At 47.3% G+C, this 144,179-nt stretch overlaps 2 protein-coding genes across 10 annotated transcripts in view; one reads left to right on the top strand and one right to left on the bottom strand.

The window, feature by feature from the left end:
- Positions 1-37,915: 37,915 nt before the first annotated feature.
- Positions 37,916-83,511, top strand: mocs1 (molybdenum cofactor synthesis 1). 4 transcript variants are annotated; one of them, XM_059645177.1, is made up of 11 exons: positions 37,916-38,142; positions 51,021-51,156; positions 53,003-53,170; positions 59,008-59,172; positions 64,728-64,789; positions 68,592-68,703; positions 71,779-71,891; positions 74,913-75,023; positions 76,144-76,264; positions 77,486-77,533; positions 81,155-83,511. In XM_059645177.1, exons 1-11 carry the CDS (start codon positions 37,978-37,980, stop codon positions 81,895-81,897), a joined length of 1,944 nt encoding a protein of 647 aa, XP_059501160.1. In that variant the 5' UTR covers positions 37,916-37,977; the 3' UTR covers positions 81,898-83,511. The 4 variants fall into 4 exon arrangements, with proteins under 4 accessions (XP_059501160.1, XP_059501162.1, XP_059501161.1 ...); XM_059645180.1 differs by having other exon boundaries at positions 37,918-38,142; positions 77,486-77,548; positions 81,155-81,270; XM_059645179.1 differs by lacking the exon at positions 53,003-53,170.
- Positions 83,512-141,783: 58,272 nt separating this feature from the next.
- Positions 141,784-144,179, bottom strand: part of daam2 (dishevelled associated activator of morphogenesis 2) — a 323,197-nt gene continuing 320,801 nt past the window's right edge. For all 6 annotated transcript variants that reach the window (XM_059645172.1, XM_059645173.1, XM_059645171.1 and 3 more), the window contains one exon: positions 141,784-143,608. In XM_059645172.1, coding sequence (XP_059501155.1) covers positions 143,393-143,608 — 216 coding nt within the window. In that variant the 3' untranslated portion in view covers positions 141,784-143,392. The remainder of the gene's footprint in view (positions 143,609-144,179) is intronic.

Here is a 144,179-nt window from a genome sequence, read left to right as displayed (position 1 = left end):
TCATTAAAAATGGCAAGTGCTGCAGTACGAGTGGTTAGCTGCATGGAGTCAATGAGAGCCATCATTCCAAATAATAGTAGGCCTTTGATTCAACTACTTGATTGGGAATGTGCAGGGGAGAACTTTGGGAGTTTTCTTCTTGAAGGTTGTCATTCTTAACCCATAAATTGTCTGAAACATAAAGGAAATTAACTGGTAAAACACATTGTTTAATTCTGCATTGATTGCAAGGCAGGCATTGTAACAATATTATTAAAGAGTTATGAATGGAATCAGATTATGTGATGAGTTTAAGAACTTTTGTCATCTTTAGCTTCTGTTCCTCTGTGAAATAAAAAGATTGATAAACCATGGTACATGCTGTCGGGGGAGAAGTGATGGCCTAGTTGTGTTATTGCTGGACCTGTTAATCCAGACACCCTGATAATGTTCTGGGGACCATGGTTCAAATCCCACCATGGCAGATGGTGGAATTTGAATTCAATAAATATCTGGAATTAAGAGCCCAATGATGACCATGATTCAATTGTTGGTGACAAAAAAAATCTGGTTCACTATCTTTGCCTGGTCTGACCTACATGTGACTCCAGACCCATAGCAATGTGGTTGACTCTTAGCTGCCCTCTGGGCATTTAGGGATGGGCAATAAATGCTGCCCTAGGCAGTGTTGCCCTCATCCTGTGAATGAATAAAATTTAAAAACTCACAATTGAGCACAGAACCATTGACCACAAATCTTAGCTTCACTTTGGAGGAGCAACCAACATTTCATTTTTAAAAAGGCTCAGGAAAAATAAGTCAAAGCATAAAAATTAAAGACCACTAGGAAAGCAAGGGGAGCTCTTGCATTGAGGAACAGTGTCTTTAACATAACACCCTGAGATATACGTCTGATCTAAGGCAGAAATGGGAGAGATTAAACAAGGATTTCAAAGAAGAAACAATGAAAAGAGAGAGTTAGTAATTGACGGGGGTGGTGGGGTGGGAGTTGGAATCTGGAAAGTTGCAGTGAGCCAGCTCCATCTAGTGGCATTTCAAAAGGAGGGGTGAGACATACACTAAAAACAAACTCAAGGGTGGCATGCAGAGGGGACCGCAGGCCTAGAGATGGCTGACACAAGATGGGAGGTGCAATGGAGTATTCGGACGACCTGAATGCAACACTTTGTAGGACTGGAGTTAATTAGTAAGGACAGGGCGATGAGCTAACAGGACTTAGCATGGAAGAAGAAATGCCACTAGATGGATAATAAAATGTGAGGCTGGATGAGCACAGCAGGCCAAGCAGCATCTCAGGAGCACAAAAGCTGACGTTTCGGGCCTAGACCCTTCATCAGATGAAGGGTCTAGGCCCGAAACGTCAGCTTTTGTGCTCCTGAGATGCTGCTTAGCCTGCTGTGTTCATCCAGCCTCACATTTTATTATCTTGGAATTCTCCAGCATCTGCAGTTCCCATTATCTCTGCCGTTAGATGGAGCTGGCTCACTGCAACTTTCCGTTTGAGAGGGAGGATGGAAAGTTGAATATACAGTCACTATAGACCCCCCTCACTCATTAGCGAGAGGCAGCCAGTGGTGATTTTAAGCTGAGGGTCACTAGGCCTCAGGTGAGATGAAGAAAGTGTGACCTTTGTGCTGACCCCAGCCAGTGCTGCTACTTAACCCAGAATCTTGTCAGCATCCGACATCACCAACCAGCCATCCAGACAACCCAGCTCACTGATCCCGAGAATAAAGTGCAGAAGGATAGAATCATTGGTTTCTAATTGCTCTCATTTCACCCTTAGAGCTCTTCCAGGCCCCCTGAACTGTCTAAGCTGTCCCCCCTTTTCAAATTCTGGCTTCTTGGTGCACTTTCAGTATCCTTTGTTCCATGCCAGCACACATTGGGGCACTGACACAGTGGCTCAGCAGTTAGCACTGCTGCCTCACAGCATCAGGGACCTGGGTTCAGTTCCACCCTCAGGTGGCTGTCTGTGTGGAGTTTGCATGTTCTCCCTGCGTCTGTGTGGGTTTCCTCCCGCGGTCCAAAAATGTATAGGCTGGGTGGATTAGCCTTGCTAAATTGCCTGTAGTATTCAGGAATGTGTAGATGAGGTGGGTTATAGGAGGATGGGTCTGTGTGGGATGCTCTGAGGGTCAGTGTGGACTTGTTGGGCTGAAGAGCTTGTTTCCACACAGTTGGGGATTCTATCATCTAACTTTAGAATTCCTGGTTGAAACTTATCTGTCCCTCCATGTTAGTCTCATCCTGTAAATTACTTTTTCAAACCTTATGCAGCTTTGTGTCAACTTTTACCTGCTGCAAAGTATGCTGGGATAGTTTTTATCCCATTGTAGGAATATAAATACGCCAATTGCTCTTGTAGTACTGCAGCCTTTCAGTTGCAGGCTGGAATATTTAGCTCTGAAGACATATTGTTTTTGGCAACCAGACGCATATAGAATTTAAGGTATCTGTCACATTCATTGACAGATCAAAGATTTCCATTGTTCACTGCATGAGACAATCCAAGTGGAATGATCGATTTCCATCAGCATCTGTCAGATTCAGCTTCTAATAAGTAATGTCACATTGTGCATCCGTTACTAACCATCAATCATTCTGACAGCATAGGGCAATCATTGCAGTTTTACTGTTCTGGGTGCTTCTGTAATTACCCTTTTAATTTCTCATTATTGTTTGTTATAGTTGTATTCTTGCCACAGAGCCACACAACTGTGTTTCATTTCATTCAATCATTCACTGGTTGCGCCATCATTTATTGCCCATCACTAGTTCCCATGAGAAGGCGCTGTTGAGCTGCCTCCTTGAATGGCTGCAGTCCATTTGGTGTAGCTGGACCCACACTGCAGTTAAGGAGGGACACCCACATTATTGGTAAAGAGGGAATTCCAGGCTTTTCATCCAGGAACAGTGAAGGAATAGTGATATGTTTGCTAGTCAGGATGATGAATGCCTTGGAGAGAACTTGTAGGTCATGACTTTTTTTTCCTTTATTCATTCACGGGATGAGGGCGTCACTGGCCGGGCAGCATTCACTGCCCATCCCTAATTGCCCAGAGGGCAGTTAAGAGTCAACCACATTGCTGTGGGTCTGGAGTCACATGTCGGCCAGACCAGGTAAGGATGGCAGTTTCCTTCCCTAAAGGGCATTATTGAGCCAGATGGGTTTTTCCAACAATCAATAATGAATTCACAGTCGTCATTAGATTCTTAACTCCAGACATTTATTGAATTCAAATTCCACCATCTGCCATGGCAGGATTCGAACCTCGGACCCCAGATCATTATCTGGTTCTCTGGATGAACAGTCCAGCGAGGTCATCGCCACCCCTTCAGGGCTGCAGACCATTTGGTGCAGGTGGACCAACACTGCAGCTCAGGGGGGAGATCCACACTACTATTCAATAGAGAGTTGAAGAGGTTCCCTGCATCTGTCCTTTAGGATGGTTGTGAGTGCCGAAGGTGATGTTTAAGAAGCCTGTGCGAATTTCTGCCACACATCTTGTAGATGGTGTACTCTGCTGCAGCAGTGTTGCTGGTGGAGCAATAGAATGATGATGGATGTAATTCCTATCAAGAACGCTGTTCATTGAATGTCAAGGGGCAATGGTTATAATCTCTGGAGATGGTCAGTACCTGGCACAAATGTTACTTGCCACCTGTCAGCCTAGAGCTGGAATTTATCTATGGCTTGCTTCATTGAACATGGACTGCTTCTGCGTTTGAGGATCTGCAAATGGTGCTAAACATCAAGCAATCATCAGTAAACTTCCCCGTTTCTGACCTTACGATGAAGCAAAGGCCATTGATGGAGCAGCTGAAGATTGTTGGGCAATAATACTACCCCAGCGACATCCTGCAGAGATGCCCTGGAGCCAGGATGACTGACCTCCATCAGCCACAGCCATTTTCCCATGTGACGAGTATGACTCTAACCAGCAGAGAGTTTGCCCTCATTACCATTGATTCCAGGTTTTCTCGGGCTATTTGATGCCACATTTGATCAAATGCAGCCTCGACATCATGGGCAGTCATTCCTGGAATTGGGCTGTTTTATCCATGTTTGAGCCGAGGCTGTAATGAGGTCAGGAGCTGAGTGGCCCTGGCAGAACCCAAACTGAGCAGGTTATTGCAGAGTAGGTGCTGCTTGATAATGCAGTTGGAGAACACCTTCCATCACTTTACTGATGATCGAAAGTAGACTGATGGGGTGGCAATTGACCAGTTTGGATTTGTCTTTCTTTTATGAGTAGGACATACCTGGGCAATTTTCTACATTGCTAGGGAGATTCTAGTCTCTTAGTTATGCTGGAAACCTGGCTAGGGGAAGAGCAAGTCCTGGAGCACAAGCCTTTGGTACCATTGCTGGAATTTTGTCAGAGCCCATAGCCTTCTGCACTATCCAGTGCCTCCATCCATTTCTTGATATCAAATTGGCTAAAAGCTGCCATGTGTGTTGCTGGTGACCCCTGGAGAAGGCTGAGATGGATCACCCACTCACCTGAAAATTGTTGCATATGCTTCATCTTTATCTTTTGTACTGATGTGTTGGGTTCCTTCGTTGCGGATGAAGATATTTGTGGAACCTGTGAGCTATTTAATCGTCCATCACCATTCATGACTAGATGTCGCAGGACTGCAGAGCTTAGATACTAACTGCACATTATTTAAGTTCTTGGGTCAGTCTGTCACTTGCTGCTTATGTGATTTTGCGTAAGGTAGTCTGTAGCTTCATCAGGTTGGCACTTCATTTTTGGGCAAGACTGGTACTGCTCCTGGCACAGCCTTCTGCACTTTTCATTGAGCCAGGGTAGATCGCCTGGATGGACGATAATGGTAGACTGGAGGATATGTCGGACCATGAGGTTGCAAATTGCATTGGAGTGTAAATCTGCCACTGATGGCCCATTAGCACCTCATTGATGCCCAGTCATGAGTTGCTAAATCATTTCAAAACCTATTCAGTTTCGCACAGTGTAGTGTCTCACCGTGTAATGTAGCATGTCGTCACTGTGATGAAAAGATTCATCTCCACAAGGTCGTTCCCTCCGACACATGCATGGCCTGGCACATCTGTGACAGAAGGATTGGTAAGGATCAGAGCAAGTATTCAAGGGTGGCACAGTGGCTCAGTGGTTAGCACTGCTGCCTCACAACACCAAGGGCCCGGGTTCAATTCCACCATCTGTGCACATTCTCCCTGTGGATGCCAGGTTGATTAGCCGTGGGGAATGCAGGAATAGGGTAGGGTAGTGGAGGGTGGGATCCTCTTTGGAGGGAGCGCACGGACTCTGGACTGAATGATCTGCTTCCACACTGTAGGGATTCTGTGGTTCTCTTCCATCTCATTGGTTCCCTCACCACCTACCAAAGACCCAGTCGTGTAGCTTTATCCTTCAAGGCTCAACCAGTAAGTACTGGTAACTTGTCTCAAATTCTGATTCCTTGCCACCCTCTTCCTCCAAGTGGTGTATAACATGAGCGAGGGGTTTCCTAGCCATTCATAGCATCCGCTGCCAATGTCGAGTTTGCAGCTCCCTCCTGACTGAACGAACACATACCCCATTCCACTGAGATTGTGACTGCACCAGTTCACGATGGCATCTTTGCAATTGGCAGCAGTTGCTGGGTCTTGTCAGCACAACTCATCCATCGAATGGATAATAAGAGAAACTACTGTACAATATCCTGAGGCCAATTTAAATTTTTCTCCATCAAGTCTCAGTGTTTGATAATGATGAAAGTGGAGCCCTGCTGATGATGTATGGAGTTAATAATGAACAGAATAACACGGACATAAACTGTGTGATCATTGCTAGCACCTTAAAACACCAATTAAAAACAATTTTAAAGGTGCCCTGACTGTATATTCTTCAAACATGTCATTGGGATGAACTTCAAAGACAACATTGGGCGCAGTTTCAAAGAAGACAGTGAGTGAGGGGAATAGCAGGAGACCTGAGGAAGACATAAATAAACTAGTGAAATACACAGACACAAAGCAGATAGCATTTAAAGCAGAGTGAATTGATGCATTTTGGAAAATGGAATGAGGAGGGATAATCCAAATTAAACGATACAATTTTAAAGAAGCTGGCCGATCAGAAAGACCCAGGAGTAAAGTAAAGAAATCGATGATGATGGTGGGACAAGTCGATAAGGCTGTTTTAAAGCATAGAAAATCCTGCATTTATATCGTGAAACAGAATACAGAATCAGGAAGGTTATGGCGAACACTTAAAAATTCATGGGTAATCTCAACTGGAGTTCAGTGCCTAAATCTGCCTTAGGTAGGCATTGGAGAACATATAAAAGAGATTTACCTGTGTGAGGGATTTCTGTGGAGAAGCTGAGATCTTTCTCCTTTGAAAAGGAGGTTAGGGGATTACTTACCTGGGGTTATTGGCCTGAACAATCGTGAATCAATGGGGAAAATGTATCACACACGGGAGGGTCAGTAGCTTGAAGATATTGCCTTGATCTAATCTGCAAAACAGCGTAAAGGAAGATAAGGAGAATCTAACGTGTAGCGATTTATGATCTGAAATGTGTAAGGTGAACTACAAAGCCTGAAAAAGGAGCTGGATACTGAAGTTCTCCACCCAGAGTATATTCTAAGATCTCCACCCTCAGTGCTTCCTTCCAGTGGTGTTCAACATGGGTGGGCACTGGTTCATCAGCAGTGGGGTGGAGGTGGGGGTTTCATCAGCAGGAGATTTTCTTGTTTTTCCTTTTAATTGCAGCTACTGAGGAGGTAGTAAATGTAGTTGGCCGTGGATAGACTGCCAATCAGGCAAGCTGCTTTGTCCTGCATGATGTCAAACTGAACTGAACTAGCAATATAATTACAAAAGCAGGTCAGAGGTGAGCAATTCAACACGGATAACTCACCTCCTGATTTCCCTAAAGCTTGGCCACCATCTGCAAGGCTCAAGTCAGGAGGGTGATGGAATACTCCCGACTTGCCTGGATGAGCTCCAACAACATTCAAGAAGCTCAAAACCACCCAAGACAAAGCAGCCCACTTGATTGGCACTGCATCCACTCCCTCCATCACCGACATTAAGGAGCAGCAAGATGCAGAGCAGAAATTCACCAGAGATCCTTGGACAGCATCCTCAAGAACCTAAGACCACTTCCACCCAGAAGGACAATGGCAGCAGATGCAAAGGAACACTAGAACCTGCATGGTCCCCTTGAAGGTACTCGCCGCCCTAGATTGGAAATATATTACCGTTCCTTCTGTGTCGCTGGGTCATAAATCCTGGAAGGTCCTTCCTACTCAGCGACTGGTATCTGCTTCAAGATGGCAGCTCACCCTCACATTCTCTGGGACATTTAGACATTGGTTATAAATGCCCACTCTCACCCTTGGAATGAATGAGAAGCATTCCCTGTCTTCCCACACTGTAATGCCCTGGATGTCTCCCTGAGGTGGTTATGTGTCCCTCTGACTCATGGAGTAGCCTGGCTCATGACCGTACGAAATGGTGGAGACTGATTTGGAAAATTAGCAAACACAACGGACCGATATTGTCGGGATCATGGGTGAGGTAGAGTTGAGGCATTAAGGAGAACGCAAGGTCCTCCTATTAACTCTGTTCTTCAAGCACCAGCAGCCCCGTGCCCAACATAAACCACAGATTGCCGTATTGACCACATGCATGCCCATCGATCTGGAGTGGAACCAGGTCGTTCTTGATCTTCAGGGAGTGCCTAAGATATTTCACATCCAGGTCTGAACACAGGGTCAACCAACAAGGCTGTAACAAATGTGACGATAAACTAAGGTAGACACTGACATTTACACAGCCAGGCCTTGCCAAAGCCTATCATGGCTTTGATTGAGTCTGCTATCCATCGCAATGTCAGGGAACTTGTAAATACTTTTTGTTCCTAAGACAGTGACCTCCTTGTCTAATTCAGACACGATTGTCAGCAGCGGTACAAAATACATTTCGCAATGTGAGACATTTCAACTTCCTGGTGTAGAGGCTCAATAGACAACAAAATGACAATCACCTCAGTGCCTGTACACTTTTCTCATTGTCTAACCGGGATAGAACGGACTAGAACATAGAACATAGAACATAGAACAGTACAGCACAGAACAGGCCCTTCAGCCCACAATGTTGTGCCGACCATTGATCCTCATGTATGCACCCTCAAATTTCTGTGACCATATGCATGTCCAGCAGTCTCTTAAATGACCCCAATGACCTTGCTTCCACAACTGCTGCTGGCAACGCATTCCATGCTCTCACAACTCTCTGCGTAAAGAACCTGCCTCTGACATCCCCTCTATACTTTCCACCAACCAGCTTAAAACTATGACCCCTCGTGCTAGCCATTTCTGCCCTGGGAAATAGTCTCTGGCTATCAACTCTATCTATGCCTCTCATTATCTTGTATACCTCAATTAAGTCACCTCTCCTCCTCCTTTTCTCCAATGAAAAGAGACCGAGCTCAGTCAACCTCTCTTCATAAGATAAGCCCTCCAGTCCAGGCAGCATCCTGGTAAACCTCCTCTGAACCCTCTCCAAAGCATCCACATCTTTCCCATAATAGGGCGCCCAGAACTGGACGCAGTATTCCAAGTGCGGTCTAACCAAAGTTTTATAGAGCTGCAACAAGATCTCACGACTCTTAAACTCAATCCCCCTGTTAATGAAAGCCAAAACACCATATGCTTTCTTAACAACCCTGTCCACTTGGGTGGCCATTTTAAGGGATCTATGTATCTGCACACCAAGATCCCTCTGTTCCTCCACGCTGCCAAGAATCCTATCCTTAATCCTGTACTCAGCTTTCAAATTCGACCTTCCAAAATGCATCACCTCGCATTTATCCAGGTTGAACTCCATCTGCCACCTCTCAGCCCATTTCTGCATCCTGTCAATGTCCCGCTGCAGCCTACAACAGCCCTCTACACTGTCAACAACACCTCCGACCTTTGTGTCGTCTGCAAACTTGCTGACCCATCCTTCAATTCCCTCGTCCAAGTCATTAATAAAAATTACAAACAGTAGAGGCCCAAGGACAGAGCCCTGTGGAACCCCACTCACCACTGACTTCCAGGCAGAATATTTTCCTTCTACTACCACTCGCTGTCTTCTGTTGGCCAGCCAATTCTGTATCCAAGCAGCTAAGTTCCCCTGTATCCCATTCCTCCTGACCTTCTGAATGAGCCTTCCATGGGGAACCTTATCAAATGCCTTACTGAAGTCCATATACACCACATCCACAGCTCGACCCTCATCAACCTTTCTAGTCACATCCTCAAAAAACTCGATAAGGTTTGTAAGGCATGACCTACCCCTCACAAAGGACTAACCCACAAAGGGCTCAGCAATGTGGGCAGGGATGCAACCTTTGCGAGCTCAGTGTGTGACTGGGGATCCCTGAACGAGGTCACTTTCACGGTACTGCCCTCCACTGTGACACTCTCAGTTGCTAGGTGGTGAGTGAGTATGTCGGAGGGGCCTGGGAGACAATATAGGCCCAACAACGGGGCTGGGGAGGGAGCTTGGGTCAAGTAGTTGGGGATGGAGTGCATGGGTATGATTCCTGGGGAAGAGAGTGAGTCTGAGGCCAACAGAATGACCTCGCTCCTGATCGCTTTTGGGCACATTTCTGCGCAGAATGGTGACGTAGAGTCATAGAAATCTACAGCAGAGGAAATGGGCTTTCAGGCCAATTGGCCTGAGCCAGGCACAAACAACCACCCAACGATTTGAATCCCATTTTCCAGCCCATAGCCTTGCATGCTTTGGCATCTCAAGTGCACATCTAAAAAATACTTAAATAATATGAGGGTTTCTGCCCCTGCTTCCCTTGAAGGCAGTGAGTTCCAGATTGCTACTTTCATGGGTGGAAAATACTTTCCACCACCTGCCCTCTAAACCTCCTGCCCTTTAGCTTAAATCAATGAACCCCTGACCAATGATCCGTCCAGCAAGGTGGAAGCTCCTTTCTCTCTACTCTGACTATGCCCCTTGTAAATGGATACATGTCAACCACACCCCCCAGGCCCCCCACCCCCTCAGCTTCCTCAACTCCAAGGGGAGCAATCCCAATCTGCCCAATCTCTCCATAACTAAAGTGTCCCGAAGAAGGATCACTGGACCCAAAGCAATAACCATTTTTCCCTCCACAGATATTACCAGACCTGCTGAATTTCTCCGGGCAATTTCTGTTCTTAGTTCTGTTTGTGTTCCCACCCCTAGAACCAACGTGACTTCCACAGTCACTCACTGGCTACTGTTGCCTACACTAATTCACACTTCTGCATGTCTTCAGAAGGGCCATCAATCTAGAGGCGCCACCTCTCCCTCTCGCTCCCCCTAAACCCCCGAATGTACGGCCTGGCAGCACTTACCATCAGCAGCCCACAGCTCTGAATGCTGGAGGCTCCAACCTGGGAGTGCCATGAAACTGCCCCCTGGAGCTCAGCCCAATTAGCATTAGGACCACACTCACCATCCTTACTGGGCAGTGAGCATACTGTCAGAGAGATATACAGCATGGAAACAGACCCTTTGGTCCAACTCGTCCATGCCGACCAGATATCCTAAATTAACCTTGTCCCATTTGCCAGCATTTGGCCCATATCCCTCTAAACTCATCCTATTCATGTTTAATTTAAATGTTGTAATTGTACCGGCCTCCACCACATCCTCTGGCAGCTCATTCCATAAACTGCCCCTCAGGCCCCTTTTAAATCTTTCCCCTCTCACCTTAAACCTATTCCTTCTGGTTTTGGACACCCCTACCCTGGGTAAAAGACCTTGACTACTCACCCTATCCATGCGCCTCATAATTATATAAACTTCTATAAGGTCACCCCTCAGGCTCTGATGCTCCAGGGAAAATAGCCCCGGCCTATGCCTATAGCTCAAACCCTGCAAAACCTGCAACATTCTTGTAAATCTCTTCTGCACCCTTTCAAGTTTAAAACATCCTTCCTATCGCAGGGTGAACAGAATTGAAGGCAGTATTCCAAAGTGCCCAGCCAATGTCTTGTATGGCTTCCCAACCCCTATACTCAATGCACCGAGCAATAAAGGCAAGTTTACCATATCTTCTTATGTTTCACCAGCCTGCTGAGCTGAGGGGGCAGGTATTGATGCAGCCTCATTGACACAGAAATGCGTCCAACCTCAGGATGCCAACGTCAGATTAAAAATTCAGGCCTTCATTACAACTCTCACTGTATTCTGCACCAACAGCTAGGCACTTAGTTGTGGTTGGTTGGCTCGCAGAGCTGTCTGGCTGTTTTTCCACAGACGTTTCATTGCCCTGCCGGGTAACGTCATCAGTGCAGCCTCTGATGAAGCGCCGTTATGTTTTCCCACCTGGTTTTTAAACTCTGGCGTCCGTTGAGCTGGATTACCTCATTTCCGGTTTTCCTTCGCTGTGGAGTGTATGTGGGGTCTCGCTCTATGTGTTTGTTAATGGCAGGAGTACCAGGCTTCCAGGGCTTCCCGTGCTTGTCTCTGCTTTTCTTGTCCCAGGATCTCAGTGTTGTCCCAGTCGAATTGGAGGTTCTTCTTATCCAGGTGGATAGAGGTGGATGAGTATTGGCCTTGTCTTTTGTAGCCAATTGCTGTTTGTGTACTCTTGTTGTTACTTTCCTTCCAGTTTGTCCGATTGTAGTGTTTGTCATAGTCTCGGCAGCAAATCGTGTTTACGACATTGGTCCTGTCCATGGTGTGTAAGGGTCTTTGCTTTGGGTGATTAGTTGGCATAGGTTGATGATCGGTGGCCACAGGAGTCTTGTGGCCCGTCCAGTTGTGTTCCTGGTGTAAGGTAGCGTGGTGAGTGTGTTGGGACATGTAGTATCTTCCTGGATAGGTATCTTCTGATCCAGTTTGTCAGATGTCGATTGTCCTTGGACACCTGGAAGAGGTGCTCATCTTCTAGGAGTAGCTCCATGTTGTTTGTGTTGGGGTGGTTGCTGTTGAAATTCAGTACTTGGTCAGTGTGTGTGTGTGTGTGTGTGTGTGTGTGTGTGTGTGTGTGTGTGTGTGTGGCTTTCCTGTGTGCCTTTGTTAGGAATTCCCTGCTGGTCCTGCATTAGGCCTGGTTCTCCACTAATAAAGCCATCAACAAACATAAAGCTCAACCCCACCCACACTCCACTGCGAAGGAAGACCGGAAGTGAGGTAATCCAGCTCAACGGACTCCAGAGTTTAAATAACAGGCAGGAAAACACACCGGCGCTTCATTGGAGGCTGCAAACATCTACAGAGCAATGAACCAGCACAGCGAGGCAACTAATCACAACATCCACAACCCGAGCTACAAAACTGCTCTAAAATCTTCGAGACACTTAGTTTCTGCTATTTCCAGCGGCCACTCTGCACAACTGGTTCAAAGGTCTTTTTGCTGCTGAGGCGTGGAAATTTATCCACTCACTTGACACGAGCCAAGTGACTAGCTGCAAAGCCAATGGCCCAAAAAAGTGGACTTTTCAAGTGATTTGAATAATAAAAAGAATAGCTGATTCAGATGGTAATGTCACTGGGCCAGTAATCCAAAGTCCCTGACAGTGTTTCTGGGGACGTGGGCTTGAGTCCCGGCGGATAGTAAAATTTAAACTCCCTTGAAGTAAGGTCTCTCACCATCCATCAGATGGGGACATTGCACTGTGTATATTCATGGGCTGTGCTCTCTTGTGGTACAACAGTGCCCTCTGTTGTTCCCAGCCAACATATCCCTGCACATTGGTATGGGCTGTGTGCTCAAAACCAAGAAAGCCTGAACCAACTCAATGAGCAATAGGGAGAACAAGGTGTAGAGCTGGATGATCACAGCAGGCCAAGCAGCGTCAAAGGAGCAGGAAAGCTGATGTTTTGGGCCTAGACCCTTCTTCAGAAATGAGCCTGTTGGGTGCCTAACTAAAAAGTTGTCACTTGTGAGTTACCTGATGTGCTTGAATTTGTTTCATTGCTGATGCAGTGCACATTCTGTAAGCCCATTTCTGCATTGATACCGCCCCTGGTTGGTTTCCTTGGGCTGTTAGAGCCAATCATATCATGGGGGGTGTGGGCAGGGGGTAGGTATTTGGGCTTTTCTGTGCCCAGTCATCAAATCCCCAAGCTGTCTCAATCATCGCATCTTCCCGTTCCCACTGTCTCTGCCTACTTTCACCGAATTTCCATCCTGAATGTGAGTCGATGGCTCACCCTTTGCCAACCGTTGCACCAACTGGGCATTTAATGGCTGTGAAGCAGCTAGGTGGAAACATCAGGGGGACGCATTCTTCATCAAGCCTCCGGGAGGTGAAGCAGGAAGCCCAGCTCTCAGAAAAATCCTACCCCACAGTCTGTGCGCAGCTTTGCTGTGAGAGTTTGCTCCTCCACAATTTTGTAGTCCCAAGTGGTCCTGACTCTAAAATGTTCATCCTCCTTTTCAGATCCCTCAGTGGCACTCTCCCTCCCTTGCTTTGTCACCCCCTCCATGCCTACAGCTCTCTGAGATATCTGTTCTCCTCTTACTCAGTCTCTCGCGCACAATGAAGGAGTGGTAATTGGCCAGGTTGGATTTGTCCTGCTTTTTGTGTACAGGAAAGGGAACCAGGTAGAGAGTAGGGAGCAATCTGCACATGGAGACAGAGCACATTTTAAGGGAGTTAGAAACGTCAGCTTTTGTGCTCCTAAGATGCTGCTTGGCCTGCTGTGTTCATCCAGCTCCACACTTTGTCATCTACAACACATCTGTCTCCACTTTGGAGTAGAGAGGCGTGGGAATGAGGGACCGTGAGATTTTTCAGCAGTTTGACAAAGGAGGTGAGAAAGTATTGGAGGCTTTTTCCAGGCTAAACAGTGGACAAATTCCCAAGGTCTGGATGAGTTGTATCCCAGGCTGCTGTGAGGTACAAGGAAATTATCGGTGCTCTGACTCAAAACTTATTTTAATTACTCTCTGGCTACTAGGGGAGAGGTCAGAGAACTGAAGGACAGCTAATGTGGTTCCATTTTTCCAGAAGGGAGATAGAGATAAATTAGGGAACTACAGAGCAGCGAGTCTCACATCAGTGTTTGGAAAGCCATTGGGGAAAACTCTAAAGGAAAGAACTGATCTTCGCCTGGGGAGGTAAAGTGTGACCAAGAATAGCCAGCATGACTTTGTCAGACAGAGGTCATGGCTAACACATTTGATTGTATTTTTTGAGGAGGTGACCATGGGCGTAGATGAAGGCCTTTCAGCAAGGCCTTTGACAAGCTCTCACGTGGGAATCTGATAGAGAAGGTAAAAGTTGGAGTTTAAAACAAGGACAAAAACAAAGCTGCTGTAAAAGCTCGGCAGGTCTGGCAGCTTCTGTGAGGGACAAGACAGAGTTAATGCTTTGGGTCTGGTTACCCTTTCTCAACTGTTTCCTCCTTCACAGATGCTGCCAGGCCTGCTGAGCTTTTCCAGCAACTTTGTTTTTGTTCCTGATTTACGGCATCTGCAGCTCTTTTGGTTTTTAAAAGTTGGAGTTGTTGGTTCGCTGAGCTGATTGATTTCCACGCAAACATTTCAACTCCCTTCTATGTGATATCGTCAGTGCTGTGTACCCTCTGTTGAAGTGCTATTGTCCTTCCACATCACAATGCATTGAAAGTTTCAATTAAGTTTCGATACACTCTGACAAGGAAGGTCTCAGCTTGACTGAGGCAATGTAACAGTACTAGGATAAATGAGACAAAGACAGCACAAGAATTCCTGAAGGCCTGGTTTTCAACCACCGATGCAATGAACAAACATGTTGAAATAGAACTCCACCTACATACCACTGTGATATAAAACCGGAATCAAGACAGCCCACCATGACAGACTGGACCATATAAATTCAGAGCGGGACAGAACATCAGCACTTCAGCAGAGGCTCCACAGCACTGACAATGTCACCTAGAGAGGAGACGACATGTTTGCAGGAAAACCAGTCGGCTCGCCGAACCAACCAGAAGTCTGAAGAAGAGTCCCGACACAAAACATGATGATGAGAGGCATAGATAGAGTGGACAGTAAGAGACTTTTTCCCAGGGTGTAAATGACTATTACAAGGGAGCGTAATTTTAAGGTGATTGGAAGAAGGTCTAGGGGAGATGTTCAAGGTAGGTTCTTCACACAGTGAGTGGTGGGCATGTGGAATGCGCTGCCAGCTGTGGTAATGGAGTCAGATACATTAGAGGCTTTTAAGCGACTCTTAAATAGGCACATGGAGGGTAGTGAAATGTAGGGTATGCAGGGCAGATTGATCTTAGTAGGGTAATAGGTCGGCACAACATCGTGGGCCGAAGGGCCTGTATTGTGCTGTACTGTTCTATGTTCTATATTCTATGTGTAGAATATGGAATTTGCTATCAGAGGGTGTAGTTGTGATAAGCTCTATGTTCCATGAAACGCCAACTTTCATGTTCCTCTGATGCTGCCTGGCCTGCTGTATTCCTCCAGCTCCACCCTGTGTTATCTCTGACTCCAGCATCGGCAGTTCTTGCTATCTCATGGTAGAAGGCTGTTGTGTGACTGGAGACCACTGTCCAGTGGTGTACCACAGGGGTTGTTGCTGGGTCAGCCTTCATTTCAAGTAATTGCTCTCTCTAGGATGCATTCTTCAGCCTACAGGGCACTGAGCTCAACAGTTCCAATACAGCTACAACACTGACATCTACCCAGCCTCATGGAAAACAGAGATAATAGGAACTGCAGATGCTGGAGAATCCGAGATAACAAGGTGTGGAGCGTCATGGAAAACAGCCCAGTTTGCCACAGAACCACAGATTCCTTTCAGAAGAGTCTCTTTGGTTCATCAAGCCTGCACCAACAAAACAAAACTACTTTAAATCTACACTCATCCAACTATCCTGCACTTGGTTCTTAGCCTTGAATATTATGGCATTTCAAGTGTTTATTTGAATGCTCTTTAAAAGCCGTGAGGCTTTCTGTCTCAACTATACTCCCAGGCAGTGCCTTCCAGATCCAACACCCTCTTGGTAAAAATGTTTCCCTTCAAATCCCTTCTCAGCCTTCTGCCTTTCATCTTAAAATGATGCTCCTTGTTATTGACACCCACCCCCAATTAAGGGGAACAGCTGCTCTCTAACCACCCTGTCCATGCCCCTCATAATCTTACACATCTCAATCAAGTTACCCCTTAACCCTCTTTGCCCCCCAATGAAGATTATCCAGCCTCTCTTCATTGCTGAAATGCTCTATCCCAGGCAACATCCTGGTGAATCTCCTCTGTACACTCTCCAATGTACTCACATCCTTCCTATAGTGCAATGGCCGTAACTGCACATTGTACTGCATGTGTGAGCTGACCAAAGTTCTGTACAGCTCCAACATCACCTCCCTGCTCTCATTATCTATTCCTTGACTGAGAAAGACAAATTTCCCCTGTACCTTCTAAACCGCCCTATTTACCTTTCCTGCCACCTTCAGGGATCTGTGGACAAGCTCTCCCCCTCCTCCTTCCCCAAGACCCTTCAGTTAGTCTAGACTTCCTAGTGCCCTGCCCTCCATTAAGTACTCCCTTGCTTTGTTACTTCTTCCAACGTTTATCACCGTACACTTTCCAAGGTTAAATCCTATCTGTCACTGATCTGCCCATCTGAGCAACCATTCTATAGCTTCCTGTAACCTAAGATGTTCTTCCTCACTATTAACCACTTGGCCAATCTTTGAGTCGCCTGCAAACTTCTTTGTCATTCCTGCCACACTTTCATCTGCATATATCACAAATAATAGTAGCACCTGACATTTTTTTTTTCTGATGAAGGGTCTAGGCCTGAAACACCAGCGTTTGTGCTCCTGAGATGCTGCTTGGTCTGCTGTGTTCATCCAGACCCACACTTTGTTGTCATAGCGCCAGACATTTGTTTTTACATTTAGAATTTATCACAAATTCGAATAGCAGTGTTCTTGGGCTTACAGACTTCATTAGTCTTCAATTTAGCTCTTTCCAAAGCCAACATTTTTATTTTGCAACACAACAACTGCCAAGATTGTTTCTCCTTAACATTTTCAATAACATTAGCATGTCCTTAATTCCTAGGTCAATATACCTTTCAGTGCTTGAAATAGCAACTCATGTCAAGTTATTCTGTCAAGTTCCATCAAGTCCAATTTCAAAAACAATTACACTCTGGTTTTGTGGTATTAAATGGGGAGCTTACATCAGAAATAGAACTATTTGCAGTCAATCGTTATATTATCATTAACTGTAAACTGATTGCGAGCACTTTATTTTGACACATTACCAATGACCCGATTGACTAAGAGCAGCTTTTTGAAAGGCAAAATCTTTCATCCAAATTTGTCAACATGCTTTGCTTTAATTCTCAAAACTGCTGGATTCACATGAAGCTGAAGTCTACTGGAATCTGTTTGAGAAAGCAAAGGATCGATCGTGGATCCACCCAAAATCCTGACGGATCTGAATTTCCAAATATACCTGCAAATTTGAAACATTTAGCTTAATTTGATTTAATTTGATTTATTATTGTCACCCGTATCTAGAGATAGTGAAAAGTTTTGTTTTGCATGCAGTACAGGCAGATCATAAATTACAAAATGCATAGGGATAATAGAACAGAGCGAGGAAGACAAAGTTATAGCTGCAAAGCAGGCTCACAAAAACAAGTTCAACACTCGGTTTGAAATTTGAGAGGTGTATTCAGAAGTCTAATAACAGCAAGGAAGAAGCTGTTCTTGAACCTGTTAATATGTGTGTTTAAGTTTTTATATCTTCTGCCAGGCGGAAGAGATTATAACTGGGGTGGGTGAGGTCTTTGATGTTGTTGGCTGCCTTTTCAAGGCAGTGAAAAGTGTAAATGAAGTCAACTGATGGAAATAACAAAGTGTGAAGCTGGATGAACACAGCAGGCCAAGCAGCATCTCAGGAGCACAAAAGCTGACGTTTTGGGCCTAGACCCTTCATCAGAAAAATTGATGGAAAGTTGGCTTGCCTAATGGACTGCATTGAATTCACAACTTTCTGTAGTTTCTTACTGTCCTGGCCAAAGCAGCTGCCATGCTGCCATTTCGATGCCCAATGTAAATTCAGCAAACATTCTGTGTTTTTTTTAAATAAATCACTGTTATCAGAAAGAGTTAACTCTGTTGGTTGTTTTCAAGGGGCCTGGGAAACTTTGCATACAATCCCAAAATACTTTTCATCTATCTCTTCCTTCCATCATTCTTTGCTCTAAAACCAATGTTTAAATTCTGATGTTAACTATTTGACCAGATTATAGAGAAACAGTCAGTAAGCATGTGTGTTTGATTTGGCTTTCTTTTTTAAACTCTGAAACAAAGCACTTTGAAACATTCAAGCTGGAGTTCTGTCAAACATTTTCAGAATTTCAAACTTATCTTTAAGTCTTGAGAAACAGGTCTTTTCACAGCTGTACAACTACATATTAATTCATACTTAAGAAATGTCTCACCCAATAACTTCAATTTTTTTTCCATGCATAGAAATTCACAATATTTTTGAACAATTCCCTAATTTTTCGGAATTTGTTTTACTTTCTTCATCAAACGGATTTTATTTGAATGTCTGTTGGCTATAAATGACACCTTGTATTAACAATGTCTCGTCAGTGTTCCGAATGTGTGTTCTTCCCACTCGTCTGGGTACAGCTTCAGGACTTATATAAGTATCATGAGTGTTGGAGTTAAACTTGACTAATGTTAATTTCTGACTGCCTTTAGTTATCAATGGTGCAGTCTACTTGTCAAGCACTACATTTTAAAAAAACCCCACCAGCCTCTTCAAAACAGCTGGAGGATCAAACCAAAGTATTGTGCCAGTTCAGTAGTCATAATTGCACACTTTAATTATTCTAACATAGACTTCAATAGTAACACTATAAAGGACAGAGAGGGAAGGATGGGATTAAATAGTTGATTGATTGAGATTGTTAGAAGTAAAAATGGAAATCGTCGAGTTCCTGACCACATTCTTCCAAACCTCCTTCAGTACAAAGATGTTACCAGACAAATAGAGAACTGCAAATATTGCACTATTGTTCAAGGGTCTAAGGATAATCTAACAACTGCGGGCTAGTCAATCTAACCTTCAGAAATTAAAATTGTTAGTCACACAAAGGAATGTGGATTTGTAAGGAAAACCAACATACACTTGTGTAGTGGAGAGAGATAGTAGGACTGCAGATGCTGGAGAATCTGAGATAACAGAGTTAGATGAACGCAGCAGGCCAAGCAACATCAGAGGAGTAGGAAAGCAGATGTTTCGGTTGAAGACGAGGTGGATCTCATTGGCTATGATATCCATGATTGTTAATCTGGGCTAATCAGGGAGCCCTGGCTAGCAGATATAAACAGGAGATTCAGAGACCCTCCACATTCTAGGGACTTACTCTGAGCAAAGTGTTCAAACTCTATATACTGGGCATGTGCAAATAAGGGGAAACTCAGTGACCAGCCTGGGATACCAGCCTCTGTGGAGTTATTTCAACTTGTTAAAGGCAGTGTATGTTTAACAAAATTGATTGTGAGCTTTTGATGAGGGAGTAGAGAGTCGGGTGGGGGGGGGGTGGTGTGGCGGAGCAGGATGCGATCAGGATAATACAGTTTCTGTATAAAAGTTCCAAAAGGAGTTTATCAGAAGTTCCACATCACAGGCTTGTGAGCAAATTTGTGGAATGGTACCAGGGGGTAAGAAGTTAGCTGAGAGACAAGAAACAGGCATTGGTTGACAATTTATAAATTGGAAGAAGTTACACAGTCAGGTCCCTCAAAGGCCACAGCCAGGACCACTACATTTCTTGAGATACATTAACGCTCTAAATTTGGACCCACGAGGCGCAACTTAGAAGGTGAGCAGATGGCACAAAACCTGGGGGTGATTTGAATTGTGAAGTAGGCTGTGCGGATTTCGCCTGGATGCGAACAGGTCTGCAAAATGAGCAAGCATTTTTCAGATGAAATTTAATGCAGAGAAGTATGAAACAATCTGTTTGGCAGGGTGATGGCCCAGTCGTATTACCACTGAATTGTTAATCTAAAGACCCAGACAATGTTCTGCGGACCTGGGTTCGAATCCCACCACGGCTGATGGTGGAATTTGAATTCAATAATTAGAATTAAGAGCCTAATGATGACCGTGAATCCATTGTCAATTGTTGGGAAAAACCCATCTAGTTCACTAATGTGCTTTAGGGAAGGAAACTGCCATCCTTACTTGGTCTGGCCTGCATGTGACTCCAGACCCACAGCAATGTGGTTGACTCTTAACTGCCCTCAGGGCAACTAAGGATGGGCAATAAATGCTGCCGAGCCAGTGAGCCCCTCACCCCATGAATGAAAAATAAGAATTGGGGTTGGAAGGAGATGCAATCAAACTTAAAGTGCACCATTCTTAAGTGTGGGCAGGAATGGAGGTATTTGTGCACAAATCAGTGAAGATAGCAGGGTGTGAAAAGATTTTGAAAGGATTTTAGGTATCACAATTGGAGTCAGGGAGCACAAAATTGGGGAGTGATGACATACCTTTTAAAACCTCAGCTGGAGGACAGTGTCCATTTCTGGCACCACATGTTTAAGCATGTGACATTTCCAGGAATCTGTGGATAGGCTGGAGGTTGAATTTCTGTCTTTGAATTCACGGGAAATTTGATACAGGTATTCAACGTCATGAAGAGTCTGACAGAGCTACGCGGTGAGAAAATGTTTCAGCTGGGGAAGGCGTCAGAAAAGAAGGAAATCAATTTGAGGCAAAATAAAGCGAGGACAGGCCATTTTATCAGGCACTAAAACAAAAGTTGCTGGAAAAGTTCAGCAGGTCTGGTAGCATCTGTGAAGTAAAAAAAAAATCAGGGTTAATGTTTCGGGTCCGGTGATCTTTCCTCAGAGCTCTGACTGTTTTCTTCACAGATACTGCCAGACCTGCCGAGCAAATGTTGCTTTTGTTCCTGATTTACAGCCTTCGCAGTTCTTTCGGTTTCCATGTCAACAGTCATATGGTTACAAATCCCGAGACAGACAAAGCAGCATCTACACGGGGGCACCAGTAACCAGCAGGTTCTTTTCGAAGCTATAAACCACTCTGAATTGGAATTATATCACTGTTCCTTCATTGTCACTGGGTCAAAATCCTGGAACTTGCTTTTTACCAGCATTCCGGGTGCATTTATACCACAAGGACTCCGAAAGTTCAAGATAGCAGCTCCATCCCTCTTTGACCTGTCTGTCTCCTCTCCACCTATCTTCTCCTCTATCCATCTTCTATCTGCCTCCCCCTCTCTCCTTATTTATTTCAGAACCCCCTTCCTCTCCCCCTTTCCTGAAAAAGGGTCTAGACCTGAAACGTCAGCCTTCCTGCTCCTCTGATGCTGCTTGGCCTGCTGTGTTCATCCAGCTCTACACCTTGTTATCTCGGATTCTCCAGCATCGGCCGTTCCTACTATCTACTGCTTCATTTGCAGTTCTTCGAAGACCTTAGGATGAAGTCCAGTTGGACCCAGAATATTGTCAGATCACGTTACCACCAGTTTGCCAAGCATCATTTCCACAAGCTCATAAGGTGAGAGGAAAGAGGCTTAAAAAAGAAATGAGGCAAATTTTTCACACAGAGGGTGGTTCGTGTGCGAAATGAACTTCCTGAGGAAGTGGTGGATGTTGGCAAAATTACAACGTTTGAAAGGCATTTGGATAAATACATGAACAGGAAAGATTTGGAGGCATAAGGGCCAGGAGCAGGCAGTGGGACTAGTTTAGCTTGGAACTATGTTCGAAGGGTCTGTTTCCCTGCTGTATGACACTAAATCGGAGCAGAATTAGGCCATTTCGCCCATTGAGTCTGCTCCACCATTTCTTCTCATTCTCACCACATACGTTTCTCATTCCCATTCTCCTGTCTTTCCCCGTGACCCTCGATCCCACTACCAATCAAGAAACCTATCTATCTCTATCTGAAAGATGCTCAATGTTTTAGTCTCCACTGCCTTCCATGGCAATGGGTTCCAGAGATTCACGACCCTCATGCTGAAGAAACTCCGCCTCATCTCAGTTCGAAAGGGTCGTCCCTTCACTCTGGTCTGTTCTCTCAGATCCCAGTCTCTCCTACTAGTGGAAACATCTTCTCCACATCCACTCTATCCAGGCCGTTCAATAGTCTGTAAGTTTCAATGAGATTTCCTCACATCCTTCTAAGCCTCATTGAGTATAGACCCAGAGTCCTCAACTGTTCCTCGTATGACAAATCCTTCAGCAGTGGGATCTTTCTTGTAAACTTCCTGTAGACCCCTTCCAATGCCATCACAAGCTTTCACTGCCTGTCCCTTCACCTATCTTTGCGCCATTTGTGATTTTAGCAACAATGCCTCAGTTCCTTCATCCAGATCGTAGGTGTATAACATGAACCAAACTCCACTAGTAATTGCCGAATGGAAAAGACCCCTTTATCCCCACTCTGCCTTCTGCCTGTTAGCCAATCATCAATCCATACCAGTATCTTGCCCCTAACATCATGGACTATCATCTTATTTCTCAGTCTCCTGTTCTGTGCCTTGTCAATGGCTTTTTAAGAATTCAAGTACTTCAAGCTCACTGGCTCTCCTTTGGCTAACTTGCTTGTTAGCTCCTCAAGAAATTCAACAGATTTGTCAGGTATGATCTCCCCTTGATGAAGCCATGCCAACTCAGCCATATTTTGCTATGCACTTCCAAGTACTCCACAACGTCATCCATGGTACTGCTAATAATAATTGACTCATAATTTCACTAATCTCCCTTTCATCGTTCGATTTACGGCTATTGCTGCAAAGTCACTTTGTAGCCTTGAAGACAGCAGCAAAACATTTGCTCACTTTTAGAATACTGCATGCAATTCTGGTCTGTCTGCTATAGGAAGGATGTTGTGAAACTTGAAAGGGTTCAGAAAAGATTCACAAGGATGTTGTCAGGGTCAGAGGGTTCGAGCTTTAGGGAAAGGCTGAGTACACTGGGGCTATTTTCCCTGCAGTTTCAGAGGTTGAGGGGCGACCTTATAGGCATTTATAAAATCATGAGGAGCTTGGACAGGGTGAATAGCCAAAGCCATTTCCCGGGGGTTAGGGGAGTCCAAAACTAGAGGGCATAAGTTTAAAGTCAGAGGGGAAAGATTTAAAAGGGACCTAAGGGATAACTTTATCACCCAGAAAGTGGTGCTTGTGTGGAATGAGGTGCCAGAGGAAGCGGTGGAGTCTGGTACAATTACAACATTTAAAAGGCATTTGAATGGGTACATGAATAGGAAGGGCTTAGAGGGATATGGGCCAAATGTTGGCAAATGGGACAAGATCTGGTTGGCATGCACGAGCTGGGCCGAAGGGTCTCTTTCCATTCTGTACAACTCTATGGCTCTGTGAGTCGAATGGAATTTTCTTGCAAGCAATGTCAGGGAGTGGGGCCTGTTGGTCGGTGGTCGGGGGGGAGCGGTGGGTGGGTGCAGTGGAATTGTCGGGTGGTGATCAGGGCTTTTCATTTGGAAACACAGTAATAACCAGCTGCCTCCATTACAATGAGAACTTTTGGAGATGTGTTGAGCTGGATTAGAAAATATAACGATTGCAACCTGCACCCATATTTGGATTTTTAAGCATTAGTTTATGAGATGTGGGCATTGCTGGCTAACCTGATTGACCAACTCTAATTGCCCAGAGGACACTTTCGAGTCTACTATAATTTGCTGCGGGTCTGAAGTCACACATAGGGCAGACTAGGTGAGGACAGTAGATAACCTTCCTTAAGCGATGTTGATGATCAAGCAGCTTTCTCCCCTCCCCCAGTCTCTTTTTAGTTGAATTCAAACTTTAACAATTGCCAGAATGGCACTCAAACGCATGCACCCAGTGTATGTACCTGGGGATTAGGACTATCAATCCAGTGATATGGTCAGTTTGCCATCACTTCTACTATTACCAACCAGCTCTAAGGGTGCTAAGTAACATAAAGCAGTTTTCATTGGCTGAGGGACTAGTTAGTGAACTTGCAGATGGCGGTGTCGTTGATAGCAAGGGGAAAGCTCTGGGATGGAAAATTTAAGTTGTGAGGAAAGGTTCAATAGGCTTGTTTGTCTTCATTGGAGCTGAGAAGACTGGTGGGCAATCTGAATGAGGTGTACAAGGTTGTGAGGGGCATGGGTGGAGTGGATATAGAACAGCTGCTCCCTATCGTTGAAAGGTCAGTCACAAGGGGCCATGAGGATCAAAGTGAGGAGCAGGAGATTTAGAAGGGGATGTGTGGAAAAACATTTTTAGCTCGAAGGTTTGGTGTTCCTCACGTTTTGGTACAGGCTGAAGGGCCTCTTCGGCACCGTTGATTCTACAATTTGATGGTCACAGGCTACACTCTGATATTGATCAGCTGGTAAACTGGGCAGAGCAGTGGTCGACAGGATGTAATCCTGACAGCGCAAGGAGTCGCATTTAGGGAAGTCGAACACGGGAAAAATTTACACCATGGATGGTAGGTCTCAGGGGAGTACTGGTGAATAAAAGAATCTTGGTGTACAGGTCTGCAGATTGCTGAAGGTGTCAGCACAGGTAGGCAGGGTGGTGAAGATGGCATACAGGATGTTTGCCTTTCATTAGCCAGGGCATAGAACATAGGTGCGAGGAAGTCTCATTTCAACTTAGACAACATTGTTTAGGCCACAGGTGGAATGATGTGCATAGTTCGCGTAACCACACAAGTGGAAGGTTGAGATTGCACTGGAGTGGGTGCACAGGGATGAAAAGTCACAGTCATGAGGAGATAGGATAGGCTGGGTTTGTTTTTCCTGGAGCGGACGAGGCTGAGGACGGGTCTAACTGAGGTATACAAAATTATGAGGTGAATAGTTAGGGTAGATTGTGAGAAATGTTTCCAAGACCAGAGGACATAAGTTTAAGGTGAAGAGTAAGTGGATTAGAAGAGACCTTATAAACAAAACACCCAGAGCGGGGAAGAAGCATAGAACAACCTGTCTGAGAGGGTGATGGAAGCAGGTATTCTTGCAGGTAGCAACACCTGGATGAGTACTTAAAATGCAGGACATAGTAGCCTATGGACCAAGTGCAGGAAAATGGGATTAGTGTAGTTTTGTTGGTTAGCATAGACAGAAGAGATCTGTTTCTGTACTGTAACACTCGATGACTCTACAAATCAAGGATTCTATGTTTCTACAGACAAACATTTCTCCACACATTCACACGTTTACCATAATTCTGCTACACAGCTGGTTCTGGGATCTTGGATATATTGTCTGAAAGAGCGGTCTTCGCAAACATAATAAGGATTTCTAGAAGGGACTTGGGGGTCAGGCACTTGAGAAGGTACAAATTGTTGAGCGATAGTAAAAGAGCAGCCAGGTGGCATTACTGGGCAGCTGTTTCTGTGATGTAAGGGATTCAGGACCCTGGAGCAACCTTGTGGTGAGGTCACAGACTTGCACATCATTGGCGTAAACGTGTGTGTGGAGTAGGAAAGCACTAGAAGGCACATTCGGAAGGAACACAGATGGCGAATGAACTTTTTCTTTATGCTTTCACAGGATGAGGGTATCGCTGGCTGGGCCAACATTTAATGCCCATCCCTAATTGCCCAGGGGGCAGTTAAGAGGCAATGGCATTGCTGTAGGCCTGGAGTCACAAGTAGGCCAAACTAGTGAGGATGGCAGTTTCCTTCCTTAAAGGAAATGAGTGAACCAGGTGGGACTTCCCCCAACAATCAGCAATGATTCAGACACTAATTCCAGACATTTATTGAATTCAAATTCCACCATCTGCCTGGTCAGATTCAAACCCAGGTTCCCAGAACATTATCTGGACTAAACATCCAGGAATAATACAAACAGACTTTCATCTCCCCTGGATATAAACACACAAAGAAGATAAAATTACTCCTAACTTAAAGTAACTACGAGATCAGAGTTGGCAGATCAATGATGATCTTGTTTGGTAGTATTTAGTATTCATGTAAAACAAATAGTTTACTTTGAAGAATAAGCCGAGAGACTTTGAGAAGGAAGTTCTATAAAGAACCCAAACTAATCATGCGATATCCAACCACACACCAGAAGAGGCTAATACGAAAAGCCAAATTATCTCTGTTTAATTCTCACTCCAAATGATGAGTCTCCAGGCAGCGAACTGCCTGAAGTGAGCCAGAAAAGCAGAATAAATTTTCCTTTCATTTGTAATTCCCTCAGCCTGTGCTAGTAATGCTGAAGAATCAATTACAAACTCTTCCAGACCACTGAATCTAATCAATTAGTGCCAAATGTTATGCTCCACCCAAGCCTCTTGCTCAGTTCTCCACCAGGTTCTTATCTAAAGTTCCCGTAATTACAGCAGTACTGCTTATCACACCCACACCCTCTGATAGCAAATTCCATATTCTATACATAGAATATAGAACAGAGAACAGTACGCACAGTACAGGTCCTTCGGCCCATGATGTTGTGCTGAACTTTTACCCTAATCCTAAGGTCCATCTAACCTCCACCCTACTTTATACTATCATCCATATGCCTATCTAATAGCCGCTTAAATGCCTCTAATGAGGCCGACTCCACTACCCTCTCCGGCAATGCATTCCACGCCGCGACCACTCTCTGCCGTTTCCCCTATATCTACCTCCACTCACTTTAAAACTATGCCCCCTCATAATAGTTACCTCCACCCGAGGAAAAAAATCTCTGGCTGTCCACTCTATCTATACCTCTGATCATTTTGTACGCCTCTATCAAGTCACCTTTCATCTTTTGTCACTCTAACAAGAAAAGCCCTAGCTCTCTCAACCTTTCCTCATAAGACCTTACCTCCATTCCAGGCAACATCCTGGTAAATCTCCTCTGGATCTTTTCCAACACTTCCACATCTTTCCTGTAACGAGGTGACGAGAACTGGGTGCAATACTCCAGATGTAGCCGAACCAGGCTTTTATATAGCTGGAGCATAACTTCATGGCTCTTGAACCCAATCCCTCTATTAGTGAAAGCTAACACACCATATGCCTTCTTAACAACTCTATCCACCTGGGTGGCAGCTCTCAGGGAACTGTGGACATGAACCCCAAGATCCCTCTGCTCCTCTACACTGCCATGAATCATTCCGTTAACCCTGTATTCTGCTTTCAAGTTTGTCCTTCCAAAATGAATCACCTCACACTTTTCAGAGTTAAACTCCATCTGCCACTTCTCTGCCCAGCTCTGCATCCTATCAATGTCCCTTTGTAACCTAGTACAGCCCTCCACACTATCCACAACTCAAACCACCTTCGCATCATCCACAAACTTATTAATTCACCCTTCCACTCCTACATCCAAAGCGCTTACAAAAATCACAAATAGAAGACGACCCAGAACAGATCCTTGTGGTACACCACTCGTAACTGAGCACCATATTGAATATTTTCCATCCACTACCACTCTTTATCTTCCAAGTGTCAGCCAATTCTGAATCCAATCTGCCACACTTCCCCCTATCCCATGCCTCCTTACCTTCTGCATGAGCCTACCATGGGGAACCTTATCAAACGCCTTACTTAAATCCATGTATATCACATCCACTGTTCTACCTTCATCCACGTGTTTGGTCACCTCTCCAAAGAATTCAGTAGGATTTGTGAGGCATGATCTACCCCTCACAAATCCATGCTGACTATCACAAATCAAACTGTGCCAATCAAGTGACCAGGACCCTTTCCAATAATTTGCACACCACTGACATAAGACTAACTGTCCTGTAATTCCCGGGGTTATCCACATTCCCTTTTTTGAACAAGGGAATGACGTTTGCCTCTCTCCAATGTTCCGGCACTATACCCATGGACATTGAGGATGAAAAGATCATCGCCAAAGGCCCTGTGATCTCTTCCTTCCCTTTCTATAGAATCCTTGGATAAATCCCATCAGGCCCCAGGGACTTATCTATCTTCATGTTCCTCAAAATTCCTAATACATCTTCCTTACTAACATCCAGCTCCTCTAGCCTATCAGCTGTTTCACACTGTCCTTCCCTACAACTAGGTCCCTCTCAGTTGTGAATACCAAAGAAAAATATTCATTCAGGACCTCTCCTGTCTCTTTAGGCTCCATGCGCAAATTCCCTTTATAATCCTTGATTGGCCCTACCCTTACAACTGGTAAACACATAGAATCCATACAGTGTGGAAACAGGCCATTCAGCCCATTACATGCACACCGCCCTCCAAAAAGCATCCCACCCAGACCCATTCCCTTCCCTATAACCCTGCATTTCCAGTGGCTAACTCACCTAGCCTGTGCATCCCTGGGCACTATAGCATGGCCAATCCACCTAAACTGCACATCTATGGGCTGTGGGAGTAAACTGGAGCACCCAGAGGAAACCCACACAGACACGGGGAGAATGTGCAAACTCCACACAGTCACCTAAAGGTGGAATCAATTCCAGGGCTCTAGTACTGTGAAGCAGCTATGCTAACCACTGAGCTACTTTGCCACCTATACCTCCTGAATTCTTTACTAATCTGTTTCGTGACTGTCTTATACTTAAATAACCATAGATTCTTGGAATGGTTACATCACAAAAGGAGGCTTCATCAACCCTCTCTGATACCTCACCAAAAATACTGAAACAACGCAGTTCATTGTGCTAGCAAGCTGTAGAGGTGGGTGACCACAGCAGGCCAAGCAACATCAGAGGAGCAGGAAAGCTGACGTTTCGAGTCTAGACCCTTCTTCAGAAGAAGCGTATACACCCGAAACATCAGCCTTCCTGCTCCTCTGATGCTGCTTGCCCTGCTGTGTTCATCCTGCTCTACAGCTTGCTATCTCAGATTCTCCAGCATTGTCAGTTTCTACTATCTCTTCGTTCATTGTGATTTGCCTTTAAGAATTTAATGCTGCCTTCCCTTAATTAATCGGCACTGGTCCAAATAACTGCTAATTTTGTCCTAGACCTTCATTCCTAGCCATTTCCATATCATTTAAGTTACAGAGATGAATTTTCATCCATCACTGGGTGGGAAAGTGGGAGTGGCTCAAGTTAGAAAATAAATGCCCCAAATGGTACTGATTCTGCTCCAAGCAAGATGTCTGGCTGACCCCAGATCAGAGGTGGTCATAGAGGCTGCCCGGTGCAAAGAGAGGGTATGTAACATTTCTGCTCTTAATAGAAATTCTAACCAATTGACACCTATTTATCTAGTGTTATAAATATTGAGCCGGAGACAAAATAGATCACAAGAGGTAATGAAACTAATAGCTTTCCTTCCTGTGCGCTGGTCTCAATGAAGTAATAAAAATCTTAGCTCTCAAGTAAAACACACAAAGATGTGACCTTTCCACATTATCTACAGACTATAGTTTATGACTTCTCGGAGAGGCTGTGAGCCATGAATGCTTGGGATCCCTCATTCAACTCCACAAATGTTGTAGCGAGTTCGGAGACTTGCACCCATGGCAATGGGGAAGACCATGTCAGAAATGGGAGTGGCACAAGGTCACAGACCACCCCATTCTCCCCAGCCAGCAAAAATATACCAAACAGACTGACTTTTAGAGAGATAGTAGGAACTGCAGATGCTGGAGAATCTGAGATAACACGGTGTAGAGCTGGATGAACGCAGCAGGCCAAGCGGCATCAAAGGAGCAGGAAAGCTGATGTTTTGGGTCGAGACCCTTCTTCAGAAAAGGGGGAGGGGAAGGGGATTCTGAAATAAATAGGAAAAGAGGGGGAGGCAGATAGAAGATGGATAAAAGAGAAGGTAGGTGGAGAGGAGATAGACAGGTCAAAGAGGCGGGGTTGGAGCCAATGAAGGTGAAGAGTTAGGGAGAGGATAGATCGGTCCGGGGAGGGCGGACAGGTCAAGGAGGTGGGATGACGTTGGTGGGTAGGAGATGGGGGTGGGAGGAATGGTTAGAGGCGGGGTATAGCTGGGCTGGTTTTGGGGTGCAGGAGGGGGAGGGGAGATTTTGAAGCTTGTGAAGACCACATTGATACCCATGGGCTGCAGGGTTCCCAAGCAAAATATGAGATGCTATTCCTGCAGTTTCGGGTGGCGTCACTGTGGCGATGCAGGAGGCCCATGATGGACATGTCGTCCAAGGAGTGGGAGGGGGAGTTGAAATGGTTCGCGACTGGGAGGTGCAGTTGTTTGTTGCAAACTGAGCGAGGGTGTTCCGCAAAGCGGTCCCCAAGTCTCCGCTTGGTTTCCCCAATGTAGAAGGAGCCACGATGGGTACAGCGGACACAGTATACCACATTAGCAGATGTGCAGGTGAACATCTGTTTGATGTGGAAGGTCTTCTTAGGGTCTGGGATGGGGGGAGGGGGAAGTTGTTTTTGCAGGTATAGCACTTGCTTCGGTTGCAGTGAAACGTGCTGGGGATGGTAGGGCTGCAGAGGGGATTGTGGAGCGGACAAGGGAGTCACGGAGACAGTGGTCCATCCGGAAAGCAGATAAGGGTGGGGAAGGGAAAAACATCTTTGGTGGTGGGTTCGGATTGCAGATGGTGGAAATGTTGGAGGATGATGCATTAGATCCAGAGGTCAGTAGGGTGGTGCGTGAGGACAAGGGGGATTCTGTTTTGGTTATTATTGCGCGGAGGGGGTGTGAGGGATGAGTTGTGGGAAATGTGGGACACACAGTTGAGAGCATTTTCGACCACTGTGGAGGGGAAGTTGCGGTTCTTGAAAAAAGAGGACATCTGGGAAGTCCGGGAGTGGAATGCCTCATCTCAGAAGCAGATACGGCGGAGGCGAAGGAATTGAAAATAGGGGTGGCCTTTTTGCAGGTTGTTAGGTGAAAGGAAGTAGTTGTGGGAGTCGGTAGGTTTGAAATGGATATCAGTTTCCAGGTGGATGCCAGAGATGGACACAGAGAAGTCCAGGAAGGAGAGAGAGGTAAATTTTATTTTGTTTTGGGCAGTTCTATAAAGTCCTTGCATGAAATATTCATCACTGGAAGATGCCCGAAAGGACAAATGTGTCTTATGCCCAGACTGCTGTCTCTTCTCCTGTCATGTTCAGAATCTAGCATGATCACAGGAGACATAGTTCTATTGGAATGTGTTTCTCCATCAAAAGCTTCCTTAAGTGTGACATTCTAAGTTTCCTCCCCTGACAGCCACTAAATTCACGACCAGCATCATCTTTTGGCTGCATCTCCTCTTCTGTTAAAAAAAATGTATTTTACAATTAAAGTACAATCATGTCCAGAGATAAACAATGGTTATAGCCATTGCAGCTCCTAGTAAGCTGATTGTTTTGCAATGTAGTCTATTCTGTCAGCCATTGGGATGATGTGTAAATTACCACGGAATACACCTGCTCCACACATGGACTGTAAACCAGTGAATCATGACCAATATTTTCAACCAATCCTCCTCCTTTGTTTCGCCTATTTTTTTCCTGAGCCACGCATCCAGGAGTATTCAATATCTAATAAAAGCAAGATACTGCAGATGTTGCAGTTCTGAAACTTTAAGAAAAGGGATGCTCTGGAGAAACTCAGTAGGGATCTGGTGGCATCTGTGAAGAGATGCAACAGTTAACATTGAAGAGTCAGTGGGCTCAAAGCGTTAATTCTGTTTCTGTTCGCACAGATTCTGCCAGACCTGCTGACTTTCTCCAGCACTTCCTGCTTTAATTTATATCCAATCCTGTCCCCGATGGAGCCAAAACACAGTTGTCATCGCAATTCCAAAGTGGTATACTACACCTGCTGCTCACCAACATTATTTGTGCAGAATCACAAATTGCTGGAAAAACTCAGTGGCTCTGGCAGGATCTTTGGAGAGAAAGTAATATTAATGCTTCAGGTCCAGTGACTCCAGAGACCCAAAATTTATTTGATACAGTTGAGCACATGCAGCATAAACTTACGTGACATGTTTTTGAATTTGCTCTTGGTCTGCTCCTATCTAATTACACCAGGGTTAAAACTGTCTCTCCCAATCTTCTGTCCACCTTATTTCTTCATGTTCATTCTTCATGCCAATTTAGTTTAAAGCTCTCTCCACTGCACATGTGAACTTCCTACAAAACATTGACTATGATTCTGTTGAAACCCAACCCAACTGGAATTTAAATGTCCTACCTCCTACAAAACTGAACACCACCCTCCCCCAACAAAGAATCTAAAGCCCTCCTTCCTGCATACCCTAGAGCTATGTGTCCTTGTGCTGTAACTGGATTGAGGAACATTCCTCATATTTCAGTAATTCCAATCATTGCTAGATTTGATCCCACATCCTTCGGACAATCTTGTCATACGTAAATGCCTGTGCTTACCCTGTCAGCCTCACATAATTTCAAAAAGTACAACTCAGCTTTCTCTTTTCTGGAGCAAAGGGCCTGAACTTATTTCAATCTTTCCCAAGGTTAAGAACTAGCCAATTCTGGTACTCTAGAGAATGGTCATATCAACCTCGTAACTTTAAAATCAGTTTCTGTCTTTTTAATTCTGGTATTCTGCAAATACATTTTTGCTGTGTTTGAGAGGATTAATACATAGAACATAAAACATAGAACATTACAGCACAGTACAGGCCCTTCGGCCATCGATGTTGTGCCAACCTGTCATACCGATCTGAAGCCTATCTAACCTATGCTATTCCATGTACGTCCATATGCTTGTCCAATGATGACTTAAATGTACCTAAAGTTGGCGAATCTACTACCGTTGCAGGCAAAGCGTTCCATTCCCTTACTACTCTCTTAGTAAAGAAACTACCTCTGACATCTGTCCTATATCTTTCACCCCTCAATTTAAAGCTATGCACCCTTGTGCTCGCCGTCACCATCCTAGGAAAAAGGCTCTCCCTATCCACCCTATCTAACACTCTGATTATTTTATATGTTTCAATTAAATCACCTCTCAACCTTCTTCTCTCTAATGAAAACAGCCTCGAGTCCCTCAGCCTTTCCTTGTAAGACCTTCCCTCCATACCAGGCAACATCCAAGTAAATCTCATCTGCACCCTTTCCAAAGCTTCCACATCCTTCTTATAATGCGGTGACCAGAACTGTACACAATACTCCAAGTGCGGCCGCACCAGAGTTTTGTACAGCTTCACCATAACCTCTTGGTTCCGGAACTCGATCCCTCTATTAATAAAAGCTAAAACACTGTATGCCTTCTCAACAGCCCTGTCAACCTGGGTGGCAACTTTCAAGGATCTGTGTACACGGACATCGAGATCTCTCTGCTCATCTACACTACTAAGAATCTTACCATTAGCCCTGTACTTTGCCTTCTGGTTACTCCTACCAAAGTGCATCACCTCACACTTGTCTGCATTAAACTCCATTTGCCACCTCTCAGCCCAGCTCTGCAGCTTATCTATGTCTCTCTGCAACCTACAGCATCCTTCGTCACTATCCACAACTCCACCGACCTTAGTGTCGTCTCCAAATTTACTAACCCATCCTTCCACGCCCTCATCCAGGTCATTTATAAAAATGACAAACAGCAGTGGACCCAACACCGACCCCTGTGGTACACCACTAGTAACTGGTCTCCAGGATGAACATTTCCCATCAACTACCACCCTCTGTCTTCTTTCAGCAAGCCAATTTCCGATCCAAACTGCTATATCTCCCACAATTCCATTCCTCCACATTTTGTACAATAGCCTACAGTGGGGAACCTTATCAAACGCCTTGCTGAAATCCATATACACCACATCAACCAGTTTTCTCTCATCTACCTGTTTGGTCACCTTCTCAAAGAACTCAATAACGTTTGTGAGGCACGTCCTTCCCTTCACAAAACCGTGCTGACTATCCCTAATCAATTTATTCTTTTCTAGATGATTATAAATCCTATCCCTTATAACCTTTTCCAACACTTCACCAACAACTGAGGTAAGGCTCACTGGTCCATAATTACCAGGGTTGTCTCTACTCCCCTTCTTGAACAGGGGAACCACATTTGCTATCCTCCAGTCATCCGGCACTATTCTTGTAGACAATGACGAGTTAAAGATCAATGCCAAAGGCTCGGCAATCTCCTCCCTGGCTTCCCAGAGGATCCGAGGATAAATCCCATCCGGCCCAGGGAACTTATCTATCTTCACCCTCTGAAGGATTTCTAATACCTCTTCCTTGTGAACCTCAATCCCACCTAGTCTAGTAGCCTGTATCTCAGTATTCTCCTCGACAACATTGTCGTTTTCTAGAGTGAATACTGTTGAAAAATATTCACTTAGCGCTTCCCCTATCTCATCTGACTCCACACACATCTTACCACTACTATCCTTGATTGGACCTAATCTTACTTTTGTCATTCTTTTATTCCTTAAATACCTATAGAAAGCCTTAGACTTTACCCTGATCCTATCCACCAACGACTTCTCATGTCTCCTCCTGGCTCTTCTGAGCTCTCTCTTTAGGTCTTTCCTGGCTACCTCGTAGCCCTCAAGTGCCCTAACTGAGCCTTCACATCTCATCCAAACATAAGCCTTCTTCTTCCTCTTGACCAGAGATTCCACCTCCTTCGTAAACCACGGCTCCCGCACTCTACAGATTCCTCCCTGGCTGACAGGTACATACTTATCTAGGACACACAGAAGCTTTTCCTTGAATAAGCTCCACATTTCTAATGTGCCCATCCCCTGCAGTTTCCTTCCCCATCCTACACTCCCTAAATCTTGCCTAATCTCATCATCATCATTGCCTTTCCCCCAGGTGTAATGCTTGCCCAGTGGTATACACCTATCCCTTTCCATCACTTAAGTAAATATAACAGAATTGTGATCGCTATCACCAAAGTGCTCACCTACTTCCAAATCTAACACCTGGCCATGCTCATTACCCAGTAGCAAATCTAATGTGGCTTCGCCCCTTGTTGGCCTATCTACATACTGTGTCAGGAAGCCCTCCTGCACACTCTGGACAAAAACTGACCCATCTATAGTACTCGAACTACAGTGTTCCCAGTCAATATTTGGAAAGTTGAAGTCCCCCATGACAACTACCCTGTCTCTCTCACTCCTATCGAGAATCATCTTTGCTATCCTTTCCTCTACATCTCTGGAACTATTCGGAGGCCTATAGAAAACTCCCAACAGGGTGACCTCTCCTTTCCTGTTTCTAACCTCAGCACCTACTACCTCAGTTGATGAGTCCCCAAACATCCTTTGGGGCAGCATTTATTGCCCATCGCTATTACCCAGAGGGCAGTTAAGCATCAACGATATTGCTGTGGGTCTGGAGTCACATGGAGGCCAGACCAGGTAAGGATGGCAGTTTCCTTCCCTGAAGGGACATTGATGAAGCAGGTGGGTTTTCTGACAATCGACAATGGGCTCATGGTCATCATTAGATTCTTAACTCCAGGTTTTTTTTATTTGCCATGTCAGGATTTGAACCCAGATTCCCAGAACATTATTTACATATTCAATTGTAAAACCAGAAGAACAAAACAGTGAAAATGAAAGAAACAAAGCCAAAAGGAATGGAAAATGTCGAGACATTAGCAACTTATTTAAGTCTCATCTCCACGTTTGCACCACATATGTAGCTTGTTGACTTTCAGTTTAACTTACTCAGGGACTGAAGACTAACAATTTCCTGATAGTTGTTTCCTCCAATTGTCACTGTTCACTTGGCATCACTTAGGAGGAAAGTAAGATTTTCTCCGCACCCTGTGCTGTGACACATTTCATTTGGCAGCTCAGAGTGCTGGACAAAAAAGTACTATATGAGCAATCCTCACCATTCACCATTTTAATGCATGTTTCCTTCTGCATTATTATCTCTCACCATGGGTTTGATTTTCTACCATCATCCTCTTTTTGAGACAAAGATAGACAGGTAGAGAAAAAAATTGCTAAACTAATTAGAAGAGGCTTTTAAACAAGATGTAGTTTACGGAGTGTCAGCAATGAGATACAAGTGACCCACTATGATACACATTATTATAGAGTCCATGATGTAGGCATGGATCATACAGATCCTTCGCTGTTCTCCCACACAATTTCTATGACATAAATTCCAACAGTGGAGAGGAGACCATTTGGCCAATTGAGTTCACACTGACCCTCTGCAGAGCATCCCACCCTATCACTCTACATTTCTGTCTAGATCACACACCACTGGACGATTTAGCATGCCAAATCCAACTAAACTGCACATCTTTGCACTGTGGGAGGAAACCTATGCAGACACGGGGCGAACATGCAAACCCCACACAGACAGTCACCTGAGGCTGGAATCGAACCCAGGTTCCTGGTGCTGTGAGGCAGCACTGTTAACCACTGAGCCACCAGGTCACCCCTTTCCTTTATAGAGGTTGCCGTCTAAGCCATTATATTGTTGAAAGTAGGGTGGTCCGAAATAAAGTTTCAGGGAAGCAAGATGGCACCGGCAAGCAAGAAGTTGGTTTGAAGTGTGTCTACTGCAATGCCAGGAGCGTCCGGAATAAGGTGGGTGAACTTGCAGCATGGGTTAGTACCTGGGACTTCGATGTTGTGGCCATTTCGGAGACATGGATAGAGCAGGGACAGGAATGGTTGTTGCAGGTTCCGGGATTTAGATGTTTCAGTAAGAACAGAGAAGAGAGTAAAAGGGGCGGAGGTGTGGCATTGTTGGTCAAGGACAGTATTACAGTTGCAGAAAGGGTGTTTGGGGTGGAAGGTGTTGGTGAAATGGATGAACTGTTCGAGCTCCTCTTGGGAGCAAGAGGCGGTGCCAATACAGTCATCAATGTAACGGAGGAAGAGGTGGGGTTTGGGGCCAGTGTAGGTGCGAAAGAGGGACTGTTCCACATAACCTACAAAGAGGCAGACATAGCTTGGGCCCATGCGGGTACCGATGGCCACCCCCTTAGTCTCCAGGAAGTGGGAAGGAAGGGTCTAGACCCGAAACATCAGCTTTTGTGCTCCTAAGATGCTGTTTGCCCGCTGTGTTCATCCAGCCCCACACTTTGTTATCAATGCACTGGAGAATAGCAACTTGTGCACATTTCACTGTACTCCGGTATTCCTATCATTTTGAGTACACATGGCAACATAATCTAATTCTAATCCTATTGCTCCCTTATCAGTGCAAGCGATGTCCAAGCAGGGACTCGGATTAGATTTACCAGTCGTCTAAGACTGCCCTTGTTTGGCATTGTCAGGATGAAAAATCTAATCTTCGCCATGAAACTGTTCTGAACACTTCAATAGAAAATAAAGGTGCAATGAACAAAACTGAGAAATTAAACCAAAAAAATCTTTCAGCCCTTCTATTAGTCATAAATGTATTGGAGAAGGTGGAGAGAGGGAATGCTGTTTGACTAAAAGCTAAAAAAAAATTTGCCTCATGATAACCGTTTAGTTCCAGTTGGCATGAGAAACTGGAGCAGAGATGTTTATCAACACTTGCAGGAGATTGGACCGCAGCAAGGAAGACTTGCAAATGTGACAGTTCCAGGATACATGCTCCACTGAAGTTGGGGGCAATAACCCGGGATGAGTCCTTTGACATACGAGGGACGCATTCTGCACAGATCGCTACCTACTCACACCTCGTGAGAATGCGCCCCTTAAAGTTGAAGAGAAACTTTACTAAGGATGAAAGTCAGACCTCTCTCAGTGTCTTTGCTTGCTTCGTCACTACGAGGGCAAAAGGCTAATACAGCTTTTGTACAGTATTTCAATTACAAACACCGCACACTGAAAGGGGTGGGGCACCATCTCTCCGCCCTCTATCATATATGGAAATTAAGTTTTGGGGGGGAAGGGTGGGTGGAATTTCCTTCCAAATAAGGCCGTACGCGTGAGCAACGCCCGTACATTGCGAGGGGGGTCGCAAGAGGGCGCTTGTAGTTCCCAGCCTCCGCGCGACCGCTGGCTTTCAATGGGCACTGTGCACTGGCGAGACTACAAGTCCCGGCATGCTGGATGGTGTCGAGCATGCGTACTGCTGCCGCAGCCCCTTGATAATTGACAGGCGATTCCCGGGCCGGGGTTGTATTCCGCTGCATTGCTGGAGAGAAGCCTGTTCCCACAGGCAGTAAACAATGGCTGGACGCTGCTCCTTGTCCTCGGCTCTCCTCCTGCACCGAGCAGCCAAGCAGTGCTGGAGACAGCGTTTTCATTGCGGGGGTTTCTCCTCTTCCCTCCTGGAAAAATGCGTGGCCAGCAACCTGCTGTCAGAGCCGGTACCGAACGGCGAGGCTTCAGAAGTGAGTTTGCAAAGTTTTTTTTTTGCTTCTTTATTGTGTTGTTAACCCTTCCCTCGTGTGCATCATTTGTGGATTTCCCCCACCCACCCTCGGGTCTTGAACCTGACTGACATTGCTCAGCTCCCCAGACTCTGCGGCTCCAAAAGCCGTTGGCATAATTGCAGGTCTCAGTTTAAACAAAACAGAAACAGGAAACACAACGCATAGAAGATAGGAACTGGAGTTAATATTTCAGGTTGCTGATGTTCCAGAACAGCTGGAACAGATCAAGTTGTGACAGATATGAAGCTAGTACAAAGGTGGGAGGCTGCAGAGCAAAAAGTGAAAGGTATGTGATATGTCAGGGAGAATTAAATGATTAAAGGGTCAAAGTACAGCTAACAGATAGTAACGAGACGTGAAAGTAAATGAGCCCAGAAGAGCAATAGAGTCACAAAGGTGTACAGGGCGGAAACAGACCCTTCGGTTCAGTTTGTCCGTGCCGACCAGACAGCCCAATCTGATCTCTAGTCCCACTTTCCAGCATTCGGCCCAAACAGCCCCCACCGTGTCCTCTGGCAGCTCATTCCATAACACGCACCACCCTGAGGCTGAGCAAGTTACCTCCTAGGTTTCTTCTAAATCTCTTCCCCCTCACCCTAAACCTATGGCCTCTAGTTTTGGACTCCCCCAACCTAAGAGGAATAGCTTGCCTGTCATGATTTTGGAAACTTTTTGAACGCCACCGCTCAATCTCTGCTGCAAGGAAAATAGCCCTAGCCAATACAGCCTCTCCCTATAGCTTAAACCGTACAACCCCAAAACATCCTTGTAAATCTTTTCTAAACTCTCTTAAGTTTAACAAGTCAACTGTGCCAAATGCCCTCTGTCTGCTTACAACTCTGCAGGTCTCCTGCATTTACCATACAAGTCCTGCCCTGATTTGCCATTTCAAAATGCAGCACCTCACATTTAACTAAATTAAACTCTCTCTGCCACTTCTCAGCCCATTGGCCCATCTGATCAAGATCCCGTTGTACTCTGAGGTAACCTTCTTCACTGTCCACTATGCCACTTATTTTGGTGTCATCTGCAAACTTACTAACCATAGCTCCTATGTTCTCAGACAAAACATTCATATAAATGACAAAAATCTGTGGACCCATCACTGATCCTTGTGGCACACCACTGGTCACAGGCCTCCAGTCTGAAAAGCAACCCTCTACCACCATCCTCTGTCTTCCGTCTTCGAGCAAATTTTGTCTCCAGTTGACACACTCACCTTGTCTTCCCTGTAATCTAACCTTGCTAACCAGTCTAACATGTGGGCTCTTGTCAAAAATCTTGACCCTTATGAACAATGTCCACCTCTCTGCTTTCATCAATCTTCTTTGTCACTTCCTTCAAAAAAAACTCTCAAGTTAGTGGGACACAGTTTCCCACACGCACAGCCATCCTGACTGTCCCTAATCAGTCCCTGTCTTTCCAAATACATGCAAGTCCTAGCCCTCAGAATCCCTTCCAAAAACCTACCCACCATTGATCGATCCAGTGTGGAACTGGACGAACACACTGTGACAGGCAGCACTAGAGGCGTGGGAAAAGCGACATTTCGGGTCGGAACCCTTCTTCAGAAACATCAACTTTCTGCTGCCTGACCTGTTTGTGTTCCTCCAGCTCCACACTGTATCAACTCGGACTCCAGCATCTGCAGATCTCCTGTCTCCTACTCCCCAATAACGTAGGGCTCACCTGTCAATAGCTCCCTGGCTTTTCTTTACAGTCTTCCTTAAATAATGGCACCACATTAGCCAACCTCCAGTCTTCAGACACCTCACCCACAATGATCAGTGATACAGGTATCTCAGCAAGGGGTCCAGCAATTTCTTCCCTAGCTTCCCACCAAGTTTTGGGATACACCTGGTCAGGTCCTGGGGCTTTATCTACCTTTTGTGCATTTTAAAACCTCCAGCACCACCTCTTCTGTAATAGGAACATTTTTCAAGACATCAGTATTTAGTTCCCCAGGTTCTCTAGTTTCCATGTCTTTCTCCACACTAATACTGATGCAAAATACTGGTTTAGTATCTCCCCCATCTCCCATTGTTCCACACATAGCCAGCCTCCTTGATTTTTTTTTTAAGGGGCTCTATTTTCTAGTTACTCTTTGTCCTTAATGTATTTATGGAACCTCTTTGAGTTCTCCTTGACTCCTTTTGCCAAAGTTAATCATGTCCCTGTATTGCTCTCTTGATTTCCCCCTTGGACATACTCTTACTGCTGTTTATACTCTTCGAGGGATTCGCCCAGCTGTAAGCACCTGATAAATATCTCCCTTTTCAGAGCCTCCATTTGTCTAGACATCCGGAATTCCCTGTACCTGCATACTGACAGGAACATACTGTCTCTGAACTCCTGATCTCATTTTTAAAGGCTTCCTACTGTCTAACCATTCCTTTACCTGCGAGCAATATTTGAAACCAATATTTGAAAGTTCCTGTCTAAACTTGTCAAATTTGGCCGTACTCCAATTTAAAACTTTAACTACAGTTGTGTTTGTAATCCCAAGGCTCCCTCCTCAAAAGCAGTGTGGTTGAAACTGCATTCCAAGGACTGCAGAAATTCCCACTTCCTGGCTTAGTGGGACTGACATATGGAGAAAGGTCTGGATCAGTTAGGAGTTGAGGAGTTGTGGGGGTGATGGGGTGGGGGGTGGGGGTGGTGGGGGGGGGTGTGGGGGGAGAGAAATTTTCCAGAAACCTACAAAGTTCTGACAGGACTAGACATAGTAAACGCAAAAGGGATATTTGTGATGACTGGGGAGTCCAGAACCAAAGCGTCAGGGCCTAATCATACCAGGGAGGACTTTAGGGCCGGGATGAGCTGAAATTTCTTCACCCAGAGAGTGGGGACCCTGTGGAATTGTCTGCCACAGGAAGTGGCTGAGGCCAAAATATTGAATGTTGTCAGGAAGGAGTTAGATATCGTTCTGGGGGTGATGGGGATCAAAGGATATGGGGGGGATAAAGGTGGGAACAGGGGATAGAATTGGATGCTGAAATGAAACAAAGAACTACAGATGATGGAGATCCGAAACAAGGAGAGAAATAGAGATTTTTGACTGTTACTGAGTTGGATGGTCATGTTGCATGACAGAGAGCAGGCTTGACATGCTGAATGGTTTATCCATCCTACTTGCTGTTTCTCAAGGGGCACTCGCGCATGGGCAATAACGGCTGGATTAGCCAGCGATGCCTGCATTCCTGAGATTTAATAAGGAACTGGTTTACTGTAACCATCTGGAAGCCCTCAGCAGCCAAACGAAGTGCTTTTAAAGTGTTGTCACCGCGTTGAGATGGGTGTCAACGTGACAAGGAGCAGTGTCTCCAGCCGGAGAAACAAAACAGGGGTGGGTGTTAGGGGCAGCGTTACAGAGCCCGAACTCAACCAGGAGGGTGTGATGTACCCAATCTAAGGTTCCTCAAGATTGCATCGTGCTCCGCTGAAGTCAGAGTGGGAACTATGGTTTGAATTTTCCACCACTTTCTGCACTGGAAGCCTTTATTACAGACTGAACACCTCCGTTCCACAAAGCTGTCCCCCACGCTGTGAAATCCCCACAAAGGCATCCTGCTCAGTGCAACGTTATGGGCCAAAGGGCCTGTGCTGAACTGTTGCCTCCTCTGTGTGGAGGAGGCTGCGCTGTGAACAGCGAATGTAGAGTGCTAAATTGAAAGAAGTACAAATAAACTGTTGGGAGGAGTTTATGGGGGTTTTCAGTGAGGAGAGAAAGACAGAAAGTAAAAAGACAGGTGCTGCACATCCTGTGCTTGCATGGAAACTGCTGGGGCCAAAGGGACTGATCAAGGGTCTGTAAGGAACAGGACAGCTGAAAGGGGAAGGGTTGAGACATTTCCACCAGAAGTGCTCATGTTATAGTACAGAGTAGCTGGGAGAATAAAAATACGCCTTTCAATTTCACATCAGTAAGGGAATCGAGGGTTGTGAGGAAAAAGCAGGAAAGTGGAGTTGAGAATGACGGGGTCATCCATGAACTCATTTCCTGGCAGAGCGGACTCGATGAGCTGAATCGCCTAGCACTTCGTCATTTTGTGGAATCCTCAGCCATCATGACCCACTAAGAATTGGCTGCAACCACAGAGCAGTCAGGAAACTGTTAGCAGTGAGCTCTGGGAACAGAGAATACTTTGGGAACTCCTATGTACTTGGAAGTTGTCATAATAACATTTTTCAATTCCCTCTGTAAGATAATAAGAAACTTGTGTCAGGATACCTCCAAAGCTATTGAAGTGCATTTTTGCTTTGTCTGTTTGGGCATGCAGAAGTCAGTCCTTGTGGGACAGGCAGCAACATGAACACTGACGGGATAATCCGATGGAATGTTGTTAATGGCAGTAAATCTCTCACCCCTTAAGGTACACATCTGTAATGTCATAACATTTGAGACATATAAAATAATCAGAGGGTTGGATAGGGAGAGCCTTTTTCCTAGGGTGGTGACGGCGAGCACGAGGGGGCATAGCTTTAAATTGAGGCGTGAAAGATATAGGACAGATGTCAGAGGTAGTTTCTTTACTCAGAGAGTAGTAAGGGAATGGAACGCTTTGCCTGCAACGGTAGTAGGTTCGCCAACTTTAGGTACATTTAAGTCATCATTGGATAAGCATATGGACGTACATGGAATGGTGTAGGTTAGATGGGCTTGAGATCAGTATGACAGGTCGGCACAACATCGATGGCCGAAAGGCCTGTACTGTGCTGAAATGTTCTATGTTCTATTTGAACCTAAGGGCCAAGTGCTGGAAAATGGGATTAGTGCAGATAGGTCAGCACAGCTTAGCTGGGCTGAAGGGCCTCATCTATGTTATATATGATGCTGAGCTGCAGTGCTGTGTGATCCTTTATGACCTGAGGGTTACATGCTTTGTTTAGAAGGAGTGGATAATTTTAATAGAGAGTGCCTACGGGGATTCCTTGTACATGAATGACAAAAGGGTGGTCTTTCTGGGCAGTTCAGTGGTTAGCACGCCTGCCTCACAGCGACAGGGACCCAGGTTCGATTCCACCCTGTTTCCACATCTTAGGGATTCTATGATCTTATTGCAAGCAGTATAGGGTATTGAAGCAGGGAACGCTTGCAACAACAGTATAGGACTTTGAGAACCGACCTGGAGTACTGTATACAATTTGTAACATTAAACAGCACACTGTTACATTCAAATCATCTGACCCGACCAAAATACTGAGCTTGCGTTCTTGTTTGCTGAAGATGGACGGATGCCAGTCATATTGGCATTGGAAACAGTTCAGAAAGGGTTCACGTAGCTGATCCCTCCTGGGATATCGAGGGCAGCACCGTGGCTCACTGGTTAGCACTGCTGACTCACAGCGCCAGGGACCCGGGTTCAATCCCAGCCTCGGGCCGCTGTCTGTGTGGAGTTAGCACATTCTCCCCGTGTCTGCGTGGGTTTCCTCTGGGTGGGTGGATTAGTCATAGGGTAGGGAGGGGTGAGTCTGTGTGGGATACATTGCATAGAGTCAGTGTGGACCCCATGGGCCGAACAGCCTGCTTCCAGCACACTTTCTATCTCTCAGAATCCTTACAATGTGGAAACAGGCCCTTCGGCCCAACAAGTCCACACTGCTCCTTGGAGCATTCCACCCAGACCCATCTCGCTATAACCCACCTAATCTACACACCCCTGAACACTAGGGACAATTTAGCACAGCCAACCCACCTAACCTGCACATCTTTGGACTTTGGGAGGAAACCGGAGTACCCGGAGAAAACCCGCACAGACACGGGGAGAATGTGCAAACTCCACAGAGACAGTCGCCCGAGGGTGGGATTTAACACGGGTCCCTGGCCCTGTGAGGCAGCAGTGCTAACCACTGAGCCACCGTGCCGCCCGCTAAGTGAAGAAGTAACATAGTAGGTGTTCCCGCACACTGTAGGGGTTCTACAGTTCTGAGGAAAGTTGATCCATTTGGGCCAACACCCATTAGAGTTTAGAAGAATGCGTGGCAATCTTCTGAGCAATGTATTCTGAGCCAGCATGTGCACTGAGAGAGTGTTTTCCCCCTCCCGGGGGCAATCTGCAGCCAGGAGTAAAGTTTCAGGATGAGGAGTGCTCCCAGTTTAAGACAGAAATGGCTAGGCATTCAATTTGTCCCAGTCATGCTGGAGCCTTTGCCAAGTTGGATAGGCCACCACCAGTCCGGGGTTGTTGGTGTTGGGGGGGTGCGGTGGTGTGGTCATATCACTAAGTGGAACAGGCTCGATGGGCTGAATGGGTCTCCGGCTTCCCCGTTGTCTTGCGTTCCTCTAATGCAGGGAAAACGGTGCCTCTGTCTAACGGACTTGTCTGGAAGCTCGCCCCAGCAGAAATGGGCAGACACCAGTGGCTGGGATTATGTGTGTAAATCTCTGGGAGGGAGTGGAGCTATCAAACATCACTTCTTGACTCTGAGGGGTTGGGGGGGGAAGCATGACCCCCCCCAGCTCCTTACAAAATTCTCTCGCCTGAGGCTTGGGTTTTGACTCTGTTGTTCCAAGCTTGAATACGATGCTCCCGTGGCATTGCATGAAAGGAATTCCAATGATTATCTTGTTCTGTCTCCATGAAAGTAAAACGATGGAGTGGTAAACAAGAGCTGGAGCAGGATTCTGTACTGGCAGGGTGACTTTGTACCCGGGCCAACTTTGGGTTGGCTGTTAATGGGCAGTGTGGGGTCACCCAGCATGTTTGGTTTTATTTTGTTGCTTTGTGTTTGGAGGTGACTGCCAGGAATTTGTCAAGAGCTTGGTGAGTAAGTGTTTCCCAGCAGGGTATTGCCTGTTCTTGCTCAGAGTTTGAAGAATTGTCAATATTGGCTTGGGAGGTTGAGTGTTTTTGGCATATGTGCGATACTTTCAGAAGTACCCGACTGTTTTTAATAAGAGAGCATCTCTGATGTTGGGCCGAAATCAATTAGGCCCCTCGGCGTGGGAGCGGCTTCTCTTGGTTCCCACTTCGAGGCAAACTGATATATTTCATTTCATGGCAGCAGTTTAATAATTTCCGTTTGGTTTGGTAGGGTGAAGAGGTCCGCACGGTTGAACTGTTCCCTCATTTGCAGAAAAAAGTTTAGAAACATGTTCTTCCATGATCCAGCCAAGTATGTTAAAGCAGTGGGAAAAGCTCCAAGAGACAGGGAGAGCGTTTGCAGTCTCGAGCATTCAGTGAGACACCGAGCTGAGCTTCTGGCCATATCTGTTACAAACAGCATCTACGTCCATCTCACGGCTGGACTGTTGAAGGGCTCCTCCATGTCTCTGTGTTTACCCCCACGCTCCCAACACAGCTATTCTCAGATAATAAAATGTGAGGCTGGATGAACACAGCAGGCCAAGCAGCATCTCAGGAGCACAAAAGCAGACGTTTCTGGCCTAGGCCCTTCATCAGAGAGGGGGATGGGGAGAGAGGGGGAGGCGGACTGAAGATGGAGAGAAAGTAAGATAGGTAGGGAGGGGATAGGTCCGTCCAGGGAAGACGGACAGGTCAAGGAGGTGGGATGAGGTTAGTAGGTAGGAGATGGAGGTGCGACTTGGGGTGGGAGAAAAGGATGGGTGAGAGGAAGAACAGTTTAGGGAGGCAGAGACAGGTTGGACTGGTTTTGGGATGCAGTGGGGGGAGGGGACGAACTGTGCTGGTTTTGGGATGCGGTGGGGGAAGGGGGATCCTATTTGGGCAGTTGGGGTGGGGTGTGAGGGATGTGTTGCGGGAGATGTGGTCAAGGGCGTTCTCGACCACTTGTCGGGGGGGAAGGTGCAGTCATTGAAGAACTTGGACATCTGGGATGTGCGGGAGTGGAATGCCTCATCCTGGGAGCAGATGCGGCAGAGGCAGAGGAATTGGGAATAGGGGATGGAATTTTTGCAGGAGGGTGGGTGGGAGGAGATCTATTCTAGGTAGATGTGGGAGTTGGTGGGCTTGAAATGGACATCAGTTACAAGCTGGTAGCCTGAGATGGAGACTGAGAGGTCCAGGAAGGTGAGGGATGTGCTGGAGATGGCCCAGGTGAACTTGAGGTTGGGATGGAAGGTGTTGGTGAAGTGGATGAACTGTTCGAGCTCATCTGCGGAGCTAGAGGCAGCGCCGATACAGTCATCAATGTACCGGAGGAAGAGGTGGGGTTTGGGGCCTGTGTAGGTGCGGAATAGGGACTGTTCCACGTAACCTACAAAGAGGCAGGCATAGCTGGGGCCCATGCGGGTGCCCATGGCCACCCCCTTAGTCTGTAGGAAGTGGGAGGAGTCAAAAGAGAAGTTGTTGAGGGTGAGGACGAGTTCAGCTAGGCGGATGAGAGTATCGGTGGAGGGGGACTGGTCGGGCCTGCGGGACAGGAAGAAGCGGAGGGCCTTGAGGCCATCTGCATGCGGAATACCAGTGTATAGGGACTGGACGTCTGTGGTGAAAATGAGGTGTTGGGGGCCAGGGAATTGGAAGTTCTGGAGGAGGTGGAGGGAGTGGGTGGTGTCACAGACGTAGGTAGGGAGCTCCTGGACCAAAAGGGAGAAAATGGAGTCCAGATAGGTGGAGATGAGTTCGGTGGGGCAGGAACAGGCTGAGACGATGGGTCGACCAGGGCAGGCAGGTTTGTGGATTTTGGGAAGGAGATAGAAACGAGCCGTGCAGGGTTCGGGAATAATGAGGTTGGAGGCTGTGGGTGGGAGGTCCCCTGAGTGATGAGATCATGAATGGTGTTGGAGATGATGGTTTGGTGCTCGGGGGTGGGGTCATGATCAAGGGGGCAGTAGGAGGAGGTGTCGGAGAGTTGGCGTTTGGCCTCGGCGATGTAGAGGTCAGTGCGCCATACTACCACTGTGCGACCCTTGTCTGCAGGTTTGAGGTTGGGGAGGGAGCGGAGGGCTGCCTGTTCTGCAGGGGAGAGGTTGGAGTGGGTGAGACGGGTGGAGAGGTTGAGGAGGTTAATGTCTCGACGGCAGTTGGAGATGAAGAGGTCGAGGGAGGGTAGGTGGCCTGGAGGTGGTGTCCAGGAGGAGGACTTGTGTTGGAAGCGGGTGAAGGGGTCACTGGAGGGAGGGTTAGGTTCCCAATTGAAGAAGTAAGCGTGGAGGCGAAGGCGGCAGAAAAACTGCTCTGTGTCCACATGTGACTGGTATTCGTTGATATGTGGTTTAGGGGGACAAAGGTAAGCCCCTTACTTAGGACTGACCGTTCATCCTCAGTCAGTGGGAGGTCTGGGGGGATGGTGAAGATTCGGCAGGGCTCAGTGTGGCTGTCTTCTCTGGGGTTGCTGGCTGCGGAGGTTGTTGGCTGTGGGACAGAACCCCGCCCACAGCTGACAACCTCATCGCTCCACCCACCCTCCTGCAAAAATTCCATCCCCTATTCCCAATTCCTCCGCCTCCGCTGCATCTGCTCCCAGGATGAGGCATTCCACTCCCGCACATCCCACATCCCTCACACCCCGCCCCCGCCACAACCGCCCAAAGAGGATCCCATGTCATGGGCCTCCTGCAGTGCCACAATGATGCCACCCGAAGGTTGCAGGAACAGCAACTCATATTCCGCCTGGGAACCCTGCAGCCCAATGGTATCAATGTGGACTTCACCAGTTTCAAAATCTCCCCTTCCCCTACTGCATCCCTAAACCAGCCCAGTTCGTCCCCTCCCACCACTGCACCACACAACCAGCCCAGCTCTTCCTCTTCCCCCCCCCCCCCGCATCCCAAAACCAGTCCAACCTGTCTGTGCCTCCCTAACCGGTTCTTCCTCTCACCCATCCCTTCCTCCCACCCCAAGCCGCACCCCCATCTACCTACTAGCCTCATCCCACCTCCTTGACCTGTCCGTCTTCCCTGGACTGACCTATCCCCTCCCTACCTCCCCACCTACACTCTCTCCACCTATCTTCTTTACTCTCCATCTTCGGTCCGCCTCCCCCTCTCTCCCTATTTATTCCAGTTCCCTCTCCCCATCCCCCTCTCTGATGAAGGGTCTAGGCCCGAAACGTCAGCTTTTGTGCTCCTGAGATGCTGCTTGGCCTGCTGTGTTCATCCAGCCTCACATTTTATTATCAAAGAGGATCCCCCTCATTCTCACACACCACCCCACCAACCTCCAGATACAATGCATCATCCTCTGACACTTCTGCCATCTACAATCTGACTGCACCATCCAAGACATTTTTCCGTCCCCGCCCTTGTCTGCTTTCCGGAGAGACCACTCTCTCCGTGACTCCCTTGCTCGCTCCACACTGCCCTCCAACCCCACCACACCTGACACCTTCCCCTGCAACCGCAGGAAGTGCTGCACTTGCCCCCACACCTCCTCCCTCACCCCTATCCCAGGCCCCAAGATGATTTTCCATATTAAGCAGATGTTCACCTGCACATCTGCCAGTCCGGTGTGGCTTCCTCTACATTGGGGAAACCAAGCGGATACTTGGGGACCGCTTTGCAGAACACCTCTGCTTGGTTTGCAACAAACAACTGCACCTCCCAGTCGTGAACCATTTCCACTCCCCCTCCCATTCTTTAGATGACATGTCCATCATGGGCCTCCTGCAGTGCCACAATGATGCCACCCGAAGGTTGCAGGAACAGCAACTCATATTCCGCTTGGGAACCCTGCAGCCCAATGGTATCAATGTGGACTTCAGCTTCAAAAATCTCCCCTCCCCTCCCCCCCCCGACCTTTCTTCCTCTTTCTTTCCCCCCCCCCCCCCCAACCCATCCCCACCTTCTTCCTCCATCCCACCCCACCCCACCCCCACTGTCCCATCCCCACCTTCTCCTCTCCCCACCTTCTTCGTCCTCCTCCCTCTGTCCCCACCTCCTCTTTCCTCCTGCACCTTCCCCTTCTTCCTTTCCTCGAAAGTGCAGCTTATGACCCACCACTTTGTCCAAACTTCGTTCGTGTGACGTAATGTCTGCCTCAGTGTCAGTTTTTTTTGGCATCGCCTCAAAGGTGGGCTTTGATGTTTGGAAATATTGAAAGCATCACATCGATGCGCACATCTGAGCGCTGAGCAGACCCTGGCTACTGCATAGTCGGCGGGGGGGGGTGCGTTGGGGGTGGTGCAGTGTCACGTTGGGTTGTCCTGAGGTGAAGGTACAGACTGTAGAGTTTGAGGAGCGGGGAAGTGTTAATACTGGGATAGATACAGCCTCTAGCAGAAGCACAGGGCATGGATGGCGACCTCTGAGAGGGAAGAGTTGTGTTCACAGTGGGATTGGGATTGGAATTGGCCCTTTGTCAATGTGTTGTATGTTTCCATGCAACATGTTGATCAGACAGTTTGTGGTGGAATTAAACCTGTTGAGTTTCTTTTTTGGTTGGAGTGAGATTAGTCAAGTTGACGTATTCTAACATCACACCACTGACTATTTTGAAGAAGGTTCTTTGGGAGCAAAGAACAAAGAAAATAATGGTGTTTGAAAAGTAGTGGTCAGTGGACGCTGGTCTCTTGTGTGCAGGAATCACAATTTGTTTGTAAATAGTCATTGTCCACCTTTGCCTCTAATCGGGGCACTGTGTAGAAATCCGCCCTTCCCAATCTCTGCCCTTCTCTATTTCAGTACTTGTTTGCATAACTTTAATCACTTGGCCTACAGATGCCTCAGTCGTAAACTCTTCGAAGTTCCTTCTGAAGCCCCTCTCTGCTTTTTCCACCTCCTGTCCCTCGAGCATGCTCAACATAGCAGCTTGGCCTTTGGATCGCGGTCGCACGACATAACCTTTGGGCATCACTAAACCAGCCCAGCTCGTCCCTGCCTCCCTAACCTGTTCTTCCTCTCCCCTCAAGCCGCACCTTCATTCCCCACCTACCGACCTCATCCTGCCTCCTTGACCTGTCCGTCCTCCCCGGACTGACCTATCCCCTCCCCACCTCCCCACCCATACTCTCCTCTCCACCTATCTCTTCCTCTATCCATCTTCGGTCTGCCTCTCCCTCTCTCCCTATTTATTTCAGAACCCTCTCCCCACCCCCCTCTCTAATGAATGGTCTAGGCCCGAAACATCAGCTTTTGTGCTCCTGAGATGCTGCTCGGCCTGCTGTGTTCATCCAGCTTCATGCTTTGTTATCTTGGATTCTCCAGCATCTGCAGTTCCCATTATCTATAACCTTTGGGCAGTCATGTTTGAGTGTGGAGAGTGCTGGCTGCTCTGAAGGGGCCATGCAAATATATGTTGTTGGCAGGGCCGTTCGGGGATACGGGCGACTATTACTGTTTCTGGGAAACAGGTCTCTAAGGACTGTTCCAGGGTTGGCTGTGGTTAACACTGCTTGTAAAACGTGTTCCTGGCAATGTTTGTGAACCTGACGTAGCATGGCTCAAGGTCCCTGTGTACACTAGGTCACGGTAATCCCATAGGACACAGTGTTTCTGTCTGCCACTTCCTCCCCTTTTTCGTCTGGGATGGGTCCAAAGGCTGACACACACTGGCAAGCACAATTGGTCACCACGGCGACCAGTCCTAACCCAGAAGGTTATTGGGTTAAAACCTTTCGTGTAGTATTACTACTGCAGGGAAATATACGTCAACCTACTCTCTCTGAAAGCACACAAGCGTGTTCCTTTCGCAGTCGCGGTCTCTGGGTCGTCTTCTCTGAGCACACGTCTCTCACTCCTGAACCCACTTTCCCACAATTCTCTTTGCTGACCCCCCACAAGCAGCCCTCCAAACTCATTCTGTGCCCTGCGTGCCCCCCCCCCCCCCTCGTGCCCTTGCCCTGTCACGTTTATTTTGCCCTGACCAGCTTTAATCAGACCAGAGCTGAGTCCTGCTACACAGGACAGTGTGAAAGCTGGTATGCTCCTGACTCCTCATCCTTCTTTTTGTTTTATTTTGTTACCCCAACTTCAGGATGGGCTGGGATTTCGGAAAAGCCGTCGTTTTGCCCGTGAGCCCTCGCTGCCATTCTCTGCGTTTCTAACAGACCGCTTTGAGAGACGACACAGCTACCTACGCATCTCCCTGACAGAAAAGTGTAACCTACGCTGTAAGTCTGAAAGTCGAGAGAGACTTCGTACAATGACGCGAGGCACGGGGAGGCACTGTGTTTTCAATTGTGAATTTTTCTTTTTGTTTTATTTACTGAATCGACTGATGTTGGTGGGTCATTTTGTTTGTTTCCTGAAGTAACCATTTTTTTAGCCCAGCTGTAGCATCATTCCGTGCATGACAACACTTAGCCCATAAGGGGCCAGCATTCCCAAACTGGGCTGACACACCAGGATTTTACGGCAACAGGTTTGGAGCCAACCACCATTGGCGTGGAACTTGGGATGTATTTGTGCAGTTCTGAGGCCTTTAAAATATTCCCATCCTTGTATTTTATTTTAAACCCCCTTCACGGGATATAGCCATTGTGGGCTGGACCAGCATTTATTGCCCATCCCTAATTGCCCAGAGGGCAGTTCGGAGTCACATGTGTTGCTGTGGGTCTGGAGCCGCTTGTAGGGTAAGGATGGCAGTTACCTTCCCGAATGGACATTAGTGAACCAGGTGGGTTTTTACAGCAGTTCACAATGGGTTAATTCATGGCCAATGTCAGACTGTTTTGTTGAAATCAAATTTTATCCGTCAGCCATGGCGGGATTTGAACCCGGGTCCCCAGAACGTTCCTGGGCTTCACCCCCAGATTGACAGCCCAGCGACAATAACTCTGGCCTCCTGATCCCCCGTTGGTGGGCGTAGCCTGGCAGACAGATGTTTGAGGCATGACTGGCTCACGTATCTGGGACACCCCTGCACTTGAAATGGACTCCCTGCCTCGCGTTCTCCCCTGCTCTCCCACTCCAGTTATCAAGCCAGGAGATGCTCCCTTGGGCGTGGAAGTGTTGGCCAATCTGGGGGATGTTGGGGCAGCGTTCCAAACACGTAGTGTCCAGACCTTGGGGTGGCAGGATCGATTTTATGCCGGAAGGAAGGGGGCTGCCTGAGTCCTGCTGGACCAGGAGTGACCCAGAGAGTCTGAAGCCCGAAACAACGTCACTGACTGTACACGTGACGCGCAGAAGAATGCAGAACCTTCTGGAAATCTGAACCTAACGTAGAGAATGCTGGAGACCCTCCAGCAGGTCTGGCGGGGAGACCGACAAACACAGTTAACATCTCGAACGCGGCTCCAAGCCAGGGTTAACCGAATTCCGAGTCAGCGTCACGCTAGACTTGGTAGTTTTACAGAATCCCTCCTGCGTGGGAGCGGGCCGTTCGCTTCCCCCCCGAGTCCACACCAACTCCCTGAACGGCATCCCACCCAGGCTTTGAAAGCCTACACTTCCCACGTTGCCTGGACATTATGGGCAATTTAGCATGGCCGACCGACCTATCCTGCACATCTTTGGACTGTGGGAGGAAACCGGAGCATCCGGAGGAAACCCACGCAGACACGGGAAGAATGTGCCAGGTCTGCACAGATAGTTGCCCTGAGGCTGGAATCAAACCCGGGTCCCTGGTACTGTGAGGCTGCAGTGCTAACCATTGAGCCACCATGAAATTTTAAACTCACTCGCACCCTCTGTTTGCACAGATGCTGCTGAGTCTCTCCAGGCTTCTGCAGCAGGATTGTGGAATTTCTTCGTTCGAGTGCAGGAAAACGTTAAAATCCCCTTCCGATCGTGCTCACGACACGACAGCCCAGAAACAGGCAGTGTTTCACCCTTGCAGTGAGGGTGGAAGCAAATTGCCATCCCCCTGCCCCCACCCCCAGAGGCATCTCGCCACCCATGCCCCTGGTGCACCGGGCACTGTATCTGACCATGCTACACGATTGGGAGAGCGCGTAAGCAGGGCGCCTCTGACTGACCATTTCTGCGTTGCTCTCTTTCCGCCCCCAACCCCAGGTCAGTACTGCATGCCCGAGGAAGGGGTCAAGCTCACCCCGAAACCGCAGCTGCTGACCACTGAGGAGTTGATGGCGCTGGCCCGGCTGTTCGTCCAGGAGGGCGTCGACAAGATCCGGCTGACGGGTGGGGAGCCCCTCATCAGGTCAGACGTGGTGTCCATTGTCGGTGAGTCAGACAGCGCCGTCTGCGTGGCCAACTCAAATCGCAGCCTCTGCTGAAATACTGCCACCCAGGGCCTCGGCCGTAGAGTGCCCATGGTGCGTGGAAATGCCTTTCAGCCCGTCGAGTCTGTGCTGGGCAACCGGAAAACACAACCTCGCTATTCCAATCCCGTTTTCCAGCCCTGGTATCACGAGTGATCGCATAAACATTTCTCAAATAAAGGTTTCTGTCTCTTAACCCCCCAAATCTTGCTGCGTGTTCCAGATTTCACCCCCCAAGGGTGAAAACATTTTTCCTCCCGTCTGCTGTAAGCCTCCTGCTCCCTGTCTTAAATCTAATACTGCCTGGTCGTTGACCACCCTCCTCCTCCGCCACCACCACCTTCGCCTTCGCCACCTCCGCCGCCTCCTCCGCCATTATGGTGCCATCTGTGACCGCACCGGTCAATGCTCCGGCTCCCGAGTCTCAATTGTAGACACAAACCACACACGGCACCAACTGATGTGGAGGGATTGTGGGACGGCCAACTCCATAGCAACAGAATCTCTTCCAGCCGCCCTCCACCCCCCCAAAAAAACAACCACGGCTGTGCTGAATGGCAGGGTAGACCCGATGGGCCGAATGGCCTACTCCCTGCTGATATCCCGTCTGCCCACATGTAGCGGTGACCAAGTTGCCCAGAGGTCTGCATACCAGTCACTGCGCCCTTTCCCTACCCCCCCCCCCATTCACTGCCGCCCTTCCTTGAAATAGCGCCAGGCACACTACATTCAACATCGAGCCAACTGTGCGTCCAAATGCCCTGTGGCATAATTGTTGTCACTCATTAACCCAAACATGGAGGCGTAGAGGCATACAGCGCAGAAACAGACCCCTCAGATCCGTTGTCCATGCTGACTGCCTGTCCTAAAATAATCTAGTTCTATTTGCCAGCATTTCGCCCTTGTCCCTCTAAACCCTTCCTATTCATACACCCATCCTGATACCTTTTAAATGTTATTATACCAGCCACCGCCACTTCCTCTGGCAGCTCAGTCCATACATGCACTGCCCGCTGTGTGAAAAAGGTGACCTGTAATCCCCTTTTAAATCTTTCCCCTGTCACCTATGCCCTGTCGTTTTGGACTCCCTTGCCTCAGGAAATGATCTTGGCTGTTCACCCTATCCATGCCCCTTCACTTTATAAAACTTTACCCAGTCACCCCTCCACCTCCGACGTTCCAGGGAAAACAGCTTCAGCCTATTTAGCTGTTTACAAGACAATGTATGGCTTAGAAAGGATGGATGCTGGGAAGTTGTTTCCATTAGGCGGGGAGACTAGGACCCGTGGGCACAGCCTTAGAATTAGAGGGGGTCAATTTAAAACGGAAATGAGGAGACATTTCTTCAGCCGGAGAGTGGTGGGCCTGTGGAATTCATTGCCACAGAGTGTAGTGGAGGCCGGCACGTTAAATGCCTTCAAGGCAGAGTTTGATAAATTCTTGATCTCTCAAGGAATCAAGGGCTACGGGGAGAGTGCAGGGAAGTGGAGTTGAAATGCCCATCAGCCATGAATGAAATGGCGGACTGGACTCGATGGGCCAAATGGCTTTCCTTCTACTCCTATGTCTTATGGTCTAATCTTTTCTGAACCCGTTCAAGTTTCACAACATTCTTCCTGTAGCAGGGAGACCAGAATTGAATGCAGTGTTTCAAAAGTGGCCTAGCCAATATCCTGTACAGCTGCAGTATAACCTCCCAGCTCCTATACTCAATGCACTGACTAATAACAGCAAACGTACCAGACACTGGTTTCGTTGTCCCGTCTACCTGCGATTCTACTTTCAAGGAACAATGAACCTGCACTCCTAGATCTCATACTCCAAGACTTTACCATTAAGTGTATAAATCCTGCCCTGATCCACCTTTCCAAAATGCAGCACCTCGCATTTGTCTAAATTAAACTCTATCTGCCACTCCTTGGCCCACTGGTCCAGCTGATCACGTTCCTGTGGTGTGCTCTGAGGTAACCTCCTTCGCTGCCCACTACACCTCCAATGTTGGGGCTATCTGCAGACTTACTGACCGTTCCTGCTGCTGCTCACATCCAGTTCTGTCAACAAGTTACGAAATCACGTGCCACTTGAGAGGTCCGAGTGCAGAATCAGGGCAGACCTGCTGCCCCCGGGAGTGTCTGGGGACAGTGCCGGGGGACCTTTGCCTCCAGTTTAAGAGGACTTGAGAGACTTTGCTGTGTGCCTATCCTTGGGCTGTTCCTGTCCTGGGTGTGTTTGATGGGTATGATGCTCACGGACCTTTATTTCCTGTTTCTTTTGAGTTTTAAAAGAGTAGAGTGAGCTTTGTGTTCAGTTTAGAAGTGTAGAGGGAATCAATTTGAGTCAGTGCAGACCCGGTGGATTAGATTCTGACCTCTTTCCCCTTATCTGAGCGATATTGTGTATTTAAAATATAGGGGCCGAAGGCAAGTATATGGAGCCCGGCTACAAATCAGACCTATTGTCAGTGAATGGCGGAACAGGAAGAGGCCAATGTTCCTGGAAGGGCCTGTTCCTGTGCTGTACAACTCTGATTAGCGTGAACAACGGAGAGTCAATCTTAGATAATAAAATGTGGGGCTGGATGAACACAGCAGGCCCAGCAGCATCTCAGGAGCACAAAAGCTGACATTTCGGGCCTAGACCCTGCATCAGAGAGGGGGATGGGGTGAGAATTCTGGAATAAATAGGGAGAGAGGGGGAGGCGGACTGAAGATGGAGAGAAAAGAAGATAGGTGGAGAGAAATCTCCCCTTCCCCCAGCCCAGCTCTTCCCCTCCACCCACTGCATCCCAAAACCAGTCCAACCTGTCTCTGCCTCCCTAACCTGTTCTTCCTCTCACCCATCCCTTCCTCCCACCCCAAGCCGCACCCCCATCTCCTACCTACTAACCTCATCCCACCTCCTTGACTTGTCAGTCTTCCCTGGACTGACCTATCCCCTCCCTACCTCCCCACCTATACTCTCCTCTCTACCTATCTTCTTTTCTCTCCATCTTCGGTCCGCCTCCCCCTCTCTCCCTATTTATTCCAGAACCCTCACCCCATCCCCCTCTCTGATGAAGGGTCTAGGCCCGAAACATCAGCTTTTGTGCTCCTGAGATGCTGCTTGGCCTGCTGTGTTCAAACAGCCTCACATTTTATTATCTTGGATTCTCCAGCATCTGCAGTTCCCATTATCAGTGAGTAAATCTTGCTGGAAGTTTCTGTTTGCAGCTCTTCCACCAGAGGGCACCAACGAGCAGGTCACCGATCCTCGCACCTTGTCTGAAAGGACCAGGCTGTTTATCTTGAGCGATGGCAGGAACTGCAGATGCTGGAGTCCGAGATAACACCGTGTGTGGAGGAATGCAGCAGGCCGGGCAGCGTCAGAGAAGCAGGAGATTCACCTTCAGAGGGTTCTGATAAAGGGCCCCGATCCGCAACGTCAACTTTCCTGCTTCTCTGATGCTGTGCCCCTCAAGTTCTGCGCTTATCTTCATGTATCACTGCATGTTTATCAGCAGACAGCTTTCCTCGGGGCTCTTCTGAACCTCAAATCGTGAAGGGCCATCGGGCTGTAAGAACCTCCTCCCTAACTCTATAGTAACAGGCTGCATAACACACTGGGCTGCATCGTAACCCTGACACCCTCTCACATTGAAGAATCTATGTAATCCTCCTCGTTTAACACCTAGACTGATCCTTACTGTTGGTCTGCTTCCTTGAGAAAGGATGTACTGGCGCTGGAGGGGGTGCAGAGGAGGTTCACTAGGTTGATTCCAGAGTTGAGATGGTTGGCTTATGAGGAGAGATTGCGTAGACAGGGACTATACTCACTGGAATTTAGAAGAATGAGGGGGGAGTCTTATAGAAACATATAAAATTATAAAGGGAACAGTTAAGGTAGAAGCAGGTAAGTTGTTTCCACTGGTGGGTGAAACTAGAATGAGGGGCAAAGCTTCAGAATAAGGGGGGAGCAGAGTTAGGACTGAGTTGAGGAGGAACCTCTTCACCCAGAGGGTTGTGAATCTGTGGAATTCCCTGCCCAGTGAAGCAGTTGAGGCTTCCCTGTTGAATGTTTTTAAGACAAAGGTATGTTTTTGAACATTTAAAAGTTATGGTGAGTGGGCAGGTAAGAATCATAGAATCCCTGCAGCGTGGAAACAGGCCATTTGACCCAATGTGTCCACACTGACCCTCAAGAGTATCCCACCCAGACCCATTCCCCGACCCTGTATTTCCCATGTCTCACCCATCTAACCTTATCCACACATCCCCAAGCACTGCGGGCAACTTAGCACGGCCAGTCCACCCAGCCTGCACGTCTTTGGACTGTGGGAGGAAACCGGAGCACCCACGCAGACGCGGGGAGATTGCAAACTCCACACAGACAGTCGGCCGACACCGGAATCGAACCTGGGTCCCCCGCGCTGTGAGGCTGCAGTCCTAACCACTGAGCCACCCAAAGAGGAGCTGATTCCATGAAAACATCAGCCATGATCTAATTGAATGGTGGAACAGGCTGCATGGGCCAGATGGCCGCCTCCTGCTTGTGTTCCTCATGTTCTCTTACGTCATTTCCGTCACTTCGCCATTGGCAGCTTAGGGCTGCATGGGCCCTAAGTTCTGGAAAACCCTCGCCAAATACCTCTGGCTCCTCAGAACAGTGAGAGCACAGAAGGCCACAGAGACGTGAGATGATTAAAACAATAGGAGCAGGAGTAAGCCATTCAGCCCCTCAGACTGATACTCCATTCAGTCAGATCAAACCGATTGTGTTTGTGTTCCCAATTCCACATTCCCATTCTCCTCCACCTCCCAGTCCCCAAGAGCCTTTGATTCCCCTGCGTCCTCTGTATTCAGTGCTTCCTTCAATTTCCCAGGCATAGAGCTCAAACGTGATCCACCCTGCCCATCATATTTATGATCTGTCTCTCTGAATGAGCAGTTCACCTCATGCCACTGCACACCTGTAAACCTGCCGTTGCTTCCTTTTTAAGGTTATCATCCAAACCCCTCTCTCGAGTCTCAATAGACTTTCTCCCCACTGCTCGACAATACTTTCCAGATCCTCTCTACTCGCTGCTTCTGCTCGTGTCACCATTGCTGCTTCTCTGAATTCCCTTAACACAGTGCCCTTGGTGCTCAATCCTTCTTGGCACAGATGCAGTTTTTGCTGCCCCCTCTACCCAAACTGCTGCATCAAATCTAACACCAGCCCTACCCAAACTAAACTCTTGCTCAAAGCCTGCACCGTGGGCAGGTTGTGGTTTTGATGCCCCTGAGGCTTGCTTTTTGGTTTCGTCGCTGTGGCGGGGAGGTGATGGCCTCGTGGTATTATTGCTGAACTGTTCATCCAGAAACCCGGAAAATATTCTGGGGACCCAGGTTCGAATACCTGCCATGGCAGATGGTGGAGCTCGAAGTCAGTAAAAACATCTGGAATTAAGAATCTAATGATGACCATGAATCCGTTGTCGATTGTTGGGGGGGGAAAAACCCATCTGGTTCACTAGTGTCCTTGAGGAAAGGAAACCGCCATCCTTACCTGGTCTGGCCTACATGTGACTCCAGACCCTCTGCAATGTGGTTGACTCTGAACTGCCCTCTGGGTAATTAGGGAAGGGCAATAAATGCTGCCCGGCCAGCAACTCATCCCATTAATGAATAAAGAGAAAAATAAGTTGATGTGTGGCAGGCGTTAGATAAATGCAGTTGGTTAATTTTGCAGAGGAATGGTTTAAACTTGAGCGTTTTGCCATTTGTTCTGACCTCCCCCATACATTTTACTACCTCCTTTATTTCTCTGTCGGTTGCAAAACAGCCCAACTGCGGGAGCTGGACAATCTGAAGACCATCGCGGTCACAACCAACGGAATTAGCCTGGCACGACAGCTGCCGAGCCTGAAGGAAGCTGGTCTCGATCTGATCAACGTCAGCCTCGACACGCTGGTTCCCGCCAAGTTTGAGTTCATCGCCCGAAGGAGAGGTAGGGCTCGGGTCCGTGGTGTGGCTCTGTCTTCCCCATCGGTCCCTCTGTTCCGCCCTCCCCACCCCCAAGCTCGCCTAGAGATGGTTCACTGGGCTAACCCCAGGTACGGAGGGACTGCCTTAAGAGGAGAGAGCAAAGCATTAAAGTAAACGGGAGGCTTACAGGACTTAGAGCAGTTGTGGGAAGGTTTTCTCCCTGTGCGAGATTATAGGGCCGGACGATATAGTCTCGGAATTAGCTGGGGTGGGGGGGGGTCGCACGTTTAAAACAAAGACGAGGAGAAATTTCTTTGAGGGTGTGTGAATCAGTAGAATTCTTCGCAGAGGGCCGTTGAGGCTGGGTCAAGTGTATTCCAAGAAGGATTAAAAACGCAAAGGACTGCGGACGCTGTAAATCAGAAGCAAAACTGGAAAAACTCAGCAGGTCTGACAGCATCTGTGAAGATATTTGATTGGTAAGGGAGTGGAGGGTTATGCGGGGGGGGGGGGGGGGATAAAAAGGCAGGAAAGTGGAGTTGAGGATTTGATCAGTCACCGTCTATTGAGGTGTGTCAAACTTCCCTCTGGGAAGGAGGGGAAATGGGAAGAGGGGGTGGGAGAGGTGGAGGTGAGATCGTAGAATGTTGAGCTGGAAGTGTGGCAGGTTAGTGCTTGGACTGAGTAGGAAACACGCTTTCAAATTAGATGGTCGCAGAGCACAGGCCCTTCGGCCCACGATGTTGTGCCAAGCTTCTACCCTAAACCTAAGGTCTGTCTAACCTCCAACACTACCTTAGGGTTGTGGGCTCTAATCCTCGCCCAGTCCTTGAGCACAGCGACCAGGCTGACCCTCCAGTGCAGGGGGGTCTGCGCTGTTGGAGTTTGTCTTTTACAGTGCGCCCCTTAACCCCTCTTCGCCCCTCGCTGGGACGAGGGAAAGATCTCGCAGAACAGCGTTTTGCTCTGGTCAATGATTTGTCTCTCCAATTTGGAAGCAAATAATCTGGCCTGAGCCCTGTTGCTGTGGATGGGAATTAAACAAGTGTGGCCCCACGCGTTATAAGCCCCTGTGCCTCACCTCATGTTCATCAATGCTTGGCAATGAGTCAGACATGTGGTGATGCCACATTCTCATTCTCTCAGTCCATCACTTTACAAGTGATTGTGCTGCAGTTACAAGCCATTGCCACACTGTGGCGCTGCAAGCCCAGCAATGACAGCCTGGTTGTGTTTATAAGATCTGTGTGCCTCTACTCCACACCTCTTCAGTAACTAAAGTGCCTTTTTTGCCTTTTGGGGAAAGCACATTGAATCATGAACATGAGATTGATGTGTTCACAACGGCTTTCAGCCAGAACGGAGAATGGGTTTCCTCAGGTGTTAATGCAGTTTGTTTCATAACACGTCACGATATAGTGAAGTTTGGATGTTTGAAGACAAATGAGGAAGCTGCTGTTGGATTGTCAATTCAGTGATGAGCACTTAAGAAAGATGAGAAATGGGTAATGTGTAGTTTTCTATATTTTGCAAAATATCAACAGCAACCTCTAATACCTGAGGCTACTTGAGCCTTACTTTTGTGATTTTTGATATCTGAAACCTTAAATTAGATTTCAGCTTTTTACTATTCCCAGCTATTCATTATCCTGTTTACAGAGATCACACAAGACCCTAAATTTTCATTGCAGCCGTGTAATCATTACCAGTTATGTTGTTCTACAATCCACTATTTCTCGATTTTAGATTCCAACCTTTTAACAACTTCCAAAAACCCATTCCCCTACAGATAAACTGCCTGATGCAATTGATTAGATTATGTTCTATACCTCATTGCAGAGAATCCATTATTCCATATAAAACACCCTTCCATATCTAATCTTGTCTCAGTCACTCCTGGAGCTCCATTATTGACCATGTTTATGGGAGATGGAGTGATGAGTGTAAGCTTCCAATCCAGAGGAATGACTCTCGGGTAGTTTTGAAAGGTTATAGACAGACAGGATGCCTACAATCTGCTCCCCACTTGCTTTGACACCCTCGGATGGAAATCTCCGATCCCAGTGATTTGTCACTCTTTAATTCTGCTAAATGTCTCATTATATGGGGACTATGGATTAAACCTCGGTTCACAGCGCAGCACTGGGAAGGCAAGTGGTTTTTCAAATGCCGGAGCAACAATGAGACAAACAAGAAAGAACCAGAATGAGGAGGATATATTGTCCTTGACTGTGCCAGAGGTTGCAGAAGGAGAAAGAGGAAGGATAGTGCACCACCCTCGCTGTTAGAAAAGGAAGAAACTTCCTCCCCCCCCCCCCCCCCCCCGCCGCATTGTGGGTATCCCCACAGCATATGGACTGCCGTGGTTCAAGAAGGCAGTTCGCCACTGCCTTCTCAAGGGCAGCAACGCCCACATCCCAGAAGTCAGCAGAAACAAAGTGAGAAAGGGACATCGGGTTTATGTAGCGAGTTTCACAGTCTCCGAGCACTCAAAGTAGGGCTTCAGGGAGTGTTGGCACACAAACAGACCTCCGGGGTGCAACTGCACCGTTCCCTGAAAATGGAGCTGCAGGTAGACAGGATAGTGAAGAAGGCGTTTGGTATGCTGGCCTTCATTGGTCAGTGCATTGACTGTAGGAGTTGAGACATTATTCTGTAGCAATACAGGACATTCATGAATCTACTTTTAGCACACTGTGTCCAATTCAGTCTCCCTGCTATAGGAAAGATGCTGTTAAACTTGAAAGGGTGCAGAGAAAGGCTTACAAGGATGTTGCCGGGGTTGGAGGGTTTGAGCTAGAGGGAGAGGCTGAGTAGGCTAGGGGTATTTTCCCTGGTGTGTCAGAGGCTAAGGGGTGACCTTAGAGGGGATAGTACAATCATAAGGGGCGTGGATAGGGTGAATAACCAAAATTTTTTCCCAGCGTTGGAGTCCAAAACTAGAGGGCGTAGGTTTAAGGTGAGAGGGGAAAGATTAAAAAGGAGCATGGGGGGACAACTTTTTCATGCAGAGGGTGGTGTCTGGTGCAGAATGAGCTGCCAGAGGAAGTGGTGGAGGCTGGTACAATTACATCATTTAAAAGGCATCTGGAGGGGTACATGAATAGGAAGGGTTTAGACGGATATGGGCCAAATGCTGGCAAACGGGACTCTATCAGTTTAGGATGTCTGGTCGGCGTGGATGAGTTGGACCAAAGTGTCTGTCTGTTTCCATGCTGTACATCTGTGCCTCTAAATGCCGAGTGAATGATCCATCTCGGCCTCCTCCGGTGGCCCCCAGCATTACAGATATCAGTCTTCAGCCAATTTGATTCACTCTGCATGACAGTAAGAAACGCTTGGAGACACCGGATAGTGCAAAGGCTACGGGCCCTGACAACATTCCAGCAATAGAATTGAAGACTTGTGCTCCAGAACATGCTGCTCCCCTCGCCAAGCTGCTCCAGTACAGTCCCAACAATGGTATCTACCTGACAATGTGGAAAATTGCCCAGGTATGTCCTGTACACAAAAAGCAGGACAAATCCAACCCGGCCAATTACTGTCCCATCAGTCTATTTGCAATCATCAGTAAAGTAATGGAAGGTGTAATTGACAGTGTTATCACACAGCACATGCTCAGCAATAACCTGCTCAGTGACGCCCAGTTTGGGTTCCACCAGGGCCACTCAGCTCCTGACCTCATTACAGCCTTGGTTCAAACATGGACAAAACAGCTGAATTCATGAGATGAGGTGAGAGTGACCAACTATGCTAAATTAATCTAGTTCTGTTTGCCAGTTGATTTTACTCTGCATTCAGTTGGTTCCTGAGGGCATAACCCAGGCTGATGTTGCAAGTGCAGTTTATTTTTGAGGTGCTGTGCTGTTGGGCAGGAGTATGCGGTCCTATGGCTGTACTTCAGAGATGGAACAAGGGAGTTCCCATCAACCTCCTCCTTCCAAAAAGTGGCTCTCAGGGTTGCCTGCCCCCTCCCACCTCACCTACAGGGCAGTGCCCTGTGTCTCTCCAGCAGTTCCTTCCAACAACCCCACCCCCTGCACCTGCTACCAGACTGATCACCCAAGCCCTCAACCCAGTCACAAACCAAATTCCTTCACCCACAGGCTGAGACAGCTCTCTGAGATGGGTTGAGGCCAAAACGCTGCATGTTTTCCAGAAGGAGCCCCGGGTACAGTGCAACAGGCTAAAGGGGCGCCCTTGGGGTGAAAGCAGTAACAGAGTCAGGCAATCGGCTGTAATTGTAAGGAAAGGCAGAGCAGGCTGGAAGGGCTGTACGGCCTGCATTTTTGGTGTGACTCTGGTGTCCCAACGTCAGGGAGGGGTAAGGAAGCCCCCTCCTTGCAGCCCTTGCTGTTGAGGGGCTCAGCCGGTCACTGAGTGTCCTGTCAGACAAAGCTCCATCAGCCTCTGGCCTGATTGTGGCTCCTCTGTCACCGAAACCAGATCATCCCACGCCCCACTGCCCCTCTGTCCCCCACCAACCCCAGCCCCGCAAGAGCACATAGTCACAGCTTTCGGTCTCCCTGCTTCACCTCCGAGTTTCAACTCTAGCCCCTCAGCAAGCCCACACGCCCTTGTTTCCTTGTATTTATGAACTGAGAAATTTTTCATTCTGTTTATGGTGATAGCAGAGTTGTTAGAGTACAGGAGCAAGTGGTATTTAAGTTATTGTTCCCGCATAAATGTTCCCGTCGCTGAGGCAAAAGCCCCAGCACGTGATCGCCCCCAAGTGGCCTTAGCCAAAAGGCCAAGTGCGACACCAAGGCCAAAGGCATGGTGCCTGCACCATCTCTGTGACCTGGTGCATGTCTCCTGCCTTTTCCCCATATCCCAGCATACCCCATTCCTGTCCAAATGATCTCCCGGTGCCCTTCGCAATACCTTAATCGAACCTGCCCCCAGCACATTTCCAGACAGCATACTCCTCCAGGCCTTAAACCATTTGCTGTGTGAGAGTTTATTGCATACTTCTTTAAACCCACGCCCTCTCGTTTCTGATCTTTGCATGGGCTTACGGCCAATTGCCCCTTGATGGGAGCTGAAATCGGGAGTCTGCACCATCGTGGGTCTGGAGTCACGTGTGAGGACGGCACTTTTCACAGTGAGGTTCCTAATCGTGGTCACCCATCACGGCCACTGATTTCCATCCCCGATTTATTTAATTGCCTGAGTTTAAACTCCCCTGTTACCTTTTGGATTTGACCTGTTGTCTCAGAATCGTTGTCGGAGCCCCACGTGCAGTGCCACCAGACTCCACATCTCAAGGAAACCAGTTTGTGGATCAAGCTTCTGTTGATCGCTCGTGGCCTGGTAGCTGTGACCTCACGGTTCAGGCCACAGTACCCTGCAAATGCCTCATCCTGTTTAATGTGCCGTAAAGCTGCAGCATTTATGACATCGAGAGAGAGAGAGAGTAGGAACTGCCGATGCTGGAGAAGCTGAGATAACAAGGTGTGAAGCTGGATGGACACAGGAGGCCAAGCAGCATCAGAGGAGCAGGAAAGCTGGGGTTTCGGGTCTGGACCCTCCTTCAGAAAGTGACATCTCTTTTTATTTTTCTTTCTCTCGACCCAGGTTTTCACAAAGTGATGGAGGGTATAAACAAAGCCCTCGATGCAGGCTATAATCCTGTTAAGGCAAGTCATTTCTACTGTTCTCCGATCCACCATCATCCTCTCATTGGCTTTTTAGGCATCGTGCACTGGGATTTTCAGTGTTTTGCCCCTTCGGTCAGTAGGATGTATATCGTCAGTGAGCCAGCACTCATCTAGGTGCATGGATTTTTGAGCAGGTTGTTCCCATGTTTACCTTCCTGGAGTGAGGCCGAATTGGACACCACCAACTCCCTTGTATCCTTTATTTTTAAGTTTATTGATGTGGTTTGTACATATCTTCAGCGTGCTCCTATGCTTTCCTTAACAGAACGCATGGATCTTTGTTGAGGTAACTGATCACGTATTGTTAGCAGTGTTAGTGGCATCAACATGGTCACATTTCTGCCTGTTAGTATGCGGCTTCATGGATGATTGGCATCCTCTTTTGACCTTTCACCTTTGACATTTGAGTCGTAATGAATTGCGCGCTCCAGCTTAACCAAGCCCCAAATTGTACCTCCAGCAAACTCATTTCCCCGGTGCTGAGTGATCAGGACATTAGCGTGAATGGTTCACGTAACCACGTCAGGCCTGGTTAGATTTTTTGTTCTGCCGAACAGATTTGGCCCAGACCCTCAGGCACCAGTTTGGTGGATGTTTGAGCTGCCAGTACAAAACGGCTTGACTGGGATCCAGCTTGGAAAACCTGCTTGGTTTTAGCTCTCCTGATTGACTTGGTTATTTCTAGAGCCCTTTTGACCTAGTGCTGGGTTCAGTTGGGGCTAGGGGTTATGTTAGGGGACCATCTGGTTTCCCTTCAGCTTGTCGCATTTTGTGAAATTGGGGACCCTATCTATTGAATGTTGATGATAGGATGAAACTTCAAGCAAAAAAAAATTGTGTAAAGATAGGTCGTAGTCGGAAGGTTGGACAGATCATTAAAATAAATTGAAAGATTACCGAAAAATGTAATAAAGCAGGACAAATCAGAACATTAGAGAAAGCGAGCCAGAAAATAAAAGTAAAAGTTTTTCAATAAATATTTAGGGGACCAGTATTAACAAAATGAAAAAGAGAGTCAGGAGAATTAATCGTTGAACAGTGGGAATAGTAGATGAATGGGACAGATAGTTTGCATTAGTTTATACTACCCAGCCTAAGGTAACATTCCAGGGGCAGTGAGAAATCGGGAAATGGAAGGGAAGGTAGAAGTGGAGAGCTTTACACCAGAGAATTTATACTGAGTGACTTGTTAGAGCTGTGGGCTGCCAAGTTCCCCTCGTTCTGATGGGTGTCATCTGAAAGGTCTTCAGAGAAGTGGCGAGTGAGATAGTGAATGCGTCGGTTTTAATTTTTCCAAAACTGCTTTGTTTCTGGGACAGCCCCATTTAGATCGGAAAGTGGAGAATGCAAGACCCTTGCTAGCTATGGAGGGAGGTGGAACACAGGAAACTAAGAGGCCAGTTAGTTTAAAATGTTAGACGTTGTTTTTAAAGAGGCTGTGACGGGTCACTTGGATAAGTTCACGATCGTCGGGCAAAGTCAACGTGATTTGGTGAAAGACCAAATTGTTGGAGCTCATTGAGGAGAGGATTGTGGATAAAGGGGTATGTGCTGTCCTAACCTTATCAAATCCCTTCTGAAAATGTATCATCTTGAAGATTATTGGAGAAAGTAAAAGCTGGTTGTTTAGGGGGTAAGTCGCCATCATCCGACCAGACCATAGGACTGCTCTCTTGCCAGCAAGAGATGACTGGCGGTGGCTTAACCCGAGGGTCTCCACATTTCGGGCGTAGGGCAAGATTGGGAAGTGGAGTCCTTTTTTACAGTAACCTTCACCTAATAGGAAGCAGGGAGAATGCAAGGTATTAATGTGTGAAGCTGGATGAACACAGCAGGCCGAGCAGATCTGCCACCGAGACAGGTCTTGGAATTCGGCATCAGTGACCTGATGAAGGATCGTAAGGTACAGTGAAGAGGCCATAAGGAGACTGCAAGAAAAAATGGGCTGAGTGTGTGGACAAAGCTGCAGGAAATGGAGTTTGATGTGGGAAAGTGCGGAATTGTCAATTTTGGCAGATAGAATGTGAAAAGAAGCATACTTATCGAGAAGGCATGAGAGGTTGCAGGGTTCTGAGATGCAGAGGGATCTAGGTGTCCTGGTACGTGAGTCACAGGTATGCAGCTACAGCAAGTAATCAGGAAAGCTCGTAGAATGCAGTTGCTTATTGTGAGGGGAATGGAATACATGAGTCAATTATGCAGGGCGCTGGTGAGACTGCATACTCTGTACAGCTCTAGTCACCTTATACAAGGGAAGGTGCAGATCTGTTGGTGGCCGTTCAGAGAAGGTTTATCAGGTTTAATCCCTGGAGTGGGATGGATGTTGGTTGTGATTTGAGGAAAGGTTGACAGGGCAGGCTGGTATCGACTGGAGTTTAGAAGAGGGAGAGCTGACTTGAATGAAATAGGTGAGATTCTGAGGGATCTTGACAGAATGCTACTTTTTTAGGGGAGAACCTAGAGCCAATGGTCACTTCTTTAAAATCAGGGTTCGCCCATTTTAAAACCTACGGCGAGGTAATGTTCGTTCTCAGAGTCTTCAGAACTCTGCTGCTGAAAATGTGGTGGAAGTGAAGTTTATGAATATTTTTAAGTCAGAAGAAAATAGATTCTTGTTCAGTGAGTGAGAGGGTGAGGGGTTATGATGAGTGGGTGGAAATGTGGATTCAACGCTACAAGCAGCTCACGGCTGATTTGATTATTGAACGATGGGGGCTGGCTTGAAGAGCCGAATGGCTCAGTCCCGTCCCTGATTTGTGGTTTGGCATGTAATCAGGAACGACTGAAGGGAGAGTTCTAAGGTGTGCTGTAATCTTACTGAAACAAGCCTTTGAAAATCTTGCATTCGTGAGCTCTGGGCATCCCAGAGTGCCTTGCAACCAGTGAAGTGTGGTCATGTTGGAGATGTTGCAATAAATTTATGCACAGCAAGTGAGGTAGTGACCTGACAATCCGTGTTCTATGACATTGGTGTTAATCCACAACATGAGAGAATATCTTGGCCACCTTTTAGAATTTTCCAAGGTTCTTTCTTCATGTAGAAGGGCAGACCTGGGCGTCAGTCTACCACCTCGTCTGACCAACAGTGTAAATATGATAGATAATAAAGTGTGAATCTGGATGAACACAGCAGGCCAAGCAGCATCTCAGGAGCACAAAAGCTGACGTTTCGGGCCTAGACCCTTCATCAGAGAGGGGGATGGGGTGAGGGTTCTGGAATAAATAGGGAGAGAGGGGGAGGCGGACCGAAGGGATGCCTAACCTGAATCTCTGATACAATTTTAACCTCACTGCGAAGCCTCTTCCAGCGATGCCTAACCTGAAGAAGTTACCCTCCTCCCTCCGGACCAACCTCAGGGAATCTCTCTCCCACTGCAACTCTCTTGTACCTGTCCGTCTTCCCTGGGCTGACCTATCCCCTCCCTACCTCCCCACCTATACTCTCTCCACCTATCTTCTTTTTCTCTCCATCTTCGGTCCGCCTCCCCCTCTCTCCCTATTTATTCCAGAGCCCTCTCCCCATCCCCCTCTCTGAAGGGTCTAGGCCCGAAACGTCAGCTTTTGTGCTCCTGAGATGCTGCTTGGCCTGCTGTGTTCATCCAGCTCCACACTTTGTTATCTTGGATTCTCCAGCATCTGCAGTCCCCATTATCTCTGAAACAGTGTAAATATGATAGACCACCAGCTGACTTAAGACCGCTCCTAGCACGCACCCCCCCCCCCCCCCCCACAAACATGCCATCAGCAACAACTGACCCCTCCTTTTGAACCTTTGATTTAGGTGAACTGTGTCGTCATGAGGGGCTTGAATGAGGATGAGCTCCTGGACTTTGTGAAGCTGACAGAGAAGAAGCCTTTGGATGTGCGGTTTATTGAGTACATGCCATTTGATGGTGAGTGTTAGCATCAGATCGCATGTTAGTCTTTACTGTGAGGATGGGGTCAGGGCTCCGCATCTCGATTTGGACTGCCCTGCAGTACGGGGCGCGACGCTGTGTTTCTGGGTCAGTGTCCTCATCTGGTATCTGCTGAGGTTCACAAGAGGGATGTGAGGGATGTGTTCCTCACGTTACTCGTGAAGTACTAGTCTTCATACGTCCAAAAACAGGTTTGCCAGGAAAGCATACAGGTAGAATAAGTTTGCTTCTGATTCATAGGTCCATTGGTGCCTCCCTATCCATACCTCCACCCACCAACCGTTCAAGTACTCCTTCCATGCAAGGAGCTTGGACAAGCAAGTGAGACCAAGGAGACTCTTTCCCTGCCCCTCCCACTTCCAACATGTGGCGGTTACTGTTACACCAAGTGTCAGGCTGTATCACCATACCATCATTGTCTCCTAGATTTGAAAGCTATTCTTTGGTGAGCTTGCCAGTACTCAACCAACTCAATTCACTCCACGAAATATCAAGAAACGGTTGGAGGCACTGGATACTCCAAAGGCTATGGGCCCTAACGACGTTCCTGCAATAGTACTGAAGACTTGTGCTCCAGAACTTGCCGCCGCCGCGCGCCCCCCCCCCCCCCCGAGCCAAGCTGTTCCAGTACAGTCCCAACACCTGGTATCTACCCGACAATGTGGAACATTACCCAAGTATGTCCTGTACACACAAAGCAGGACAAATCCAACCCGGCCAATTACTGTCCCATCAGCCTACTCTCGATCATCAGTAAAGTGATGGAAGGTGTTATCCACAGAGTTATTGAGCAGTGAGTGCTCAACGATGCCCAGTTTGGGTTCTGCCAGGGCCACTCAGCTCCTGATCTCATTACAGCCTTGGTTCAAATATGGACTGAAGAGCTGAATCCCACAGGTGAGGTGAGATTGACAGCTCTTGACACCAAGGCTGCATTCAACCGAGTGAGGTGTCTAGGAGCCCCAGAAAAACTGGAATCAATGGGTATTGGGGAGCAAACTCTCCATTGGTTGGAGTCATACCTGGCACATAAGATGATTGTGGTTGTTGGAGGTCAGTCGTCTCAGCTCCAGGAGATCTCTACAGGAGTTCCTCAGGGTCTTAGGCCCAGCATCATCATCATCTGCTCCCTCAGTGACCTTTCCTCCATCACAAGGTCAGAAGTGCTGATGTTCAGTGATGATTGTACAATGTTAAGTACCATTTGCAACTCCTTAATCCTGAAGCTGTCGTGTTTCGATGCAAGAAGGTCTGGACAGTGTTCAGACCATGGGCTGACAAGTTTTTAACGTTTGTGCCATCCCATGTGCCAGAGAATCTAACCACCACACCTTGACATTCATTGGCACCACTATTACTGAAACCTCCGCTCAATATTGTGGGATAACACTGGATTAGTCATAAAATGCTGTGGCATCAAGAGCATCCCAGATGTAATTCATCTTCATTCCTCACTTGCCTGGATGGGTGCAATCCCAGAAACACTCCAGAGGCTCAACACCATCCAGGATGAAGCAGCCTGAATGATTGGCAGCACATCCACTCCCTCCGCCACCAACGCTCAGTAGCAGCAGCGTGCACCATCTACAGGGTGCACTGCAGAAATTCTCCAAAGATCCTTAGCGAGCACCTTCCTAAATCCAAGACCACTTCCATCTAGAAAGACAAGGGCAGCAGGCATATGGGAACACCACCCCCTGTAAGTTCTCCTCCAAGCCACTCACCATCCTGACTTGGAGATACAACAGCTTTCCTCCACAGTCACTGGATCAAAATCCTGGAATTCTCTCCCCCCAGTGGCCTATCTACAGCACATGGACTGTAGAGGTTCGAGAAGGCAGCTCACCACCATTTTCTCAAGGGCAATGGGTAATAAAGCCCAATGAATGAATAAGGAAAGAAAGCTCTTTTGAAAGAAAAATGCACAGCCGCAGGTGAAGTGTAGAGAAGAGGTGACGGTGAGATGGAGCTTGGCGTCATCAATGTACGCTCAAACGTTGCTGTGCCCTTGACTGGTGGCACTGAGGGGCGGAATGTCTTTGAGAAATGGAGTTGGAAGGGGCAAATGTGGAGGACACCTGAGGTAACCATACAGGAGCTGGAAGAGGACCCACTGGAGTTAGTATTTTAGATGGTCCAAGGGTGGATTGAGATGAGAGCAGCCCTACTGAGCTGGACAACTGTGGAGACGTGAGAGAGGAGGATATGGAACATAGAACATTACAGCACAGTACAGGCCCTTTGGCCCTCAATGTTGCGTCAACCTGTGAAACCAATCTGAAGCCCATCTAACCTACATTATTCCATTATTATCCATATGTTTATCCAATGGTCATTTAAATGCTCTTCAGCTTGGTGAGTCTACTATGTTGCAGGCAGGGCATTCCACTCCCTTACTACTCGTGAAGAACCTACCTCTGACATCTGTCCTATATCTACCCCCCCTCAATTTAAGGCTGTGTCCCCTCATGCTGGCCGTCATGGTGTCACTAGCCATGTATGGGTCGAGGGCAAGGGATGAGAGATGTTTCCTTCTGTTACAGCTAAATAGTATGTAACTTGAAATACTATTTCAAAAGATCCTTGGATAAATGGCTGTGAGGGAAATATTTACACACCTTTGAGGATATGCAGGGGAGTGGAATGAATTTGGAAAGCACTGAGAAAGAGTTGGCACGCTGCCAATGGGCCTAATGGCCGCGTCCGCTCCTGATTTAATGAATTGGAATATTCCGAAGAAAGGTTGAGGGGGTATGCAGTGGTGATAGATGGGGTGGGGGTTAGCAGCTGGTATGAGCAAATCCCCAGTACCTGCTTCTGGAGAGGGAGTGGGGCAGTCTAAAATTGGTTACAGTGGGCAAGCAAATACGGGGAGAGAGGAGAAATCAGCAGGATGGAGAATGTGTTGGAAACTTGCAGGGAACCGAGTTATCGGGAGGGGATTTGAGCTGGGGGATGGAGATGGAGCCAGGAAAAGCCGACACAGGACGATACAATAGCCAGAATCAAGCTGACAGCTGCCTTACGTTCCTGTTCTCTCTGTGGCTCCAGGTAATAAGTGGAACTTTAAGAAGCTGGTGAGCTACCAGGAGATGCTGGGCACCATTAGGCAGAGATGGCCTGAACTAGAGGAGTTGCCTTCAGGAGCCTCTGACACAGCAAAGGTAATTCTGCAATTTTCAGGTGATGCAGGCAGTCGGGAAGCAAGGCCTCCAATCATTTGGAGCTCTGTGGGAGAAACAGAAATGATTGCATCTTGCCGCAATGGAGAACGCTGAGTACAAAGTGATGGTGGGCTCAAGACCCACTCCAGGTACTCTAGCTCAAGAATCTGCTTTGCCTCTCCAGCGCAGTGCTGCGGTATCAGAGGATCTAAACTATTGGGTGAGACACCAAAGTCTCTCAAAGTGGGTGGCCCGGCTCCCACGACGTCAATTCAATGAAGCGCAGGCAAGTTCACCTCGATGGCCTGGTCATTATTTAACCAGCTATTAATAAGATAACCTGATTGTCACATCTGTAAGAACTTGCAGCACAGATTTACTGCATATTTCCTAAATCGCAAATTGAAACCTAGAAATTAGGAGCAGCCCTTCGAGATTCTACACCATTCTGTACGATTGGGGCTTATCTTCCAGCTTAGCCCCCTGTTCTTGCTTTCTCCCCACACCCTTTCACCACCCCCCCCCCCCCCCCCCCCCAAGAACTTTATCTGTAAACTTCTTGAAAACATTCAATGTTTTGACCTCGACCATTTTGTGAGGCAGCGAATTCCAGAGGCTGACCATTGTCTGGGTAAAGAAATGTCTCATTTAAGTCCGAAATATACCCTTCGACTGTGACCCCTGGTTCTGGACTCCCCTGGTCGTTAGAAACATCCTTCCTGTGATTGCCCTGTCTAGTCCTGTTTAGAGTTTTGTTGGTTTCTGTGAGGTTCCCAGGAATCGGTGTCGCAAAGCCTTCGGTGCACTCCATCCACAGTAAGAATGTCCTTCCTCCACTAATGTCTACATTTTCATGAATAGAGTCATGAAGGAATAGTGGTTGCAGGTCAGAAACAGGTCATACCTGCCTGTGTCAGACTTCAGAATTAGCATTTCATCCACTACAGCTCCTTTCGTCGTCTTTCCGTAGCTCCCGAAGTTCTTGTCTCTGTTCAGATAATCTAATTCACTTTGAAATCGCGTGGTTGCCGCATTCTGAGTCAATGCATTCCAGACCATAACCACCTCTTGCACATGGTGGCAGAGGGAAATGCCTTCTGCTTCCCGCTCCTTCCAGCAACAGGAATAATTCCCCACTGCCTACTCTGTGCAGACCTCACGAGCTTTCCCGAACCTCTACCCAGTCTCCCCTCCGCCTGCTCCACTGCAAATAGTTTCAATTCCTTGGGTTTACCTGCGTAAACCAATTACAAAATATGGGTGTGCGCCAGACAGCATTCTGAGACGGAGGTTGCTACACAAATGCAGTGCTTCACTTCTCTTTCCCATTGGTTTTAGAGATGCCTGCCAGTGAAAGGTGCTGGTGTGTAGGTCAGTGCGCCCAGTTACTTCCAGCCAAAGAATGAAACTCAGCACCTGAGGTAGAAAAAGCCCAACGACACACATTTCTTCCTCACTGAGGCCTTGATTCGGTACCCCGACTGCAGGGCCGCAAGACATGGAAGCAGAAGTAGGCCATTCAGTTCATCAGGTTTGGCCTGCCACTCAACAACGGATGATTTGATCATCCCCAAAATCAGCATTCCCTGCCTTTTCACCTTGACCCCTGATTCTCTCTCTCAAACTAAAGCGTGCCTATTTCGACCTTGAACATACTCGATGACCCAATCTCAGCAGCTCTCTGCGGTAAAGAAATCCACAGACTCCGTACTGTCCGAGACGAAATTCTCTCAGTATGTTAAATGTGCAACTCCTGATTCTGAGATGATGCCGTCTTGTCTCCCCCGCTGTGGGGGAGACAAAGTCCTCAGAATCCCGAAGGTCTTCCTGTTATTCTATATTCCAGCAAACCTGGAGTTCCCTCCCTAGGGGCATTGTGGGTCAGCCCACAGCAAATAGGAGGACTGTCGCAGTTCACCACCGCCTTCTCCAGGGCAACTAGGGATGGGCAAGCGATGCTGGCCAGCCACACCTCAAGATTGAATTTAAAAACACCTTCCAGTGATCTATCTTAAATGCATTTCCATCCCTCCTCCAGTAAGGAGCAAAATGTAATCTCACAATGCCCTTGTCTTTGAAGCTGAAGGTGCTTAATTTTACGTTCAAATTCTCTTGTAATAATTAGGATTCCTGTACTTGCACACTAAAGTTTTGTAACTCATTCCTAGGAGCTTGGAATTCTGCAGTCATTCTCAGTCAAAATGATACTCTGCTTTTGTGTATAGAAATGAACAGCTTCCACATTTTCTCCATGTTATACGCAATGTGCCAGATTTTTGTTTGTTCGCTCGCTCCTGTAACCTCTCCATGCTGGCTTACATCCTTATTGAGTCACTTTCCCCACTATTTATCTGCCAACCTGCAAGTTTAGCCAGTATGCCTTCACTCCCTTATTACTGAGTTCGACTGCCTCATGTGTGGATCAACTTGCACTGTTACTCACCTGGGCCTAGTCTGTAAGAGACTCCACCCCCACCAACTATCCAGCACTGAACTGAAGACTGTGTTTCCTTGGGACAAAAAGCCTCAGATAAATTCCTGTGGCTGAACCCAGGAAGCACCTGTGGGAGCGACACTGGGCAGCGCTTGGCTTGTGCGTTTCAGAGGCCCGTGGAGCAACCCTCAAGCCTCCCCTCTGTATTTTGTTGATCCACTAAATACATCGCTTCTTCCTTTCTGCTCCAAGAGTGAGCCAGCAACCCAAGTGTGAGGCTCGAAAACAAGACAGTAGTCAGTATCTGAGACAACAAGGTGTAGAGCTGGATGAACACAGCAAGCCGAGCATGAAGGCTGACATTTCGGGACTAGGCCCTCCTTCAGAAAGGGTCTAGGCCCAAAACAGCCTTCCTGCTCCTCTGATGCTGCTTGGTCTGCTGTGTTCATCCAGCTCAACACCTTGTTGTCTCAGATTCTCCAGCATCTGCAGTTCCTACTAACTCAGTAGCCAGTATCTGACAGGGGAAGGCTTTTGGACCCTTGTGAACGTTAAGAATTCACCTGCAGGCCTTCTCTTCCTCTCAGGCCTACAAGGTCCCTGACTTCCAGGGTCAGATTGGATTTATCACCTCCATGTCTGAACATTTCTGCGGCACTTGCAATCGGCTGAGGCTCACGGCTGATGGCAATCTGAAGGTAAAGGTGGCGGCTGGAGGGAGGGTGGGGGGGTGGGTTGCACTTGATGGGCCTAATCAGTTTCCTCACCCTTGGTGCCTGTGTCAAATGCCCCCCCCCCCCCCCCCCCCATTCTGATCATGAAAATCCCGCAGTCACGGAACATGACCGCACGCCAGCAGAGAGCGGTCATGTTCCGTGTTGGATAGTAAGATATTCAGGCAGTCAATAGGTGAGAGGTCATGTTCCATTGTGACTGGTGCTGGGATTGATGTTGGCCACCATTGGTATGTTAGCCAACCCTGTCTTCAGTCTGTAATCAGTGAGCCAAAGCTCATGTTATTTTCCCAGGCCCTGTCTGGTGTTGCATCCCTCACCGCTAGGGATTCCTTTTATGTGGGTCTGAGCATTTTAACTCTCTGACTATTTTACCCCACCCGAAATCCGTGAGCCTTCACGTACTGTGTCCGCCTATTCCGTCTTTCATGAAGCGTGGGAGAAGGCTCCTCGAGCCATTCATTCTGATCATAATTGTGCATCAAGCTCAATACCCTAACCCCCTTCCTGCCCCCATATCCCTTGATCCCCTTGTGCTGAAAGAACTTCATCCACTTCCTTCTGAACAGGAATCTGTTGTGAAGGGTTTCAATGGGTATGGGGAGAAAGGGGGGGACAAGGTACACTGGATGATTAGTTTCCACCAGAATCTGAATTAAAAAGCTGAAATATTGGGAAAACCGAGGAGAGTAAGAGTATGAAATCATAGAATCCCTACAGTGTGGAAGCAGGCCATTCGGCCCAACAAAGAGCATCCCACCCAGACTGACTCTATCTCTAATTTCCCATGGCAAACACATCTAACCTGCATGTCCCTGGACATTGCAGGCAATTTAGCACGGCCAATCCACCTAACCTTTGGAATGTGGGAGAAAATCCAAGCAAAACTGACAGAATGTCTGTGTGGAGTTTGCACAGTCGCCCGAGGCTGGAATCGAACCCGGGCCCTCGGTGCTGTGAGGCAGCAGTGCTAACCAATGAGCCACCGTGCTGCCCTGTGCCGTCTCCACCCCGAATCTCCAAGGAAAGGGCCCGGATTTGTGCTGCCTGCTGTTCAGCTGCCGGCTCTGTCTTTCATGTGTAGGTGTGCCTCTTTGGGAACGCCGAAGTATCTCTGAGGGATGTCCTGAGATCTGGAGCCACAGACTTAGAAATCCTGGAGATTATCGGAGCTGCCGTGGGCAGGAAGAAGAAGCAACATGCCGGTAAGGTTACACGACACTGTCTCTCGATCAGGGAGCGGAGTTTTTAAAAGTGGGGTTCAAAATTAGATTTTCGGTGGCAGCAGGATCAGGAATGCCCTGATGCAGATTTTGAAGCTATCTGCAAAACGCAACCAGCAGTGGAAATTGGTCTCCTGTGCTTGAATGGAGCAAGTTGCTATTATCAATGAAAGCTGAAAGAATGATTCCAATTGACAATAAAACACCGAGTTGTGCAACACAGAAGAGGCCCTTCAGCCCGTTTTGAATCTGTGCTGACCTGTCCTCGCTGGGGCCACTTTCTAGCAAAGGCCCATAAACCATGAATGCTGTGGGATTTCGAGTGCGTATTAAAGGTTGTGAGATTTCCCTCCTCAGCTGACCCACCCCTCCAGGCAGTGCATTCCAGAACCACTCACCCCACCCTACCCTCTGGGTGAGGATGGTTTTTCCCAAATCCCCACTAAACCTCTTTGCTTTCGCCTTTAAAACGATGCCCCCTTGTAAATTGACCCTTCACTTAAGGGGTCCAGCTGTTTCCGACCTATCCTGTCCATGCCCTTCATAATCGTACACTCGCCAGTCCACTTTTCCTGTTCTGGAGGAAACAATCCGAACCTGTGCAGCTTCTCATCAGAGCTGAAACTCTCCGTCACTGGCGAATCTCCTCTGCAGCCCTTCCAGTGCAGTCCTATCCTTCTTACAGTAACTTCCACAGGGAATGTGGATTAAATATTTGAAGGTTGGTCGGGGGACTGTGAATACAGACACTTTGGCCTAATTCCAGGGCTCTGTCAAAGAGCTGGCCCAGGCACTTAACCGTGAGGGACCTACCCCACCCCCAGCCTTTCAAGCCACAGGCACGAGATGAAGGGCAACTGGGGGTCCCTTATTTGGAAGGAGACATTTGGCAGATCTCTTGTTTCATGCAGATCTGAGTGTTTTATTCTCAGCCTGGAGCCCCTGACGTTGTGTGGGATCAAGGATTGGGCTATGGAGTGTGACTAGCTCTACAAAGAGCCGACGTGTGTAGGAAGGACTGAATGGTCTCCCTGTCCTGTGCTGTTTTGAGTGTTCAGCAAGAGGATGAAGCCCTCGTTTCTGAACTGCTGTCTGATGGCTTTCCGCTCGGTCACTGAGCAGGCGGCCACCATGACAAATTTTCAAAAATATTTGCAGGTTGTGGGTCTGTTCCGAGTTTTTAACAAAGTGGTTCCTTTCCAGGGATGTTTAACATATCGCAGATGAAGAACAGACCCATGATTCTGATTGGTGGGTGATGGAGCAGTACGTATGATTGACTTTTTAAACACGCGGGTTAAACACTCTGTCTTCACTCTTCCTGCCTCGAATCACCTGTTTCACCCCTGACCGCTGTTTGCCTGGGGGGATTTTCGCAAGCTTCCCCGTTCAAGCGGACCTCAGCAGGACTGGCTTCTGATGGCTGCTTGGCTTGGACGTTAGAGTTCAGAATGACGAGAGGCGATCTAGTTGAAGTATGTACGACCCCCCAGAGGGGGATTGACAAAGTAGACGTGGAAAGGATGTTCCTGATGTGAGGCTGTCCAGCACAAGCCGTGGTTTTAGGGCTAACACAGCGTGGAGCTGGAGGAACACAGCAGGCCAGGCAGCATCAGAGCAGCAGGAAAGCTGACGTTTTGGTTCGGGTTAGTGTAATGGGTGCAAGGTTTAAAACAAAATGAGGAGAAATTGCATCTCTGAAAGGTTAGTGAATCTGTGGAATTCAGTACCCCGCAGTGTGGTGGACACTGAATAAAGTCAAAGGAGACGATGGACAGATTTTGAATTATTAATGGGTTGAAGGGTTATGGAGAGCAGACAGGAAGTCGCAGTTGAGGCCAAGATGAGATCGGCCAGGACTGAGTTAAATGGGGGAGTAGGTTCGAGGGGCAAATTGCTTAGTCCTGCTCCCCGTTCTTATCACGTCACCTTCTTTGGGAGCTTGCTGTGTGCTAATCGGCGGACCATGTTACAGCCAGCACGGTGCATTTGTAAAACACTTCATTGTTAGACAAAAGCGCGATATAAACATAGGTTATCGATGCCTCGTGAACGAAAACTCAGCTACAATGATGAAAGCAATCTCCAAACCAGTAACCGTTCAATTCACAACAGAAGAAATTGCTGGAAAAGGTCTGTGGAGAGAAATTGGAGGTAACGTTTTCAGGTCTAGTCAGCCTTCCGTTCTGAGAAACATCCCGAAACGTTGACTCTGATTTCTCCCCATGGATGCTGCCAGCCCTGCTGAGCTCTTCTAGCAATTTTTCTGGTTGACAGAATCTGCAGTTCTTTTGGTGATGTGTTTAATACCGTGCTCTGAGCGCAGTGAGCTGTGCCAAGGTGCAGTACTAATGGCCATCCCGTCTCCAGCGAAGGAAGATCCAAGCAGTGTGTGACACCAGTGAAAGGGGGTCACTGTAATTTTGGGGAAAACTGTGTGTTGTGTCCCATCAAGAGCATAAATGCTTGAACTTGGCTCTTCTTGCAATGCTTCTCAGCAGGTGAAGCTTGGCCTGGATCCTGGGAATTTTCTGCCTTTTTTTTTTCCTCCCCTCCTTCTCTGAGGCAGGAAATAATTTTGGGATACAACAGAAATTTGTCCATATGCCTAATCCCCAGGTGGGCGATCTGTTCCAAGCTCAGCAGTATCTGGTCTAATGTTTTTATTTATTATTTTTACTTAGGAAGATGTGAGGAGGGAATGTGGCATGCTGGCTTGGCTCGTGATTTTTTTTTTAATATAAATTTTGTTTTAAAGTTTCTTTGGGGATTAAGGATGAGAGTGAATAAATGGCTTCAGCAGAAGTAGCTCGTGAGCCTTTTTAAACTCTGCATCCAGCTCCTGATTTTCCCCATACGACCCTCACAACCCATTCGGAGCTGCAGGAAACCTGTAGGTTTATGAATCTGTGACCGCTGTCTATCCAGGCACGCGACTGCTTCACATGCTGCCTACTCCTTATGGCTATTCAGCCTATTTGCATCTGTGCTGGCCACTTTGAAATGAGCCCAGCTTTCTTTTCATAGAACAGTACAGGTCCTTTGGCCTACGATGTTGTGCTAACCTGTTATCAAACTAACCCTACTTTTTACTACCCTCCATGGGCCTATCCAAAAGTTGCTTAAAAGTCTCTTAAAGTATCTGACTCCACTCCCACTACAGGCAGCGCATTCCACATGCCCACCACACTCTGTCCCCTGCACTCCCTCTCTGCCCGCACTAAAAATCCTACCACTTTACTGTTCTCCTCGTCTTCTGCCCCTATTCTCTGCGTCGCTTGTGGCTGCCTGTATTTGTCAGCTTGGGTGGTAGCTAACCTACCTCTGAGCCAGTGCCAAACTTTTTGGCAGAAGCCTTGCCGTCTGCACAATCAGAGCAGCCGCCAGATGGGGATCCTCTCCGACCGGCTCCTGTGGCACTATTGTAAAGGGCGAGGGTGCCCGTACCAAGCTCTGGTCTCCACCATTTGCGAACCCCGGCACCATTAAAACCGATTGCCTGACCGTGTTGCATCATTATTCCTGGGAGCTTACTGTGCACATATTGGCTGAAACCCTCGGGATTACGTTTTTTTTGGTTTATTTTTCGGAAACAAAAATCGGCTGCCGAACGCTCCGGGACAGCTCTGAGCTTGTGAGAGGCGTGCCGTGAATGCCAGTACTCTGTGTCCAGTGGCAGCTCGGCCAGGCAAGCATCAGTGAGCTATTAGTTCAGGTGGGAAGCCTGCATGTCCACACAATGAGCAGTTTTCAGCCAGATCAAGATAACTGGGGAAGTCTGACCAGCGGGTAACTGTCCACTTCCTCACAGCTGTATCGGCTCCAGCAAGCGGCAGATGGAAAGATTTTGGGTTTGAATCCCACCATGGCTGATGAATTTGATGAAAAACCTAGAATTAGGCTAGGTGTCTGGTTATGACCATGAATCCATTGTCTGAGAAACCCATCTGGCTCACTAATGCCCTTTAGGGAAGGAAACTGCTGTCCTTACCTGGTCTGGCCTACATGTGACTCCAGACCCACAGCATTATGGTTGATTCTGAACTGCCCTCGGCGGTGGGAGGGGACAATAAATGCTGCCCCAGTCAGTGACGCCCTCATCCCGGGAATAAATTTTCTTTGGAAAAAGAGCAGCAGTGAGGGTCCTGGCCACGTGATAAGGTCCTGGTTCAGCATTTCTTCGGAAACACAGCACCCTCCTACCCTCCTTGATAGCTGTTGGTAATGGGAGATACAGAGCAGCCAGCATTGCTCTAGGAGCAGGGGATGTCTCTCAGCAGCTATACAGGGGCTTGGTAAGACCACAGCTGTAGGATTGTGTGAGCTTTTGGTCTCCCTGCCCAACAAAGGATGATCATCAATAGAGGGAGTGCAGGGGAGGTTGACTGTGGTGATGGACTGACCCATTGGTTCTGTATTTTTAGGACGATGATGGGTGGATCTGGTCAAAACGTATAGAAGTGTTAACGGGGCTGGGCGGACTTAGATCCAGGAAAGATGTTTTGCCTCACTCGGGAGCCGAGAACCAGTCCGGGGGGTTGTCACAGACTCAGGATATGGGAGGGGCCATCCAAGGCGGAGATGAGGAAACTTTTCTTCACTCAGAGGGTGGGGAATCCTTGGAATTCCTCAGGAAGCCGAGCCATGAACCTATTCAAGAAAGAGTTGCACTTTTAGATGTTAAAAGGCATCGAGGGGAAAGTGGTTGGGGGAGGGGGGATGTAGCTTTGAAATAGAAGATCAGCAGTGGCCCTCTTGAATGGTAGCACAGGCTAGAAGGGCCGAATTCCATGCTCCTGCTGTTGAGTTTCCTGACAAGGATGTTTATCCAACCTTCGCTTTCTCACCTCGGTTTTGTTTTACTGTTTTTAGGCAAAGATCGTGCTTCTCCAGGTGCTGCTTACAACAACACTAACTCATCCCGACCAAGTCGGAGGGGCTCGGGGCCCGTCTGGGTGGGAAGAACATTCTGGAATGATGTGTTGAGCGGGGAGGGAGGCCTGTTAACCTTTAGGGGCGGAGTGGGGCCCACCAAGGGCCGGCCTGCCCTCAGAACATACCGTGCTGCCCTCCGCAGACCCGGCAAGAGTGGATCTGAATGGGACGGTGGCCAGCAGGGCGGAACGGGGCAGGAGGCCGGGAGCCTGACTCACGTCGATGCCCAGGGGGCGGCGGTCATGGTGGACGTGGGGGGTAAGCCGGACACGCAGCGCACGGCCCAGGCCCGGGCCGTGGTGCGACTGGGTGAGCAGGCCTTCCGGCTGCTGCGGGCCGAGCGGCTGCGCAAGGGGGACGCCCTGGCGGCCGCTCGCTTGGCGGGTATCGGCGGCGCCAAGCTGACTGCCCAGCTCATCCCGCTGTGCCACCCGGTCGGGCTGCACCGGGCCGATGTGCGGCTGGAGCTGGACGAGGCCCGGTGGGCAGCAGTTGTCACGGTGACCTGCGGCACCTGTGGCAAGACAGGCGTGGAGATGGAGGCGCTGGTGGCGGCCAGCATCGCGGCGCTGACCATCTATGACATGTGCAAGTCCGTCACTCACGACATCATCATTGAGGACATTAAGCTGCTGAGCAAGACAGGCGGGAGACGTGGGGACTTCCACCGGGCTGACTGAGCAGCGGCTCATTTGTCACCGCACCAGAACCCACCCCATTTCCGAAACCCCTTCCCCCTCCAGCCAAGTCATGGAATTAACATTGCAAAGCACCCAATCCCAACTCTCTCTTCATTCATCGTGCGAATATAAAGCCCTTGCCCCTTTTTACCTTTTTTGTTGTTTGTACTCCACCTTGGCCTCGTTACCATTTTTCCTTCTGCCTCCTGTGACAGGGGCAGGAGGGAGAGAAATCCAAGGTCAGGGGAACTTGGGAAGCCACCTTCTCCAGCAACCTACGAACCCATGGCACTTTTACCACACCCCCTCCTCCTTCCCCCCCCCCCCCATATTTTTGTTTCATCCAGAAGCACTCTTGCACGTGACTAAACTTTTCCCTTTGTTCCTCCCTGTTGCCAGATCATCTGCGCTATCTCCTTCATCTTTTTACCACACGCCCCAGTAAATCACCTGTTTTTTTTTGCCTCGGTTGACACACCAAGCCCAGTAAAGGGTAGGGAGTTGTTGGGGGGTAGGTGTGTGGCTAAATGTGTTATCGCAATTGGAGTCGAAGCAGTATATATCATGCACCTTCCTCCAAAGGCATTGAGAACCGTTACAGCACTTGTTATAAATGCACATGATGCACCCATACTGAGGCCTTTCTGAACAGGAAAACAGCAGAGCCAAGTGGGAAGAAGTGATGGGAACTAAATTCAAACAGTTGGGATTTTTATTTACAGGCTTTTCTTTTTCAAAAGGGAGAGGAGCTCGGGTTAGAAGCATTTTGGGCAGTGCCCTTCCTGGTCTTGATGTCCCAGAGCATCTCCACTGTTGTAATCCCAGGGAATGCTTCTCCAAGAGTCCAGATGAGGGACAGCAGGAACGTGGGCTGGAGGGTGGGTGAGGAGGCAGCAGAGGAGGATGGTGTTAAGGACTGGGGTGGGATGGAAGGGCACGAGTGGGCACAGATGCAGCACCTCATTTGGATGGCTCACATGCCCCATACAATGTTGGCATTTAGAAGTGCTCCAAAAGCCACAAGGAACTGCACGAGTCAGTAGGTTTGGATGATGGAAAGATAGAAGAGGAGCTGGTCACGACAAAAAAAACATCAGGAGGTATAGTGGAAAGGTGCTGGGTGGAATATGGCACGGGAATTTTGATTGGTCTCAGTTAGGAGGTAGAGATGTTAGGACCTTGAGATGTGTACATCTTCCATTAACAGTTGGGTGGAAAGTAAGTACAGGAGCAGGGATAATGGGAACTGCAGATGTTGGAGAATCCAAGATAAAGTGTGAAGCTGGATGAAGGGTCTAGGCCCGAAACGTCAGCTTTTGTGCTCCTAAGGTGCTGCTTGGCCTCCTGTGTTCATCCAGCTTCACACTAAGGACAGGAGCGGGCTTGTACTTGGAGCGACTGAGTGTATTAGTCGCAGGTTTTTAGCTCCTAGTATTCTTCCTGTTGCTCCCAGTTGTGTGCGCTGTTCCCTACAGGAGTTTTGCCTCTTGGGTCTTTCTAACTCAAGTTCCGCCTTCACTGAGCCGGTTCCCACCGCCAACAAAGCCATTGGGCACGGTAATGTTTGTGTCGTTGCTCTGTCTGTATTAAATGCTGTGGTTCAGTTGCCTTTCCTATTGTGTCCGATGTAATGTGTTTTGGTGAATAGAAGTATGTTGTTTAAACTCCCTTCACAGAGAAGGTAGGGATTTCGCAGCTTTCCGTTCGTCACCAATTCTCCATCAGTGCAGCTATCCTGAAAATCTGTGGAAATTCCATCCACAGAGTGCAATATTGCTTGCAAGTTGGTAGCGAATCTGTGGAATTCTTTACCACAGAAGACTGTGGAGGTTGGGTTGGTAAGTGTGCTCTAGGTTGAGAGATATTTAATCAATAAGGGAATCCAGGAAAGTGCAATTGAGGATTATCAGATCAGCCTTGATCACATCGAAAGCCAGAGCAGACTCAATGGGCTGAATGGCCTCCTGCTGATCCTCTTCCTTATGGATCATCTGCAAGAAAATGTCCCTTTTTCTCTGTTACAAGTGGTTGCCCCCTTATATTTGACTAGTAAGCCCCACATAGTATACTAAGGTATAGACTCCCATTTCAGGTTCTCCACAATCACTCTGTTACCCTCCTTCAAAATCTTAGTTGAGTCATTTTCATTATACAGTCTTAATACGGTATGGGATTCAGTCATTATTGGGAAGGGGGAAGGGTTGGATGATTTGCTGTTGCACAGAGACCTGGCATGAAAACGACAGACCAAATTGACGCCAAATTTGCTGGAGAGACTCAGCAGGTCTGTCAGCATCGGCGGGGGAGCGAGAGGGAACGAAACACAGTTAACGTTTTGCATCCAGTGACCCTTCTCCAGGACACATCAAATGGCTTATCTGTGCCGTAACCGTTCTAGGAATTGTATTTATAATAATGTTGCTCAAGGTACCTTGCCGTGGATGATATATAACTCATAATTAGAAACATCGACTCAGGAGGGAATCCAGACTCTAAGGAGGAGGCTAGATGTAATATTTTCACATGCGTAGATCATTATTAGAACATTATATCTTTTGCTCCTGGCACTGTTGCAGGTGAGAAGTTCACAGCTGAAAGGAAATTAAATAATGATCTGAAGAGGAAGATTATAAAGGAAACAGGGAAGGAGAGTGAGATTAGAGGAGACAGCTGCAATTGGAGTTAGAACTGGAATGATAATGTGAATGGCCACCTCCTGTGAAGTGAATGGAACTAATTTGCAAACCCCCCCCCCCCCACCCTTTTTTTGGGTTGAAGCAGGCTGGGATTGATGCATCTTAACATCAGATCTGGAGAAGCTCCAGAATTCTGTCAGGAAGGCCGAGCAATGACTACGATGCGGAAGGCAACTCCCTGAGCAAGTTGGCTGGAAAATGTAGAGGATGCTGCATGGGGAGGTGGGGAAGAGATGCTCTTCAAAATGAGAGTGTTACTCATGGAAAATACCAGTCAAAAGTGATATTCGTTGACTCCTGCGGTTATCAGTTCGTCCTGAAAGTTGAAATGGAGTTGACAGCAGAGATTGTGTTGCTGCAGAGCTCACTGAATACTCAAGCTTGTTAGGATGGGAGAAGGGGGAAGGAGTGTGTGTGGGAGCCAGATGAATGAGCGTGAGTGTGGAATTGAAGGACAACGATGGCCCTTATAGCAATCAGCAGGGTCCTGACCGGAAACGTCAGCTTCCCTGCTCCTCTGACACTGCCTGGCCTGCTGTGTTCCTACAGCTCCACATTGTGTTCTCTCTGACTCCAGCATCTGCACTTCTTGCTGTCTCTGGGTCTGCACACAGCACTGTTTTATTGCTGAGCTCTGGTACGACTTGTTAAAGCAAGACCATTTGTCCAAGCGCAGGGAGAGTTTGTCAAAAGCATCATTGGGGTAGAAAGAGCTGAAATTTGGTTGAATCAGCCACCATTTCAGGATGTGCCAGAGTTCTTCATTTCCATTGACACACGTTTGGGAGTATAAGCACTATTGTAGCGAATGGTGGTAGCTGATCTACTCATTGCCCTATCATTAAAGCAATTGATACTGCAAAGCTAATGGGCCCTGACAACATCCCAGCAATAGCACTGAATGCTCCAGAACTAGGTACACCTTTAGCTAAGTGCTTTCTGTACAGCGACAACACTGGCACATGCCCAACCATGTGAGCAAGTACTCAGGCATTTAATGTGCAACATAGGAGGCAGCTCGAATGCAGCCATCTGTTTGTCTACTCTCTGAACATCAGCAAACTGGTGGAAGTGGCATTTGCCAAGTTATAACCTGCTCAGTGACGCCCAGTTTGGGTTCCGCCAGGCCCACTGAGCTCCTGATCTCATTGTAGCCTTGGTTCAAACATGGACAGAAGGGTTGAATTCCAGAGGTGAAAGTGATAGCCTTTTACATCCCGGCTGCATTCAAGTGAGTGTGGCATCAAGAAGCCCAAGCAAAACTGGAATCAATGGGTATCTCGGGGAAAACTGCCAGTTGGAGCTGCTATCTGACACTTAGGAGGATGGTCGTGGTTGTTGGAGGTCAAACATCTCAGCTCCAGGACATCATCTCTGCCACAGTTCCTCAGGGTAGTGTCCTAGGCCCAACTGCATTCAGCTGCTTCATTAAAGACTTTCTCTCCATCATAAGGTCAGAAGTGGGGTTGTTCACCAATGATTGCAAAGGTTCAGCACTGTTCGCGAATCCTCAGACACTAAAATGGTCCATGTTCAAATGCAACAAGACCTGGGCAGTATCCAGGCTGAGGCTAACAAGGGGTATATAACATTTGTGCCATGAAAGTGCCAGGAAATGGCCATCTCAAGCAAGAGAGAATCTCACTATTACCTCTCGAAATACAATAGCGTTACATCACTGAAAAGCCACTGTTGACACCCTGGGGTTACCATTGATCAGAAACAGAACCTCCCCACTTGCTATCCTGATTTGGAAATATGTCACTGTTATTTCAGTGTTGCTGGGTCAGACTCCTAGCATTCCCTCCCTAACAGCAGTGTAGGTCTACCTATACTGATGGGCTGCAGTAGATCAGGAAGGCAGCTCACCACCACCTTCTCAAAGGTACTGAAGGACCTCCTGTGATGCTCACCGACCATGAAGAACCAACAAGTCCACCACAGTGTCCTCTTAGCAAATAGCAAAGTGACCTTTATCAGGTGACAGGTTCAGATATTGAGGTGTAGGACACCTCAGACATGAAATGTTTGTTAGGTCTCTACCCTATAACTGAGAGTTGGCTCAATTAGTGAAGAGTGTGGTGCAGAATAATGCGAACAGCTGGGTTCACTGCTCTCCTGGCAGAGAGAGCTCTTGCAGTCTAGCTCCTAGTCTGCACCAACTCTCCTCCCACCCCATAGTCATTGATCCTTCCACCAAGGGGAAATGTTCCTTCCTGTTAAGTTTATCTCTGCCCCCTTAAAAATTAGACACATCTCAGTCATGTCGTCCCTCAGTCTCCTCTGCTCCAGGAAAAGCAAGCCCAGTCTATTCAATAAAACAGCATTGTGAATGCTCCAAGATCTAAAACAAAACCAGAAATTGCTTTAAGTAATCAGTAGGGCTGGCAGCATCTGTGGAGCCCAGATCCTCCTCCAAAACCATCCAGTCCACTTGATCCCTTTTCATAATTACAACTCTCCAGCCCAGGCAACACCATGGTAAATCTCTTCTGCACGCTCCCTAGTGCGATCACATCCCTTCTATCATGTTGTTTCCAGAACTGCACACGATACTGCAGCTGTGTTCTAACCCCCAAGATTGTATACAGTTCCAACATCACCTCCGTGCTCTTAAACTCTGTGCTTCCACTAATTATGACAATGTGTCATAACCTCTTTATCTACCTGTGCAGAATCCTTAAAAGACTGATAGATATACTCACCAAGGCCTCTTTGACCTTTGGTGTTTCCTAGGGTCCCACAGTTCACCATGTATTCCCTTGCCCTGCCAAGTACATAACCTCATTCTCAATCAGGTTGAATCCCATTTGCTACTGATCAGCCTATGCATATCTTCCTGTAATCTAAGGCTTTCCTCTTAGTTTTTCCACTCACTCCTGTTTACCATTCCACCAATGTTTGTATCGTCAACGTTCTTACTGATCAACTCTCCTACACTCAACCGTACATCATTTATACTCAACACCAACAGCAAGTAGGGTTAAATTAGCAACTCTCCAACCCATGGGAACTTCCAAACTCTCTAGCATTTTGGACGATGATCACTTGCGCACCTGCTCGGTAATGAAACTTTTTTTATTCCTCTTTTTGCGTCTAAGGGTACCTCGTGTCTAAGGTGGTGCTATAAGAGGCGACATCGTCAACTTCTCACTGTTCTCCTGTATGTCTGTATGTGTGGCAATAAAGGGTATTCGATTCTATTTCTTGGGCCCTCGGTATGCAAACACTAAGCCTCACTACGTCCCGAGGTTCTACCTGTCCCTGCTGTTGCCAAGGATGGGACACACCTCACTGGTGCAGACTGTGCAAAGTAGTTGGACCATTCCGTATCACCCGCTCCCCATGGAGAAATTTATGAAGAGAAACCCCTTTGACCAAAAGGCCGTCAGGTGGATATTGACCCTGTCGTCTTGTTCCCTGAGTAGACTGTTGAAGACATTCGGCAGAATTCCCCATCACCAAGACTTTCCAACAAGCACCATGACACCGCTTGGCTGGTGGTGAGAGGAGCAATATTAGTCAGATCCTTAATGTCCGCCCGACCTTGCTGTGCCACTGTGTCCTACCCTCGAAGGTGCAGTGAGGTAGTGGGAGTAGAGACTGCCACACATCTCCTACTGGAATGGAACCTATCTGGACTCCATTTTCTCTCCTTTGGCCCAGGAACTCCCTGCCTTCGTCCATGACACCACCCTCGCCCTCCACCTCCTCCAGGACTTCCAATTCCCTGGCCCCCAACACCTCATTTTCACCATGGACGTCCAGTCCCTGTACACCTGCATTCCGCATGCAGATGGCCTCAAGGCCCTCCTCTTCTTCCTGTCCCGCAGGCCCGACCAGTCCCCCTCCACCGACACCCTCATCCGCCTAGCCGAACTCGTCCTCACCCTCAACAACTTCTCTTTCGATTCCTCCCACTTCCTACAGACAAAGGGGGTGGCCATGGGTACCCGCATGGGCCCCAGCTATGCCTGCCTCTTTGTAGGTTACGTGAAACAGTCCCTCTTCCGCACCTACACAGGCCCCAAACCCCACCTCTTCCTCAGTTACATTGATGACTGTATCGGCGCCACCTCTTGCTCCCCAGAGGAGCTCGAACAGTTCATCCTCTTCACCAACACCTTCCACCCCAACCTCAAGTTCACATGGGCCATCTCCAATACATCCCTCACCTTCCTGGACCTCTCAGTCTCCATCTCAGGCAACCAGCTAGAAACTGATGTCCATTTCAAGACCACTGACTCCCACAGCTACCTAGAATACACCTCCTCCCACCCACCCTCCTGCAAAAATTCCATTCCCAATTCCTCCGCCACTGCCACATCTCTCCCACGATGAGGCATTCCACTCCTGCACATCCCAGATGTCCATGTTCTTCCAGGACTGCAACTTTGCCCCCGCAGTGGTTGAGAACACCCTTGACCGCGTCTCCCGCATTTCCCACAACATATCCCTCACACCCCACCCCCGCCACAACCACCCCAGAGGATCCCCCTCATTCTCACATACCACCCCACCAACCTCCGGATACAACGCATCATCCTCCGACACTTCCGCCATTTACAATCCGACCCCACTCTTGTCTGCCTTCCAGAGAGACCACTCTCTCCGTGACTCCCTTGTCCGTTCCACACTGCCCTCCAACCCCACCACACCCGGCACCTTCCCCTGCAACCGCAAGAAATGCTACACTTGCCCCCACACCCCCTCCCTCACCCTATCTCAGGCCCCAAGATGACTTTCCATATCAAGCAGATGTTCACCTGCACATCTGCCAATGTGGTATACTGCATCCACTGTACCCAGTGTGGCTTCCTCTACATTGGGGAAACCAAGTGGAGGCTTGGGGACCTCTTTGCAGAACACCTCCGCTTGGTTCGCAACAAACATCTGCACCTCCCAGTCGCGAACCATTTCAACTCCCGCTTCCATTCCTCAGACGACATGTCCATCATGGGCCTCCTGCAGTGCCACAATGATGCCACCCGAAGGTTGCAGGAACAGCAACTCATATTCCGCTTGGGAACCCTGCAGCCCAATGGTATCAATGTGGACTTCACCAGCTTCAAAATCTCCCCTTCCCCCACCGCATCCTAAAACCAGCCCTGTTTGACCCCTCCCCCCACTGCATCCCAAAACCAGCCCAGCCTGTCTCCGCTTCCGTGAACTGTTCTTCCTCTCACCCCAAGCCACACCCCCATCTCCTACCTACTAACCTCATCCCACCTCCTTGACCTGTCCGTCTTCCCTGGACTGACCTATCCCCTCCCTACCTCCCCACCTACACTCTCTCCACCTATCTTCTTTTCTCTCCAACTTCGGTCCACCTCCCCCTCTCTCCCTATTTATTCCAGAACCCTCTCCCCATCCCCCTTTTCTGATGAAGGGTCTAGGCCCGAAACGTCAGCTTTTGTACTCCTGAGATGCTGCTGGGCCTGCTGTGTTCATCCAGCCTCACACTTTGTATTCTAGCTTCGGCAGGTTAATTCGTCTTTTCAAGTACACATGATGCTCATCCCGGCATTCCCTCCCAAATTCTTATTTCAGTCAGAGTTGATCTCTGACTTTACTCAGCACTCACTCGGATGTGGGCATTGCTGGGCCGGGCCAGCATTTATTGCCAGTTACCCATTGTCTACCACTTTATTCCACCACCCTGCTCCCTGGCCAACACGTGTATCTCAGGCTTGCTGCAGTGTTTCAGCGAAGCTCAATGCAAGCTGGAAGAACAACAGAGTGTGGAGCTGGAGGAACACAGCAAGCCAGGCAGCATCAGAGGAGCATTTCTGAAGAAGGGTCCCAACCTGAAACGTGGTTCCGAACCGAAACGTCAGCTTTCCTGCTCCTCTGATGTTGCCTGGCCTGCTGCGTTCCTCCAGCTGCACACTTGGGTATCTCTGACTCTATCATCGGCACTTCTTACTATTTTTGGAAGAACAAAACCTCATCTTCCGCTTGAAAACCTGCAGCCCTCCAGGCTCAATACTGAGGGCCTAAACTCCCCCATGTCCCAGCCCCCACCCCACACACCAGGCCTTGTTACCACAGAGCCTGCCATTACACACCCATTGTTGGTTACCAATAGACCCCTTAACAACTATTCACCCTCCTAGCCTCATCGTTATCAACTCTTTGTCCAACTGCTCATCTCTCTTTAGGCTCTATCCTATCATTTACTCCCTACTCTATCCTCTAGCCCTTTTTTCTGCATATAAACCGAACTTTTCCCAGCCACCATCAGTTCTGAGGAAGAGTCACCAGATCTGAAACATTAACTCTGTTTTTTGCCTTCACAGGTGCTGCCAGACCTGCTGAGCTTTTCCTGCAACTTTGCTTTAGTTCCTGATTTATTGCCAGCTCCTTGATACCCTTGAGAAGGTGGTGGTGAGCTGCCTTCTTTAACCACTGCCACCCACGTGCTGTGGGTCGACCGACAATGCCCTCAGGGAGGGAACTTCAGCATTTTGACTCAGCAACATTGAAAGAATGGTGATATATTTCCAAGTCAGGATAGTGAGTGGCTTGGAGTGGAACTTGTGGGTGGTGATCCCATGGATTTGCTTCCCCTTCTCAATAGAAGTGGTTGTGGGTTTGAAAGGTGCTGTCTGGGGATCTTTGGTGAATTTCTGCAGCACATCTTGTAGATAGTACACACCTGCTACTGAGTGCCGGTAGTGTTGGGAGCGGACGTTTGTGGATGCGGTGCCAATCAAGTGGCTGCTTTATCCTGGACGGTCTCGAGCTTCTTGAGTGTTATTGGCGCTGTACCCATCCAGGCAAGTGGGGAGTATTCCATCACACTCCTGACTTGTGCCTTGTAAATGATGAAAAGGCTCTGGGGTGTCACGGTTTCTGAGCCTCTGATGTACTCTTGCAGCCACTGTGTTTATGTGGTGAGTTCAGTTGAGTTTCTGGTCAATGGCAATCCCAAGATGCTGATATGGAATTCAATGATAGTAACACTGTTAAGTATCAAGGGACTGTGATCAGATTGTCTCTTATCAAAGATGGTCATTGCCTGGCATTTCTCTGGTGTGAATGTCACTTTCCACTTGTCAGCCCAAGCCTGGATATCGTCCAGATCTTGTTACATGTGAACATGGACTGCTTCAGTATCTGAGAAGTCATAAATGGTACTGAACATTGTGCGATCATCGGCGAGCAGCCCCACTTCTGACCTGATGATGGCGAGAAGGTCATTGATGAAGCAGCTGAAGGTGTTTTGGTCGAGGACACTGCCCTGAGGAACATGTCCTGGAGCTGAGATAACAGACCTCCAGTAGCCATAACCATCTTCCTATGTGCCAGCTATGACTCTAACCAGCAGAGCTTGCCCCGGAGTCCCAAACTACCTGAAGAAAATCACCTCTCTTTGGCCAACATACCATTCTGGCCTGTCCTGTAATCTACCCTCATACTCACTGATACATCACTCACAAAATAATCTAGAACTCAACCCTGGTAACTCCTGGAAATTTCCAAATCCTTTCGTCACTGTATTGTAATACAAGGCAAAAGATAAAAAAATACCGTTGTGCCTTTTACAACGTGACAGCATTCCAAAGCGCGTGATACCTGACCATGCCTGAAAAAGTATTTTGTTGGTGTTGTAACATTGGAGAACGTGGCCACTAGTTTGTTCACAGGAAACTTGCAGAAACAGTACCAAATGACTAGAGATTCTGTTTTTGCAATGTTGGGGCTGGGATGCATATTGGCCAGTACACCAATTTCAAAACATTTCCGGCCTTCTGATCTTTTACAGGTACAGGAAGATGTCCCCAGTTCTCATCCAAAACATAACATTTCTGACAGTGCAGCAGTCCCTCAATACCCTGGCATAGAACCGGAACCCTTTCTCAGACTGAGGCAACACTGCCAGTGTTCTGACAACATAGAAGCAGGTAGGTATCCTACTCCCTTACGTGGCCAACATATGGCCAGCTTCCACCACACATTGCATGGCTATTACTGGATCCACAGGGTAGGCTTTCAATTCCCATGACTGGGATTTGAGCACATGTTCAAGGCTGTACTCCGTTCAGGGATAACAATGTGCAGGAATGACGCTAACAGGTCCTGACAGTGGATCTGACCTTAAAAGTCTTCACCACAACCAGTCCCAAATAAACACAATGCACATTCATTTTTTTCTGCCCTCACAGATCCTTCAAGATTTTCAAGCCCAGACTGGAGGCTTTGGAGAGAGTACTAAACAGCTCATCAGGATGTCCCCTGGTTTTGGAGGGTGTTTGCAAGGAGGAGATGTTGGACAAACTTGGTTTCTTTCACTTGAACTTCAGAGGGTGAGGGAGTGACCTGATAGAAATTTACAAAATTGTGAGATGCATGTATTGAAGAAAAACTGGGAGTTCCCAAGGTAAAAAAAAATGTTAATTATGAGGGGTCATGGGTTTAAGGTAAAAAGGGAAAAATTTGAAGGAGATGCGATTTTTTTTAACTCAGAGGGTGGTAAGTGTTTGGGATGTTCTGCCAAATGGGGATGGCAGAGGCAGATATAATAGCAATATCAAAGAGGTGTCTTGGCAAGTCCTTGAATAGGTAGGGAATAGAAGGAGATACCAAGGTATAGAGCTGGCTGAGCACAGCAGGCCGAGCAGCATCATAGGGGCAGGAAGGCTGGCGTTTTGGGCCTCGACCTTTCATCAGAAAAGTTCCTATTATCTCAGGGAATAGAAGGATATGGACAACATGGAAATAAATGGCATCATGTGTCAGCTCAGTCTTAGTGGGCCGAAGGGCCTGTTCCTGTGCAGTATTGTTCTTTGTACACCTTGAAAATAGCCCCATCTTACTCAGAACCCAATATCCCCAGGCTACGAATTATAACTGCAGTTCTTGTTCTTCAGTATAGTGAGTTCCTCGGAGGTGTTGCATCCCAGTGGTCCAGGAGGGCAGAGTCAGCGCTTCTTTCAGGTGGTGGAAACAGTGCAGTTAGCTGGAGGGAACACATCGCTCACCCTCTGTCTGTGTAGGCTTTGAGAAACCAATGTGTGACATGGCAGGGAGATGAGAAGGCACAAGGGGTTTGGGGGAAGGTGAGGGGAGGACATAGTGTCTTTTTTGGCTGCTGGAAGCGCTTTTTGTCATATTATCAGAGCAGCCAACAATGATGGGTTACATTTCAGAGAAATTTTACAATACAAGGAGGCCAATAATTAGCTTTCACACCACAGGTTTGTCTATGTACATCTTGTAGGTGTGCCTGTTTAAGCCTCTGTATTCGAGAATCTGTGCAAGGGTGTGTGTGTGTGTGTGTGTGTGTGTGTGTGTGTGTGTGTGTGTGTGTGTGTGTGTGTGTGTGTGTGTGTGTATCTCAGTGCTAAGCGAGGACAGGATTCACCTCAGCTGTGATGCCCCCACAGTCAAATAGTTCAACAACTGTCTGGGCAGCAGCTAGTGCTGATAGTGTTAAATCTATCCCAGTGAAAAGTGACAAATTCAAGAATAAGAGAGAGATGGACCAGAGAGAAAAAAAGCAAAACAAATGAAGCAGGATAATAAAATGTGAGGCTGGATGAACACAGCAGGCCCAGCAGCATCTCAGGAGCACAAAAGCTGACGTTTCGGGCCTTGACCCTTCATCAGAGAGGGGGATGGGGTGAGGGTTCTGGAATAAATAGGGAGAGAGGGGGAGGCGGACCGAAGATGGAGAGAAAAGAAGATAGGTGGAGAGGAGAGTATAGGTGCCTCGACCTCTTCATCTCAAACTGCCGTCGAGACATTAACCGCCTCAACCTCTCCACCTGTCTCACCCACTCCAACCTCTCCCCCGCAGAACGGGCAGCCCTCCGCTCCCTCCCCAACCTCACCATCAAACCCGCAGACAAGGGTGGCGCAGTGGTAGTATGTCGCACTGACCTCTACATCGCCGAGGCCAGACGCCAACTCTCCGACACCACCTCCTACCGCCCCCTCGATCATGACCCAACACCCGAGCATCAAACCATCATCTCCAACACCATTCATGACTTCATCACCTCAGGGGACCTCCCACCCACAGGCTCCAACCTCATTGTTCCCCAACCCCGCACGGCCCGTTTCTATCTCCTTCCCAAAATCCACGAACCTGCCTGCCCTGGTCGACCTATTGTCTCAGCCTGTTCCTGCTCCACCAAACTCATCTGCACCTATCTGGACTCCATTTTCTCCCCTTTGGTCCAGAAACTCCCCACCTACGTCCGTGACACCACCCACGCCCTCTACCTCCTCCAGGACTTCCAATTCCCTGGCCCCCAACACCTCATCTTCACCATGGACGTCCAGTCCCTATACACCTGCATTCCGCATGCAGATGGCCTCAAGGCCCTCCTCTTCTTCCTGTCCCGAAGGCCCGACCAGTCCCCCTCCACCGACACCCTCATCCGCCTAGCCGAACTCGTCCTCACCCTCAGCAACTTCTCTTTCGATTCCTCCCACTTCCTACAGACTAAAGGGGTGGCCATGGGCATCCGCATGGGCCCCAGCTATGCCTGCCGCTTAGTAGGTTACGTGGAACAGTCCCTCTTCCACACCTACACAGGCCCCAAACCCCACCTCTTCCTCCGTTACATTGATGACTGTATCAGCGCCGCCTCTTGCTCCCCAGAGGAGCTCGAACAGTTCATCCACTTCACCAACACCTTCCACCCCAACTTTCAGTTCACCTGGGCCATCTCCAGCACATCCCTCACCTTCCTGGACCTCTCAGTCTACATCTCAGGCAACCAGCTTGTAACTGATGTCCATTTCAAGCCCACCGACTCCCACAGCTATCCAGAATACACCTCCTCCCACCCACCCTCCTGCAAAAATCCCATCCCCTATTCCCAATTCCTCCGCCTCCGCAGCATCTGCTCCCACGATGAGGCATTCCACTCCCGCACATCCCAGATGTCCAAGTTCTTCAAGGACCACAAATTTCCCCCCACCGTGGTCGAGAACGCCCTTGACCACGTCTCCCGCATTTCCCACAACACATCCCTCACACCCCGCCCCCGCCACAACCGCCCAAAGAGGATCCCCTTCATTCTCACACACCACCCCACCAACCTCCGGATACAACGCATCATCCTCCGACACTTCCGCCATTTACAATCCGACCCCACCACCCAAGACATTTTTCCATGCCCACCCCTGTCTGCTTTCCGGAGAGACCACTCTCTCCGTGACTCTCTTGTTCGCTCCACACTGCCCTCCAACCCCACCACACCCGGCACCTTCCCCTGCAACCGCAGGAAATGCTACACTTGCCCCCACACCTCCTCCCTCACCCCTATCCCAGGGCCCACGATGACTTTCCATATTAAGCAGAGGTTCACCTGCACATATGCCAATGTGGTATACTGCATCCATTGTACCCGGTGTGGCTTCCTCTACATTGGGAAAACCAAGCGGAGGCTTGGGGACCGCTTTGCAGAACACTTCCGCTCGGTTCGCAATAAACAACTGCACCTCCCAGTCGCAAACCATTTCAACTCCCCCTCCCATTCTTTCGATGACATGTCTATCATGGGCCTCCTGCAGTGCCACAATGATGCCACCCGAAGGTTGCAGGAATAGCAACTCATATTCCGCTTGGGAACCCTGCAGCCCAATGGTATCAATGTGGACTTCACCAGCTTCAAAATCTCCCCTCCCCCCACTGCACCACACAACCAGCCCAGCTCTTCCCCTCCACCCACTGCATCCCAAAACCAGTCCAACCTGTCTCTGCCTCCCTAACCTGTTCTTCCTCTCACCCATCCCTTCGTCCCTCCCCAAGCCGCACCCCCATCTACCTACTAACCTCATCCCACCTCCTTGACCTGTCCGTCTTCCCTGGACTGACCTATCCCCTCCCTACCTCCCCACCTATACTCTCCTCTCCACCTATCTTCTTTTCTCTCCATCTTCGGTCCGCCTCCCCCTCTCTCCCTATTTATTCCAGAACCCTCACCCCATCCCCCTCTCTGATGAAGGGTCTAGGCCCGAAACGTCAGCTTTTGTGCTCCTGAGATGCTGCTCGGCCTGCTTTGTTCATCCAGCCTCACATTTTATTACGTTGGATTCTCCAGCATCTGCAGTTCCCATTATCACTAAAACAAATGAAGCAGACACCGTCTTCTGAGACTCCGACAATGATGGTGTCAGATTGAGTTGCATGCAGTTATTGGTATCATTCCCACCCTAACAAGTGCTGGTCAGTGATCAGGGACCCAGCTTTGTTCAGGAATCTCAGGCACATCATACATTACGACTTGAGGAGCATCAGTTCTCGACTGGACTTTTAATCCAGTCCTGCAGCATGTTCAGCTCAACTGACTCAGTGCTGCAACCAATTCTTTCAGAATCAGACACAATCTGCATTTAATAAAAACCGAAAGAACTGCAGACACTGCTAATCAGGAACAAGAACAAAGTCGCTGGAAAAGCTCAGCAGGTCTGGCAGCATCTGTGAAGGAGAAAAAACAGAGTTAACGTTTTGTGTCCGATAACCCTTCCTCAGAACTGTTCTGAGGAAGGGTCACCTGATCCGAAACATTAACTGTTTTTTTTCCTTCACAGATGCTGCCAGACCTGCTGAGCTTTTCCAGCAACTTTCTTCTTGTTCACAATCTGCATTCAACCAGCAGAGGGCAACAGGCCCCATTCCCATCAAACAGCAGCATGTCTAGAATTATATTTGAACCAAGGAGAGGAAGCAGGGTTTATAACTCAGAAGGGACCAAAAAAAACAACTTCAGATGCTGGAATCCAAAGTAGACAAACAGGAACCTAGAAAAACACAGCAAGCCAGGCAGCATCTGGAGGAAAGGAGCAGTCAATGTTTTGGATATTACAGTCCCTCAGGACTCTGAATAATGTACTCTATTCAGATGGGATTTGCCGATGACTTTCACAATAAGGGGTTAGCTCAGTAGGAATGTGACCAACATTCCCCAGCATCTGCCAGTCTTTGAATCACGTCCTGCGCTGACCTCAGTGTCCAACACCATCACGCTCCAAGGTTCCAAACTCCCCCTGGCAATGTGCATCAGGAGCTGGTTAACTAGTAAGCTGAAAGCTAAACACTGAATCAATGAAATTTCAAAATTTTGGCTGCCAGGAGTATGAACATTTCCTATGAAATGTGACCATTTATTTCCTGTGAAGTATCAACATATTTGGAAAATAACACCCAGCATTTCATCGTTCACCCAGTGCCAAGAGTATCTGTTTCTATTAACAGTGACAGAACCTGAGGCAACCAAAACTGTGCAGTCTGTGTCCTATCTTTAACCACGTCCCAGTCCCCGCACATCACTGGACTCACAAACCGACCAGAGCCTCGTGTTGAACAATCTCTCGGATTTTATTATTCATTTAAGGGATGTGGGCATTGCTGGGTAGATCAGCAGTTAGTTGGCCAGTGTGACTTGCCCTACAGAAGGTGGTGGGGAGCTGCCTCCTTGAACAGCTGCAGTCTGCATGCTGTGGGTAGAGCCGCAGTGCCCTTGGGGAGGGGAATCCCAGGTATTTCACCTAGCGACGTTGAAGGAACTGAAAGCAATATATTTCCAAGTCAGGATGGTGAATGGCTTACAGGGGAACCAGCACATGGTGATGTCACCACTAATCTGCTGCCTTCATCCTTCTAGATGTTAATGGCCATGGGTTTGGAGCATGCTAGCGGAGGAACCTCGGTGCATTTCTGCAGAGCTTTTTCTGAGGGGTACACGCTGCTGTCCATCGACCGTGGAGGCAGTTGACGTTGGTGAACATGATGCTAATCAATAATTTGTTATGGACAGTGTCAAGCTTCTTGATGGACCTGCACTTATGCAGGCAACTGGGGAGTATTCCGTCTCATTTCCAGACTTGTGCCTTGTAGGTGATGGCTTTGGGTGTCAAGAGGTAGGTTACTTGTTGCAAGATCTGTCCTTCATATATAGCTACAGCTACAATATGTCTATTCCAATTCACATTCTAGTCAATGGAGAACCCCAGAATATAGAAAGTGTACAGATTCAGTGATGGTAATGCAACTGAATGCCAAGGGGCAGTGGATAGGCTCTGTTATAGAACATAGAACAGCACAGCACAGAACAGGCCCTTCAGCCCACAATGTTGTGCCGACCATTGATCCTCATGTATGCACCCTCAAATTTCTGTGACCATATGCATGTCCAGCAGTCTCTTAAATGACCCCAAAGACCTTGCTTCCACAACTGCTGCTGGCAACACATTCCATGCTCTCACAACTCTCTGTGTAAAGAACCCGCCTCTGACATCCCCTCTATACTTTCCACCAACCAGCTTAAAACTCCCCCTGGCAATGACATTTGTGTGGCTCGAATGTTACTTGCCACTTCTCAACCCTTAGCCTGGCCAATCTCCAACAGTAATAGCTATCTTGCTTTGGGCGAGTGGAGAGTTTTCATCCTGGTTCCTATTGATTTCAGTTTTGCAGGACTTCGTGATGCCACACTTGCAGCCTTGATGTCAAGGGCTGTCACTCCCACCTCCCCTCTGGAATTCAGCTCTTTCGTCCATGTTTGAACCGAGGCTGCAATGAGGCCAGGGACTGAGTAGCCCTGGCGGAACCCAAACTGGGCATCACTGAGCAGGTTATTGCTGAGCAGGTGCTGGGAAGTTTTTGGAAGAGAATATGCATGTTGTGGTGTCTCCATGTATCTGCTGCCTTTGTCCTTCTTGATGAAAGTGGTCATGAGTTTGGAATTACATCTTATCGATGGTACCACTGAGCCACGTCAGTGCTGTAGGCAGCGAATGTTTGCGAATGACATCCCAATGGAGTAACTAAATTAAGGATATGACTATGCTGTGGTGAAGTTACTGGACCAGTAGTCCAGAAGGTCAGTCTAATGATTTACACATGAGACATCAGATCCCAGGGAGTTGGGGAATTTAAAATGAAATAGGTCCTGGTATAAAAGAATAATAATGATTATGATAGTTTGGATTGGTCACAGAAAACCCCTGTGGGTCACTGAAACCCTTCAGGCAAGGAAATCTGCCATCTTTATCTGCACATGACTCCATACCCACAGCAACAGGGTTGCTTCTGTCGGTGGCCTCACAAATCCTATTCAAGAAGGCAGTACACCTCCAGCTTGTCAAAGGCAACTCAAAGTCAGCAATAAATCCTGGCCTTAATCATGAGCTCCTATAACCTGCGGATGAATTAAAAACATTATACATCATCTTTTAATTAAAGCATTATCAATTGCCAGGTTATCTCCCTTGGCTGTGCTTTGGATCAGATTTCAGGGTTTGTATCTTACCCAGAGTGTTAAACACAAAAGTTAGACAGGTCTGCAGGGCTATAATGTTGGAACCACCATCCTTAGACATGAAAATGGAGCGTCTCTATCCTGCCAGGTGACTAGGAAAAACCCCAGTTGTGCAATTCCGACAACTGTTGGCCTGAAATTGTTTCTGTCACAATCCTTCCAGCACTTTCTGTTTTATATTATCGTGTGATAAATGAATTCAAGAGAATTCTTGCTTCAGTAAGCATATTAATCATCCGGTATCATATTTGGCAGTGTGCTGTGCACTGTCTTCTCACTGCAGCTTCTACGTTGTCAATAGGACATTAATATAAAGTGGGATGAAGGGAACAATGAAAGTCAGCAGGAAGATCATTGTCAGCTGGGACTCTCTAACAAGTCAAGAGGAGGTGAAATGTACAGGTCAGTAGAACGGATGTTTGAGCAACTAATGTCTGACCCTTCAGACCACATTTTGTTGGGTTCTCCCTTATTCTGCTTCTTCCTCACCTTCAACCATTTCTTGCTTGACAGTTGGTGACCGTCCCCCATTTCTCTGAATGTTGAGCCTATAATACCCCGTTGACAGCCATGCAAGAGGATTGTGTACAGACACAAGGCTGATACTGTAGTGCAGGACTGAAGGAGCGCAGTGTTGTAAAGGAGCTGCCATTCAGTTTGTGCATTAAATTGAGGCTCTGTCACTCTCATCAGACGGGAGAGAAAGGTCCCATTACACTATTTCGAAAAGTAGGAGATTTCAATTTAAAGCGTTGGAAGTTACTGATCGATCCCTCACCATCATAATTAAAACAGATTATCTGCTTGTTTTCACATTACATTTTTTCAAAGTCACTCATGCAATGTGGGTGCTGTTGGCTGTGCCTTGAGAAGGTGGTGGTGAGCTGCCTTCTTGAACCACTGCTGTCCATCTGCTATAGGTAGACCCACAATGCAGCAAAGATTAACAGCAGGATTGGGAAAGTTTTAAGAATCAATAGAAGGCAGCCAAAAATATGGTAAAGAGTGAGAAATTAAGCTTCAAGTGTAAACTTGCAAGTAATGTCAAGATGGGCAGTAAGAGCTTCTTTAAGAGCATAAAAAGAAAGAGAGAAGCCAAAGTGAATAGAGGCACCTTAGAGAGTGAGGGACATAATAACAGAGAACAAGAAAATAGCACCAGTCTTCACAGTAGAAGTTACCAGTAGTTTCCCAAAATTGCTAAATAGTCAAGGGATAAATGACAGGAATGGAATACAACAATTATCACTGCGAAAAAAGTGCTTGGGAACTGAGACGGGTTAAAGACCATTAAATTCCCTGGACCTAATAGGATGCATCCTAGAATATCAAAAGAAGTAGCTACATTGCATCACAGGATGAAAGCAGTATCCTGAGATTCCACTGGGATGTAGTCAAGTGAAAGTGCTCCCTGGTGATGAGCGAGTTCACTGGTTTCAGGGATCTTATGGAACAGTGACAGTGTTCCTATCTTTGGGCCAAAAAATCCAAGTTCAAACCCCACCTCCGTACATGATGACTACAGGGGTATCATAACATGTCCAAAAGTTGATTTTTTAAAAAAGCCAATGTTTTATCTTCGAAACTTTTTTTGTTTTCGAAACTATACTTTATTCATAAAATTTGTACAAAATTCATTACGAAAGATTTCAAATTGAAATGACAGAATTTGCAACAGAATTCAGCTTGTCTCCACGCAGCATATTCCATTCAATACTACGGCACTAGTCTTAAAATTTACAATATTCATTCTGTGCCAGGTATACAGCCTGAGGGCAAAACATTACAAATTGAAAATTTCCATTAAAGCAATAGACGTAAAATTTTCTCTGCACACTATGTTCCATTCTGATGTGCCTCAATACATTTTTAATCCACTTGAATTTAGAATCTTAGAATCAACGAAGTCTAGAGCCCACACTAAGGCCAATTGGCCCATCATATCAGTGCTGGTCAAAAATAACGCCCTAACTATACAAAATCTCACTGGTCAGCACTTGGCTTGTAGCCTTGTATGCCTTCATATTGCAAGTGCACATCTAAATATTTCTTAAATATTAAGAGGTTTTCCACCTCTACTACGCATTAGCCAGCGAGTTCCAACTCCCACTACCCTCAAAGTGCAAAAAAGATTGTTCACATCTCCCACTTACATTAAATCCAAGCCCCATTATCATTGTCAATACAGTGTGGAGCTGGAGGGCCACAGCACGTCAGGCAGCAACAGAGGAACAGGAAAATCAACATTTTGGGTTGAGGCCCTTCCTCAGGAATGGGAGGGGAAATGGAGCTCAGAAATAGATGGGGGTGCATGGGTGCTGGGGGAAGGTAGATGTGTTGGTGATAGGTGGATGTAGGTCGGGGGTGTTGGAGATTGGTCAATGGGAAGAGATGGGCAGATAGTTGAGAAGGAAGATGGACAGATCATGTCAGGGCAGGGAGGTGGGAATGAGAGGGAGGGAAATGGGATAAGACCGGAGATGGGGAGATTTTGAATTATACATTGAGGCCATTGGGCTGTAAACTCCCAAGGTGGAATATAACATGTTGTTCATTTTGTCCTACAGCACAATGACCTCAACATAGAATTCACTAGCTTCAAATTCTCTACACACCCCGCTTCATCCCACATACAGCTCTCCCTCTCATTCCCATCTCCTTGACCTGACATTACCTGCCCATCTTCCTTTACCACTATCTGCCCCACCCTTCCCATTGACCAATCTCCACAAACCCTTAGCTGCATTGACAAAGCACCAACCCACCTACCTTCCCCCAGCCCCACTTCCTTCCTCTACTTCTGAGCCCACTTCCCCTTCCCCAGTCCTGATGAAGGGTCCCAACCTGAAACGTTGACTTTCCTGCTCCTCTGATGCTGCCTGACCTACTGTGTTCCTCCTGCTCTATGCTGTGTCGACTCAGACCTCCAGCATCTGTAGTTCTGGCTATTTCCCCATTGTCATTGATGTCTTCACCACAGGGAATACTCTGTTTTTATCTACTGTCTCTATGTCCCTCATCATTGTATAGATCGCAATCATGACTCAAAGACAGAAGACAGAGGGTGGTGGTGGAGGGTTGCTTTTCAGACTGGAGGCCTGTGACCAGTGCTGTGCCACAAGAATCGGTGCTGGATCTACTGCTTTTCATCATTTATATAAATGATTTAGATGTGGTCATGGGAGGTGTGGGTAGTAAGTTTTCAGATGATACCAAAATTGGAGGTGTAGTGGAGAGCGAAGAAGCTTACCTCAGAGTAAAACGGGATCTTGATCAGTTGGGCCAATGGGGCAAGGAGTAGCAGATGGAGTTTAATTTGGATAAATGTGTGGTGCTGCATTTTTGCAAAGGCAAATCAGGGCAGGACTTAATGGGAAGGTCTGGGGAGTGTTGCTGAACAAAGTGACCTTGGAGTGCAGGTTCATAGTTCGTTGAAAGTGGAGTCACAGGTAGATGGGATCATGAAGAAGGCATTTAGCCTGCTGGCCTTTATTGTTAGGTGCATGGAGTATAGGAGTTGGGAGTTCATGTTGCGGCTGTACAGGACATTAGTTCGGCCACATTTGGAATATTGCAATTCTGGCCTCCCCGTTATCGGAAGGATGTTGTTCAACTTGAAAGGGTTCAGAAAAGTTTTACAATGACAACAAAATGTGAGGCTGGATGAACACAGCAGGCCAAGCAGCATCTCAGGAGCACAAAAGCTGACGTGTCGGGCCTAGACCCTTCATCAGAGAGGGGGATGGGGTGAGGGTTCTGCAATAAATAGGGAGAGAGGGGGAGGCGGACTGAAGATGGAGAGAAAAGAAGATAGGTGGAGAGAGTATAGGTGGGGAGGTAGGGAGGGGATAGGTCAGTCCAGGGAAGACGGACAGGCCAAGGAGGTGGGATGAGGTTAGTAGGTAGATGGGGGTGCGGCTTGGGGTGGGAGGAAGGGATGGGTGAGAGGAAGGACAGGTTAGGGAGGCAGAGACAGGTTGGACTGGTTTTGGGATGCAGTGGGTGGAGGGGAAGAGCTGGGCTGGTTGTGTGGTGCAGTGGGGGGAGGGGACGAACTGCGCTGGTTTAGGGATGCATTTGGGGAAGGGGAGATTTTGAAGCTGGTGAAGTCCACATTGATACCATTAGGCTGCAGGGTTCCCAGGCGGAATATGAGTTGCTGTTCCTGCAACCTTCGGGTGGCATCATTGTGGCACTGCAGTAGGCCCATGATGGACATGTCATCTAAAGAATGGGAGGGGGAGTGGAAATGGTTTGCGACTGGGAGGTGCAATAGTTTGTTGCAAACTGAGCGGAGGTGTTCTGCAAAACGGTCTCCAAGCCTCCGCTTGGTTTCCCCAATGTAGAGGAAGCCACACCGGGTACAGTGGATGCAGTATACCACATTGGCAGATGTGCAGGTGAACCTCTGCTTAATATGGAAAGTCATCTTGGGGCCTGGGATGGGGGTGAGGGAGGAGGTGTGGGGGCAAGTGTAGCATTTCCTGCGGTTGCAGGGGAAGGTGCCGGGTGTGGTGGGGTTGGAGGGCAGTGTGGAGCGAACAAGGGAGCCACGGAGAGAGTGGTCTCTCCGGAAAGCAGACACGGGTGGGGATGGAAAAATGTCTTGGGTGGTGGGGTCGGATTGTAGACGGCGGAAGCGTCGGAGGATGATGCGTTGTATCCAGAGGTTGGTGGGGTGGTCTGTGAGAACGAGGGGGATCCTCTTTGGGCGGTTGTGGCGGGGGCGGGGTGTGAGGGACATGTTGCGGGAAATAGGGGAGACGCGGTCGAGGGCGTTCTCAATCACTGTGGGGGGAAAGTTGCGGTCCTGGAAGAACTTGGACATCTGGGATGTGCGGGAGTGGAATGTCTTCTCGTGGGAGCAGATGCGGCGGAGGCAGAGGAATTGGGAATAGGTGATGGAATTTTTGCAGGAGGGTGGGTGGGAGGAGGTGTACTTTAGGTAGCTGTGGGAATTGGTGGGCTTGAAATGGACATCAGTTACAAGCTGGTTGCCTGAGATGGAGACTGAGAGGTCCAGGAAGGTGAGGGATGTGCTGGAGATGGCCCAGGTGAACTGAAGGTTGGGGTGGAAGGTGTTGGTGAAGTGGATGAACTGTTCGAGCTCCTCTGGGGCGCAAGAGGCGGCGCCGATACAGTCATCAATGTACCGGAGGAAGAGGTGGGGTTTGGGGCCTGTGTAGGTGCGGAAGAGGGACTGTTCCACATAACCTACAAAGAGGCAGGCATAGCTGGGGCCCATGCGGGTGCCCATGGCCAACCCCTTAGTCTGTAGGAAGTGGCAGGAGTCAAAAGAGAAGTTGTTGAGGGTGAGGACGAGTTCGGCTAGGCGGATGACGGTGTGGGTGGAGGGGGACTGGTCGGGCCTGCGGGACAGGAAGAAGCGGAGGGCCTTGAGGCAATCTGCATGCGGAATGCAGATGTATAGGGACTGGACGTCCATGGTGAAGATGAGGTGTTGGGGGCCAGGGAATTGGAAGTCCTGGAGGAGGTGGAGGGCGTGGGTGGTGTCACGGACGTAGTTCGGGAGTTCCTGGACCAAAGGGGAGAAGATGGAGTCCAGATAGGTGGAGATGAGTTCGGTGGGGCAGGAGCAGTCTGAGACGATTGGTCGACCAGCGCAGGCAGGTTTGTGGATTTTGGGAAGGAGATAGAAACGGGCTGTGCGGGGTTGGGGAACAATGAGGTTGGAGGCTGTGGGTGGGAGGTCCCCTGAGGTGATGAGGTCATGAATGGTGTTGGAGATGATGGTGGAGGGAGGGTTAGGCTCCCGGTCGAACAAGTAGGCGTGGAGGCGAAGGCGGCGGAAAAACTGTTTTATGTCCAACCGTGACTGGTATTCGTTGATGTGTGGTTGTAGGGGCACAAAGGTGAGCCCCTTACTAAGGACTGACCGTTCATCCTCAGTCAGTGGGAGGCGTGACTGGTACTCGTTGATGTTTGGTTGTAGGGAGACAAAGGTGAGCCCCATTGGACATAGAACAGTTTTTCCACCGCCTTCGCCTCCACGCCTACTTCTTCAACCGGGAGCCTAACCCTCCCTCCACTGACCCCTTCACCCGCTTCCAACACAAGTCCTCCTCCTGGACACCACCCCCAGGCCTCCTACCCTCCCTCGACCTCTTTATCTCCAACTGCCGTCGAGACATTAACTGCCTCAACCTCTCCACCCCTCACACCCACTCCAACCTCTCCCCCGCAGAACGGGCAGCCCTCCGCTCCCTCCGGTCCAACCCCAACCTCACCATCAAACCCGCAGACAAGGGTGGCGCAGTGGTAGTATGGCGCACTGACCTCTACATCGCTGAGGCCAGACGCCAACTTTCTGACACCACCTCCTACCGCCCCCTCGATCATGACCCCACACCCGAGCACCAAACCATCATCTCCAACACCATTCATGACCTCATCACCTCAGGGGACCTCCCACCCACAGCCTCCAACCTCATTGTTCCCCAACCCCGCACGGCCCGTTTCTATCTCCTTCCCAAAATCCACAAACCTGCCTGCCCTGGTCGACCAATCGTCTCAGCCTGCTCCTGCCCCACCGAACTCATCTCCACCTATCTGGACTCCATCTTCTCCCCTTTGGTCCAGGAACTCCCTACCTACGTCCGTGACACCACCCACGCCCTCCACCTCCTCCAGGACTTCCAATTCCCTGGCCCCCAACACCTCATCTTCACCATGGACGTCCAGTCCCTATACACCTGCATTCCGCATGCAGATGGCCTCAAGGCCCTCCGCTTCTTCCTGTCCCGCAGGCCCGACCAGTCCCCCTCCACCCACACCCTCATCCGCCTAGCCGAACTCGTCCTCACCCTCAACAACTTCTCTTTTGACTCCTGCCACTTCCTACAGACTAAGGGGGTGGCCATGGGCACCCGCATGGGCCCCAGCTATGCCTGCCTCTTTGTAGGTTACGTGAAACAGTCCCTCTTCCGCACCTACACAGGCCCCAAACCCCACCTCTTCCTCCGGTACATTGATGACTGTATCGGCGCCGCCTCTTGCTCCCCAGAGGAGCTCGAACAGTTCATCCACTTCACCAACACCTTCCACCCCAACCTTCAGTTCACCTGGGCCATCTCCAGCACATCCCTCACCTTCCTGGACCTCTCAGTCTCCATCTCAGGCAACCAGCTTGTAACTGATGTCCACTTCAAGCCCACCAACTCCCACAGCTACCTAGAGTACACCTCCTCCCACCCACCCTCCTGCAAAAATTCCATCACCTATTCCCAATTCCTCCGCCTCCGCCGCATCTGCTCCCACGAGAAGACATTCCACTCCCGCACATCCCAGATGTCCAAGTTCTTCCAGGACCGCAACGTTTCCCCCCACAGTAATCGAGAACGCCCTCGACCGCGTCTCCCCTATTTCCCGCAACATGTCCCTCACACCCCGCCCCCGCCACAACCGCCCAAAGAGGATCCCCCTCGTTCTCACACACAACCCCACCAACCTCCGGATACAACGCATCATCCTCCGACACTTCTGCCATCTACAATCCGACCCCACCACCCAAGACATTTTTCCATCCCCACCCGTGTCTGCTTTCCGGAGAGACCACTCTCTCCGTGACTCCCTTGTTCGCTCCACACTGCCCTCCAACCCCACCACACCCGGCACCTTCCCCTGCAACCGCAGGAAATGCTGCACTTGCCCCCACACCTCCTCCCTCACCCCTATCCCAGGCCCCAAGATGACATTCCACATTAAGCAGAGGTTCACCTGCACATCTGCCAATGTGGTATACTGCATCCACTGTACCCGGTGTGGCTTCCTCTACATTGGGGAAACCAAGCGGAGACTTGGAGACCGCTTTGCAGAACACCTCCGCTCAGTTTGCAACAAACTACTGCACCTCCCAGTCGCAAACCATTTCCACTCCCCCTCCCATTCTTTAGATGACATGTCCATCATGGGCCTCCTGCAGTGCCACAATGATGCCACCCGAAGGTTGCAGGAACAGCAACTCATATTCCGCCTGGGAACCCTGCAGCCTAATGGTATCAATGTGGACTTCACCAGTTTCAAAATCTCCCCTTCCCCAACTGCATCCCTAAACCAGCGCAGTTCGTCCCCTCCCCCCACTGCACCACACAACCAGCCCAGCTCTTCCCCTCCACCCACTGCATCCCAAAACCAGTCCAACCTGTCTCTGCCTCCCTAACCTGTTCTTCCTCTCACCCATCCCTTCCTCCCACCACAAGCCGCACCCCCATCTACCTACTAACCTCATCCCACCTCCTTGACCTGTCCATCTTCCCTGGACCGACCTATCCCCTCCCTACCTCCCCACCTGTACTCTCTCCATCTATCTTCTTTTCTCTCCATCTTCGGTCCGCCTCCCCCTCTCTCCCTATTTATTGCAGAACCCTCACCCCATCCCCCTCTCTGATGAAGGGTCTAGGCCCGACACGTCAGCTTTTGTGCTCCTGAGATGCTGCTTGGCCTGCTGTATTCATCCAGCCTCACATTTTGTTGTCTTGGAATTCTCCAGCATCTGCAGTTCCCATTATCTCTGATAAGTTTTACAATGATGTTGCCAGGTTTGGAGGGTTTGGGCTATAGGGAGATGCTGAATAGACTGGGGCTATTTTCCCTGGAGGCTGAGGGGTGATCTTGTAGATGTTCATAAAACCATGAGGGGCATGGATAGGGCGAATAGCCAAGATCGTTTCCCTGGGGTGGGGGAGTCCAAAACCAGAAAACATTGATTTAAGATGCAAGAGGAAAGATTTTTAAGAGACCTAAGGAGCAACTTGTTCATTCAGTGGGTGGTGTGTGTATAGAATGAGCTGCCAGAGGAAGTGGTGGAGGCAGGTACGATTACAACATTTAAAAGGTCTCTGGATGGATAAATGAAGAGGAAGGGTTTCGAGGGATATGGGATAAATGCTGGCGAATGGGACTGGATTTATATTTGGTACCTGGTCGTAATGGACAGGTTGAGCCGAAGGGTCTGTTTCCATGCTGTACATCTCTACGAATCTATGACTCTACCAAATCCCTGCGATGATGTGGATTCCGCAGCCACATACAATACCTCAGCTGTGGCCTAACCAGCACTTTATACAGCTCCAGCATCACCTCCCTGCTCTTGAACTCTCTGCCTCACCCAACAAAGGCAAATATCCCTTGTGCCTTCTTACCCACTTTATCCACTTGCACTGATACCTTTGGGGGCGACATGCACACCAAGGTCCCTCTGATCCTTGCAGCTTCCCAGGATCCTACTGTTTTTCCATTGCCTTGTTTGACCAAGTGCATCACCTCTCATTTATCCAGATTTGCCAACTTAATGAATAAAAATCCAGAATTAAAAGCCATTCTCCGTTATTGTGACTGTGATACTATCCAGACTAGCGTTGTAAAAACCTACCCAGTTCACTGGTGTATTTTAATAGCTCTTAACTGGCGCATTTAGGGATAGGGCTATAAATCTGGCGTGGCCAGTGTCACGCGTATCCCTCAAATGATTTTTTTGTTTAGAACATAGAACATAGAACAGTACAGCACAGAACAGGCCCTTCAGCCCACAATGTTGTGCCGACCATTGATCCTCATGTATGCACCCTCAAATTTCTGTGACCATATACATGTCCAGCAGTCTCTTAAATGACCCCAATGACCTTGCTTCCACAACTGCTGCTGGCAACGCATTCCATGCTCTCACAACTCTCTGCGTAAAGAACCTGCCTCTGACATCCCCTCTGTACTTTCCACCAACCAGCTTAAAACTATGACCCCTCGTGCTAGCCATTTCTGCCCTGGGAAATAGTCTCTGGCTATCAACTCTATTGTGGGCAGTAGAAGATCCTGAGGTGCTTCACGGCAGCTTAACAAGACAAAATTTGTAAACTAGGCATTTTAAGGACACATTAGGAAGGAAGAGCTAAAACTTTGCCAAAGAGAGGTTGAGGGAGTGAAATCCAGAGCTTAGAGCCAGTAAGGGTGAAGTGATTAAAGTCATGAATACTGAAGAGGTCAGATATTGAACCTTAGATCCCAGGAAACATAGAAAATAGGCGCAGCAGTGAGCTTTTCGCGCCTTTGAGCCTGCACCACCATTCCATATGACCATGGCTGACCATGCAATCTCAGTATCGCCCTCCTGCTTTCTCTCCTTACCCCTCCATCCCTTTATTCATAATGGCCATGCCCAGCTCCCTACTGAATATATCTAATGAATTGGCCCCAACAGCTTCCTGTGGGAGAGAGTTCCACAGGTTCACAGCTCTCTGAGTGAAGAAATGCTTCTTCATCTCTGTCCTGAATGGCTTACCCCTTATTCTTAGAAGGAGGCCATTCACTTCATCACACTGTCTTTTTGAGAGAGCTATAGCCCCACTCCCTGCCATGTTCTCAGTCCGTGTGTTAATCCAACTGAAAGTTACTGTGAAATCCATTTCTACCACCTTTACTGTCAAATCAGGACAACTCTGTGCCTTAAAATAAATTCTCCTCATCTCACCCCTGGATCTTATCCCAGTTTTCTTAATCTTTGCTCCAGCCGACATTACTTCATGCAAAGCAATGCTTTGGAAAACAGTCATGATCACTTTAATTAGCATGCAGAAGGCTGGGGGAACATAAAATCAGCAGAAAGAAACAATCTCCTGTTCAATTTTCTCAGAACAAACGAAAAAGTAAGCCCCCAGTGAATCAGTAGTAGCAGCGGACAGAGCCTGAAAAAGCTGGGATTTACATTCACAATTCCATTAAGTATCTGAGTCACAAGCAATTTGCAGGGCAAACCAAAAAAAAAGCAGCATCAGACAGAAGATAAGGGGGAAGCGTCTCACAATGAAACAGATCAGTCCCTTTCTGTGCTGATCGCTGTGCATTTGCGGAGATTTTAGTGCCTGCTTTATGGTGACAGCTTTGATGGAAAAATGACTATAATCTGCGTGAGTCTGTGAGGCATTTGTGTGACAAAACAGATGAGAATTGGCAACAAACAAGAGGTATTATGTAGCAACAACGATCTCTGGGAGCATGTTTGAACGGATAATTTATTGATTACTTGATCTGTTGGTGCCCCACATAAATGGCAAATTCCATCTTTATACAGAGACGGGTGACTGCAAGAAACATGCAACGTCACGTACTCCCCTGCACGTCCGCCCCCCCCCCTCCCCCACCACCACCACCGACCTCTAAATCCAACGCACCCTCCGACATTTCCGCCACCCCCAATCAGACCCCCACCACCAACAAAATATTTCCTTCCCCGCCCCTGTCCGCTTTCCACAGGGACCATTCACTCCGCCACTCCCTCGTCAGCTCCAAGAGCAATTGCAAACATGATTTCTGAGTCACTTTCAATGGCCTTAGTTTAGGGCTGAATGTTCGTACTTCTCCTCACTCTTCTTCTTAAGGCCTTTGGCATTGAAAAGTACCTTGGTTTAATGTCTCACTTGGAAAGCAGACTGTGTAATGCTGCCTCACAACCACATGTTATTATTGAGTCACAGTTGCAGAACCATACGTGCCTTGTTGCTGACTTTTGTGGTTACCAGGTGGCACAGTGGTTAGCACTGCTGCTTCACAGAACTAGGGACCTGGGTTCAATCCCACCCTTGACTGCCTGTGTGGAGTTTGCACATTCTCCCCGTGTCTGTGTGAGTTTCCTCCGGGTGCTCCAGTTTCCTCCCACAGTCCAAAGATGTGCAGGCTGGGTGGATTGGCCATGCTATATTGTCCCATAGTGTTCAGGGGTGTGTAGATTAGGGGGATGGGTCTGGGTGGGATGCTCCAAGGTTCGGTGTGGACTTGTTGGGCCGAAGGGCCTGTTTCCACACTGTAGGGATTCTCTTCAAACTTGATTAATTTCTGAAGTTTGCAGTTCTTTGTTGGACACTTGCTGTAACACAAAAGGATGCAGCTCTGAGAGATAATGGGAACTGCAGATGCTGGAGAATTCCAAGATAATAAAATGTGAGGCTGGATGAACACAGCAGGCCAAGCAGCATCTCAGGAGCACAAAAGCTGACGTTTCGGGCCTAGACCCTTCATCTGATGAAGGGTCTAGGCCCGAAACGTCAGCTTTTGTGCTCCTGAGATGCTGCTTGGCCTGCTGTGTTCATCCAGCCTCACATTTTATTATCTTAGGATGCAGCTGTGACAGGTTGTCGCCTGTGTGAGCTCGTGTTTTCGAGCATGTGTTTCATTAAAAAGAGCAATGTGCAAAGCCAATTTAACAATGAACATTTGCAGTCCTGCTTGAGATTGATTATGACAGCGCACTGTTCAGATCATGCACAACTCTCCAAAGAAACCCAAATGCAGAAGCTGCATCGAAGTAATCCTTTCCTTTTTTAGTTCCCAATTTTATATCCATCTTTTACTTACACAAATATAAACATATATTCTCAATGGTAAAGCTGCGACCAGTCAAAATGCATTAGCCATCCAATTAACACTTTCTTTCACAAGGGGTATAAATTGTTGCTCCATTTTAAATGTGGACTCTTGTGTCTCTCCTAATAAGTATAAGACAGTAAGATGTGATAGTCTTGGTAACGCAGTGTGGAGCCGGAGGAACACGGCAGGCCAGCCAGCATCAGAGGAGCAGGAAAGCTGACGATTTGGGTCAGGACCCTTGTTCAGAAATGGGGGAGGGGGAAGGGATCTCCAAAATAAATAGAGAGAGGAGGGATGGGGCAGGGGAAGGTAGGTGGGATGAGTGCAGGTAGGCAGTGGTGGGGATTGGGCAGCGAGGTGGGAGAGGCGGATAGGTGCAAGAGGAGACGGGCAGGTCAAGGGAGCGGGTGTGAGAGGGAGGGTTGGACATGGGATGAGTTCGGGGGTGGGGAGATTTTGAAACTGGTGAAATCCGCATTGAGACAATTGGGTAGTAGGCTTCCAAAGCAGAATATGAGGTGCTGCTCCTCCAACTCCCAGTTGGCGTCATTTTGACACTGGAGGAGGCCCAGGATGGACATATCGCCCAGGGAATGGGAGGGGCAGGGGGGAGTTGAAATGGTTTGTGACTGGATGGTGTTATCGTTCGTCATGAACTGAATGCAGATGCTCTGCAAAGAGGCCTCCGAGCCTCTGCTTGGTCTCACCGATGTAGAGGAGGCCACATCGGGAGCAGCGGAGGCAACAGACCACATTGATGGATATGCAGGTGAATCTCTGTCTGATGTGAAATGTTTGTTATCTCTGACTCCAGCATCGGCAGTTCTTACTAGCTGCAAGCTGTGACAGCATGTTTATTTTCTTACTTCACTCAAATACAAAAGTGCTTGTCTCCTGGTTCTGACATTAAATTTTCATTTATATTTCTAGCCACCATATCACCTTCAATGTTATTTAATCATTGTTTTAAATTTGATAACACTGCTACTAAAATTTCAAATCTGTTGGTGCAATGAATAGATAACAGGATGCTCACAATCTTTTTTTATTGAATTGAAAGTGCATCCATAATTTAACACATTCATTGTTAGTGGCTGCCTTGCAGAAGTTACAGCACTAAAGATAATATGTTCTTAGCTGCTTTGAGAAAAACAGTTTATTATATTATTAAGATAATAAAATGTGAGGCTGGATGAACACAGCAGGCCAAGCAGCATCTCAGGACCACAAAAGCTGACGTTTCGGGCCTAGACCTTTCGTCAGAGAGGGGGATGTGGTGAGGGTTCTGGAATAAATAGGGAGAGAGGGGGAGGCGGACCAAAGATGGAGAGAAAAGAAGATAGGTGGAGAGAGTTTAGGTGGGGAGGTAGGGAGGGGATAGGTCAGTCCAGGGAAGTCGGACAGGTCAAGGAGGTGGGATGAGGTTAGTAGGTAGATGGGGGTGCGGCTTGGGGTGGGAGGAAGGGATGGGTGAGAGGAAGAACAGGTTAGGGAGGCAGAGACAGGTTGGACTAGTTTTGGGATGCAGTGGGTAGAGGGGAAGAGCTGGGCTGGTTGTGTGGTGCAGTGGGGGGAGGGGACGAACTGGGCTGGTTTAGGGATGCGGTGGGGGAAGGGGAGATCTCCACCCACTGCACCAGCTTAAAAATCTCCCCTTCCCCCACCGCATCCCTAAACCAGCCCAGTTCGTCCCCTCCCCCCACTGCACCACACAACCAGCCCAGCTCTTCCCCTCCACCCACTGCATCCCAAAACCAGTCCAACCTGTCTCTGCCTCCCTAACCTGTTCTTCCTCTCACCCATCCCTTCCTCCCACCCCAAGCCGCACCCCCATCTACCTACTAACCTCATCCCACCTCCTTGACCTGCCCGTCTTCCCTGGGCTGACCTATCCCCTCCCTACCTCCCCACCTAAACTCTCTCCACCTATCTTCTTTTCTCTCCATCTTCGGTCCGCCTCCCCCTCTCTCCCTATTTATTCCAGAACCCTCACCCCATCCCCCTCTCTGATGAAGGGTCTAGGCCCGAAACGTCAGCTTTTGTGCTCCTGAGATGCTGCTTGGCCTGCTGTGTTCATCCAGCCTCACATTTTATTATCTTGGATTCTCCAGCATCTGCAGTTCCCATTATCTCTGATACTATTATATTATTAACATTGCTGATTCCTTGGCCACGTTATGTTTTCACTGTGAACCTGCTTTATCGACAGGGGTCGATGTGTTGCCACTACGCCCGGCTGACATCACCAAAGTGAACATGTCAAAGAAGGCCAGAAAGTAAAGTGGAAAAATTAATAGGCTACAGGGAAACAAAAGAAATGTTGCTAATTCAGAATAATTTTAAAATCAGTCTAATAGAGATCTTAATATTATTGATTAGCATGGAAACAATGGGATTACAGCAATAACTGAAATACAAGTCAGATCAGGTTTGGTCACCAAGACCTTGCTAAAACTATACAAGGTACTCATCAGATCACAGATGGAATACCACAAATAGCTTTGAGCCCCTTATCCCAGCAAGAATATCCTGCAATTGGAAGCCATCCAATAAAAAGTTCACTAAGCTGATACCCGGTATGGAAGGACAACGTTATAAGGAGAGGCTGAGTGGGTTGGGCCTGCACTAATTACAGTTTAGGAGAATGAGAGACAGCTGTATTTAAACCTATAAGATTCTTCGGGGATTGACAGGCGTGATACTGAAAGACCCATTTCTCTTTGTGGGAGAGTCTAGGACCAGATGCATAATCTCAAAATAAGGGGCCGCACATTTAAGGCAGAGATGAGGAGGATTTTCTCTCAGAGGGTAATGATTTCTTTAAAGCAGAGGGCTGTTGAGGTGACGGTCATTGTGTATATTCAAGGCTAAGATAGAAGGATATTTAATCAATAAGAGATTCAAAGGTTATGGGGAAAAGGCAGGAAAGTGGAGTTGGGGATTATCAAATCGACCATGATCTCATTGGGCTGAATTGCTTACTTCTGCTCCTATATATTGTGGTCTTACGGCCTTGTATGAAACATTCTGGAAAAATTGGGGAGGGAATAGAAAAGTTGAGGCCATGGAGTTGGTTAGAGAGAATATTATCACATTGAAGTATAGGGATTTGCATTGAAATAAAAGCACAAAACTGGATGAAATTAAAATATTTCAGATATTGGAATCCAGAAATAGAAGCAGAAAATTTCTGAAGAAACTCAGAAAGGCTTGCAGCATCTGTGGAGAGAAAATAGAGTTAACATTTTGATTCTGATATGACGCATCTTCAGAACTCAAAGGTATCTGTCCTGAGCTGAGGAAGAGCGGGTGTGGTTGGAAATGTTATTATGGGCTCATTTTATCACGGATTTAGAGCAAAATTGAGGAGAACATTTTGATTCTAATTTGAATCATGGTGGCTCAGTGGTTAGCACTGTTTCAGCGACCTGGGTTCAATTCCAGCCTCAGGCAACTGCCTGTGTGGAGTTTGCACATTCTCCCCATGTTTGCGTGGGTTTCCTCTGGGTGCTCCGGTTTCCTCCCATAGTTCAAAGATGTGCAGGTTAGGTAGATTGGCCATGGGAAATTGCCCACAGTGCCCAAGGATGTTTAGGTTAGGTGGATTTGGTGTGGAAAATGCGTGGTTATAGGGATAGGGTAAGGGGGTGGGTCTGGGTAGGATGCTCCTCAGAGGGTCAGTATGGAATTGAAGAACTGAACAGCCTACTTCCACACTGTAGGGATTCGATGATTCTGTGAAAAGTGAATGCCTTCTTGTGAGCTTTTTGGCAAATTTCATGTTTTGCTTCAGAAAGGGTCTGGATTAAACAGGAGGTAGTATTAAATTGTGTTCAGGGCTGTTTTCTCAGTTAAGTGTGCTGCTGCTTCAGAGAGGAAGGAAGTTGCAGCCACATTAAAAAGAAGGAAACTTGCCAAGATTAAATGGAAGGAGGAATTGGCATGTGAAACCATACATCAGCAATGGGAAATGCTCGAGCAGGGGGCTGGAAAGATACAAAGCCTGCTTCATTCCAATAAATTTACCATGGAGGACGTCCAAGACTTTGGCTTCATGAATGAATTAGTTCAAATTTGAAAAAATATATAGATGCATTTAACATTACACCATAAACAGTAAAGGGAGGAAGAAGTGCAATTAAAGGCAGAGGCGAAGTTGCGGAAAGGGAAGATTAAAAAGGCTGGTAGGGAATGGGAGAGAGATTGGTTTAAACAGGGTGGCAAAATGTTATCAAAGGACACATTTATAGAAAGTGAAATAGTCAGAGTAGAATCAGGGCAACAAGTTTGTCGTGAAGAGCAAGGGAAGGACAATTGTACTTAGAAGTGCAACAATAACAGAAAATATGAAAATCATTCATAACTTTACCAGTTAATCACTTTTATGCCTGTCCTGGTAATATTTCTGACATTGGCAATATTTTGCTTTTGTTTACTTGAAATCAAGACATTTTCACAGCGAGGGTAGACAGATATCAAAACTTCCTTGACTGGCTGATGTGAGTGTCGAACACTGTCCCAGAATGGGATAGCGTGGTCAGTGGGGCACTTCAGGAATCCGTGTTGGGTTGTCCTTATTTATCGTCTACATCACAAAGAACCCCCAAGCTGCGGAAATGACAAGCAGGAAAAGAACAGGCTGATCCTATTAATAAAATGTGAGGCTGGATGAACACAGCAGGCCAAGCAGCATCTCAGGAGATGCTCAGGAGATGTGTTCATCCAGCCTCACATTTTATTATCTTGGAATTCTCCAGCATCTGCAGTTCCCATTATCTCTGAGGCTGATCCTATTAGTTGACTGCATGAGGAATGGGGAAAGCAGTTTAAGGTGTGAGCAAGGTGCATATGAGGAAGAATGTTGTTATGCATCAGGGGCAGTAACCTTGAGTGCAGTACCCACGACAACAATTCAATCAATAAATTCCCAAAGGAAATTGGATGTGCACTTAAGGATAATGTGCAATGGGCAGGTGGGCCCGATTGACCTACACTGCAGAGAGCTGGCAAGGACTCAATGGGTTGAATGGGGTGACCAACAGGTCTGGATTGAAAATGGAAACTGGTTGGGAATTGGTGGAGCTTGGTCAGGTCATGGGGAAGCGCTTATAGAAAGACTGTAGTGTCTATCTTTTTTAGCTTATTTCTTATTTACACAAGTTATGCATGTAAATCCGTAATGGAGTGTAACTTTTTTCTTTTTTTTTTCTATGTTTGACCCTCAGATTTGTACCCCAGACCTAAGATGGTGCTGTGTTTTGATGACGTTGTACACTTCTTACTGTCTTCCTGTTCTTTTGTAATGTGACTGCATGTGACAAGTAACCTGACCTAATTCTGAATTGTGTGCCTTGACTACTATATGCTGCTATACGTCTATGATGTAGACTGCCTCACGGCGGTGATGAATGGAGCATTATAGTGAAACACTTCTACCCTTTCTCCACTTCCTGTTCCCTCAACCCTACACCTAATCCCACAACCACATAATTTCCTGAGACAAACAAAAAAAACAGAGCATGTACAGGATGAATGAACTTAGGGAGTGAAAAATGGCACAGGAGACTATGTGTATACATAAATTGAAAGGGTCTCATTATCCTTACTTCACCTCACCACCAACTTTCATCATGTCAACATTTGCCAATGAAAATGGTTCCGTCACTAGCTCCCATTCAGAAATCTGTGTCAGCTGACACAAGGTAGTTTGAGGCACCAACCATGAGGTAGTTCTGTCTTTGAAGTCACTCAAGTCCATTTCAATCTTGGATATCTCAGTAAAAATGCAACACATAGCTACCAATAATGGATTGCAGCGTGAAGAGCTGAGAAATTATGATTACATCTGAGAGAGACACGTTTGAATGAATTTCCAGAATCCCTAAATGTCATGGTTACCAAAATCAATTCTTCTACAGAATGGTGATACAGTGATGAGACAAGATGATGAAAACAATTAAAAAACAGAATAAGTTTACATAGATGTGCTGCTGATAGAATTAGATTATTGCTTCTGAAAGAGAAATGCTAATACGTGTTTGAAACGCATGTAAAGACACACAATTTTCCTCGCACAAACCTCTTCTGAATCAGCCCCCACCTCTCCAAATACATTTAAATCCTGTCTTTCAGAATCACCAAATCCAACAATGTAACCACCACTGATATCAGGTATACAGGTCTATAGTTCCCAAGCTTTTCCTTACAGCCTTTCTTAAACAAAGGCATAACATTAGCCACCCTCCAGTCCTCTGGTACTACACCCGTGTTTATAGATGGCACAAGTATCTTGCTAAGGGATCTGCAATTTCCTCTGTAACCTCCTAGTGTTTCGCAATGCAGTCAATCAGGTCCTGGAGATTTACCTACCTTTATGTTCTCTAAGAACTTCAGCACTTCCTCACATGAGAGTGCTGTGACTTTTAATGAGAAAAGAGATAGTTAGAAAGTTGAAAATGCTAAGAATTTGGGTGAGACCAAAGGATGAAATCTAGGACTTACATTTTCAGGCAGGTAAAAGGTTTGCCACAATCCCACTCCCTCACTAACAAGAGGAAGAGACAACTGGGTGGTGAATTTAATCCAAGGGTCACCACACCTCAGGCAAAGGGTGAGGTTGAGAAGGCAGGACCATCATTGGTGATCTCAGCCAATAAACTGCTGGCATTATTCAGTGTTGCAGACTGACTATCTAGCCAATTGAACTAACCAAGTCTCTACCGTTTCACACACTCTGCAGCTTTAGCTGTAGGAAATAGGAGCAGGAGTAGGCCATCTGACCCATCAACCCTGCTCTGCCATTCAATGAGATCACGGCTGATCTTTTCGTGGACTCAGATCCACTTACCCAGCCACTCACCATAATACTTAATTCCTATACTGTTCAAAAATCGATCTATTTTCACCTTCAAAGCATTCAGCAAGGAAGCCTCAACTGCTTCACTGGGCAGAGAACCCCACAAAATTACAACCCTTTGGGTGAAGATGTTCCTCCTCAACTCAGTTCCAAATCAGCTCCCCGTTATTTCTAGTTTCACCTGTCAGTGGGAAAAGACATGCCTGTTTCTATCTTATCTATTTCCTTCATAACTTAAATGTTTCTACAAGATTCCTCTCATTTTTCTAAATTCCAATTAGTATAAACACAGTCTACTCATTCTGTCCCCATAAGCCAACCCCCTTAACTCTGGAATCAACCTAGAGAACCTCCTCTGTAACCGCTCCCCCCACCCCCCGCCCCACCCAGTGCCAGCACATCCTTTCTCAAGTACGGAGACCAGAACTATACACAGTATTCCAGGTGTGGCCTCACCAGCGCTCTATACAACTGCAATGTGACCTCGGAGATAGTAGGAACTGCAAATGTTGAGATAACAAGGTGTGGAGCTGGATGAACATAGCAGGCCAAGCAGCATCAGAGGAGCAGGAAAGCTGACGTTTCGGGCCTAGACCCTTCTTCAGAAAAATGCCTGCATTATCTGCAATGTGACCTCCCCGTTTTTAAATTCCACCTCTCTTGCAATGAAGGCCACCTGTTACTGTTACCACCTCTTCTTTATCGTCTCACCTGCACCAAAGGGAAACGTTAAAATGGGTGAGGTTACGTGGACAATCTGAGACATGATTGCACGGGGTTGGGGGGTGCTAAATTTGTTTAAGGGTTAGAGTATTTGTGTGGACAAGTCAACCGAGAGCAGTGTTTGAAGTGCGAGAGTTTGTGTTCCGGTGTTGAGTTTGGTTCGATTCAAAGCCCAAAATTTGGCCAAGTGAATGGGAAGGACTTGCCAATTGGCTTTTTCATTGGAAGTGCTATGTTTTCTTTTTAAGAGCCCTGTAAGGTATCTGGCAGGAATAAATCTCCCTCGGTCTGACACACTCCAGCTTTCCACACAGGAAACTGCTGATCTCATTAGTAAGTGGATCTGGGAATGATTGGCTTGGGTTGCTTTTCAAGTATTTGACCAGCTGCTTCTTTCTAAACATTTCCTCTCCTCCTACGCTCTGCTAATTTTAGCTGATGTGGAGAAGGCATGGTCAGGATTAAGGCAGATTCAGGTTCTCTCCGCTGTTTTGTATCGCATGGAAGTGAGATCAAAGCATGCACTGTTAGCTTCCCACAATCAAACTGACAGATGCTACTTCCACACACCCTGATTCTTCCGACCAGCGCCCTCATCTTCCAGCTTCCATGCGCCCCCTCCCTCCGCACCCCCGACAGTTGAGAGCATATGAGGAGCATAAGTGAGAGATGCAATAACATTGGTGAAGCAAGTAGAAGAGGAGGGGGTGCCCATAAGTGGAGGCTCCATCTCTAACAATGGAGGAACCCAGCAAATCAGGGCAAAAGGCAGGGCTGAAGCAATTGTGGTGAAAGTCGAACAGACGCAAAGGCTTGAAGATGCATGCAGGCTCCTTCTGTCCCCACAATCACAGATTCACTTCCCTTCACGTCAGATCAAGAAATGCCAAAGGCAGTGGATACTGCAGAGGCCATGAGGCCTGACAATACTCTGGATGTAGCACTGAAGCAGGAGCTCCATGGCCTTTCCCTCCACCTTAAGGTTGGATCTGTGCATGTTTCTTCTGATTGCACAATGATCAGCACCATTCACAATGCCCATGAGAATCATGGATGTGTGCTGGCTATGGCTTTCACTAATTAGAAACATGGAACATTGGTGCAGGAGTAGGCCACTTGATCCTTCAGGTTAGCTCTGCCATTCCATATGATTGTGGCTAATCGTCTGATTCAGTGCCCTGTTCCTGCATTGTTCCCATATCTTTGATCCCTTTACCCCTAAGGACAATATCTATCTCTTTAGAGTTATAGAGTCATACAGCACAAAAACAAACCCTTCAGCTCAACTAGCCCACACCGACCAGACATTCCAAACTGACCTAATCCCATTTGCCAGCATTTAGCCCATATCCCTCTAAACCCCTCCTATTCATATACTCGTCCAAATGCCTTTTAAATGTTGTAATTGTACCAGCCTCCACCACTTCCTCTGGCATCTCGTTCCACACACCTACCAGCCTCTGTGTGAAAAAGTTGCCCCTCAAGTCCTTTTTAAATCTTTCCCCCATCACCTTAAACCCATGCCTTCTAGTTTTGGACTCCCCTGCCCTGGGAAAAAGACCTGGGATATACAATTTATCTATGCCAAACAAGACTTTATAAACCCCTATAAGGTCCCCCCTCACCTCTGACACTCCAAGGAAAGGTAGCCCGCCTATTCAGCTTCTCCCTATAAGCCAAATTTTCCAGAACCGGCAACATCCTTGCAAATCCTTTCCGCATCCTCTCAACATTCAACAACATTCTTCCTATAGAAAGGCAACCAGAATTATGCACAGTAATCTAGAAGTGCCCTCACCCATCCCCTGTACAGCTGCAACATGATGTTGCAATTCTTGCACTCAATATTCCGACCAATGACCACACTCAAAGCTTTGGCCTTAACTGTGTTCTGTGGCAGAGAATTCTGCAGGCTCACCACTATTAAAGTGAAGGAATTTATTTCTCATCTTCAAAATGACATAGTCTTTATACTTAAACTATGACCTTTAGACTGTCCAGTCATCAGGAGTGTTCTTTCTGCATCTACACTATCTCGGCCTGGTAGAATTTTATAGATTTCTGTGAGAGCCTCCCACACGCACAACATTTTAAAGATTTTCATGTTTTGAGTTGAATCAAAATGGAGATAAAATCACAATTTTCTCGTAAGAAGACAGTGCTGGACAATAAACTTATCAGGCTCGAACAACATCTGGAGAGTTAATTTTGCTGACGGATGCTCCCTGGACTTGAAACATTAATTCTGTTTCTCTCCACACAGATGCTGCCAGATCTGTTGAGTTTCTCTAGAACTTTCTGTTTTGTTTCAGATTTCTAACATCTGCAGCTCTTTTCTCTATTTTAGAATTTTATTGTAATGTTGGATCCCACCAGAACTGTTTGGGATATCTTGACCAGCTCGTCCCCACCGATCTTTCTCACTGGCTTTAGTCTAAGCTGCTATTAACATGTGTGGAAGGATACCCACACATTGTCTTAGGCAGAAGATTGGCTCAGTTCTCAAACAGTAAATAGGTTAGTCCAGAATACCAAGTTATGTTAATCTGAGATACACGATTGCCTCTTGTAAGACAAAAGGCTCAACTTAAAAGGTTTTGTTTGTTCATTCATGGGATGAGGCCATTGCTGGCCAGACCAGCATTTATTGCCCTTCCCAAATTGACCTGAGGGCAGCTAAGTGTAAACCACATTGCTGTGGCTCCAGAGTCACAAGTAGGCCAGACCAGGTAAGGATGGTCAAAAGTTTGAATTTTCTCAATGTATTCATCGGTCAGAACATTGAGAATAGGAAATGGGGCATCATGTCGAGGCTGTACAGAACATTGGTGAGAGCCATTTTTAGAATAGTGTGTACAATTCAAACAAGTAAGTAGGTCAATTTCCTTCCCTAAAGAACATTCGTGGACCAGGTCTGTTTTTCCGACAATCAGCAATGGATTCATGGTCATTGTGAAACCCTTAATTTCAGATTTGTTTTTTTATTGAATTCAAGTTATTAATACCTTAACTACATACTCTTAACACTAAGAACAACAACTCAGAAGCCTGGTAGGTCAACTATTGCAACTTTGGGATCTTGATGGATCTTCTGAATGCCCTACAGAGGTGATATCCTCTGGTACTTTGAAGAGTTTTCAGAATCATTAAATTGTGTCAGAAAAGATAGTTGTGTTTCTGAAACAATTAATCGTCTCCTTTTGATGGTGTAATTAACTCTCATGTTGTCTTTTTTCTCTGAGGTACTGCCATGATGAAACTGTAAAATTTATAATATCTGTTGTGAGTCTGTGTTCGTGGAATTTTAGGTTAAACATTTGGGTTTGTGCTGCAGTTTGAAATGGAAAATTAACTTTTGAGAAAACACAATATCCATAATTCGAAGTGAGAGGAGGTTATCCAAAGTTCCTAGGAATTACCCAGATGGCTTAGGGGGAGAACTTTCCAGATTAATTCAGTCTGGACTGGGAAACCATTGGAGAGAGGACATATATCAAGTTCCAAAGTGCTGAGAAGGTATTCCAATGGAATAATATGTGCTAAGCAGTATTCCTAAGAAAAGGAGTTTGAAGTAAGGAAATTTTGTTGGTATAAAACGGCATTATTAGTCCCAGGCCAGAATGTTGAGGATGCAGCCAATGAAAAAGAAGTGAAGTTGAAAATTTTGAAGTTTAAACAAAAGGAATTGAAGCTGCAGTAGGAACACTAAAACACAGCTAAGAAAATGCATTAGGAGAATAACAATGTAGATAATCATAATTGTCTACAGTTCCAACAGATAAGGTTAAATTTGAATAACTTCAAGCTCTTTAATGTATTTAAAAAGAAAAAAGGTTCTCTCTCGCACACACACACTTTCATTGTCGCTCCCTTTTTCTTCCTCTCATGTGCACACACTCTCACTCTACTCTGACTTACTCGTTCTCTCTCATACACACGATCTCGCTCTGGCTCTTACGCTCGTATTCTCACTCTCTGTAAATGAGCTGGGCTGGGCTTTGCTAGAACTACAGCACGAGGTGTCCTTCGAATAACAACAGTGTACCAGGGTATATTGACTCAGACATATAACTTGTTTCAGTTCAGTTTATTAAGACTGTGTGGATCATTTCTATTCTGTATTTAAAAATCTTTGAATGTTTGTTGTAAGGGGTGAAGTGGTTTTTGCTTGTTTATTTTCATTTCTGTTGTTACTAAACTTTTGTTTTGTTTTATTACTAGACACTGCAACACTGGATGCTTATATTTTAGTAGAAGATTATCTTGATTTTTTTTTCAATGGATTATGATCCATCCAGCCAGGTTCCTGTTGGGAATATGATTTGGCAGGCCATAGCATCAATGAGACATTCCCGCAGAACAGTTGGGACCATTGATCACAATGGAGTGAATAATCTTCTGAGACTTCTGAAGTCTTCCTTGTTGCATTGACTTAGGTTGATCAATGGCATTTGGCTTGTGAACTAATTGAGTTTCCCCAGCATACTGCAGAAATTTAAGAACGAAGCCAAAGTTTCCTCCCAGGAGTGTTTTTTTTATAATGACTTATGCTCGTTGTACTTATTTTTGATCTCTAGATTTTGAGAATATTCTGAGTGGGAGATGTGTTCTATCTGCACCATGTTGCTTTGCTGACAGAAAGCTGTAATTTCATTATCTTCAACCAAAGGATTTTCTCAGCAAATAAAGAAGCACTTGCTCCAGGATCAAGATTGAATTGCATGAGAGGACCATTAACTTGTGTGATCTCTGTAATATCTTGTTCAGGTGGGTCACCTACTTCTCCAAGAAAAGTTGATTCACATCTTCCAATGATGTCACTTTATCATCTAAGAATACGAAGGTAGACATTGCTGGAGAAACTCAGCACGTCTGGCAGCATATGTGGGGAGCAAACAGAGTTAAAATTTTGGGTCCGGTGACCCATCTTCAGAACTGAATGATCTGACTCCAGATCCACAGTAATATGGCTCTCTCTCTGGGCAGTTAGGGATGGGCAATAAATGCTAGACTAGTCAGTGATAGCATGGAAAGGTTACAGTATGGGAGCAGGTTATTCAGCCCATCAAGTCCACAGCGGCCTTCCGAAGAGTATCCTACCCAGACCCAATCCCCCAGCCTATCCGCCTGCAATTTTTCATGGCTAATTCACCTAGCCTGCACACCATACTCTATTCTAGCTATTCTACCTAACCCACACGCCTTTAGTCAGTGGGAGGAAGCTAGAGCACCCAGAAGAAAGCCATGCAGACACGGGGAGAATGTGCAGACTGTTACCCAAAGGTGGAATCGAACGCGGGCCCCCGGCGCTGTGAGGCAGAAGCACTAGCCACTGAGCCACTGCAGGCCCCTCATCCCGCATTGTGCTAACACACTTTAAGAAAATGATTGGCACCCATAGATTCCCAGGTGGCCTGCACTCCCAGTTACAGTTGTAGCTGGTTTTAAACAGCCTGTTGTGACATGGATCTGAGGCAGATGGTATTTGATCCCAGGCCCTCTGGCCCAGAGGTTGGGACGTTACCACAGTTCCATAAGAACCCCTCTCCCTTTCGAATTATGCCCCTTATTTTATTTTGCCATTCCTTTTTCTTCCTGTGAAAATGCCCCACCTTACATTTCTCTGTGTAATTTTTATCTGCTGCATGTCATTGGATCATAGAGTCATAGAAATGTACAGGGCGGAAACAGATCTTTTGGTTCAACTCATCCATGCTGACCAGAGATCCCAGATAAACCTGGTCCCATCTGCCAGCATTTGGCCCATATCCCTCTAAACCGTTCCTATTCACATACCCATCCAAATGTTTTTTAAATGTTGAAATTGCACCAGCCTCCAACCCTTTCTGCATTCCATACACCCACCATCCTCTGTATGAAAAGGTTGCCCCTTTTAAATCTTTCCCCTCTTACCTTAAAACTATGCCCTCTTTTTGAACTCCTCACCACAGGTAAAAGACTTTGGCTATTTACCCTATCCATGTCCCTCATGATTTTACAAACGTCTACAATGTCACCCTTCAGCCTGTGTCGTTCCAGGGAAAATAGCCCCAGCCGACTCAGCCTCTCCCTTTGAGTGCAACCTTCCAACCCTTGTAAATCTTCTCTGAACCCTTTCAAGTTCCACAACATCGTTCCCAAAGCAGGGAGACCAGAACTGAATGCAGTATTCCAAAAGGGGCCTCACCGATGGACTGTACAACTGTAACATGGCCTCCCAACTCCTGTACTCAATGCACTGGCCAATAACGGCAAACATACCAAATGCCTTCTTCACTCTCCTATCTACCTGCAAAAGCAGATATTTTTGTTGACTTTTTTTTTTCCGATTTGACAGGAGTTACAGCCCTGGCACAAATGCTGTGTAATCATATCATTGATCAGTAAAAAGTGACTGAATTGCCAATCAGAACCGTAATCAACCCTGATGCATCCTTCAGCTCTTGTTTATCATGTTGGCTAGTATAGAACGCAACATGAGTGCTAGATAACAGTGTGGAGCTGGATGAACACAGCAGGTCAAGCAGCATCTCAGGAGCACAAAAGCTGACATTTCGGGCCTAGGCCCTTCATCAGATCTGATGAAGGGTCTAGGCCCGAAACATCAGCTTTTGTGCTCCTGAGATGCTGCTTGGCCTGCTGTGTTCATCCAGCTCCACACTTTGTTATCTTGGATTCTCCAGCATCTGCAGTTCCCATTATCACTGCAACATAAGTGCTGTTGTGTTGTAGTGATAGTGGCCCTTGCGTTTGGAACAGGAAGCCAACCTGCTCCTGAGGTGTGTAGTAACATCGCTGAACAAAGTGATCTGAACATAACTAGACGGCAGCATGACGGTGACAGGGCCCTACCTCTGAGCCTGGAGGCACAGATTCAATTCCTATCTGCTCCTGGGCGATACAATAACAGGAATAAAAACAAAGTTGCTGGAAAAGCTCAGCAGGTCTGGCAGCATCTGTGAAGGAGAAAACAGAGTTAACGTTTCAGGCCCGGTGACCCTTCCTCAGAGCTGTGGACCATAACAGGATGATTCGAAGAATATCCAGCAGGCAGCATGTTGGAGGTCACTTTTGGTGCTGTGGGCAGTGTCCCTAGATCAATGTCTTACTGGGCTCAAGCCCTACCTGCTATAGTCATAACATGTCTGAACGGGTTGATTAAAAGTATCAGGAAGTTTTGGAGTGAATCTCATGCAGCGCCATATTCATAATCTAAGATTAGTTAGGTCTGGGCAGAGCAGAGGCCCCGCTCCTAAGGCTGATTGAAATAGTCCTTATAGAGTGAGGCAGGAGCCCCTGGAGGGGTCTTAATGCCTGACCATTTGCCCCACTTCAGCAGTTACATTTGTACTCGGGTGTCCATTGAGAAGGAGCAAGTAGTGTGCACTGGCATGACAGAGGCCTGTAAAGACTAATGGGCACTGCAGGATCTAGGCCACATCATCATCACCATCACCCTGGAAAATGTTATTTTGATTGTACATGTTTCCATTAACCATTTGTTGCTTCTGCTTAATGGGGAATGCTTAATGTGTTCAGTTTTGGTATGTTAAGAGTAGAGAGCAGCACTTAGTCACTTGTGATGTAGTGGTAGTGCACCTACCTCTGAGCAGGGAGGCCTTGGTCCGAATCCCATTGCAGACTTTTTTTTTCCTTTATTCATTCATGGGATGAGGGTGTTGCTAACTAGGCAGCATTTGTTGCCCATCCCTTATTGCCCAGAGGGCAGTTAAGAATCAATCACATTGCTGTGGGTCTGGAGTCACTTGTAGGCCAGGCCAGGTAAGGATGGCAGTTTACTTCCCTAAAGAGCCTCAGTGAACCAGATGGGTTTTTCCTGACAATCAGCATTGGATTCGTGGTCATCAATAGGTTCTTAAATCCAGATACTTATTGAATTCAAATCTTACCATCTGCCATGGCAGGATTCAAAGATGGGTCTCCAGAATGTCATCTGGGTCTTTGGGTGAACAGTCCATTGATGGGCTGAAGGGTCTTTTCTGTACTTTATGGGTCTATGAGGGGCAGTGTGAGATTTGTTAACATTTGACTGAGTGCACAGTGAACCTCAAAGATGGCACGGGCTCCTTCGAGTGCCATCTTTCTGGTGATATCCATTACATGGGGAGTTGTTTTTGGGAACTGTCCTTGGGAAGATGGGGCAGAAACTGGATGTGAGGAACACCACAGGGACTGGACAGGTTGTTAATGCGAAGAGTTTGGTCAGACATGGCGAGAGAACGTGTTAGGCCTCACAGTGAATGACCTTCCAAAAAAAACCTTAGATTTAGCCAAAATAATAAAACATTCAGTTCTTTAACTTATTTTTTAACATTTGGAGGTAAGTTACCGAAGATATCCACAAAAGGCCATTTAGGGAAAATCCAAACTTTCTTTGAGAGGTCTTTGCAATCATTTGCTCTCTAGTGCTGGAGAGAAATGGCTTTTTGGAGATGCATTTTGGGGGAGAAAGCAGAGCAGAGCAGGAGAGGGTTATTGAGATCACCAGGCACACAAGGGACAATGAGAGAAGAGAATAGCACAGATTGGGGTTGCTGATGTTCCTTTCAAAGAAAACCATGGAGGGAACAACAGGATGTCCTGATGATGGGATTGGGAGACTCAGAAGGCAGCTAAACATGATGGATTATTCTTTGGACTGTGTTAAGTACCTGAGAAGGGGCGAAATGAAAGGCAGCATGAGGAGGGGCCGAAGACGAACAAAAAAGAGATAGGAGCAACAGCCTCAGGTTGGATGAACAGCCAAACCACAAAACATGTGGTTGACACTGATGGGGTGGCATGAAGGCTTATATGCTAGCCCTGCTGCCTTACAGGACCAGGGACACAGATTTGATCCTAGCCTCAGGTGACTGACTGTTTGGAGACAAACCCTCCCACAGTCCAAAGATGTGTAGGTTGGGTAGATTGGTCATGCTCAATTGTCCACAGTTTGGGGGTGTGCAGAGTAGGTGGATTAGTCATAGGAAATGTGGAGTTATGAGGATAAGGTAGAGGGTGGGATACATTTTCGAGGATCAGTGCAGGCCTGATGGGCCAAATGGCCTATTTCTACAGTTTAGAGATCCTACAATTCTAAGTTAATTTGTAGAGACCTTGGAACATCGATGGAATAATGACCAGCTCCAGGAGAGAGTGAACACAAAAGTAGAGTTTGAGAGGTAGAATATAAATGGTTATAGGGCTCTCTTGTGGTACAGTGCTAATATCCCTATCCCTGGACTACGAGACCCAGGTTCAAGTCCCACCTGCTCCAGAGGTGTGTAATACCATCTCTGAACAGGTTGATTACAAAAATAGGTTGCATAAGTGTTTGCACTGAGAGTGTTCTCAGTAGCTATGAAGGATTGGAGAGTTTACAGTTTGGAAATCCCTCTAAACTACTCTGCTTTCCTGCCCCTCTCTCTTCCTCATGTTGGTGCTACATTGAGCATGGATTGAGGATTTGTTAACAGGCAGTAAAGAGAGGCCATGAACTAATGGGTCATTTTCAGGTTGTAATTAGTTCTGTAAGGATCAGCACTTAGGCCTTAACTATTTACAAATTACCTTAATGGTATAGATGAGAGAGTAAGTTTGCTAATACTGCAAATTTAGATACGGGATGTAAGTTGTCAGGAGGAGGCAATAAAGAATTTATACAAGTTACATGAGAGAGAATGGCGAATGGACTACTGTACAGGGAAAAACAAGGCTATCTACTTTGGTAGGAAAACTAGTAAAACAGAATATATATTAAATGATGAGAGACTAAGAATTGTTGCTATTCAGAGAGGCCATGTACAAATATCACTGGAGATTAACAATCTCCAGTCATAGAGTCACACAGCATGGAAACGGACCCTTCCGTCCAATCAGCCCATGCTGACCATAATTCCAAAATAAACGAGCCCCACACCCCTGTCCCTGGTCGACATCTCTCGAAACATTTCTTACTTATGTCCTTATCTAAGTGTTTTTTAAACATTGTAACTGTGCCTATTCACCACTTCATCTGAAAGTTCAGAACCACCATCTGAGTAAAAATGTTACCCCTCAGTTCTCCTCTCACCTTAAAAATATGGCCCCCTCACCTTGAAATCCCCTATCCTAGGGCAAAGTTACTTACCATTAACCCTACCCATACCCCTCGTGATTTTATAAACCTCTATTAGGTCACTTTTCAATCTCTTATGCTGCGGTGAAAAGGGCCCCATCCTATCCAGCCTTTTCCTATAACTTCAAATCTTCCAAATCCTTGAACGAATCAGCAAAGGGCCAAGTAACCTATTCCAGCCGTTACTTATTAGAGATCTTTACAAACCAACTCGTTCAGAAATGTTATTACAGATTCCTCTAGCAAAGTGGCACTTGAACCCTGGTCTCCCATTCTTAAGTCTTTGAGGGAGTTTATGATATGTCACCGAGGGGCTAACTTTGTGTGATTACCCTCCTGTGAAGTGCCGTAGAGTGTTTGGCTATTAAAGGTGCTATATGAGAGCAGGTTGTTGTTGAGCCAATTGTAAGCTGGCTGAAGACAGCAACATTTCAGCACGCAATTAATTGCTTTATCCTCTCTCACACTGAGTCTCTCTCCCTCTATCACTCTCTTCTTGCTGAAGTGATGGAAGTTCGGGTCGGAGTTAGTGTGGATGCGGTGCAGCCGTAACTCTCCCGATCTGACCCCCCCCCCCACCGAGTGTTTCTGCAGATGGGGGAGATGGAGGATTGAGGTTCAGTCGAGGATCTGCCCTGCTGCACCTTTCCTGCGCTACGCCTCACCGGGCGAGAGTGAAAGCTTGGCATGCATCAGTCAAAACAGAGCCCTTGTTATTCCCCTAGTTCCCACTGCGGTGTAACAGGCTGGATACAACTTCTTCCCAGCACAGCAAAGGAAAGAACATTTCTGAGAGTGAGCTAAATGTTGGCAGTGCAAGAGGAGCATGTGGAGTCCTCTCAGTAGCTCACCACTTTGTAATTCAACATTAAACGTTTAGTCACACACATTATCCTTACTTATCCTTTTTAATCATCCCTAGGACTTGAACAACATTCAAGCTCTTCTGTCATCTCTCCTGCTCCTCGAGGCTACTTCCGTGTAATTCTTAACTCTCTTAAGTTAGTTAATACACCCCTAGGAATGAAGAAAGGTCAAAAATGACTTGTGTTTCTTGGTATCTTTCGTGGCTTCAGGATGCTTTGTGCCCAGTAGTGTGGGAAATGCGTGAGGTCAGGAATAGCCTCCCCCTCCCCCACCCCAACCAACCCCATGCCCAGCGAGCTCCCATGATCAGCTGTTTGCTCCAAACAGGAAACAAACAGAAGGACAAGTGAAGAAACTCGGCAGGTCTGGCAGTATCCGTGGAGAAACAAATGCAGTTAACATTTCAAGTCTGAGGTTACTCATCTTCAGCGCAACATCAGAAATTATCTTTGAGTGTGGAGGTTCACATCAGTTCAGAAAGTAGGAGTAGGCCATTCGGCCCATTGCGCCTGCTTCACCATTCAATATGAGGCTGATCATCCAACTCAGTCCCCTATTCCTAATTTCTCCCCATAAACTTTGATCCCTTTAGCCCTGAAAATTGTATCCAACTTCTTCTCGAAAACATTCACTGCTTTGATCTCAATTGCTTTCTGTGGTGGAGAATTCTACAGGCTCACCACTCTCAGGTTGAAGGAATTTTTCCTCTTCTCAGTCCAAGATGGCCTACCCTTGGCTCTGGGAATATCCTTTCCTGCAATTCCATGCACTGCATCGCCAAGCTAAAGCGGGGAAGAACCTACCTTCTGATTCTGCTCTGTATATGGATTGTCATCGTCTCTGAGTGGCCTGGCAAAGGCAAGTGAACGATAAATTGAACATTCACCAAAGACAACCCAAATGTTGCCTCCTCCCTTTGAACTTAAGCCTGATCAGAAACATCATCACCATCTGGGGGTAGATGATGCTGAGGGGTCAATGTTCCTTTGGACACAGGGACAACCAGAGACAATCACTGTGTGGAGGGGTCCCTCTGTGACCACCCCTGCTATCCTCCCCCTCTACTCCACTAACCTTCATAATGTTCAACAGTTTGCTTCTAATGTGTTTGATTGTGCATGCCTGTTATCTACACTATGCTCACTGTGTTGAATTGGTTACACCTAGATGTAGAACATAGATCATAGAACAGTACTGCACAGTTCAGGCCCTTTGGCCCACAATGTTGTGCTGAATTTTACCCTAAACCTAAGGCCTAGCTAATCTCCCCCCTACCTTATCATCTATATGCTTGTCTAATAGCCGCTTAAATGTCCCCAATGAAGGCCGATTCCACTACCCTCTCTGGCAATGCATTCCACGGCCCTACCACTCTCTGAGTAAAGAACTTACCACTGACTTCGCCCCTACATTTCCCTGCACCCCCTCATAATAGCTACTTCCACCCTAGGAAAAAGCCTCTGGCCATCCACTCTATCTATGCCTCTCACCATTTTGTACACCTATAGCAAGTCATCTCTCATCCTTCATCATCCTAAAGAGAAAAGTCCTCAGTCTCTCAACCTTTCCTCATCAGACCTTTCCTCCATTCCAGGCAATATCCCGGTAAATCTCCTCTGCACCTTTTCCAACGGTTCCATATCTTTCCTATAATGAGACGACCAGAATTGGACACAGTACTTTGTATAGCTTGTTTTGTATAGCTTACGTGGACTCAGGAAAAAGAAGACGAAAGCTGTAGAAAGTGCTGGAAGCATGAGCATGGACATTCTGTGGCTGCAGAGAGGTTTTGAAGAACTATTAATGATGCACCTCCTCACATAGAAACAATCTCAGCACGGGATCAGCGATATAACGCACCACTTGTCATTTCAAAGCTAACATTGATGAACTTGGCCTTCTGCTCATCTGGTAACACTGGGGACAGATATAAGCGTTGTGGCATGGGGACCAGGACCCTGCCTTCAGTTCAATGCCTCTTTGTTCTGCTCTGATCGTTGTGTCTAACTCACATCTCTGGGTTATCTTTGTGTCAACTGACTGCCAAGCCCATGTCCCAGCTGACAACCTTCTTTGAGTTCAAGAGCCTAGCTTCCAACTCACATTTTTCACCCTCATCTTGAAAGTGTAATTCCATCATGTTATGGTCACTCTTCCCAAAAGATGCTTTCTACGTAATACAGTATCTTTATATATTATCAGCCCAAAAATACCCATATACCCTACCATGAGATTGAATGAAAAGTGCTTGAGAAAAACAAACAAGTGTATCATAGCACATGATAGTACATCTTAGAAGTAAAGGAGGAAATATTTATTTTTTTTAAAAAAGCACAAAATCTTACACAGGCGCCAGATTTTTAGTACTGTACAGCATGTTTAATACACCAGTGACATCTCTACTAATTGAATTTACATAAAAGTAAAAGGATATATTTACCATTCTGTTTAATAGTTACTACTGGGAATACTTGTCGTGCTTTATACACAACTCAAAATAATTATGTCAGTTGGCAATATTTAACAAAAAAAAGACATATTCTTAAATACAATTTATTTCTCTTCAAAAAATATGCGTTAATCTAGGTTATTTCTGGTGATGTTTGTAGAAAAGCAGAAGTATCGGAGGCACCTTTTCAGATGCAAAAATCCTTCCTGGGCTGTGTTCACCTTCAAACTAGTTTAGCTTCAGAAAATGGAAAACCAGAGAGGAATGGGACAGTGGAAGGGTGAGGATATGGGCTGGGAGTGGAGACAGGAGATGAGTAGGAGTGGAAGTGGGTAGGGAAGGGGCAGGAAGGGGTCTAGGGAGAACCATCTTTCCCCAGTCTTTATCCATCGTAAACAGATGAAGGAATCCTCTCCCCAGTATGTTAAAGAGAAACTGAATGCCCATTCTTTTGAGAATGGCTTCCCACTTATCCAAAAATGCTGAGGCAGGGGAGGTTCCTGGTGTCCCTTTCTGAAGTTGCTAGCAAGGTGCTGCCCAGAGAAACATAGCTGATCTTCGCAGAGCTCAACATTCCTTATCGCTCTGTAAGTCTCTTACGATCGAAAGGGAATACGTGGTTGTCAGAATAGCCATATCATTCAGGAAGGACTACAAGTACAAAGAGAGAGCTTAGCTTCAGGGCCTGTTTCAAGCCTGAAATGAGTTAACAAATGATACGGGTTAGTTGACATCATGAGTAGTTGAAGCTTGCAGATTTGTGCGAGGAAGAGCTGGCTGAAGAAAGTGAAGACCTGGTAAGGCTAAAGAAAGAGTGCGCTAGAGTTAAAACAATGTGGTGAGCCTTGGCTGCAAAATGGGGAATGGTCTGTGTGCTAACTCACGTCCCCCACTCTCTTGTAGTCATCGATTTTCATTGTGGTCTGTGACTTAATGCTTTCTGCAATGCCATAGAGCTGGGGAGTGAGGCTTGCAAAACATTACCCCAAATTCTTCACCTTGCTGACATTGAGACCCAATGGCTCAGTGCTTAGCACCACTGCCTTGCAATGCAAGGGACCTGGGTTCAATTCCAGCTTCAGGTGTCTGTCTGTGTGGAGTTTGTGTATTCTCCCTGTGTTTATGTGGGTTTCCTTGTGCAGACTAAGATGGATTGGCCAGGCTAAATTGCCCACAGAGTTCAGGGACGTGTAGGCTTAGTGGGTTAGCAATGGGAAAATGCAGAGATTGATTAAGGGGGTGGGTTGTCCTTTGGAGGACCAGTATGGACTTGGTGGGCTGAATGGCTTGCTTCCACACTCTAGGGATGCTATGGGAGTTGACACCAGAATGGCTTTTCTCTTGCCAGCAACTTAAAGGGCAACAATTCCTGATACCAATCATTGATGGTTTCTTATGACAATTTAATTAAATACAAGATGCACACAGAGAGGAACAAGGATTGTTCACGGTAAATGTTTGCCTTTCTTGCTCTGTGACATAAAACCTCACCTGCCAAGGGGTGTTGGTCCTTGGGGTATGGATGTTTGTTGGCAAGATTGGCGTTAATTGCCCATCCCTGGCTAGGGCATTCTTCCTCAGCCATGGCAGACCATGTGCTGAGGGTGCTTTCCTTTGATGACAAATATCCACTTTTTATTAAGAGTCAGCCAGCTCATTTAATAAGCAGCATCTTCCAACTGGTAGCCCGGGTTCTAAACACCAGTGTTGCTCACTCCACTGCTTTTCAGCACAGCATGAAGGCTGCAGTGTGTTTCTGAAGGGTCTACTTCTATTCCACAACAGAAGCCTAGGATGCTGTTGATAAAAAGAAAACAGCAGCTAACCTGCAGCTAATGCCTGTTGAAATTTGGTCACTGGTGAGAATCAATACGTCAGGCACAGGGGAAGTGCCTGTGCCAAATTCTCTCAATGCAATTTTTAGCTTCAAACATAACAGTTAATATTTTCTGAATAGCTCCTCGCTGACTCCCAAAGTTTCAAAGTTGCTTTCAATGTTCAAGTCTTGTTCAGTGCCCTGTAAAGCATTGTCAGAGATATATTTTAATTTGCCAGTGTAGCCCACACAGACCAATGAGTCAAGTGTGCCATGTATCACCAAATAGGGCAAATATACAGGGATTTGACTTACTGAACCCTTAACCTTCGCTGATCAGCTTACTTTCTTTGCTGTGAGTGTTCTACAAGGCAGAGGGTTGAACTCATTAAGGTCTTTGAAGGGGGTAAATAGAAAGCTATGTTTCCACCTGGGGCAAGTTCAAAATTGGGCTTCATAAATGTGACAGAGCCACTGATAAATCCAACGAGGAATTCGGGAGAGAACATTTTAACTGAATGCGAAATAAAGAGTCGCTGGCACAAGTTGCATAAATATGTTCAAGGGGAAGCTTGGTGTGAGAGAAAAGAACAGAAAGAGATGTTCATGGGTTTAGAAGAAGGACGGTGGGACAAAACCCAAGTGTGGTATATTCACTAGTACAGACTACCCCCGGCTGGAGGGCCCGCGACAGAGCAGCTAATCACCACCTCTGTCAGTGGAGGGCAATTTTTCTTCCCCTGCTGAAATTATTGCTGCAAATGCCAAGAAAACTAACTTCCCATCATATTCTGCTGCCCCTCTCTCCCACCTTTCCTGACCCTTTCCACAATCGCTCATTCCAAACAACTTTTAGCATCCTGCCCTGTATTTGGTGCCACATTATGGGATGGTGCCATGTAACTTATGGCACGGGGTCCCAGCGTGCTGCACGCTGGCCAGGCATATCAGATCTCAAACAGGCTTTGTACGACACAAAGAGATGCCAACCAATGAGCATCAGCTCAACAGGTGCCAGGGCAAGGACCTCTCAGCCTCTGTCTGAGTTCACCCTAAACATAACCGCTTTCAAGCCTAGTGTAAGGTTATGCATTTTGACTGCGAAGGTTTTTGACCCTATGTGTCCCTATGTCAGAGCTAGGAGGTTTGGGTTCCAGTCTCATCTGCTCCAGAGGTGCATTAAAAGGTAGATTTGAACATATAGCACAGTGCAAGCCCTTCGGCCCACGATTAGGGAAAAAGTGTTGAGCGAACAGGTTGAACTCAGTTTGGGGTCAGGCAAAGCAAGCCCAGTGTGGTATGTGGGGTTGCTGGAGGGAGGGAAGATGCAGAAGCTGGGCAGTAATTGAATGAGGACACATCTGCATGGAACCACCACCATCTTCTCCAGCGAAAATCTCAGCTAGCAAGGCCCACCAAATGAATAATAAACTAAAACCTTCCTTGGGGTTTCCAAACATCCCCCTCCTCATGGGTCTGAATACAATTTATATCCACTTAGCCAGAGGAAGGGTTTTCTGGAAAACTGGCGACATGCATTTGCAAACTGGGAGCAGGACCTGCTGCGTAACAAGGCATTTTTTAAGCTGAAAGACAGGAGAGTCAGGTGAAAGGATTACAGCCAACAAGCCAGCCACATCCAACAGGGATCATTCTGTGGTGATCTATCCCCATCCATTGTGCCTGTTCTCTCCCCGGGGTTTAATTTCTGACAACATTCAATGTCCTTTGCAGCTTTAAAAATGCATACAGGATTCAGAGATTACCACATCTGTCAAAATAATCTTCTGGCACCTTTCACTGCTCAAATTTCCTGAAGCATTTTGGAGAGTGCTTTGTGGGCTAAAGAAAAAAACAATGTACTTTCGCCTGTTTCACAGCAAAATCAAGCACGTAATGTTTCCCCTGCCGACCCCTTCTTTCGTTCCAAAGATGTTTGATTTCGAGGTTGTATTTGAGACGCAGGTATGAGGCATTAAGGGCTATTGTTATGGTCTGGCTCATTGCCCTGTTACTGCTGACAGAATGTAGCTTGTTCTAGCCTACATGATCATGTGTGGGAGATCCTGACCTTCCACTCCCCTCCTGTTTCACCAGGGGTTCTCATCAATCAGTCTGCCCAGCCTTTTCAAGTAGGGCCCTCAAGCGTGGCTGTAAGCCTTCATGCTATCAGGTCAGATTATGTGCATTTAGGAGAACCGTCACAAAGATTTCACGTTCTATTAACTGAAGTTGAGTTAACCACGTCCAGGTCTGACCTTCAGCTACTGCAACATCCACAGTCGCCCAGCACTGAGACGTTATGAGATGCCAGGTTTGAGGGTCTCTGCTCAAGAAACAAAAATTGCTGGAGAAACTCAGTGGGTCTGGCAGCGTCTGTGGAGAGAAGGCAGAGTTAATGTTCCGAGTGCAGTGGCCTTTCCTCAGAACGGAGAGTTTTTCACCCCCGATGCTGCCAGAGCTGCTGAGTTTCTCCCAGCTATTTCTGTTTATGTGTAGACTCCTGCAGTCCTTTGTTTCATTTGAGGGTTTCTTGCTCCTTATGGCAGGCTTGGAATTGCAAGAGTGGGCCAGTGCCTTGGGCAGGGGAGGCACAGAGGAGGTATACCCCCACATGAAGGGGCTGGAGACTCTGTGACTGTTTCTCTTGAAAGCAAAGGCATGGAGATTCAAGAGAGGTTCCAAATGATCAGGTGCTTTGAGGGAAAATCCTTTCTCAAAAGGCATAATTGAAACAGTTGGTTAAAGAATTTTTTTTGTTATTTATTGATTCAAGGCTGGGCTGGGTTAGCATTTATTGCATGGTCCATATTGCCCTTGAGAAGGTGGTAGTGAGCTGCCTCATGTGCAGTCCATGCGCTGTAGGTAGACCCACAATACCCCTAGGGAGGGCATTCAAGGATTTTGATCCAGCGACGGTGAAGGAACAGCAATATATTCCCAAGTCAAGATGGACAGTGGCTTGGAGTCGAACTTGCAGATAGTGGTATCTGCTGCACTTGTGTTTCTAAATGGAAGTGGTTGTGGGTTTGGAAGATGCTGTCTGAGGATCTTTGGCGAATTTCTGCAGCTATCTTGTAGATAGTACACACTGTTGCTTCTGTGATGGGACGCTTAAGGATCTGGTGCCAATCGAGGGGGCTGCTTTGTCCTGGAATGGTGTCAAGCTTCTTGAGTGTTGTTGGATCTGCACTCATCCAGGGGGCAAATGTGAAGTATTCCATCACACTCCTGACTTGTGCCTTGTCAATAATGGTCAGGCTTTAGGGAGGTACCTTTATCCGAAACAGCAGAAGGAATTTCAGCTTTTGTGATGCAAAACGGGCTGTACCAGTTTAAAGTCACGCTGTTTGGAATGAAAAATGCACCAACCACATTTCAAACCGTACCAATAAAATCATTTCGGGATTACCCAATTGTTTCACACATACTTGGAAGGAAGATTTGGGGTATCTATCAGAATTGTTTGATTGACTTCAGGAGGTGGTCTTGATGATAAACTAGGCTAATCGTCAGTCTACAAAAGCCTAAGTTACATTCCTGGGCCATGTTATTGGGCATGGATAGATGGCTCCATGCAATGTAAAACAAAGGTTATTGAGGGACTTCCGATATCATTGGCAAAGAAAGCAGTACTGTAATTCCTGGGATTGAGTGATTCTTATCGGAGGTTTGTACCAAATTTTAGCAGTGTGGTTGCTCTACTGACTGAAAAGTGCAGAAAATTTCAGTGGATGGAGAAATGTCCGAAGGCATTTGACAGCCTGAAAGCTCCGTTAATTACTGTTTCAGTGTTAGCCGCACCTAATAATGCAAAGATGGCTATCGATGCAAGTGATGTGCTGGTGCTGTATTTTTGCAAGAAGACAACGAAAACATAGAAAGACCTATTGGCTATTTTTCCAAAAAACTGAATAATCATCATTTGAAATATTCCACAATTGAGAAGGGGGCCTTGAGTTTAGTGTTGGATCTGCAGCATTTCAACATTTATATTGTCAGTAATGTATCTGGGACAATTGTATATACTGATTATAACCGCTTTAAAGTTTTTGGGAAAATTTAAGGATAAAAATTCCACACTGTTTAGATGGAACTTGGTATTGCAGCCATTCAATTTGAAAGCTATACACATGGCAGGATGAGAGAACCTAATTGCTGATGCAATGTTGAGACTTTGATGAAGGAAGATGGAGGCATTCAATGGCAGGATGAAATGGATTGAAATAGACTACAGTAGCGGATGTTTGCATGCTTAAGAGTTAACACAATGTATGTACATTGTACTGTCCTAATAGCTTGAAGGTAATGGTTTTTAAAAATGAAGCCATCTTTGTATTTGCTGGTTCTGTTTTTTTAGGGGCGAGATGTGACGAAACTTTTTTATGAAGGGAGGTGTCAAGCGATCCACTCAAAGCCAATAAACCAAACAGCTTGTGAGGCCTTGAGTTTTGTTTTAAAGTTGGAACAATAGAAGCAGCCTGGTTGGGTGGGGTCAAGCTCCCACTGAACCAGGATTTTTCAGCTGAGCCTACAACAGTTGCTGGGGTCTTGAAGTTGGATGTGAAAGCTCTTCATCTTCTCTCTGTTAAAACTAAAGGCTGGCATTCTCTTTTTGCTGCTGGAGACAATCAATTTTACTGAGCATGCCTTTGCCAATGATGTGTTTATGGGATGTTACTATATTGGAACAGTTGATAAGAATTAGAAGTTATATACTAATTTGTTAAGCATTTCGATAGAGTTGCACATAAGCCAATTCTTTTCTTTTTATTTTGTCTGTATTTTAACTGTTGTGTAAAAATAATGTGTTTTGCTCAAAGCCGAGTAGTTTGACAATTCGAATTGAATCAGGAATGTAGCTCCTTACACATATTAAAACAAGAAAAAAATAGGGTCTAGGCTGTCTTAATATATTTTGAGGGGGAGTTGGTTTGTTCCATAACATTAGATTGCCTCTTACTGCAAATGGTCATTGCCTGGATACTGTCCAGATCTGTTTGCGTTTGGTGATAACTTGCCATGTATTTCACTGCCTAAGTATGGAGAAAGCAGGTTTGACAGTAACTTTCGAAAAGGGGAATTGGATAAAAACTTCCAAAGGACAATGTCCAGTACTGAAAGGAGCAGGAGATTGGGACTAACAGACCTGGTCAGTCTCCTTCAGTGCTGTATTATGCCATTCTATTGGATGCTTCTTGTCTGTAAGGCACATGCTTCATCAAGTTAACCTGGGCAGTAGAGATCTTGGGAAACTTTTTCATATGTCTCCTCTTTACAGTTTTCTGAACCCCTCTTTTTCAAGTAAGTAAACTGTGCTGCAGATTAGTTCCACCAGTACTGCTAAGCTTTGAATACCTCAAGCAAAACAGCAATTCTTCACATGGCACTGGCACTCCAATCACCTGTGAAAGGAATCATTGCCCCATCCTCAATCAGCGCAGAATTATGTGCGTTCTTAGCTGGGACAGTAATTCAGAGGTGGGAACCAGGGCTTGCTTTGCACTCGAGATAATAGGAACTGCAGATGCTGGAGAATCCAAGATAATAAAATGTGAGGCTGGATGAACACAGCAGGCCAAGCAGCATCTCAGGAGCACAAAAGCTGATGCTTCAGGCCTAGGCCCCGCTCTGATGAAGGGTCTAGGCCCAAAACATCAGGTTTTGTACTCCTGAGATGCTGCTTGGCCTGCTGTGTTCATCCAGCTTCACACTTTTTTATCTTGCATTGCACTCCCTTGCCAAGATGGTATTAATATTCAGCGTTGTTTCCAGGTCACTGTGTCTAACTAGTGCAACACAAGCCACTGGTTCAAGCCTTTATGGTAAGCCTGGGTACCAGTCATAACCCTGCAGTGATGGGATTGAACTCTAACACATTCAAACTGCAGTGAGGTTCCTACTGCCTAGTCAGCTGTTCATGCACTGGCCTGCAGAAGCTAGGGGATAGAAGACCAACGAATAGCTCCTTCAACACTACCCTGGAGATTGTGGACTATTATGGCTCCTGGATTACTGAGTCTAAGGCAGAGCATTAACTTGGTTCCCATCTTTGGTTGGCACTTAAGACACATCAACATGGAGCTATCAAGTTAATGTTGCAGCAAAGAGGCCCAAGGCCTCATATAGTGGATAATTTGGTGACCTCACCCCGATGGCCTCAGCTAAAGTGGGTGGCACCACAGCTCCATTCAGTAAGGACCTCAGGGCAGTATGCTGGCTGTCTCGCAAATCACTACCCTTAGTGTGATATAGAAGGAAGATACATATACTACAGGCCATGGCACAGTTAGATTGTTAGTCCATGACGTTTTACAGTCTTGCTAAGTAGTGTGGTCCAAAAAGCATTTCTAAGGAAAATGTTTGCCTTTGGCTAAATGGACAGAATTGGCCTTAAATACATCCTAAGCATTCATTTCTCAAATCAACATGCCAGTTTTGCAACTGTTCAGCTTTCACTGATGGCTGGGGGGGAAAATCTCCCCAGAGAACATTTCTGGTGATTGAAGAGCACCTACAAATCTACAGTCCTGTCCTGCCTTGTACGAGCTCAGACCCTCTTTCTACTTTCATAAAACCCTGTCAAAGTGGATGAAAGAATGCATATCTGTTTTGCTGCAAACTTCTACTCCTTCATTGTCCTGAAGCTGAAATCATTCCACTTTATCTGTGCATACAACTCAATACAACCTTAAAAACAATACATGTCTATAATATAGTGCTACATTTACTAAACAGGCCATTGGCTTGCTGCAATAACATAGTGTAGACAATAGCTCTTATATCCCCATCTTGGGGAAACAGGAATGGACTAAAGGCTTGGCAAAGTTCATGTGGTAGATACTGGAGAAAAGTTGTACCTCCTTCCCCGCTGCCCTGTGAAGGGTGTGCTGGATCTCAAAACAAGGAAGAAAATCTGTCGTTTCATTTATGTGCTTCTTTTGTTTTTCTTTCTCCCTCCTTGAGACTTGAAACAAGCAGGAATTAGTAGCCCACTTTAGGCCTGAGTTTCAGGGCCTGAACAGGGTCTTGTTGAAACATTCTTTCTAAAAGGAAAGCTTTATCTTGCTGGCATTTGATGCGGTTTGTTAAGAATGCTTTCTTCCCCTGAGCTGAACATGGCTGGAGAAGCTGGGTCCATTTGGACATGCAGGGGGCTGCAGGTGTGGAGAGAAGTGTAGTTGCTCAAGGGATGCTGGGTAGAAAAAGGCCTGAATGAATTGACCATGCTCATTTTAGTCACATTGGATGCAACGAGTCTACTCTTTGAAAGGACTAACTTTCTTCTTTCAAAGTAAAACTTTAACATTATACATATATCTATATAAGCTTAAAGAAAACTTATTGCACAATATAGGCCCAGATATTTTTGCTGTGGTTATCTAGTTTCTGTTACCATGTATATGTGCTCAGGTGACCATCAGTGCTGAGAGTCACAGACTGCATTTAATACTGTCCTTATTTTTTGTGGTTGACATAATGTTTTCTCTGATGTCCAAAGCGATGGGAGTCAGACAGTTGGCACAGTTATGCTACTCCTCTGTGCTCACAGTCAATTTTCACTTGACTTCACTAAGTCCCACGATTTTCCAATGCACACTTGGACACCGCCAAGTTGGTTAAACTGGGAGCTGAGGGAACAGGCGAGGGCAGGAGGTATGGATTGGCGCACTGGGAAATGGCATTTGCTAGTGAGGTCCCACCACCGTTGGCACCACTGGAGGGAGTGAATAGTTTGATGCCTTTGGACAAGAGGGTGGGGCCGAACGTAAAACTGAAAAGAAGTCAGGGTGACAGCAACGGCAAAGCATCATGGCTTTTCTTCTCAGTCTCGGACCCACTGAAGTGTTCCTGCTTTCGTGTCCCATTGGATGCTGCCAGTGTGGAGAGTGCCCTGCTTTTGGGAAGGGTAGGCCCCAGAGGCTGGTGACAGAAGTGCAACATACACAGGCACTTGGGAGACTGGGCCCCATTTTCACCCTCACTCTCTTCACAGTGAAGAGATGGCAGGCAGAGCTATAGAGAGAGAGAGAGACTGAGGGCGTTTTGTTCTGTTTCTGGTTGGCGAGAGAGCAAAAGAAAGGTCCTGGGTTTCATTTTTATCTTCTCTCCATCTCTGGGCCACCGAGGTGTTGCAGCCTGGGGGGGGGGGGGAAGTGGGTGTCAGGTAATGGGATCCCTCCCTCCCATTATGCCATTCCTGATAACTGTGCACGCTGACACTTAGCGTCCGGGCGTTGAGTGTTTCCTCCGCCCCCACACCCACCACACCCCCCCACCCCACCAAGGGTGCGCTCGATGGGTGGCAGCCAGTCCCTTCAGTAATTGAGCTTCGTCACTGCCCGCTCCCTGCTGCTGTCTGCCAGCTGGTTGCCAACACGCTTGCGGTTTCGCTTCAGCTTCGACAGGTCCTTGTCGAAGACCTCGCCAGAGCGCAGAGCCGACACCAAGTCGTCAAACTCTCCGACCTCCTCCGAGACGCTGCTGGTCCGGGCCTTCTTCAACCGGCGCTCCTTCTCCCGCTGCTCCTTCAGCTGCAGGGTAGGGTCGGGGCAGGATGGGGGATAACACAGTAACACCAGGTTACACCGTCGCTGAGGCCTCTTACTCATCACAATCAAACACAGGCAGACTCTAACACAATGAGACAGGCCAGCTCGGTGCAATCCAATCAAGGGGCTCTGAGGGTTAATATGTAAAATAATGGGTCCCTGGGAGAGATTACAGACTGGAATCTAATCGAGGGTTTCAAATGGTTTGTGTATAGAATAATGGATCCCTGGGAGTGATCACAGACTGGAATCTAATTGAGGGATTCAGGTTGTTATATAAAGAATAATGGATTTCTGAAAGATATTACTGACCGGACTCTAATAAAGGTGTTCAGATGGCTTATGTGTTGAATAATGGATGCCTGTGAGTGATTACAGATTGGAATGTAATCCAGGAGTTCAGATGATTTATACAGAATATTGGGTACCTGTAGAGGTTACAGACTGGAATCTAATGGAGGGGTTCGGATGGTTTATAGATAGAATACTGGGTATCTGGGTGTGGTCACAGACTGGAATCTGATTGAGGGATTCAGATAGGTTATATATGGAA

The sequence above is a fragment of the Stegostoma tigrinum genome, chromosome 4 (genome assembly GCF_030684315.1).
Source record: "Stegostoma tigrinum isolate sSteTig4 chromosome 4, sSteTig4.hap1, whole genome shotgun sequence".
Lineage (NCBI taxonomy): Eukaryota > Metazoa > Chordata > Chondrichthyes > Orectolobiformes > Stegostomatidae > Stegostoma > Stegostoma tigrinum.
This window is presented reverse-complemented; position numbering and strand designations above follow the sequence as displayed.

What these genes read in the sequence shown, in the direction of transcription:
- mocs1 (XM_059645177.1), top strand. Translation starts at nt 37,978, where the DNA reads ATGGCTGGACGCTGCTCCTTGTCCTCGGCTCTCCTCCTGCACCGAGCA. An exon ending in GAGCCTCTGACACAGCAAAG is followed by an intron (nt 71,892 to 74,912) that starts GTAATTCTGCAA and finishes TCTTCCTCTCAG; the next exon opens with GCCTACAAGGTCCCTGACTT. An exon ending in CAGACCCATGATTCTGATTG is followed by an intron (nt 77,534 to 81,154) that starts GTGGGTGATGGA and finishes TACTGTTTTTAG; the next exon opens with GCAAAGATCGTGCTTCTCCA.